Raw genomic sequence first — 136,514 nt, 5'->3', positions numbered from 1 at the left:
AAGGTTTCTTTCTTGGTTATGCGTCAAACTCCAAAGCATATAGAGTATTCAATCAAACCTCCGGGTTAGTTGAAGAAACATGTGATGTGGAGTTTGATGAATCTAATGGCTCCCAAGAGGAGGTTGTTGGCTATGAGAATGTAGGGGATGAAGAGATTGAAGAAGCCTTGAAGAAGATGTCCATTGGGGATATCAAGCCGGAAAAGATGCATGAAGGCAATGATCAAGGGGGAGGACCTTCCTCATCTACACCAAGCACCTCCACGGCACCCCTAGTGGATGAAGATCAAGATAAAATTGATCCACTACCTCAAGAAAATGTGTCAACGCCAACACCCCAAGTCCAAGAACAAGAAGAGCAAAATGTTCCACCACAAGCACAAGTCACTCATGATCCACCCCAACAAGCATCCACGCAAATACCGCTAGTGAAGCATGGTCGCATCTCCAAGGATCATCCAATTGGTCAAATCATTGGTAGTCCTTCCAAAGGAGTAAGAACTCGTTCTAAGCATGCTTCATTTTGCGAACATCACTCGTTTGTTTCTTGTATTGAACCCACTAGCATAGAGGAAGCACTTGAGGACTCGGATTGGGTGATGGCCATGCAAGAAGAGTTGAACAATTTCACCCGCAATGAAGTTTGGGTCCTCGAAGCTCCTCCGAAAGACAAGAACATCATCGGCACAAAGTGGGTCTTTCGAAACAAGCAAGATGAACATGGGGTGGTGGTACGCAACAAAGCAAGACTTGTGGCAAAAGGGTTTTCTCAAGTCGAAGGTTTGGATTTCGGTGAAACTTTCGCTCCGGTCGCAAGACTTGAAGCTATCCGCATCCTTCTTGCTTACTCTTCACATCATAATATTAAGTTATATCAAATGGATGTGAAAAGTGCGTTCTTAAATGGCTTTATTAACGAACTTGTTTATGTTGAGCAACCTCCCGGGTTTGAAGATCCGAGGAATCCTAATCATGTTTATAGGTTGCACAAGGCACTCTATGGGCTCAAACAAGCTCCAAGGGCTTGGTATGAGAGGCTTCGTGACTTCCTAATCATGCAAGGCTTCAAGATCGGGAGGGTGGACACCACCTTGTTCACAAAAGACGTCAACGGGGATCTTTTCATTTGTCAAATATATGTTGACGATATTATCTTTGGCTCAACTAATGATTTACTAAGCCATGAGTTTGCTACCATGATGTCTAGGGAATTCGAGATGTCCATGATTGGCGAATTGACCTTCTTCCTTGGTTTTCAAGTCAAACAAATGAAGGAAGGGACATTCATTTATCAAGAAAAATATACTAAAGATATCTTGAAGAAGTTCAAGATGGATGAATGTAAGCCAATCAAGACACCCATGGCAACCAATGGGCATCTCGACTTGGATGTGGACGGTAAACCGGTTGACCAATCCCTCTATCGCTCTATGATAGGATCTTTGCTTTACCTTACCGCATCTAGGCCCGATATAATGTTTAGTGTGTGCTTGTGTGCCCGTTTTCAAGCTAACCCTAAGGAATCACATCTTTCTGCTGTGAATAGGATCCTTCGGTATCTCAAGCACACTCCTAGTATAGGCTTGTGGTACCCCAAAGGCGCCAGTTTAGATCTCTTGGGATACTCGGATTCGGATTTTGCCGGAAGCCGTGTGGATCGCAAGAGTACCTCCGGGGGTTGCCACTTGCTTGGGCGTTCTCTAGTTTCTTGGTCGAGTAAGAAGCAAAATTCCGTGGCTTTGTCCACCGCGGAAGCGGAATATATAGCTGCCGGTGCATGTTGTGCCCAAATTCTATATATGAAGCAAACCCTTTTGGACTTTGGTGTGAAACTAGGAAGAATTCCACTCCTTTGTGACAATGAAAGTGCCGTAAAAATTGCCAAGAATCCGGTTCATCACTCTCGCACAAAGCACATTGATATTCGCCATCACTTCTTGCGTGATCACGAAGCCAAGGGGGACATTTCCCTTCAAGGTGTGAGATCCGAGGAGCAATTGGCGGATATTTTCACAAAACCTTTAGACGAGAGTACCTTTGTTAGGCTAAGAAATGAGCTAAATGTGTTAGATGCGGCAAACGTCATGTAAGTTGCCATGTCATATAGAAAAATGCATACATATAGGACACTTGTCTAACCATGGCAAGATAGTGATGAGCAAGGGTTTAGCTAGAGGTGGTGGTCCACTTGTTTTCCTCTAGGCTTGTAGAAAGGCTCATCATGATGAAGCTTTCCATGGGATCAAATTTGACAAGTAGATCTTGAATTCTCGTTATGCATTTCTTGTCATATAGTTGTGCATCTCATGTTTACCTTTCTTTCGCATGTGTTTGTAATTTGCATTATCATTGCATGCGTAAAGGTCACAAAGGAGATCACTTGATGAAAATGAGACTTGTTTTACGTGCAAGATCTTAATTCATGAGAAGTGAAAAGAGTAAAGTGTTAGGTGCGTTATTGCCTAGTGAGCAAGGTCATTGTGAGTTTGAAGCTTTCCTCCTTCAATATTCCTATGACATGGCTCATACATTTTAAATTGACACTTTGTCTCTCTTGCGACTTACCCTTGATTTTGAAAAGAAAAACTATTTAAGTTATTAAGCTATCCTATTTTGAGGGGTAAAGTCGCCTATGCAAGTCCATTAACTTGAGTTTGGTTGAATCTTATAAGTTCATTGGACTTAGCATAGAAAAGTGAGCTGAGAGAGGGTTTTTGGGTTCACCGGTTAAACCGACGCTCAATGGATCTATACCCATCGGTTTAACCGGCGTTACTAAGTGTCAGCCACAGCTCAGTCATTTCAGGCGTTCAACCGGCGTATACAAAATTTGCAGCATCGGATCAACCGATGAACAGAACACAATTTTGACCTGAAAATCAACTGTTATTTGCATCGTTCAACCGACGAGTTCATTTGTCAGATCATCGGTTCAACCGGCGTACAGATACAGATTTGGCAGTGTTTCTGGTAAACTACACCGACGCAATCAACCGGTGCTCAAAACCTAAGCGTCGGTTCAACCGGCGATAAGAATTTCTGCCGGGTCCACATGTCATATTTCTCTCTTGCCGGCTCACGACCCATTTGCTCGCGCTTTCGTTTCCACTCGACCCCTCGCCTTCGTGCCGTCCGTGCGCCGCCGCCACTCGCCGTCCGTGCGCCGCCGCCGCTCGCCGTCCGCGCGCCGCCGCCGCTCGCCGTCCGTGCGCCGCCGCCTTCCCGCGCCCGCGCCCGCTCGCGTCCACGCACTGCACCGCCGCCCTCGCGCCGCCGCCGCTTGCACCCGCGCCGCTGCCTGCAGCTCGCGTGCGCCCACGCCGCCGCTGTCCGTCCGTGCCCGTGCCTTCACGCGCGCCCCCGCGCCGCCACTTCCGCACCATCGCCGCTCGCGCCATCCCAGCCGCGCCCGTTGTGCCGCCTGCATTGCAACCATCTCCACCGTGCCGCAGCCCACGTGCCTTGCACACGCACATTGCTTCGCTCTCGCGCATTCACTCTTTCACGCCGCGCACGCCACGTGTTCTGCAGTTTGTCCGAGCGTGCAGCGCCGGTTTCTTGTTTCCTTCTGTTGTGGAGATGGGTCGTGACAAGAGGAAGGGGAAGGAGATAGTGGTTGAGGAGCCCGCGCGCAAGCGGACTCGCGCAGCGAGAGAGGCCGAGAGGGCCGAGATGGTGGCTAAGGCCGCCGAGGAGCAGGCGTCTGGCCGTGCTCGTCCGTTCGAGATCAGGGACACGCCAGCCAGAGGTAGAGCCAGAGGCAGAGGCAGAGGGATGGGCAGAGTCCGAGGTGCCAGGGCCACCAGAGCCGTGACAGCAGCAGCAGCAGAGTCTGAGTCAGAGCAGTCAGTCTCAGCGGCAGAGTCCGAGTCAGAGTCAGCGACAGACCAGTCTGAGCAGTCTCAGGGGCAGGCTACACCTCAGTCACCAGCTCTACGACGTTCTGGCCGCACCCGGCAGACGTCCCCCACAGAGGAGACCTCACCTGCGACCGAGCGTCGCACCGGACCTAGGACGCGAGGAGGCCACCAGCCACAGGAGCCTCGCAGGTCCACAGCAGCAGCAGCAGCAGCTCGACGAGCCGAGGCCCTAGCGGCCGAGCGCGCAGTGTTCCGCATGGACACTGTCGTGCGTCTGGAGCCAGGTGTACTGCTCCAGAACTTGACCAAGGCCAATGCGGCGAAGGTCAAGAGGCTCAGGTGGAGTGTTCAGGAGGAGGAGTGGTTTCCCGTGACACGAGACAGCCGGGTCGATCGCAGATTCTGGACACTTCTTCAGGCCAGTTTCTACGAGACTTACCAGAGACGGGGCCACAGGATTTTCCCTCACAGGGTTCTTGACTGGGTTTCACTGAGGACAGCTGCAGGGGGAGCCGATGTCCGTGAGCACTTCGAGCACTTCAGGGGTCTGCCCAGGTTGCTCTCGATTGAGAGGAACAGATATATTGAGGACTGGGTCAGAGTTTTCTACGCCACAGCTTGGATCGCCCCAGAGCGCAGAGCAGTTCACTTCATGTTTGGGGGGCAGGTGTTTGGTTTGTCCAGAGCGACACTCGCAGGGATACTTGGAGTTGATCTTGTTGATGTCTCTCTGCACGAGATGGTCTACGGTGATGCCGATCCACCACGCAGGGCTATGATTGGCGGGATTGCACCTTCTCACGACGCGATCTCTCAGTGCTTCCGTCAGCCATTCCCTGCTTCCTACGCCAGAGTCCCCAGCTTGCTGACCCCTGAGGCCTACGCAGTTCACATGGCACTCCGGAGGACTTTGCTCCCGAGGAGTGGCTACCCAGAGGGGTTCACAGGTCTGCAGCAGCTGCTTCTACTGCACATCCTCACTCACGAGCCGTTCGATATTGTTGATTTCATACTGGCAGAGATTGAGGATGTCATCACTGATGGGATGGGAGTCGTGCGTCAGTTCCCATATGCTCACTGGATCAGTTTCATTTGCTCCATGATAGTGCCAGCTGAGTCACCAGTCAGTGCCGTATACAGACAGGACGAGGTTCCCTGGTTCCCCGTCTACAGACCGACAGCACCTTCGGACCGGAGGAGAGGCAGGCAGGCTGATAGAGCTGCCATGGCACGTTTGTCACCGGAGGTACAGGCCCGAGTGGCCCAGGAGGACGAGGCACTGCTTGCTGCTGAGGCACAGCTTCCCGGAGGAGATGATGAGATTCACTGGTCAGACCTAGAGTCAGACTCCTCCGAGGATGAGGAGTACTTCCCTGCACCAGCCCCAGCTAGTCATGATCATGAGGCAGGAGGTTCAGGAGAGCCAGCTCCAGTGACAGCTGCTACTGCTACAGTTTCTGAGTCTCAGGTGTCTCAGCCGTCTGAGCTCACCGCACTACTACAGCAGCTGGTCACACAGCAGAGGGAGGATCGCCGTGCTCAGGAGGAGGCCAGGAGAGCCCATGAGGCCCAGCTTGCACAGATCCAGAGGGAGGCCGCCCGAGAGCGAGCTGCGACTGAGGAGCGTTTCGTCGGCCTTATTGATAGAGTCTCTCAGAGGACGGACGCTCAGTTCCAGCAGATGCAGCAGGGCATGATGGCGATGTTCGGGATGATTTCACAGTTATATTCTCACACCGGACTCGCCCCTCAGCAGCCAGGACAGTCAGGCCTTCAGGGCACCGGAGCACCTCCACTTGCAGTCACACCTGCTCCGGCCACTACTGCTCCAGCTTCTTCCGCGACTCCGGAGATCATGTTCTCACTGTCAGCACTTCTCGGGTCTGCGAGTCGTCCTATCTTCTCTCCTCTGCCTGCGACCTCACTTTTCCAGGAGTCACCCACAGCGGTGCAGTCAGTTGGCCTCCCCGCAGTACCACAGTCATTACCTTCAGGGGGAGGCGGAGAGGTGTCCTTAGCCCAGCAGTCTTCACAGCCGGCAGCTTCAGCACTCACCACTTCAGATGTTGATACATCTTCTGCTGAGCCAGCTACTACGTCCACGGACCCTCTCCCAGGCAGTGCTAGCACCAGGGCCTCGACGACAGCCTCGACTACAGCTACACCTCCGGTCAGCTCAGCACCAGCAGGCCCTTCAGACCAGCAGCTACCGGCAGTCACTGAGGATCCTCCGTCTGACGACGACGACGACGACGACGATGACCCGGATCGCTTCCTCGCCGTCCCGCGGCACCCCGATCAGTAGCCTTTTTGTGCTTTGATGCCAAAGGGGGAGAGGGAGTCAGGGGGAGGGTAGCTTTAGAGAGAGCTCGATCTGACTTTTGATGTTTCTTATTGTATTATATTTGATGTTAGTTCATGGATATGTACATTTGTCATTTGAGCATGCTGAGCTTTTGAGACATATCTATGGATTTCGTTTGGTTCCTTTCTTTTCGAGTTTGCTTGTGTTTATTCGTGCCTTATCTTTCTCGCTCTCTCGATATCTATGTTTATGTTGTCATCAATCACCAAAAAGGGGGAGATTGTAAGCATCTAGGCCCTTAAGGTATGTTTCGGTGATTAATGACAACCATTATTGTGACTAATGAGTTTGTGCAGCTTTATAAATCATTATTGCTCATTTGGTTATATGTCAAAAGAGGCCCCTGACTTTCATTATTCAAAAAGGCGATCTCGGCATTCAACTCTATAACATGTCAAGACTAAGGATCTTTCTAGTCCTAAGTGTCATAAGGTTGAGAAGGACACTTAGGTTAGTATAGGTTTTATAGTTTTGTAGTGATCGCACTATTAAGAGGGGTTTAGGCTTAGTAACTTGAGCATGGACATGGTCATTTGAAAATGGATGCACACAATGGTCACTCAGGTTTCTAGAAGCTCAAATAAGTGGTTCTCAACTTATATCTCAAAAATATTTGGATTTCATTCAAGACTCAAGTCAGAAAAGACAAAACCAGAAAAATCCTTATCACCGGATTAACCGACGCCTCAAGTTTTCTATACGTCGGTTAAACGAGGTCAGCTGGTCTGGACAAGTCAATACACCGGTTAAACCGACGTTATTTGAAATTGGACGTCGGTGCAGTTGTCCAGAGACTCGGTTTTCAGTTGATCATTGGACAAATAGACTCACCGGTTAAACCGACGATATTTGAAATTTGACGTCGGTGCAGTTGTCCAGTGACTTGGTATTTCTGTTGATCAATGGATGATTACACTCACCGGTTAAACCGATGCAACGACGGTTAATCTTCCCAAACAGTAACGGCTAGTTTTTCAAAAGGGGAGTTTTACATTCACCGGTTAAACCGACGATGACTATTGGAGGGACGTCGGATTAACCGGCGCTACGCAGTTTTTCTGGCAGCTTTTTCTCCAACGGCTCTATTCGTGTGAGCTGCCTATATATATCCCTCCAATGGGTCATTCTACTACTCTTGACACCAGGCAACATCCAAACACTCATACTATAGTCAAGAGCCACCTTGAGCTTCAACATTTCAAACACTTGTTCATTCAATCATTCAAGAAGCAAGATTAAGGACATGAGTAGAGAGAAGCTTGTGTGCATCCATTCTTTGTGATTGGTTCTTGCTCAAGTGAAGGCCTTAGCTTGTTACTCTTGGTGATTGGCATCACCTAGGCGATCTTGGTGATCGAGGTGATTCTCGCGGAGCTTGCCAAGGATTGTGGAAGCCCGGAGAAGAGATTTGTACGTGGCTTGATCTCCACCACACCGGGATGGTGAACGGAGACTCTTAGTGAGCGCCCTCGTCTTGGTGACTTGGGAGGTGACAATACTCTTTGTGAGTGTCACAACGTGGATTAGGGGTGTGTGCCAACACATCGATACCACGGGAAAAATCCGGTTGTCCCTTGTCCACTTTACTTATTTCAAGCATTATCTTTCATGCAATTTGTTCATGTGCTTGATTTAGGGATCACTAGTTAGCTCTACCTTGCTAGGCTTTATCTCTTTTCATCTTAACTAGCTTGTGTAGGTTGTTTGGCTATCCGGTTGGTGAATTGGTGCCTTTCTAGTTTTGCATAGGTTAAGGTTGTTTTATCTTGTTTTAGAAATTGAAAAAGGCCCAATTCACCCCCCCTCTTGGTCCATCGATCCTTTCAGGTGTTCCAAGCGTGTGTGTTAGGTTTACCTTGCAAGGTTGAAAATTCGATTCAGAATCGTCCGCTTCTCACGAAGATTGAGACTGCTTAATCCCTTTATCACATAGAGTAACAAGAGCAACATTATGGTTATCAAAGATGATGCTTGACCAAAGATTATACCATGCTTGCTTAGTCATAGGTGCTTACCTAGAATGGATAATTAACTAGAATCTGAAAGCTAAAATTTGAAATTAAGGATCTACTCTTTGTTGCTTTTCAGCTGAAACTGAACCCAGAACCATTATAAGCTCTCATAAGTCTAGTTATGGGCTAAGTATACCCAATTCCGGGTAAGCCTTGCTGAGTATTAGTATACTCAGCCTTGCTAGTTATATATTTTGCAGGTAATGTCTTGAAGACCCTACTCTTTCCCTGTCATGGCCCTGTGCTCTTCCAGAAGATTGGTCCGGGGAATGGGATCCGTCCCCGACCAGCACTGGTGATATCGAGTGATGTCGTGTCTAGGCTTAGCATGACATCCGTCTTGACGTCGTATTGTAAATCATCGCGTATGTTTTCCGCTGCCAAAAGCCAAAACTTCAACAGTTGTACTGTTTTCTCTAAGTTGAAATTTCGTATTACTTTTGAAAACTCTTATCATGTAATTCCTTGTGATGTAAAATATGATGGTGATTGTATCTCTGGACTCACCTTCGTGTGAGGTAACCTTATTTGATCCTGTGTATCGGTGGTTTATCGGGACGTTACCCGACAGGCCAAGGGATTATACCGTTTGAAGCACGTTGGAGCCCTCAGGATTGGACTCGCGTACTTGAGCCGGTATAATTCAGGTTGGTTCTGCCACAGGTCTCTCCCATCTTGAATTAAGCTTGTGCAAACCCGACTCATCCTGAACGCGACGAAGGACGAGGTCGCCTATGCTGAACGACCGTTCCTTAATGTTGCGATCATGCTATCGCCAGATCCCCTGTAGGTAACGGGCTGACTGAACGAGCGCAGAGCAGCGAGCCTCCTCGACAGAATCCAGCTCTAGCTGTCGTGCCTCGTCTGCCTCGCCTTCTTTATACATCTCGACCCTTGGGGATTTCCACATGATGTCCGCTGGGAGAATCGTCTCGGAGCCGTAAACCAGAAAGAAAGGAGTCTGTCCTGTGGCTTTGGACGGCTGAGTCCGGAGCCCCCAGATAACGTGTGGCAACTCGTGTATCCACTTCCCGCCCTTTTTGGTATTGGCGTCATAAAGTCTTTTCTTGAGACCGTCAATGATCAAGCCATTTGCCCGTTTGACTTGCCCATTTGCCCTTGGGTGTGCCACCGAAACGTACTTGACCTCGATGGATGAATTTTCACAGAATTCCCAGAATTGGTTGGCCATGAAATTTTAACCCAAATCAGTGATAATAGTATTGGGGAAGCCGAAACGATGCAGGATATCGGAGATGAAGTCGACCACCCTGTCCGGAGTAAGCTTGGCGATCGGTTTGAACTCGATCCACTTTGTAAACTTGTCGACAGCCACCAAAACATGAGTAAAGCCTCCTGGCGCTGTTGTGAAGGGCCCAATCATGTCGAGGCTCCAGCAAGCGAACGGCCAGGAAGGCGGTATAGTAATGAGGGTGTGGGCTGGGACATGAGTTTGCTTGCCAAAGAACTGGCAGTTCCGACATCTTCGCACCAGATCCTCAGCGTCAGACACGGCGGTGGGCCACCAGAAACCGGCTCTGCATGCTTTGCCGACCAGTGATTTTGACACTGCGTGATTGCCGCACACGCCCTCGTGTATCTCCCGCAATATGTCCAGACCTTCTTCTGTTGTGATGCACTTCATGAGTACTCCAGATCGTGCGCCGCGCCGGTAAAGCTTGTCTTCGACTAGGACGAACCCCTTAGCCGCATGACGCGGGCGGCAGCAGCATTTTTGGGATCCATCCCTGCCGGCAATACATGGTCCCGGATGAAGTCGATAAATGGTCCTCTCCAATCCTCACCAACCAACATAACCTCCCGGTCTGGCTGCACCGAGTCAGCACTGGTGGGAACTTGTGGTGAAGACGAGATGATGGTTGCTTCAACTCCTGGACAAAAACTCCAGCTGGGACTTGTGCACGGGCTGAACCCAATTTGGATAGGGTATCAGCAGCCACGTTGTGCTCCCGCAGCACATGATGAACTTTTAGGCCAGAAAATTTATTTTCGAGCTTGCGTACCTCCTGTACATAGGCTTTAATGGTCTCCTTGTTGCAGTCCCACTCTTTGTTGACTTGCTGGACGACCAAAAGTGAATCGCCATATACAAGTAGTCGCTTGATCCCTAGTGATATCGCCAAACGAAGCCCATGAAGTAAGGCTTCATACTCGGCTTCATTGTTGGATACCTCCCAGAGGATTTGGAGGACGTATTTGAGTTGTTCGCCTCTTGGAGAAATGAATAAAACTCCAGCGCCGCCGCCATCGAGCTTGAGAGAACCATCGAAGTACATGGTCCAATGCTCTGGCTTGTCAACTGGATTTGGTACTTGATTTTCCCTCCACTCTGCCATGAAGTCGACTAGAGCTTGGGACTTGATTGCAGTGCGTGGCTTGAAGTCAATCGACAAAGCCCCCAGTTCTACGGCCCACTTTGAAATACGACCGGTGGCGTCCTGGTTGCGTATGATATCCGCCAGCGGGTAGTCTGTGATCACAGCGATCTGGTACTCTTCGAAGTAGTGGCATAATTTCGTTGAAGTGATCAGTATGACGTAGAGAAGCTTCTGGACCGCCGGGTACCGCAACTTAGACTCCGAGAGTACCTCACTGACGAAGTACACGGGCCTCTGTACGGCAAAAGCATGGCCCTCCTCGGAGCGTTCGACAACAATGGCACTGCTGATAACATGGGTAGTTGCCGCAATGTAAAGTAAAAGGGTCTCACCCGGCAATGGTGCTGTGAGGATCGGAGGGGACTGTAGGTGCTGTTTGAGGTCTTGCAGGGCCTGCTCGGCTTCCTCTGTGCAGTGAAATTTATCTTGGCGCATTAAGAGCTTGAAAAAAGAAAGTCCTCTCTCCCCGAGTCGGGAGATGAACCTGTTAAGGGCTGCCATGCACCCTGTAAGTTTTTGCACATCTTTGATTGTGGCAGGTGCCCCCATATCAGTGATGGCAGTGATCTTTTCCGGGTTGGCCTCGATGCCCCGGTTACTCACGATGAACCCGAGCAATTTACCCGAAGGAAGGCCGAAAACGCACTTGGTTGGATTGAGCTTCCATCGCTATTTTCGTAGGCTGGCGAAAGTTTCCTCCAGATCCGCGATCAGACCCTCGGGACTTCTGGTCTTCACGACCACGTCGTCCACGTAGGCTTCCACATTCCGGTGTAACTGATCAGCGAAGCACATCTGGATTGCACGCTGATAGGTAGCGCCTGCGTTTTTCAACCCGAAGGACATGGTTTTATATGCATAAGTTCCAAATAGGGTGATAAACGCGGACTTGATCTGATCTTCTTCCTTGAGTGCGATCCGATGGTACCCTGAATAACAATCAAGGAAACATAACAGTACACAACCTGCAGTTGAGTCAACTACCTGATCGATGCGAGGGAGCCCAAAGTGATCCTTCGGGCAATGCTTGTTGAGATCGGTATAATCAACACACATTCTCCATTCTTTATTCTTTTTCAATACAAGAACGGGGTTAGCTACCCACTCTGGGTGGATTACTTCTTTAATGAATCCGGCCGCGAGGAGTTTAGCTATTTCCCGTTTGATAGCCTCCCATTTATTAGGGGCAAAACGACGAAGTCGTTGCTTCTTTGGTACAGCTTGCGGATACACATTAAGACTATGCTCGATCAGCTCCTCGGGCACTCCTGGCATATCCGATGGTTTTCATACGAATATGTCTCGGTTAGCCCGCAGGAAACTGATGAGCGCGAGTTCCTATTTGTCACCCAAGCCCGCGCCGATGATGGCTGTCTTGGATGAGTCGCCTTCTTGGAGCTGGATCGACTTGAGAGCCACATCGCCTGTCGACTTGACGCCTGATTGGCTCGCCTTCTTCGTCGGGATGTCCAGCTCGGCTTGAGAAAGTTGCTGTGCGGCCGCGAGTACTTCTCCGGAAGCATCTGGTACGCGGGAAGTCGATGCATACTGGATGGCCTCTTGGTTGCAATCATAGGACTTCTTCAAGTCGCCTCGGAACGTGAGCACGCCGCTGCGTCCTGGCATCTTGAGAAGTAAGTAGACATAATGCGGCACCGCCATGAACTTAGCGAGCGCCGGCGTCCCTAGTATAGCGTGGTAGGAAGATTCGAAGTTGGCCACCTCGAACTTGATGAACTCGGTTCGGTAGTTCTCCCTCGTCCCGAAAGTGACTGGGAGAATGACTGTTCCAAGTGGGTGCGCGGCATTGCCAGGGACAATACCGTAAAAAGGAGCTTTGCTCGGAGCAGGCATGTTGGTCAGGGCCAGACCCATCTTTTTCAGCGTACTGGCAAAGATAAGATTAAGTCCGCTCCCGCCATCGATGAGAACCCGAGTGAGCTTAACTTCGGCGACCACGGGATCCAGCACCAGTGGAAACTTCCTAGGCTCGGAAAAGCTGGTCCACGGGTTAGTACGGGAAAATGATATGGGGACCTCCGACCATCGGAGTGGTCGTGGTACCGCCGGCTCGATGGATAGAATTTCCCGTTGCAGCAACTTCTGTTCTCGCTTGGAACAAAAATCTTCATCACCACCAAAGATAACATTGATGGTCTTGGAGGCATCCTGGAACTTGGCTGTCTTAGATTTATCTTCTGGGTCCTCGTCTTCGGGCTCTTTGCCCGTCGACTTGTTCTTCTTGTCGTTCCCAGGGGAGCCAAAGGTGAGCTTGAGCTGAAAGTAGTCGATCGCTGCGTGTTTGGAGTTGACGCACCATGGGCACTTCTTCTGTAGGAGCTTTTCAAACTGCTCCTGCGTGGTCAGCTTCTTGCCCCGCGAAGGACGTTCCACAGCCGCGACGAGATCGTCTGGCTTGCGTTTTCGGGAAGAACCCGAAAAGTCTCGCTGGCCTTTGTCAGCCCAGTTGTCGTTGTCGCGCTTCTGGTTGAGGTCAATGCGTCTTGGAAACCTCTCGCGCATCTTTTCTTCTTATTCGGACCAGTCGTGCATCATGTCACGTAGTCCTGCAACCGTCTTCGGCCTGTTACACCCAAAATCATGATATATACCTGGGTCCGTTAGGCCATTGTAGAAGCAGTCAATGATGTCCTCCTCCGTGATGTTGGCGATGGTGGCCCGCACATCGAAGAAACGGCGGGTGTAAGATCGGAGGAGTTCGTTACGCTCTTGCTTGCACTGAGCGAGGTCGTGTCGGGTTCCTGCACGGGTTATCGCCCCCTGGAAGTTGTCGATGAAGACCTTCTTGAGGTCCTCCCAGGAGTCGATGGAGTCGTTGGGGAGGCTTTCCAGCCAGGTCAGCAGTGCAGGTTCCAAAGCCATCGGAAAGTAGACGACTTTGGTAGTGTTGGAGCCGCCGGTCACCTCAATGGCGGTGGAGTAACAGCGGAGCCATTGTTGAGGGGCCTGCTTACCGTCGTACTTGGTGATGCCGATCGGCTTGAAGCCCTTCGGGTACTTGTAGCCGTTGAATCTCGTAGTGAATGCAGGAAAACGATCGCTGCCGTCATCATCGTCCCGCTCAGCTACCTCGCATTCCCGTCGCCTCGAGTCGATGACTGACCGGACGTCGCGCCCGTCATTGATCTTCTGGCGAAGGTCCGGTTGTTGACGTGGGCGGTTGGGCTGCCTCAGGTTGTTGGCCGGAGGTGGCTGCCGCCTCCCTCCGGTGACCTGACTCCCAGTCACACCGTCGTTGTTATTGCTGCGTTGGGGTCGCGGTCGATCGCCCGTTGTTCGACTTGGGGCCGGGCTCCGGCTATCTCCGACGCGCTCGTCCCCGACAAGTGATGCCGGGGCCTGCTGATCCAGCTGGACCCATGCTCGTTGGGCGTAGCGGAGCGCTTGTCGAACATTGGGATCGTTACTTCACTCGAGTAGCGCTGTTACCCGAGCGATGTTGGCCACAGGAGTCCTGAAGCCTCGTTCATCTGCAGCGGCGAATGCAGCGGCGAGCTCGCGCTGTGCAGAATGTATGCGCTCGTTTAGACAGATTCAGGCCACAATATGCGTAATGCCCTACGTCCTGTATGATGGTTTGTATTGCCTTAGTGTTGATCTGGTGATCTCCTGTTTTGAGAGGGGTCCCTTCTCGCCCTTATATATCCGGGGGGGACAGGGTTACATGAATCCTAGCCTGATACTAGCTTAGGAATCGTACTCAAGTACAACTCTAGTAGTTTCCTTCTGTATCGACTAGTTCTACTCTGCATTCGGGTAGAATACAACATAAATAAGGTACAGGACACGTCCTATTCCCTAGCCCAACACGGACTCCTTGATGTACATAGCCCCGTGGCCCCAGGTCTGACACATGGGGCTCGCCACAGTGCCACCGAGTGCCGCGAGATCCAGAAGCTCGCGGAGCGCCTCAGCAAGAGGCGTGACCAAGCCTCAAGGGAAGGCTCTTCCCCTCCGCGGCGGTCCGGCAAGGAGAAGGCCTCCGATGCCGATGCCGACGCGGCCGGGACGGAAAGGGAGTTGGGGTACCAAACCCCCAACAAAGACCTCCAGGGTCTCTTCCACCAGTCCGACTTTGAGTCTGGTGATGACGAGCGCCGCAAAAAGTTGTACGTCATGTACGGCGGCAGTTCGGAGCTCGTCTCCCGATGGGATGTTAAGACCCTTCGCCGAGAGGTCCTCTCGGTGAAGCCGGCGATGCCGAAGGCAGCGCCCCACCAGCGGTGGAAGAACATCACCATCTCCTTCGGGTCGTCGGACTGCCCGGAGAACATGGCGGGCGCCGGTGTGCTGCCGCTAGTCACAGCACCCACCATCTCCAACGTCCGCCTCCACCACGTGCTGATCGACGGAGGTACAGGCCTCAGCGTCATCAGCTATGCAGCGTTTAAGCACCTGCAGATCCCGAAGTCCAAGCTGACTCCTTCGCGGCATTCTCTGGAGTGGGCCCGGACCCAGTGTACCCGGTGGGGACCATCTCCCTACCGTTTACATTCGGGACGGAGGACAACTTCCGTACCGAGAACATGCAGTTCGAGGTTGCGGAGGTTAACCTCCCCATCAACGCCATCATCGGCAGACCGGCCCTGTACCGGTTCATGGCCGTCGCCCATTACGGGTACCTGGTCTTGAAGATGCCTTCTTCGGCAGGCGTCCTCACCGTTCAGAGCGACCGGGCCGCTGCCGTTGTGGCGGTCGAAACACTCCACACGCTAGCAACAGGACTAGCACCCGTAGCTGGCGCCCAGGGCTCCGACCCCTCGACCTTGCGTGCCAAGGCTCTGGCCAAGGCACCCAAGGTCCGCCCATCTGATACAGACGACATACCCGTGAAGACCGTCCAGGTCGGAGCGGAGGCCTCCCAGACCACCCGCATTGGTGGGAATCTAGGGGAGAAATAGGAAAGCGCGCTCATCGCCTTCCTCCGTGCAAATATTGACGTGTTCGCCTAGGAGCTGTCGCAGATGCCCGGGATCCCTAGGGAGGTGATTGAGCATCATCTGAAGATCCACCCCGACGCCAGGCCGGTCCGGCAGAAGCCACGCAAGCAGTCCATTGAGCGGCAGAACTTCATCCGTGAAGAGGTCCGCAAGCTGCTACAGGCTGGCTTCATCGAGGAGGTCTATCACCCAATGTGGTTGGCCAATCCAGTCGTGGTCCCAAAGGCTAACGGGAAGCTTCGGATGTGCCTCGACTACACCAGTCTTAATAAGGCATGTCCAAAAGACCCTTATCCACTTCCACGTATAGATCAAATTGTAGACTCCACCTTCGGGTGTGATTTGCTGTCCTTCATAGATACCTATTCTGGTTTCCACCAAATCAAAATGGCTAGAGATGATAGGAAGCATACTACTTTTGTAACAGTGGATGGTCTTTATTGTTATATAGTGATGCCTTATGGATTGCTTAATGCTCTACCCAGCTTTGCCCGTGCAATGAACATCACTCTAGGTGATTTGGTTAGAGATATAGTTGAGGTGTATGTTGATGACATCGTTGTCAAGACTAGAGAATCAAATTCTCTCCTAGAAAATTTAGCTCAAGTATTTGACAAGCTACGTGCGACCTCCACCAAGCTTAACCCCGAGAAATGCATCTTTGGCGTGTCGGCGGGAAAGCTTCTTGGTTTCTTGGTCTCCCACCGGGGAATCCAGGCGAACGCGGACAAGGTCCGGACGATTGAGGCAATGAGACCCCCTGCGCGCCTCAAAGATGTGTAGAGGTTAACGGGGTCCTTTGCAGCCCTCAGCCGCGTCATTTCGAGGCTGGCGGAGAAGGCACTCCCCTTCTTCAAGCTGATGAGGGGGTCCGGTCCATTCACATGGACTAAAGAGGCAGAATGTGCCTTCCAGGAGATGAAGCGGTACCTCACCTCCTTGCCGGTACTGATCGCACCGGACCCAGGTGAGACACTGTTTCTTTATCTTGCAGCGACAGCCGAAGTGATCAGCATGGTGCTGGTCACTGAGAGGTCCGAGCATCTCCCGCAGGGGGCCTCCGTGGACCCTCCTGCAGGAGAAGGAGGTCCGACCTCCACCAATCTGACAACCGGCCCTACTTCGGAGGGTCCGGCCAGGTCCCGGCCTAAAGAAACACCAAGCGACCTGGGGTCCGGCGAGTCCCCAGCTCAAGCAGAAGGACCCAGTCCGCCTGGCAGAATCAGGACCGTCCAGAAACCGGTCTAGTATGTCAGTGAGGTCCTTCACGAGGCAAAGGCCAGGTATCCTGAGACGCATAAGCTCCTTTATGCCATTCTCGTTGCGTCCACGAAACTCCGTCACTACTTCCAGGCCCACAAGATTGTGGTGGTGACTTCCTATCCATTGAGGGCCATCCTCCACAATTCCAACGCCACGGGCAACATCGCCAAGTGGGCAGCTGAGCTCGCTGGATTCCAACTTGACTTCCAGCCACGCCATGCCATCAAGAGTCAGGTCCTTGCTGACTTCGTCGCGGAATAGACACCAGCACCAAGCGTCCCTGGGGGTCCGGACCATGGGACAGACCCCCCACGTCCGGAAGTCAGGGCTCCGGCGTTCAACGGACCTCACTGGACGTTCTTCTTTGATGGGTCCGCCCGCAGCAAGAGGGCAGGGGCTGGCGTGGTCCTCATCGACCCACGTGGCGAGCAGTTGAAGTACATGGTACAGCTCAACTTTGAGGCCACCAACAACATGGCGGAGTATGAGGCCTTAATCTTTGGACTCACGGCGACGCTGTCCCTGGGGGTCCGGGAGCTCCTGGTCAAAGGAGACTCCCAACTCGTCATCAGGCAGGTCCGAGGGGAGTGTTGCTGTAACAATTCGCAGCTCGCAGCTTATCTCATCCATGTGAGGAAGCTCGAGAAGGACTTCGATGTGCTGGAACTGCAATATGTTCCACGCGAGGGCAACTCAGCAGCTGATGCGCTCTCCGCGAGCGCATCGACTCAGGCACTCGTGCCCGAGGGCGTCTTCCAGAGGCGTCCGCTGAAGCCTTCCGCCCAGCCTGCCGACCTGGGCGAAGGGGGTCGGGCTAGCACCTTGAAGCTAGCGGTCCCGATGGCGCTCCATCCGTGGTGCCCGCCAAGGGTCGTGTGCTCCCTCGACGGTCCTGAAGACCTTAGGGAGCCACGCCCAGTTTCTCAGGAAGGTCCCGATACATGGATCTCTAAGGTCCGGGACTACCTGAAAGATAATTTCCTTTCTGAAGACCAAGCATCCGCTGAGCGTATAGTCCGGATGGCTAAGCGGTACACGGTGGTAGAAGGGGATCTCTACCGCCGTGGCGCCAACAGCATCCTCATGCGGTGCATCACCCAGGAAGAGGGCCGCGACTTACTCGCGGAGATCCATGGAGGCGAGTGTGGAAGTCATTCTTAATCCCGCACGCTGGTCGGTAAAGCCTTCCGGCATGGTTTTTACTGGCCGACAACGCTCCAGGATGCAGCTGAGTTGGTAAGGTCCTGCAAAACGTGTCAGTTCCATGCTCAGGCACTGCAGATGATTCCTGCCTCTTGGCCCTTTGCTGTATGGGGGTTGGATATCTTGGGACCTTTCCCTAGGGCCGTCGGCGGGTACCGGTACCTCTATGTCGCCATTGACAAATTCACCAAGTGGCCGGAGGCAACCCTAGTGGTCAACATCACCAAGGCGTCAGCAACCGCTTTCCTCAAGTCAACTGTGTGCCGGTTCGGGGTCCCGAACCGGGTCATCACCGACAATGGGACTTAGTTCACGAGCCAATACTTTCAAGAGTACTGCGAGGACATTGGCATCCAGCTCTGTTGCGCCTCAGTGGCGCATCCCAGGAGCAATGGACAAGTCGAGCGGGCTAATGCTGAGATCCTCAGAGGGCTCAAGATCCGAACCTACTGCGATCTTGAGAAGCATGGCGCAAAATGGATTGAGCAGCTTCTGAGCGTGCTATGGGGGAACCGGACCACACCCAGCCGGGCGATAGGGGAAACCCCTTTCTTCTTGGTCTACGGGGCCGAAGCGTGCCTTCCCCCGGAGATCATCATGGGCTCTCTACGAGTCCAGGCTTTTGATGAGGACTTGCAGGAACAGCAGCGTCTCCAGGACGTGGACCTCGTCGACGAGCGGAGATGGCGAGCAGCAGTCCGAAACACACGGTACAACCAAGCGCTCCGGCGCTATCACCAACGGTTCGTGCATAGTAGGGAGCTCCGGGTCGGGGACCTATTCGTAAGGCGAATCCTGAACCGAGAGGGCGTGCACAAGCTCTCCCCCAGCTGGGAGGGGCCCTTCAAGGTGACAAAGGTGTGTCGACCCGGATCTATTCGTTTGGCTATGGAGGAAGGCATGCAACTACTCAATCCATGGAACATTGAGCACCTCCGTAAGTTCTATCCCTAGGACCTAGTTGAGAGGAAATTTTTCCTTTGTAATTGGTAGCATCACCGTGCGGACTAGGGCGGTGGAGGTCCGCCCTCGTAAACCCGGCCCCTGGCGTACATCGCACAATTCTTCTGTACCAATTCATTAAGGAAAGATTTGTTCTCAGTGTGTCCGTAAGGTTTATACGATCCTATTTTTTGTTTGCTTTTCGCTACACTAACCCCCCACATGGTCTTTTACGCCTGTGCCGTGCCCGAGGCCTTACTTGAGTTGCTACGCTACGTCTCTGCCCCAGGACCTCTGTCTCGCAGGAGAAAAGTAACCGGACACCTAGGAACTGGCTTCAGGGAGACGTGCTCATTCTTTGCTGGGGTCCAGGGTTGTGTAGCCGCTTAGCCTGGTTCTGTACCCTAAGCCTACACGCCCTATCCCCCTAGGGCGAGTACCGTTGTACCTCGAACCATGGACCCGGGGGCCGGGACCCTTTTAATCCCCGAACCTAGGCCCTGGCGCCCTGACTCGCTACGCAACTCAGGAGGCCCTCGCTGGCCGGACCGGGACCTTGTGGGGACGTCTACTAAGCGTCGATCCTAAGTCGTGTGCAGGACCTCAGTTCTATGGCAGCTAGTCCCGACCTATCGCGACTACCTCCCAGGGGGCCACGGGACCTCGGTATGCATGAGAACACTTTACAGGATCAACAATCAGGGAAACAGCTAAGTTTTTCACAAAAAGTAGACGCATGAAATACTTAAATACATTACTGGTAATGTACACGGAATTATATTACATCACAAAGTTATAGTACAAAAACAATAACAAAGATACTAGTCCTATTGTCCTGGTGGTCCGAAGGCGTCCCCAATCCTTGCAGGTTCGGGACGGCGTCGGATGCGGGACACCACCATGTCTGCCGCCTCCTGCACTCCCTCCTGTGCGGCGGCTGCCGTCGCCCGGATGGGACCAACCAGGACGGGAGTTAGTTGGATGGCGGGGTCATGGCTCCGGAAGCAGGTAAGGATATACTCTGCCGTCCCCCGGGCAACGGCTCGCCCTTCTGTCTCCAGGAGGTCGTGCATGCCGGACTCTAGGCCTTGTAGTCGCTCGGCGGTGGAGTCCAGCACCTGGAGGGCGAGACCAAGTGAAGAAAGAGCCTCCACCACCCAGATGGGGCTTGCTCCGAGAGCTTCCAGGGAGGAGTTCACCTCACCGGCCCACCTTACGATGCGGCCGATGCTGGCGCTCCGCTCCGCCTGGAACTCCTCCACCTTGGCCTCCCTTTCCTGGAGGGCCGCTTCGCGCTCCCGAAGCCTCCGGGTCCCGGCCGCCAGTTCCTTCTCCACGGCCGCCTCCCGCTCCTGGAGCTCCTCGAGCCGGGTCACCTCTTCTGCTTCGCGGGCGGCAAGCCTGCGTTCTCTCTCCACCGCGGCCGCCTCCAGTTCTGCAAGGGTGGCTTCCTGCGCCTTGGTCATCTCCACCACCTTCTTAGCCTGGTTGGCCAGCTCCAGGGCGGTCTTCTCCCTGTCCGCCGCCGCCTGCACCCTCGTCTCTGCAAGGAGCTCCCGCTTGAGGGCGTGCTTCTCCCGCCGTACGACCGCTCTCTCCCGTTGGGCAGCTGCCGCCTCTCAGTCGAGAGCTTGCTGCAACTGTTCCTGCAAGAGTTCACGCTCCAGCACGAGCTTCGCCCGCTCTTCGGTGTAGCGGGCGGAGATGAACTTGATGCGGTCCCCCAGGCGCTGCTCCCAGTCGAGGAGCCGGTGGCGCTCCGCCTCCACCTTCTCCCACTCCCGACGGATGCCTGCCTCCAGCTCCTCCTGTGCCTGCTGGCTCTTAGCAAAGAGGCGGGGGAGCGGGACCTCCGCTGGACTTGGTAGAAGACGCCTCCCCAGCACCACCTCCAGCTCCCCCTCCTGCGCAGGTGGAGCGGTGGTGCTGGCGACCTCTGCCACCTCCGGCGCCGCCACCTCCGGCGCCGCCGCGGCCTCCGGTGCTGCCGCCTCGGCTGCTGCCGCTGGTTCAGCTGGAGGAGGCTCCGCCGTGGCGTCCGGTGCTGCTGCTGCTGCTGGCTGGGGACCGGACCCCCCAGCTGAGGCGGCTCCGGCGGACGTGCTCGATGCGTCCGAAGAAAGGGGCCTGTCAGATCATCAACAAGGTTAGGGCCCTAGGAAGACAAATGGAGAAATAAAAAATTCCAAGGAAGACCACTTACACAAAATCAAACCACTCCCAACTGCCCAGGAGCTCCAAGGAAGATTCATTGTTTTTAGCAGATCTACGGAGCCTCTGTACCCCAAACTTTTCTAGCATGGCCTACTACTCACAAAGGTCCTCTGGTAAAAATATCATAGCCTTTTAAGTACAGAAACTATTTATCTTAATTTGGTGCACTTATACATGAACAAAATCAAAAGAGCATGATAAACAGTAGCAATACGCCTCAAAATTTTACCATAGCGGCATAGCATTCATGTAACAAATAGACTCTACTATACAAATTTCGCATTCAGATCTGCAATACAACATCATGAACAACACATCTAGCAATCTAGAGCTTGGAACAAGATTAAATCAAAAACTGCATCATTTTATAGCTTGATTTTTTCTCTAATCTTTGTTAGTTGATTCCTGGAATTTTATGTGTAAGAGGCATCTGCTCTTAGCTTGATTTTTTTCTAATCTTTGTTAGTCGATTTCTGGAATTTTATCATTCTACTCTACATATTTTCCTCCTTTGGTATTATGTAATTGTGTCATTCTATTGTTCAATCTTTGATTAATCCATCGCCATGTGTTCAACGATTAACTCAATGATGATGAGGCACATTCCAAGCCAACAAAGGATGTAAATGTTGATGATCAGATTGGAGGCAAGATTGTGAATAGAAATTTTAGTGCGAGATTAGATGATAAATACTAGTAGCTGGCGCGCGCTCATACGCGCGAGAAAAATAAAGTTGAATATTAACATTGGTTTTATTGGAATATGACTGTACGTATATTACAAAGCATGATCATATATATTACAGTTAGGAAAACACTGCAAATATGGCTATGCATACATGAAAGATGATTGTACATATATCATAAAGATAGATGAGTGTTACTATAGCTAGAAGGCATACATGGAGGTCAGTTTGCTTCTTGCTTTTTAATTCTGTAACCTTCATGGTCTCCCTTTTTAGTTCATATCCATAGATTTTGATGTTCTCATCCATAGTTTTTCTAATGGAGTTGATGGTGGAATCTGACCATTGTAAGTAATTTTGAGTTGCTCTTGATCATCCCACTTTCTTTGGCAATGACTTGTTGATATTGGTAACACTGCGGAGGCTTCTTGACAGGCAGCATGGAGTGTTGACTTGAGTTGTAGCCTTCTATTTTGAAGTTTAGTTGGCTTTCCATCAGATCTTCACTCTCTTCAGAAAACATCAGATATGTTTCTGACGAGAAAAGTACTGACTTTGTCTTTTGGAGTTCTTGATAGTTATAGCCATCAATAGCGATTAATTTGTTTACATCAACATACTTCAAGACTTCATTGTAGACACTCTGTATTGCTTCATCTGCTGTAGTTGTAAGGGCACTGTAGAATTCTTTGGAGTCCAATTGTTCTGCTTCGTTAATGTATGGTCCAGCTACTTCAAGTTTCCCAATATAGTAACTAGGTCCAATCTGAATTACAGCTTCTTTCTTTATGTAGAGGCCTAACTTTTCAGCAACAGCATGAAAAATAACCTTTCTGTCGATGTGTATTATTGTAGGATTCTGATTAGAAAAGAAGTACTGTTAGGAATGATTGTGATTTGGAAGAATATTCGAAGTAAAGTAAGAACTGGAAGTTGATGAATAATAGAAGAGAGAGATGAATAGTTCTGTGTGATTGTTGATGTACCTTTTTCATTTCTAGAAATCTTGTTCACATTGCGTATAAGGCCTCGAAATTCCCTCTTAATTCAACCCTGGTGGAGAAAAAGGCAAAGTATTTTTTTTTTGCAAAATGTAAAAGTTCTTGTGAGTTTAAAACTAATTTCTAGAAAGCAGCGATATGAACTTTGTTTACCAGAAATGATTTTTGTCAGATGAAGATCAGATTGATAGAGGCCGTGAGAGTGAATTTCCTGCTATTTAGTATCCTGTGTAAATGAAAAAAGTATAGTTAGAAGCTGAGCAGAAATTAGGAATTACTTTATATCTATCTACTTTGGATTAAGTACACAAGGAACAGACACGATTAAGGACACAGAGAGAAAGAGAGAGAGAACAAAGCAAAGAATGAAACAACCTAAGGAAATCAAGCAAGAAACTATAATATTGCATTGCTCACAAAATCTGAGCTGGTAGCAGCAAACACATCAAAGGGTGATGTCAACAAATACGACCAAAGAAAAAAGACACACAGCAGCGCGCGCGCGCGCGCGCCCACACACACAGAGAGAGAGAGAGAGAGAGAGAGAGAGAGAGAGCGCAACGTGATTAGAAGAAAAAAAAGGCTCTTTGATCAAGCGCTGTGTCCCTTCCTGGGCTGGCAGCAGTGGCCGCAGTTGTAGTTGCCTCGCGTCTTGCGGGCGCGTCGCCGGCAGCTGCTCCCGCCATTCCGCCCAGCCCCGTCGCGTGCATCACCGCGGGCGGTCGGCAGCGCCTTCTGACGTCTGCGCCGGCGGCTGGAGGGTCTCGCCCATGGTGACCGGCTTGAGCCACGGCGGCCACCGGTGGTTCTCCGCGCCGTCGCACTCCCCTCGGCCCTGCCGCATTCGACCCTGCGCTGCCATTAGCACCAATCCGGCAAAGAGCCGAGGAACAGAGCACCCCCAAAAAGGCAGCTCATTCTTGTCGATGCCGTCGGGACTCTGGCACGCCGCCGATCTCAACCCGTAATGCCAGCGGCGGCAGTACTCGCCGCGGCCGCTTGAGATTTGCCAGGACAATACCGTCGGCCGTCCTTCCGCGGAACCATCGGCGAGTCGCCGTTGCGATTCTACGCGTGAGATATGGCGCCTCTCAATACGCAATGCCACCGGCGGAAAAAAAATCATCAGGGCTCCTCGAGACTCATCAGAGCAGTCAGTACTAATTTAGAACTCAGCATTCTAAACAAGAAGTAGAAATAAAAGAGGAAACGAAATCTGGTCAACACAATAGCGAACCAATAACTCAGCAGCAGTAGTATAATCACAAAAGCGAAGCGATCCAAGCCAGGAGCAAGAAAGGCAGTATTTTTACCCTGGAAGGTGCAGAGGCCGGCGGAGAAAATGCTACTTTTACCGAAGAGGCCGGTGAAAGAGGAGGGAAGTCCAAACTTTACATTGCTTTTTAACCCCCAACAGGCCCACACCCACCAGGTAACGAGAGAGTTCTACCCTGTAAGAAAGTGACGCGTGTCTCCTGCCTCAGCAGCCTTCTTACGCACGCCAGAAATGATTTGTTGCACACATCGCTACTCTCTGTAAATCGCTAGGCACTGTTTTCACCACGGCATCAACCAATTAGAAAATGTAAACGAGCAATCCGACGGCGTATTTTTCCTAACCGATGTGTCCACCGCGGTTGGACCTGGCGGCGGCGCGTTTTACTGATATCTAATCTTTTTATGAGTTTGCTTGTAACAAGTAAATTAAATTTATGTGACCATGTAAAATAAATCTAGATTGTAATAGTATTATGCAACAAATTGTCTTGCCTATAGAAAAGCACGGGCATCTAGCTTTCCTTTGAATGTTTCCTTTTAAGAGAAGGTTGCAATGGCATATATGCAATAAATTAAATTTTTTTTCTTACTATAAAGAGAAGAACCTTTGTACCGGTAGGGATACAAAATTAATATTGGTTCCTATTGGATTTGCTAGCTTTGGCCATATGAAATATTTGCTCTTTTATTCCTGGTTACTCGATGATCGATGTCTATGAATACATCAATAACTATGTAACTTAATTAGCATTATAATTTGCCATTGTTCATTGTATTTTCATTGTATTAAGTATTCTGATATATGAATATAAGTTTGTTTACGGGATCTTCTAAAAACATGTTCTGAATTGTTGAATATAAAAAATTATGGTCTGAGTTAATTTTTTATTATCGAATATTTTTAATACATTTGATACTAAATTATCAATTACTATATTCTTATTTACAAAATTTCTTTTGAAACTATGTTCTCTATTTGTGAACACCTTTACTATAAAATATTGAAGTGCTCAAGTGCTCACGTGCCCCCTCTCTCCTGATCCTTCCTATCTCCTTTTCTACTTTCTTCCCTCGTACCTATTTCTTTCCATTGTGCTCAAGTGCTCACGCCTAGGGTCAGTTCTTTTTCCATCCATTTTTAGTCAAAGCGTGTTCAGCCGGTACAGAACATGATCAAACTTTGCCCGTGCTCCTGCAGATGTGCCCAAAACAGCACATCAAGTTTTTGGTCTTGCCCATCAGACAACTGAGCAATATTGCCACTGAGTTTGGTTGGTTGAATTGGATTCTGTAGACCTGCACATCATATCCTGGATGAGGGGAAATAGGCTGAGCGCAGTGATGATCTTTGGAAGAAGACTGTTTGGTGAGTTGTGTGAGTGGGTGCAGTGATTCTGGTGAAGATGTTTTTTTTTGGTATGGGTGGATGCAAATGACTCTGCACGTGAGACTCACAAGTGGGTCTGAAGAAGACGCAATGCATTCCCTGAGCCTGCATGAGCGGAGACGGTCAGTTCGGGTGCATTCTGTGCATCATATCCTCCCATACACATGCATCTGCTCCTACATGCAACCAGATGCTCTTTTCGCTCTTTTTAATGAGGTTATATATTCTGTATGTTTATAAAATCCATTGACACAGAATAGGCTCATGTGAGCAACCAAATACACCATATATCTATTTATGATTTGTTACTATTAGTAGTTAAATGCACGTGCATGCTATGGTTGCAAAACATGATTCATGGGAAGAAATGTAACCCTTCAATACTGTCATGCTGTCGCCGTCGACATTGAGGTCTAGGTGCAGGATCTGTGTGTTTACCATGGATTACATGTAACAATCGGATGAAAGTCCAATTTACAAACCATGGATAGTCTGAAGATAAATTTTACGGCAACACAACTGAATAAATCAGGAAAAAGCACTGTCACAAGAAATTCAATTGCACGCAAGAGGGGTAAAAATGAAATTGAGCTAGCTCGACGACCCAAAGAACACCATGCTACCGGGAGAAGTTAGGGCCATGGGAAGCCTGCTCTAGCTGACTTTGTTCCTGGGAACATGCTCATTCCTGAGAGCCTCCTGATGGTTTAGCTTGTTCAGTTCTGCTAATCCAGTTTCATTAGGTGTGCCATCATGGATCAGAGCAGACAGTCATTCGGCCTTGTTCTAACAAACAACCAGCATGTTACAGCATATCTGTGAATCATGAATGAACTTCTCTATACGGAAACGATATTCTTGGGCTATTTGTGTGTGGGGATTGTTTATCATTGGATTATGCGGTTCATTAGTATGTAATCACTTCCGGATGCAAGCTCAGCTTTGCTTTATTCAAACATCTACACCAATCACCAACAAAATCTGGATAAACCAGACGAGTTAACATATTGGCAAGTTAAACAACAATGTCACCGTGACGCACACCGTATACCATCTTAGAGCTCACCTCTACAGCATCAAAGGAAGCATATCAGGATCAACACCATGTGGAAGGAGATCACGGACATTCTCCACATGGACCCGGCAAACTCCGTTCTCGCTGCTCCTCCCTCTTCAAGACCAACAACCATTAAAAACCTGATGTACTCAATGTGCTCGGAAAATGTTCAAGGCTGCAGATTTGCAAGCTGTACTTACTCTGGTCGCACGCTGTCTGGTTCGCAGTTACAAGAGCGGTGTGTATGCTGAGCGACGACGTGGTGTTGGAGTAGCCGCTGTACGCACAAATCTTGGCCTCGCAGCCGGTGCCGTTCGTCGTCTGCCCAAGCTTCAGGCCTCCATCGCAGGACGGCACGGCCGGGCACCCGCTGCGATGAACTGCAGAGCAGTCTAGCCTGGAAATCACAGGGAAAAGTGATGTAGATCATCGTGGCCACTGATTGATAAAACGCCAGGGGAGGAATGGGAGCAGGGGAGCTTACTGCTCGTAGTTGTTTGCACTGCAGCTGCACCGCATGCAGTCTCCGGCGGTGAGCGCGTAGCTGCCGTTCGGGACGAGCAGATTGTAATCAGCCGAGGTGTTGCTGATCGATGAATGGCAAACTGAGTGAGAGCACGGAAATTACAAGAGAAGTTAGTACCGACTGGTGGGTGCGAAATCATTTGCGATGATGAGAGAAAAGATAATGAACAGTAGTCAAAGGCAATTGTGACTCGTCAGCAGTCGTGAGTTGCCTTTCTGCAGTAGTAGTAGTGTATTCAGAGTTCATTCAGACTACAAAGTCATACAGTTTGGCCGGTGATAGCAACATATAACAACTTAAAAAGTTAATTTCTTGAACGAGTTCACTTTTCGAGTCGTGGTTTCTTGAATATTCAAATCATTGGGCTTGTCCTGGCGCGCAGGATGGACAAATGGCGACTTGTCTAAACTCTAAATGCTCTCGGCCTCTCTGAAGTCTGAACAACCTTGCATGTGCAGCAACCTTGTCCAGCTCACCAAGTCAACGAATCTTTTTTAAAAAAACTTTAGTAAATACTAATAATCTCCACCTACGGGAACCATGGCCGAATCCAGTTATCCCAGCAATATCCTATTAGAACCTTGCATTTGGTTTAGCAGACCTAAGTTACCTAGGAAAAATTTACGAAAGCGAAAGAAGTCATCTCTATGCCTCGAACTCACTCACTCATCTTCGGCAGGTGACTCATCAGTTTGACTCGTCTGCAGAATTTAACAATTTTCTTTGGCACTAACCTACTAAACGGCTCTGTAGTCATGAATCGTATGATTCAAAGCACCATGCCACTATGTGTTAATCCAAGCATATGTTTAAGATCGCAAGCAAGACGGAGAGGAACAGAGTTACCAGGGAGGGGGACATCCAGAATCTGCTCCTGCTTCAGGTCCTTGGGGTCGGCGATCTTGTTCAGAGTCAGCAGCGTGCGCTCGTTCACCCCGAACCTGGCGGCGATGCCGGACGTCTCGTCCCCCTTGGCGACGCTGTATGCGAAGTGCATGACGGTGGCGCCGTCCACCGGGTCGCAGGTGCAGGGCAGCGGGATCCGCAGCTTCTGGCCGGGGTAGATGACGTTGACGTCCTTGATGTCGTTGGCGGTGGCGATCTCCTGGAAGGTGACGAAGGCGCCGAAGACGTCGCGCGCGATGTGGTCCAACCCGTCCTGCGGCTGCACCACGTAGACGGGCCCGCCGTCGGAGCGGGCCACCCCGTCGCTCCCGCAGCGGCAGCGGAAGGGGACGCGGACGGTGGCCTTGGCCGCGACGGGCGCGGAGGGGGACGTGTCGGCGGGGAGGCCGTTGGCGCCGAGGAGCTCGGCGAGCGTCGTGGTGGCGTTGAAGCGGGCGGCGAGCCCCGCGTAGGTGGTGGCGTTGGGCACTGCGTAGCCGATGGCGGACCGGCAGGTGGTGCCCGGCGAGGCGCAGGTGAAGTTGGTGGCCCAGGCGGGCGCCGCCAGGAGGAACAGCAGCGCGGCGGCCGGTACGGCGAGGCGGGCGGCGAGGGACAGCATCGTGGCCGGCTCCGGCGAGGGGAAAGGTTTGGGAGGGCGGGGAGGTTTGACCGGTGTGTTGACGCGGGAGGAGTGATGGAAGTTGCCCGGCAGCTCAAGCCAGGGGGTTAAGCCGGCTTAAATGGTAGTGATGTGGGCCCTCTCCGGCTTAAAGTTTCGGAGAACGGTATCGCAAAAATCTGCTCGGTGCTCCAACAGGGAAAATGCGAGGACTTTCCAACGGGCAAGAAGAGTCCATGGTGGACTGCCAGCTTCCGAGCTTGAAGAAGTGCAGGAGCAAAAAGCCTCGCTCCCGGGTTCCGACGGGCGTTGTCGATGACTTGGGCGTCGTCCACCGGCGACCAAGACAGACTGGCTGGGGCCTGGACGCGAGGAAACTGGCAAGCTGGCGAGGACGCGAGGCCAACGTCTCCGCGCCGGACACTAGTGCCGTCGACATCACGCGCTAAAAGCTCAACGCGTGGGTACTCGGTGCCCCCGAAAGCGTTTTGTCCACTGCCTTGGGACATGGACACCAAGCGTGTTCAGGTCATCATGAGGCTTATCTTGAGAGAGTAAGAAAGGAGGGAATAAAATCACTAGGCATTTCATTATTTCACATGATTAGCCGAGCAAAATTTCCGATCGTGAAAACCTAGAGCGTAGAAGGAAAACATACAAAAGAATGAATGAACCAATGGAGGCAGGAATGGGGTCGATCAACTTCCTACAGAAAATGTTCCCTTACAGGCAAAATTTGGAGCCTACAAAAGATAAAATTCTTTTATGCTGACGATCTAAATTCACTCAAGAGGGGTGGAAGGAGGCATGCCGGGTGGATCATCCTTTGGTGGGGGTGCAGAGCTGAAGTCGATATTCGGGAATACTCCTGGTGGCCTCTCAAGAGGTTGTATGGACAATAACTGGGTCGAGTCCCCAACGACATCGGCCCATCCATAATGAGGCTCAGCCCTGATTCAAACGAATGCAAACCGATGAGATTCAAATTCAACCAATCTGCGGCCAAATTTGTACCAGATGTTTAAAAGCATCAGCAGAACAAGTATCTTACTCGTAGTATGTCTCCTCATCGACTACCAAATCCCAGCTCTCGCCAGTAGTGCTCTTCCCATACTTGTGTACTTTTCTGAAATCCAAGACAAATATGGTTTAGTGATCCACTGGTAGTGAAATAGTCAACTTCAAAATAATTTACTAGTATTAACATCCAAGATAACTATCATTTGCATGGTGATGCTAGGATAAATCTGCAGTCTAATAGCAATAAGATGTTTGAAAGGTCTACAGTCCAAATTCCAGTCAAATAACACATTGTTAGACCAAACATTATTAGGTCACGTACCCATTACCAAAGTGTTCTTCTCCCCAAGTTCTTGACCAGCCTGAAAATTTCAATACAGATGTAAGCAGCAGAGTACAAATTATTCCAAGTAGATTATGTTTACTTTATATCTCCATCATAAAGTAGTGGACCCAGCACAATCACAAGATAAAAGGCTCAGAAAAGTAAGAGGTGGAACAGAAGCATATCTCAAAAGTAACATTTCAAAATGTACTAAATATATTTTTTGAACATGACAATGTACTAAATATATATGTGAATGATGCATTATATAAAGGTATGCCGATGTGCTAATATACTTGCTAAGATTTCAATACATCTTTGGACATTGACACGGTCTTCACACAACCAATTTGGAACAAAATCCAACTAGCATAAAAAATATCAAGTTACAAATCTAGATGCTTTTTCTGTCATGATGGTCATACTTAGAAAAATGATTGACGGATTCAAAAACACATTATATTTGCAATCGGAGAGACTACTATATCTTAGGAGTAATATCTAGCATGCAGATGATAAAATGTTGTGCATATAAGTATTTAGTGGTGATGGATCTTACGTTCACCGCCAGGAGATACATGCCATGTCTCCCCTTGTCGAGAACCAATTCCTGCAAAGAACTTTTCTTCCCACTTGTCCCCCCATTTGGTGCCTAAGTCTGTCTCTGCCCACTTATCCGTCCTGTAAGAACACTCATGCAGTAAAGGTGTTATCAACCAGTGGCAGAGTGGCAGTCAAGGAGACAAACTATGCAACACTAAACTTCCCAATATCATGCTAAACTGCAGACAGAAAATGTAAAGACAGGGCATCAATTTGTCCCTCAGAGGAATAACTCACTGTCAAAGTATCACTTCGAACTATGTACCAGTGTCAAGTGGTGGAATTAACCAATTGATATGTGAACTACATAAATATACAAACAGCAATAACAACAAAGCCTTCCAGTCCCAAGTAAGTTGGGGTAGGCTAGAGTTGAAACCCAAAAGAAGCCACTAATCAAGGTTCAGGCACGTGAATAGCTGTTTCCCATGCACTCATATTCAAAGAAATATGGAAGTCGTGATTTGGGCACTAAATATTCAAGATTAAGCACAACACCAGCTGTATAGAAATACATTCATCTTCTACAACCATATAGCTTATGCTGAAAGCCTGAAAATATGAAAAGGCTCACCATTTCAATACAAATCCACGGCCATCATAATGTTCACCCCACCTCTCCCACCAAGACTGTTCGTTTAACCTTCCATATTTGTGGGCACCTTTTTCTGTCCAACCTTTGGCATCATATTTCTCCCACCTAGTAGAAAGCATCGATGGATCAAAATAAATTGTACAAAATTTCAACCAGAACCATGCAAAAACATGATCTAATTCTCACCATTTCTCATACCACCCAGCATTTTCTGCACCTGACTTCGCTTGTTTTTCAGCACTTCTCTCTATTCTTGCAAGATTGCTGTATGGGACAAGGCAAACTGTGTCAGTATCTCTCAAGTGTGATTGTTGTCACCTAGAATGGACATCAATGAAGAAACTGACACATATAGCAGGTATCCTTTAAGCTAAGGTTGGGATACATTCATGGTTCCAAATAAGGAACATGAATAATGATGCAACTGATCATTTGTTTGGAGATTGTGTTGGAATCCTGTCTGTGCAAGGACAGTGCACTAAATTTCAAACCTAATGATCTAACTAATATAAATGTAAATAGATCGAAACAACCCACTTGTGCTTAAAATGGTCTTATATTCTCAGTAGAGCTACAGAATCAACATCGTTCACAGAAAGTAGAATTAAAAAAACAAGGCCAGATGAAACTCTGTATGTGACTATTTGTTAGGTCACTTAGGTTTGCAATGGGGGCTAAATCTTCTGTCTTACATGGGCAGGACCGGTATGCTTAGAATATATGAATTTACAGATTAGTTAATTTACCTCCACTCATCTTGGTACAGAACTTCTTTCCATTTCTCCCACCAAGAGTCACCTTCAGCATTCTTCCCAGATTTCTCAGCACCTAATGTTTCGTAGTTGTATTTATTGACAAATCAGATGCGAGTATAGATTAAAAGACAAAACAAAGGCATTCAACATAGATAAAAAACAGAATTTGTGTGCTATCTAATGATGCTAACTTAGCACTTCAACAGTCTAGCGAGTTTCACATACCATCCTAAATTATCAAAGCACATATATGCTGCCAAAGAGGCAGGGGCACAATTATGATGCTAACTTAGCACTTCAACAGTCTAACGAGTTTTATATACCATCCAAAATTATCAAAGCACATATGCGGCAGGGGCTCCATTATAAAAGAATACTTTGCATACCTAGTTCCTTATATCCAGTCCAGTCACTTTTCTCCCACCACTGCCACATATAATAAAGTCGTTAAGATTTGCAGTAATCAAATAACAAGATTACCAAACTCGCAAGCATTAGTTGGTCATTTTATCACGAAGAATGGTTCTTTGTACAGTACTTAGTACGTAGGAATTTTTCAACATAGTTAAGTGTCTAGCTTTGGCGGGTTAAGGTTTCAAGCCTCTATGCTGGATTGAGTACAGTGAAGTTGAAGCTAGCAGAGAGTAACCGTGTGCCAGTGCCCATGCTAGAGTTTTGAATGAAATGCAATAATTACCTTAATTCAAAAGGTAATGCCACAAACGTCAAAATTTAGCATATTAAAAACAAACTAACTCACTAACAATATTGATCATGTTTGCAGACACATTATAAAAGCTACTACTTAAGAAGCAATAGTTAAAAAGCTAGTAGAGTTTGTAAATTGTGCTTAAAGTTGAATTGCTACTGAAGCACGTCAGGTAAAATAAAAGTAGGGCCTGAATGTAGAGCCCAGAAGCCCCGCACCAATTATTTAAAGCTGCAAGCATGTTGTAAAGGCAATTGCACGGAGGACAGGAATATGATCTGCCAGGATAAGTAAAGAGCCAAAAACATACAGTCTCTTTCCATTCAGTGGAACCATCATGGCTCTGTCCTCCCATTCTTGCCCATCGGCACCGGAACCCATTCTCGCCAGGATCCTCTCCACTCTCCCTGTACCAAGTGCTTCCATCTTCATTTGTTCCGGACTCCTTGACTGCTTCATCCAGCAAATTGATCCCCCATTCCTTCTCACTAGCAATACCAGTGTCTATAAGGCAGGTGCCAAACAAACACATGCATTTCCTTAGCAAAGAGAGAACTAAAGTTGGGAGTCTACAGGTGGGAGCATTTCATTTTTGGACTAAACCAACATTTCTCTGGGAATTGCTCCTAGAATCAAAAACGTGAGCAAGTAACCTACCTCTCTTGGGCGGGGTGTCCCGTGACTGAGGCGCCGGTCCCCTCTGCGTGCACCTCGGATAGAAATCCTGTTGCTTGAACTGCCTTCTAGAACTATACTAGTAAACAAAAAATGCGTGTCAAAATCCCATTCCCTAAGCAACGTGCATTGGACTACAATACATGAAACTTCTGATAAAAGCATTGGCACATTAACTTGTCATTATGCAATCTAAATTAGCAAAAAGGAACACCACAAGTCGGAATGATCCAATCGACTGGTAACTGTAAAATACGAGGTCGGGCACACTCTACAAGTCCGTACAACTAAAAAGGTCCCTAAATGCGATGCGACGTCTCCGTACCGAGGTGCAGGGAAGGGGAGCGGAGGCATGGCGGTGAGGTTGGCGCGCCGCCGGCCCGGTGCGGCGGCGGAGGGCTTGTTCCCATCGACGCGCCACTCCTCGGCGCGCTCGGGCGCGGCCGCGGCCGCCCTGGAGAGGCGCCTCCGCGGCTCGTGGTCGGGCCCGGCGCAGCAGCACCGGATCGCGGCGCGGCGGCGCGGCGCGGGGCGGTGCGGCCAGGGCGCCGCCCCCCTCGCCGTGGTCAGATCGAACGGCGGCCAGGCGAGGCCCCTGGAGCACGCGGCCATCTTCTCATGCCACGGCGCGGGCGGGGCCGTGGGGGGCGGGCGCGGCGGCCGGTGCCGGCGGGGAGGAGATGGGTCGTCTAGCAGTGGCTGGAGGAGGCAAGCGGATGGGAGGGTTTTATACGAATGATGGGGCGGAGGCAGGCGGTGCGCATCGCTGCTCCGAGCCACCGAGAGCGACTGATAAGGGTTCGCTGCCGCGGGGCCGAGGAGAGAGAAATGGGAGAAGTTTCTATGGGTTCTATTAGATCTTCGGAGATTGTTTGGATGGAGGACGGGAATGGCAGGGAAGCTTGATATGGGGCTGGGAGAGACGGGAGGAGGCGGGGAGACGGAGGAGGGAGAAGGCCGCGGCGGCCGGACCTACTTGTCAGTGTCGGAGTCTGCTGTGCTGTAGGAGTGGGACCACGTCACGGATGCGACTGTGGGCTGTGGCCGTCAAACTAGGGGTGGACATTCATTTCCCTCCGTATTTTTGAAAGCATATGATTTTGTTTTGAATGAACTGAGGGCACGTTTGGATCCAACGGAAAGAGAAAGAGAAAGTGCAAAACTTTTGCTCTTTTACATTTTTTTTTTACTTTTGGATCCAAACACCCCAAAGTGCAAAAGGGCGAATGCTACCGTAATTTTGCTAATTATGGATTAATTAGGCTTAATAGATTCGTCTCGTCATTTAGTCCTCATCTATATAATTAGTTTTTTAATTAAACTATATTTAATACTTCTAATTAGCGTCCAAACATCTGATGTGACAGGAGCAAAAATTTTACCATTTACCCTTTTGCCATTTGGCGATGGATCCAAACAGGCCCAGGCCCTGAAATGGCATGAAAACAACGAGACAATACGAGATTGGGGAACGAGAACGTCACAAACGTCAACTCTTCTATCCATGATGTTACTCAGTGAGATGGAGTGAGAAAACGGGTGGCTTGTGGAGTATCAGTGCATCTTTCACTGAAAGAATGTAGCTTCGATGAGGTGGCATCACCATGGAGTCATGAGAGCTCATCAACTTGACACATCCTGTCAGAAAACCTCGCTCCTTGTCTTACGGTGCTTGTGTCTCGCGCACATTGGTACAAGTAATCCTTCGAGTCCTTGTCTTACGGTGCTTGTGGCTCGCGCACATTGGTACGAGTAATCCTTCGAGGACAACACACTAGCAAGTAGCAGCTTGAAAAACAGTAAACAACGCGCAGTCCTAATGCAACTATGTTGCGTTCTAACCACGACAGAGAGTAACCATGTCAAGCTTTACTAGCAGCATTCGAAATCGTTTATAAAAAATGTTTACACCTCTCGTCGCATCGCATGTGTCTTCTGTCCATGCAAGTGAAAAATAGCAGCAGTAAACTGTACACAGCTTACCACATGGCCAGGTGCGCCAGTAGAGCGCAGTACTTTTGCAGTGTCACATCTGACGTGGCTCCACGCGACGCGAACGTGTGGACCAGACCGTGCTCGCCCGACGTGGCGTGCAGCCGGGATGGCTAAAATCCGGATCAGGATCAGAGCCTCGGCACGGTTACGTGGAAAAGCGCCACCCCTCGCGGCCACGGACCCTCCACGTCGACGGCCGGACGTCGAAAACACCAGGGACGCCCCCCACGTGGCAGACAAGGCCCCGCGCGCGACCAGGTGTGCTCAGGTAACTCGTGGCTCAGCGTCGCCGCCGAGCCCGGACACCCGCCGGGAGGCGGGGCGAGGCGACGAGGGCGCGGCCGCGGAGTGTGCTTTTTCCTTCCTCCTAGGGCAGCGGATAAGAGCATTGACTGCGCGCCGTGGCCGTGGCAATGTCCTCTTCGGACCCGGACGTTTTGGAGCGTGCCGGCAACGCTTGGCTGGGGCGCGTTCACGGCGGATCTGCTGCTGCCTGCTGTCGCGGGAAAGATGTGGAATCGTTCGTGTGGTCGCGGTTGGAGATTTCGCGACCATTTTCGTCTGGGACACCGTCGCAGAGTTCACTTCCGTTTTGGCTTCGGCGTTTGCTTGCTCGTGATCCATCGAGAAAGAGACGGTAAATGGCGCGTGCGAGATTAAAAAACATTTTTTGTCGAAATTTTACACGGATAGGATTGGGCCAATTTAACGGGACACAGTAATGGGCCGACTATGACGACGATGGCATTGTGGGCTTTCTGGAAGCCTACAGAACAGAAACGGAAGGGGAAGTTCAACTTGGCACGGGCCAAGCCCATACTTCTCATTGGAGCTAACTTACAGCATAGAGCCCAGCCCACATTTTATTCGTTAGCGAAAAGGCAAAATTTGCTGAGGGACAATCTTCAAGGCTGGCTTCTACCACAAACCACTAAAAAGATTGTCTTTACCAAAAATAATATAAAACTGCGGTAATCTCGGGTTATTTGGAAAAGTTATTTGCTTTTCCGGGGACGTTATGGTTTTCAAATTTCTAAACCAATTTACTCATTTTAACCATCAAATCAAATTCTTATTTTTTCCACAACCCATGCCATGATTCTTTAGATCCTTTTCCCAAACCTTAGGATTTGGATTTAAGGCTCGGAGACCGCGGAACACGTGTCACCAATGGCTTATTTTTTAAATTTTTGGAAGATAAGAGCAGAAGATTCAAGACTAATTTGACAGTCGGCCTGATTCTTCGATTCACCCTAAGCCTCGAGGGCTACTCCATATGGAGTGCGAGTTTCATCGCACCCTATATAAAAGAAGACTTGACAACTACTCGGGGCATGAGCACCTCATAACCTCGATGAAACAAGGAAGTACTTAGAAGACACCTTCAAGATGGAGTTCGGGAGAACTCGAAGACGCCTTCAGAAGTACATGAAAGCCTGCAGTACTCGACTACGAAGAGCTCGGAGGCTTGTCAGACACGGGGCCACAGGACTGCGCACATGGCGTACATATTCTATGATAAGAAATGTGACATAGCCTACCACCCTACACCAATTATAACTATTCGTACAAGAGTAGGATTAGTCGGAACAGAAGAAAACTATCCGATTAATACTCGAGTAGGACTCCTAAGCTACTATCGGACTAAGATTTTCATGTAACCCTGTCGCCCTAGACAATAAAAGGACGAGCAAGGACCCCCTCCAAAACCCCCTCCAAAACATCACAGCACTTAAAGCAATACAAACCACCACACAGGACGTAGGGTATTACGCTCTCGGCAGCCCGACCTGTCTAAATCTTGTGTTCCTTAATCTTTAAGTTTTTTGATCTCGGCGACACCCCACCTACAATCTACCACCTCGAGAATATACGTAAGTCGATTTGGAGGTTAAACCGACAGAGTCGGTGATGTCTTCATCTTGTGCTCTCGTATTCTTTCCCCTAGCTGCCGTGTGAGATGTCCAGCATGTTAGCAGACTCATAGCGTGCCCCTTCACCATTGTCCCTTGGCATGCGTTCACATTCCTTAATTGGTTGTTTAATTTGGTTGGAATATTTCAGGACTAAGAAAGGTGCCAGTGCCACCGATTTCCCTGCTTCTGAACCTTGATTTTGATTTTTTTTTCTGGTTTCAGATTTCTGTTCATTGATGGTGATTATGTGGCCCATGTTCATGGGCAATTAGTGTTCTGAACTCAGCTTTTTTAGTGCTACTAGGTAATAGCCCGTGCGTTGCTATGGGCAAATAAAATTTGAATGAAACACCAACTATTTTAAGAGAATCATGTAAAACTTGAACTGCCTCAACATTTGTGCACAGAACAACTTACGGATTTTTTCAGAAAAAATCTCAATTTCATCCTATAATATAACTTGATACATAGAAAGCTTATTTACTGGTGAACCAAATCAGGACTATCTAAAAATTTACTGATGGATCAACAACAAGTTTATATATCAAAAGACACACACAATGATAATACTGAAGGAATCAATCATCCTTCACTGGTATGCCATGTATCAATCAGCTGCAGCTTGCATATCCCTGCCTTCAATTAGCAGAAAATGTCAAATCATCTAGTAATATATCCAACAAAACTGCCATGCATGTTTTGAACTAAGAAACAATCTAGTCATGTATGATACTGAAAAGAAGGAAAATCTTTTGTTTTTCAATCTTAGATTCCTTTACACTTCATAATTATTCTTTTTTTGCTGAAAGGAGAAATACCCCAACTGCTGAGAAAAAAAAATGGAATTTGGTTTCACCTACTGCAACATTAGCTACAACTAATGAGAAGGATTTACAATTTTCAAGGTTTCTCATATGGCTGCATCTATTAATAATTTATTTATTATCTTACAATATAACGGGAAGATAAAATGATTTCTTATCTACTAAAGCTTTAGACACTATACCTCGTAAGCAGGGCAATTGGGTTGCATCAGTCTATAAGATGAAGTGGTTAGTGTTCATCAATTGCCAACTTCTTATACCATAGCTTTGAAGAAGAAAAAAGAGAAGTAACATTTATAAGCTTTTTCATATATGGAAAACAGGTTACCGATACTAGTCTTCGTCAATTTCCAATTAGCATAGGAATAGGAGTAAAATCAGGCATGAAAAGCAGTCGGTTGAGTTTTTTCTAGGATTAGCTATAGTCTACCATGCATGTTCACTATTGCCATGTGAATCTGATGCAGTGCTTGAAAAGATTAGCAACAGGAGAACGCAGAAGTCACATGAAAGATGAGTCTATTAATTGATCTACAGTTCTACAATTATAGTATGCTATTTCTGTCAAAATTGTTGGCAAGTAATGCGTACAAGATTATGAAACTACTATATCACTCAAGATTATGAATGGTCAATAATGTGTGCAAGCCAACAAATGTCTGTCAAAATTGCTACAGCATTGCACTATCTGAACACCATTATGCTATGTAAATGAAGGTAAACCATTGAACTGTAACACTGAACAATTTGGAATTATGGATCCAGTAAAGCGAGCCAAAAAAATCATACATTGTCATTCAATAATATGGCATAAAACACACCTCACAACCATAGCCAATTGAATCTGGAATAAAAAGCAAGAGCAAGGATAACTGTACTGGTTGAAGTACTCTGCAACTCAATAACATAAATAATGAATTCTAGGATTATAATAAACTAACCTATGATTGAACCCATATTTGTTGTGACCAACAAGTGCTGCTACGTCATACTTCCAGTAAAGATATGAAACAAGAGAATGCAGGTCATCAGCCTCCTTCCTGTACATACCATACTGGAATTTACCATCGCTCTCTCTGAAAAGCATACAATCAAAGGCAACATATAAAATAAGGTATCATTCAAAAGTAAAGAAAGATTCTGCAATATAATGTAGTAGACAATATGAATTCAAACAATTGGATGCAATAAAGAATATAATAATTGTTTTTACTAATGTACTATGTTTATTTCTCTGAGAAATAAAGATTCTGCAATATAATAGTAGACAATATGACTTCAAACAAATTGATGCAATAAAGAATGTTGAGATAGAAATTAATAATTGTTTTTACTAATTTACTATGCTTATTTCTCTGAAAAATCATGCACGTCTAAGAGAAATGTAATCACAAACTCAAGCCGTACTGTGGTAATACATACAATTAGGAAGCTTAGCTAATTTAGTTCAACATTTCCACTTCAAGGCTTCCTTAGAAAAAAAAATAAAAGCAATTGCTGAAATGAAGGGTTCATTATTGTCTTAACAATTTCCACTGAAACCAAAGCGAAACACACTAATCCCACGCTTTGTTATTGCAGCCGCAAGATCAACAATGATTCCATTATTCTGAAAACAAGCACTAAATTTCATAATTCTCAGCTTGCGTTAAAAAAGAAAAACATGTTAATCAATTTAGCTAGCTATGTTCAAAATTTGTTCAGAAGATGAACAACGTATTCGTGTACCTTGGAAGCCCAAGCCATGGCAGAGCACTACAATCTTGTTTGACCCCGTGTGGTGCAGCAGCCCCATGAGATTCTCCCCATACTCTCTGTTCTGGAGCAGCTGTTCCGAGACGAAACCACATGGGTTAAACAACCCGGGGGCAGGGCGAAATATTTCTGGCAATAACAAATTCAGAACAAGCGGTGGTAATATAAGATCAGGGAAGAGAGGTGCTCACATGGATTGGGCGCATCTTCGGATGAGCTGTGCGCCTCTACCATGGATAGCCGCCGGGGGGACCCTCGGTTGGGATCGAATCGGACGCGACAGATGTTCCTGACGTCGTTGGCAGCAGCAAAGCGAAGGAGAGGCAGGGATGAAAAGATCTCTGGGCTGGTGAGTGGAGTGAGTGGCCCAAGACTCCTCCCGCGGATCCGATTCGATGGCAGCAGTGTGGTGTGGGTCGAGTAGGAAAGAGATTTCTCATGCTAAATGGGCATGAACTCCTCCCGCAGGGGAGCCATCGAGCGTGTGGAGGCAGGGCCGAGGAGGTCGATGGATCCACGAGTGCGTCGGGGATGCGCTAGGTAACACGCGGGATGTGAAGAGGCAGATCCCAGAGGCTTCTGCGCTCGCGAGAGAGGGGAGAGAGGCGCGAGGGGTCGGCGAAGGACGTGGCCCGGGCGATGAGCCGGCGGGGGAGGAGCTGAACCGCTCGTGATCGGGGGGAGATACGTGAGCTGAACTGACGGCCCCCTCCTCCCTTCTTCCTGCGCGCCGCTCGTCACCCCTCTCCTCCCTCCTCACGTGCCCACGCCTGCCGATCCCTCAGCTCCTCCCTGCGCACCGCCACCCGTCTGCTCCCCGCCTCCCTACGCGCCGCCGCCCGTCCGCTCCCCGCCTCCCTACTTGCCGCCGTCCGTTCGCCCCCCCCCCCTTTCCTCCTCCCCGTGCGCCGCCGCTCGTCGCCCCTCTCCTCACTGTGCGCCGCCGCCCGCCGGTCCCTCCTCGGCAACTCCCTCTCTCGACCAAGCGCCACTGCCCGTCCGTCTGCCTCCCCCCCCCCCTCCCTATCGGCCCAGCGCCTGGGGCACCCAGTGCGCCGCACCGGACTACGCGACCCCCGGATCCGCCGCCGGGTTGCGGGCACATGGGTGGCGGCGCAGCAGCCGGAGACGCCCTGGGCAGAGGAGACGAAGGGAGCGGCAGCGGTCGGTGGCAAGGAGCCCAAGATCCCGGCACGGAGGTGGCGAGATCTCCTCCGGCTGCGGAAGCAGCAGGCGTCGTCGGGGTCCGGCTCGACGGCGGCGAGTGCATCGTCGGAGCCGAGGCCGCTGCGCCGGCTCCTCCACCGCGGGCCAAAGCCGCCGGAGCTAGAGACGCCGCTGAGCCTGCCGCTCCTCCGCGAGGCCGGCCCCGTCGCGGTGGGGCGGCGCGTCGGCGAGCGGGCGGGCGGCGTGATGCCTGGTCGGTTGGGGGAGTGAGAGGCGGGGTCGGGTGGTTCTGCCGGCGGAGCCATGGGGTGCCACGTGGACACTAGGTGCTTTTTAGTAGTAGAGATATATGGGAAGAATTAAGCATGATGCTAGGATTGGATGCATGCTTATATGTTCCCTTATGCACCAGATGTTGAAGGGAATTGTAGGATTTCTTTGTTGTGGTCAGTATTTTTATCAAGAGATCAGCTGTATATACTACTTATTGCATTTTATTATGTAATATTGTAGAGATCTACACACAACGCAGCATCTCTTCCGGTGGAGCCCAATCGCCGGTGTGCCCGCGCAGCCGGATGCGGTTCTGCACTTGTGCTCGCGTATTTCCCAGGGCACTGCGGCGGCATCAATCCATCAACTTTAATTTGGTGGCGTCGTTTCCATGGAATTTCACCGCCCGCACTGTCCTGTACTCCTCCTGTCCTTGGGCCACACCGGTCAAGGCACATGCATGATGCATCTCTCCTCCAGGACGCAGCACAGCAGCATGATTTGGATTCCCTTTGCTTGCTGTTTGCTGACTTGCTTTAGCCAAGTAGGACTACGTACTATCAGCAGCAGTTGCCTCACTAGCTTGTAGTAGAAGCCTTTTCTGTGTTCAACACAAAATTGTCATGTCCAGAGCCGATTCTTCCCAAAGCTGAGAATCCCGTTGCTCGGTCGCGTCGTACCAGTATTACTACCGTCCTTGCAGCTTTCAGAATGTTCAAACGGCGATCGGGATTGAATGAACCTGCACACATTGTTTAGCACAAACTGTCAGTTCTTGAGTACGGACGAAACTCCGGTGAACTTGCACTCCGCGAGACGTTGCTTGAACCAGTAACCAGTTGCAGCGCCCACATGTCACTTCAAGGATCGAGCATACGTGTGTGATGTGCTTCTCAGGGCGGACACCTGCCGAACTTGCTGTCGAGTTGTTGGACGGGATAAACTTTTGGGATTTGGCTGCAAGTTGCCACGGATGCTGTGGTAGAGTCAAGTCATGGGGAGGTCTTCGGGGAGAACGACCCGGGGTTGGATCGGAATTGAGCGAGTCCTCTGTTGACTTGACCGCAAGTCTATGGCCATTGTCTGTTCCCCAAATCGGAGGGCGTCAATGCAGAGGAAAATCATACGTGCCCAGAAGACCAGCGACAAGCTGTGCCTGGCAGGCACTGCGTGATGGCATCCTGCTCCACGCGGTGTGGTGCTGTAGTCCACGCCGAGGTCTCCGGTCGCGTCGTGGCGGCAGAGCCACTGAGCCGCCCTCCAATCGCTATCCAAGAAGGCAAGAACCAACCAAGAAACACACAGTGGTGCAGTGGGGACACTGCCGCGATCGTTGATGCGCCATGGATGCATGTCAGAAGCGTGATCGGATTCAGATCAGTTTGCCTGAAGAACCGGTCTACATGCCCCCCGGCTGGCACAGTTCCGGCTGCGTGCATGGAAAATTCAGGCTCCGTTTTGTTCGTATGCACAGGCGTACGGCGCGGTTGAACGAGTCCGCAGGGCGAAACAGTGTTGCCCGTCACTGTTTATCGGCTGGATGATGGAACTGCTCAAAAGTTTTTTCGACCGGAAGAGGAAAATACGCAGAGTGGCGCCAAACCAGGTACCTTATTTTCCATGCCAAACTGCAGAAAAAGCCAGCTCGCGTAGTAGCGTTCAGAGTCAGAGCCCTGTTAGAGAACGAATCAACATGCAGTGCCCTGCTAGTTCGCGTCGTCCGGCCTCGCAAATGAGTGATGACGAATCAGTCCGCGCGCTCAGCCAAGGAAGGAACTGCATTTGAATTCAAACGACAGGCACACGCAATTCCATCCAGCCATGCATGCAGACATGAGAGCTTGTGGTGGCGCCTTTCGTTTTTGCTTCGGACGCGTGACTTCTCCGGTCATCTCGGCATTCGCCGAACACTCATAGGTTGCTGTTGGCTGTTGCAGAGCAGTGTGTATGAACCTACACAAGATGACAAGAATCTGACTCTGCTTTTGACCTTACTGGCTGGTGTTCACACGCTACACAGCGCAGGATTTGGTCCGTCCATTCATGATGATTAGATGCGGGGAAATAAAGAGGCCCCGTTTAGATCGCAAATCTTTATAACTTTTGGAACTTTTTGCTACTGTAGCGTTTTCGTTTGTATTTGACAAATTTTATCTAATTATGGACTAACTAGGCTTAAAAGATTCATCTCGTGATGTACAATTAAACTGTGCAATTAGTTATTTTTTTACATACATTTACTGCTCCATGCATGTGTTCTAAAATTGATGTGATGGAGAGAGAGTGTAAAAAGTTGGAAGTTGGAAGGAATATAAACAAGCCCAGAGTTCCTTTAGTTCGTCCGAGCAGGAAGGCCAGTCCGCGTTCAAAGTCGGTCAAGATGACCTAGAGGCGAGGCGCAGCCACACACTGACACGCCTAGATCATGTCTACTGGATGGTAGGAGCTGTGGATTTTCATGCAAGCTTATGACCCTTGATAGCTTTAATTAAGATTCACAATTCTACGATATTACTACTGCTCACTAAGATGGTACTCATAATTCTCTTATCTTTGCTTCAGACTGAAGTCATTTTTCTGCTTATGAATTCACTACACAGAAAGCAGATTATTAAAGATTCTAATAAATAAAAGAAGGTTTTTGAAGAAGCAGTGAAGCAGGAGTGTGAAGAGATACTTGTATTTTTACATTACTTCAGACTGACATCATTTTCTATTCCGATTTCACTGCATTGCAGTACTGTAAAAACCAGAGTGTGAAGAGAGATTTTTACCCAGTTTGCAGTTTAGGAACCAGCGGTTCACATGACTATGAAGGAATGGTACTTTTTCCCAGAATCCTCGCATTCAAAATGGTTCATCTTAGGATGTCAGAAGACTACCACCAAGTCATTGGTAAACCACCCAAACCAACCAGAAGTATTGCACACCGTTCGTTAGTTCAAACTCAAATTGGGATTGCCTGATCGCCAGATAATCTCGGTGATCGTTTTAGGTCATCACAACGAAAAGTATTCTAGACGTCAAAATCCTGTGTTAATGTGGACTGCGACTCGTACCTTTGAAAAATAAATTAGACCAGTAGGGCAACGCATGGGGATAGTAATTTAGTGGTAAGGACAGCGGCCCAACCCATACTCGTGGTAAATTAAGCTCCATGAGCCAGATTCCAGCAGGGTCTGACGAAGCGATAAAGCAAACCTCACAGAATCAATTTTTTTTCGGGTAAAGGAGAGCTTTATTGATTTGGAAGAAGGTTTACGATCGTTCTTGATCAGGTCAATAACGCATGCAGGCGCTTAGCCCAACCAGACTGCCGTGTGTGTATTTCTTCTAGCTAAAGAGGCAAGCTCATGAACAATAAAGTTACACTCTCTCTTTATCTTGGCAACTCGCCATTCGACCAGCAGATTCGCCTGATCCTTTGCTTCCACCACCACGAAGCTGATCGTAGATCGATCTCTTTCCTCCTTCATCAACTGGACGATCCGTGCACAATCAGATTCTATAATTACTGACCCCTGCGACCACTATGCCGCTAGCCGAAAGCTCTTCAAGCACGCCTAGGCTTCCGCTTCTGCGGCATCCTGGCATAACCCCAACACTGTCTCAACTTGACCTCTACTGTCTCGAGCCACCACCCCAACACGTGCCTCACCCGACTGAGGGACATGTGATTCATCAACATTGAATTTGATCCAGCCCGCTGGGGGCGGCTCCCACCCTGCTGCCTCATGCGTTCTCCTATTGCCGGATGATGAACAAATCTTCTTCCCTTTGCCCGAGACTTGAGTATCGCTAACACGAATTTCAGTAAAAGAAGCATGTAGAGCATACAAGGCATGTGTTGCTTCTGGTATACCCGTTGGGTCAGATTGGTGGGTGATGTTGTTGTGGATTGACCACGTCTTCCATAGCAGCAGCTTAGTCAGATCCCTCTCCTCCTCGGTACACTGATCAAGGAGCACCAGCAGCGAAACCGGCCCTGCGTATCTGAATTTCACTTCCTCTGGCAGGTGCCAACAGTCCCGCATTGCCATTCGCAAACCCACAGCCCGTGGGCACGTCACCGTAGCATGGTAGCTGGTTTCAGACTCGCGATCACAAAGAGGACAGATATCGCTTGGCTCCAATCTCCTGATGAACTTGGCTCGTCTAGTGGGCAGGTTATTCCTGGCCAACTTCCAGATAAACACATTTACTTTGGGAGGAACACGGCCACTCCACACATAAGACCATAGCTTCCTTGCCCCGTCCGGCGCAGAACTAGTAGCCTGACTCTCCTGCCCAATTTTCAACCTGAGAGCTAAGTTGCATGCACTTCTGACAGCCGGATTTCTCCATGTGCCACGCAATGAAATCCTCACGAAGTCTACTTGAATCTTTATTCTAGCAATTTCCTCCGAGTCTGCCGGATTAAAAATCCGAATGAGCTTGCCAAAGTCCCAATTCTTTCCATCAATCTTACTATTACTAATTGGGGCTTCCTTTAAAATCTCCACGTGAAGCCACCTAGAATCTTAGGTGGACCCTCTTAAAAAAATATAGAGAAATTCTAAAAATTCTGACAAAAATCAGAAGCTCATGATGGGTGCCATCGAGTTCGCCAGGTGATCACGCTAGCTGTCGGTGTTTAACCTCCAATCCCACCAAGGGATACTTCCGAGGTGGTTATTTGTAGGTAGGGTGTCACCGAGATCTGCAACTCGATGGTGCAAGGAACACGGAAATTTAGACAGGTTTGGACTGCCGGGAGCGTAATACCCTATGTCCTGTGTGTTGGTTTATATTGCTTTAGATGTGGATTGTTTGGAGGGGATCCCTACCCGCCCTTATATAGTCTGGGGGATAGGGTTACATATAAATTCTAGCTAGATACGAGATTAGGAGTCATACGTGAGTACTACTCGGGCAGTTCTCTTCTGTTCCGACTAATTCTACTTGCATGCGAGTAGTTACAATAGGGAAATAGGGATAAAGTATGGGACAACATGCGTACGACTAGTTCTATGCCATTTAGGCAGTTCCATGGCTCCGGCTGTGACAAATGCTGCTTCACGCTTATCTGGTTCACCTCTGTATCCAGACCACGCTTCTCTAGCTCCTTGATAGACGCTGCAATATTGGCGTGCGTTGCTTTCTTGCTGCGCTTCTGCTTATCGGTCTCCTTGTCTGCAACTTTCACCTCTACTTCGTTCTTCTTCACACCAACCACGCCTTCCCTGGAGTTTTTAGCCAACAGCAGCCTGTCACGCATGCTCAGGTGGCTGGCAGAAGCCGTCTCCGTCGCAGACCTCCCTAAAGCACCACTAGAATCCACAAAAGAATTCATACCTGAGACTCTTTCTGGCGAGGCAGGAAGCGGCTGCTGATTGAGATCGGGTAGGACATGATCCATTCCCATCTTCTTGACGCCGGCCACCAGTTCCTCCGAAATTTCAATGGGGATGCCCATATGAGCCCCAAACGTTGCATCACCAGCTTCACGCTCTTCTTCCCTGTATCTTCTCCTCTTATGAACCTGATCATCCCTGTTCCTCTGACCAGCAGATGAACTAGCTGCTGACATAGCCCGACGGCGCTGATCTCCACTGAAGTTAAGTCCCCTTCTCGCCCCCAAGTCATCCGATGGAATAGTCATGCGTTTGCCCGACTCCTTCTGTGGGGAGCATCTGAGAGCTTTACCAAGAACTCCACCCACCAACCAGTCCCTCATCCGGGCATTCACGTTGATCATGGCCAATGCGACCACAACCAAAGCAGAAATTCGGAATGTTTTCGTACCGCACCAGGAACTCCATCTCATCATGGCCCTGAACCTTCTGCTGGACCATGCGCATGATAATTTTCTCAAGTGCAAAATCCACCCTCACCCTCTTGTAGTTATTCACTGCGTGCCCCACTTCCAAAACCCGGCCTATCTTGCCTCCTAGTGCCCTCGCAAATCCTTCCGTAATCATTGTGATTGGGATGTCGTAGATACGAACCCACAAAGCAATAGAGTTAATGGCCACTTTCAGAAATCCGACGTATACCATCATAAGCTACAAAGATCACAGCATCCCCCTTATGCCTCCAAGGACCTCCACCAACCACCTGTTTCCAAAGCCGCTCCGAGTCAAACTCGACCAGGAACCTATTGTCACCAAGTTCTCTCACCGGGATTGGTTCCTTCTTGCCCACACCGAACTCAATTCAACCATGTAGAATAGGGCTGACCTGAATAGTACCTTGCTACGGCCATCCAGCGCGGTGGCATCTCAACCGCTTCTTCATCGTCTTCAAAGGCGTACTCCTCTTCCTCCTCAGCCTCCTTCCTCGCATCTTGTTTGCACAACAGAGCAAGTTGTCGTTCCTGATCATCAGCATGTTGCACAGGTGTAACATGCTTCCCCTTCTCACGCTTACCATCCACACCCAAACCGAGGGAAGATTTCTCGGCGTAGTCCGAGAAGAACACAGCACCAACGATCCACTCCCACAACCCTAGAGAAGGGATTGTGCAGCGGTGACAACCCAGGAGCACCTCCTGGCAATCTGCCCGACGATCGCGTCGGCAGTCGATCCCGTAACACCGGGGAGCGATCAGATCTCAGCAGCGGCGGCGCCGCCGCCCCAAAATTGCCAAGTCGCCTGGTCCGTCGTTTGCGGAGTCTTATGAGAAATGCTCAGGGCAAGTGTCGAGTAGAAAGAAGTCTTCAATCATGTTCAGCAAGAATACGTCACTTTAGAATAAAAAGTTCAGAAAGACTCAAGCTGTTTTTCTAGATGAATGAATCACCATGAGTCCAAGATCTCATCCAGTGTCCGCCTTTTAGTAAAGAAATTGATACCTAGCACACAAAGGGGAAACCCCCCTTGCAACGCCGCCTTTCAGAAAAAAAAAGTATTGTGATTGCAGTAAGAGAATGTTTCAAGTAGCTTTGCAGCTGCGGGAGTACGGGTATTGCGGCACCTCAAAAGAGAAAAATAACAAGCATGCATACACATGAGACTTTCTTATTCAAAGTGGCATGCACTTGACGTTGACATCTTCAAAATTGAAAATAGTCACCATCTCAATCCAACGAGCTTATGTTAAGTCTAATATTCCGTTGATGTGGACTCCAGATAATTTACAAAGTAAGTCCAGTCATACATTTCGAGAGGCTGAACAATGTGGAATTCAATTACAGGAAGCAACCACCCTTTGGAGATATAATTTCACATTTTAAGAGTTTCCATACTAGATTCACACACCATGTCAGGAGGTTAAAAGTGAGAATGTTGGACGGGATATGCCATGATCCAAGATGTAGATTGGCTTATCAAACTTGGGCGATCAACGCCTTTTATCCTGGTCCACCAACCGAGCTACGCCTGATCGATATCAAACATGTAAAAAAGAGTTTGACAAATATTAATAATAAACTAAACCAAAGAGGAAAAGCAAAAGCAAAATGATGAACGTCCTGTCTAGCACTAACACCAAACTTATCTTAGTTTATTCACTATTGTAGCGCAATTTATTATTTTCAGCCTATGAAAAATAAATGATTTGGTGAACCCTACAAACTAAACGGTAAGCATATTTTTTTACTAAAATAGCTAGACTTTCCAAGTAGTCATCTTCTAGCCATCTTCAAGATGAATCCAAGAGTCTTTCTAAATTTCACTCTCTAAATTATCATTTGGAGAGTCTTCTGTATAAAAATTGCTTTCTATATATTTTCACTCTCCAACAGCTTTTCTATATTTTGTGTACACTTTAGAAAGTCATTTTCATTATCTATCTTTGGCTAGCGAGACATGCAGAATGGAGGATTGCTACATTTGGATAACCACCTAAAGAAGCTGTTGGAGGTATTTTTTCTATCAAAATCTCTATTACTAATAATGAGAAAAGATACATATTTCTAATAATAAGAAAAGATACAGAGAACCTCTTATTAGAGTTGCTTGCCTAAGGTAGGCGTTCCAAATTGGAGACTCGCCACCGCTAATATTCAATCACAACCAGAAGAGATTACATTTTTTTAGACGAAGAAAAGGGTCAAGTTTTGTGACTTAACAGGTCTGCAGAGTCCAAGTACACACCTCAAATAAAATAAAAGGTTTCTACATAATACAGTAAAATTATTGCTGTTGTTGAGCCGCCAAACTCATTCTGCGAGCAAAGACCTACCGGTCCTTTTCAGTGCTGTTAAGAAACTGTGACCACCAGTCTCCAAGAAACCGCGTGACTCATCACCACCCTCGCTATATAAGGCCAGCGATCGCTCCGGCACCCTCATCCATCCATCGACCGGTGCAAGGCGAAGCAAGCAGATCGGTCGGAGAACGAACACTTGAGGCGGCCGGCGTAGCACGAGAGGCAGAACACCGGTGGCAATGGCTGGGGCGTCCATGGAAGTGGAGCAGGACCTCCCGGGCTTCCGGTTCCACCCCACCGAGGAGGAGCTCCTCGACTTCTACCTCGACCGCATGGTCCACGGCAAGAAGCTCCACTTCGACATCATCGGCACGCTCAACATCTACCGCCACGACCCCTGGGACCTTCCTGGTACGTACGTCCACGATCATCAAGACGGCATGCATATGATGGTCGATGCGATTGATCTGATTTGTCGTCTGATCGGCCGTGGCGTTCTGTGCAGCGATGGCGAAGATCGGGGAGAGGGAGTGGTACTTCTTCGTGCCGCGGGACCGGAAGGCCGGCAGCGGCGGGCGGCCGAATCGGACGACGGAGCGCGGGTTCTGGAAGGCCACGGGGTCGGACAGGGCCATCCGGAGCAGCGCCGACGCCAAGCGGGTGATCGGGCTCAAGAAGACGCTCGTCTTCTACCAGGGGCGCGCCCCGCGGGGCACCAAGACGGACTGGGTCATGAACGAGTACCGCCTCCCCGACTCCGGCGCCGGCCGCGGAGCACGAACACCGCCGCCTCCCAAGGTAATAATGAATGCTCCGGCCAAGTTCTGCTGCACAAGTAGTGCGCATGATTTCGTACGAATTTCGCCGCCCTGCAACTCCTAGCAGGCAAAATGGTAGGGATGAAAGAAAGATCAGGTCGAGTATGAAAGGTTTACTGAATTTTTTTTACTGCCTTTCACTGGTTTTGGAAATTGCCAATCCGGCGTGCGGTTTAATTCAAACTTTAACCACGGTTTAATATCTTATTTATATTGCTTTATCAGTCCATTCATCAGTTTGGGCATCATTTAACTCTGATGTAGACATTCCATGAACGCGCGGCTAGACATGTGAATTGACAGGGTTGACTTACCAGTTGACTCGCTTTCCTTTAAACTGCATCGAAATTTTGTACCCTACTAGCTACTTCATGCAAATGCAATGATGGTAGAGAATTGACGAATGTCTGACGCTTTTGCAGGAGGACATGGTGCTATGCAAGATCTACAGGAAAGCCACCCCACTGAAGGAGCTGGAACAGAGAGCCTCTGCCATGGAGGAGATGCAGAGGCGCAGCAACGCACCGTACTACACGAACCCGGCCAGGGCACCCCAGGTCCAGGCCGCGGCCTCCGCCGGCGACGACTACCTGTCCTCGGACGACGCCCACGACAGCTTCCTGTTCCCCGTCTCGTCCTCGTCGGCGCCATCGGGCGACAGCTACAGCCCGCCCATGGAAGCCAAGCAGGAAGCGGACGCCACGGTCACGGTGGCGTCGATGTCCCTGATGCAGGCGGCGAACATGGGCATCGTGCAGCCCCCGGCGGTGAGGCACGGCGACCTGCCCTGCCTGCAGGTGCCAACGAACCATGGAGTCCTGGACTGGATGCAGGACCTGTCCCAGCTACGCAGCCCATGGCAGGACCAGTTTTTCTTGTCGCCCTTGGCGCATCTGCTCTCTTGAAGGGACGATGCTGGAAGAAGGTGAAGGAAGAGTGTCCCAACCTAGTCGCGTCATCAAAATGGGTTTCCGGTTCAGCTTGCAAGGGCGAGCTGCAAGCGTGATGCTAGTTTAGATGTGAATTCGGTTGTACATACTGAAACTGAATAGTAGTTTTAGATGCGATCGCTCATTTTCGGTGCCTTTTGGTATGTAATGTTTGACATGGCTGAAGTCACAATAAATTAACTTTGAGAGCTGTTGGCTGCATTCTGCAATCATGATCCTTCGGAAGACAAAATACTTGATGACAATTGTTGTCTAGAGGTAGGAGTAGGACTTGCTTGAGCTTCCTGGCGCACTTCGAGTTTGAAAGTGACGACACATCAATCGGCTAATTTTTAGTTATGGGCCAGTCGAATCTCATGTCCAAAAGATTTGTGCCAAGTCATGTATCCAAAATAGAAAAAGTGGTTGAGGAAGAAAAAAAATATTATCCAGATTTCTAAGAGGGTGCAACAATACAGAATTGACTGAAAAAAAAAATCACACTCCTCAATCAAAATTTTAGCTAGACGATCTGATACCGGAATGCGCTACTTCACAATTATCCAACGTGACGAGCTCATCCTACAGCATTTAGGTACTGGTAGGTTGATAGTTTAGCGGAACAACATGGATAGACCACCTCTTGTGTACCATTTGTATAGCTCAAGGGAAACAAAGACGGCTACGCCTAAGCACATGAGTTTACAAAGAATTTCAGCTACCTAGCTAGTTTGTATATACTTTCTTCTTCAAAACACGTTATAAACACAGACGTAGACGTTTGCATAGGCGCATATATACTCATCAATATTGAGACACAAGCACATCCTATCGCCATAAGTCACCTCCAAGAGACTAAATTGTTAGATCTTAATACTTAGGCACCTAGTTGTCAACAGACATGTAAAAATTCCATCGTAGACCCAGACCTGAATTGATAGGTTTTCACCACGCATAAAATAAACTCCTAAGTAAACATCATATATTCATATCTATAATATTTATGCAACTATTAAGGTCTAAAAAAATCATGAACATTAAAGTATACCTAAAATATACATGAATATGATATAAAAACACAACATGACATATGTAAAAATAGAACATCCCGTTACCTAAAAGATCAAATTACAAGGCATACCTAGCAAATTAGACACAAGAACCTAATATGAACAATATGTTGCTTCTTAAACAAGTTAAAGACAATGGTCCAAACAAAAGGACAAAAAAACTGAAATGCTAGGACAAAATTATGTGCAAAGTAAGAAAATAAAGAAAAACAAAAAAAATGAAGGAGGGAAAATATGACAAAGACTCGTCAGGATGGAACGGTATCCAATTCACAGCACAATACACCCGGCAAGCCTCCTGCCTGGGGAAAAGATAATAAACGACAAGTTGGGCCAAAATGTACATGAAGCCCACGAGACGAGAAGCAAGAGGATCAGCAGAAGACATAAAGGAGAACAGGGTCCGATAAAAGTAGCGCACAACGCCAGGATGCTCGAGCAAAATTCGAGTGAGATCGAAAACTAAAATTACCCGAGTATTGTTTAGGAATTCCGCTTTAGGAAAAGAATATTTTTTTTAACCTTTCAACGTTGTTGTTGAATGAGCTTTCAAGGAATCAGCCCATTGGGTTCCAGAAAACGAAACATTCTATGGGCCTTGAACATGGCCCCGAGATGTGGCCCAGGCTGATACAATGGGCCTGCGCCACTTCTGGTCGTAGACGTCCTTGAGCTGGTGCACCCTCTGGGCCTCGAAAGGGGTCAACGAGCACGACGCCGGAGGGCGAGGTTGGCGGCGGCGGCGGCTCGGGCGGCGCTTCGGTGGCTGCGGAGGCGACGACGCGGAGAGCTCGGCGGGGAAGCGGGGAGGGGAGAAGCATGCAGCGCCGTGCGGTGGTGTTGGAGGCGGAGAAGGGGACGCCCAAGGACGGCAGGGTCACAGCAATGGCGGCAGAAGATGGATGCTGGATAAGGCATCGACTGTGGTGCTTCCACTGTGGCAACCGTGGGCTTTCTTTCACCGTTGCTCTGTTTTTGGGCCAATTGAGCAAGCATCTACCTGAGAAGGCTAAGGCCCATTCTATTAGTGGGCCAAACAAAGCCGAGACGATGGGCCCATTGGCCCCACACCGCCACACGCCCACACCAATCGAAGCTTGCATTGTACGCAGACGCCTCCCTCGTACACGGACGCAGATTCAGTGCATTTGCTTCAGCAAGGCACGGCGTACCTTTTGCCTCTGCATCCGACGTTAAAAGCGAATCCAACGGTTCGTAGGACTTCGGGCTCTTTTTCCTCGCGTGCGCCGACGACTCGTTATCCCGTGTGGACTCTGGACCCGCGCTAAACCGGAAAAGGAGACGGCCTCACGGCCGGGCCGCCGCCGGGGCACGATGGAGAAGAAGGTAGAGTTCGTCGTCATCGTCGCCTTTCTCACAGGGTCCGTATCGCCGCGGCATGGGGAAGCTTCACATAGCGAAGGGCCCGCCCTGCGAAGTGTGCTTCACGCTCCCGCTGGAGGATATTAGAGGAGCCCAGGAGGTCCGCGGCGCTGCAAAAGACCTCGATTTGGGCAAGCAACGAACTTTTCCAAAGTAGAAGAGGCTAATTTGGCCTAGTGGAAACTGAATTTGCGTTGAGATTTGAGTTGTCTCTGCTCTTGTACGGAACTTCTTGATGTACGGCAATGGTGAAACAGCCAGAACGGAAGGCGGAAGCAGCGACAGGGAACTCGATTTTGGGGTATGTGAAATCGCTTTGGGCCACGAGAGGGTTCAATACAAAGCATGAGTGCTCGATTTTGATGGTCAGCATCTCGATTTTGGAGACATTTCGAATTCAATTTTGCAATCCGGAAGAACCAAGAGGAGGAACAAAGCATGAGCTCTTGAGATACAAAACAATGTAAGGACGGAGAGAGGAACTGGACAAGCAGGCCACCGCCTTCAGCGAGGAGCGCCGCCAGTGTTAGTGTTTTACGCCGAGCCAGCTACGTCGAGTCCAATCCATCATTTGCCGGAGCCGGGATGGACTCGCGTCCGGAGTACGCGGGCTGGCAGGGCGCATTCAAGCGATGCGACGCGGCCGGGCGACCGGCGACAAGATGCCTCCGTATCCCCCATTCAACGTGCCGCCCCCTGGGGACGGCGCCGCAAGATGGGCGTGGCGAGGAGCGCCCGACGGTGCGCCACGACAGCAGATGTCTCAACCGAAAGTTTAAAACCATGTTTAAAATATAACTAGGAGCATCATGAGCATCATTTAATCATAATGGAGCATCATTATGCATGAATTTGAATGATTCTATTTATTTTCTTACTTTATTTGTATGAATGTTGTGAAGTAAGTTTAATTTTTATTAAGTAACTGTACCCTCAAAAATTTTATTCAAATATTAGATTAAAAATAATAAATTTAAAATATTTTTTCTCAATTTTTTGATAACTGACCCGAGCTATAAAATTCTTGGAAATTTTAAAAACTGCTATTTTGTTTGAATTTCTGTGAACAATGTATATAGCTTTTTAAGTTATTGTTATTGCAGTGTGATCTTGATGTTTTGAGGGCTCCAGAAAATTTTGGTGATTCTTGAAGACCAACAAGTTCTAGTTTTTAAATTTTGAAGTTGAACATCATTTTCTTGTTCCCATCCACCCCGGGCTCACCCGTCACCCACAGCCCCCGCCTTTTCCGCGCCTCCTGGCTCGCCAGTTGGCCAGCCCGGGCAGCGCCATCGGCCGCTGGCTGGGCCAGCGTGGCCGCGGGTAGGCAAGTCTTCCGCCCGGCCGCTCGCCTTCCTTCCATTAATCCCTACGCCAGCCCCCCCCCCCCCCCCGAAACCCTAGCCCTTCTCCTCCATTGCCGCCGCCATCTCCTTCTTCCCCTCCGCCGGTCACTGCGATTCGCCACCTCCGGTGAGCCTTCCTTCGATTCCTCACACGCACAGCACCACCTCGCCCTCCCGTCAGATTTAGGCCCTCACTAGCTGTCTTTCTCCCTTGCATATCTCCCTCAACGTCGGCCTCCGCCCGTCGCCGCCGCTCCTCACCGTGCCGCCGCTCGCCGCGTCATTCGCCCGCTGGAGCCGCGGGTGAGCCTTTCCATCGTGCCCACATCCCCGTGCGTGCGCCGTCCCTATCCCACTCGCCTCCCCAGCCGTGTTTCCCCGCCGTCCGCCACGTTGTGCCGCCGCGACGTCGTGCTGGGCGCGCGGGCCGAGCCGTGGCCGCGCTCTGGCTGCCCCCTGCCGCATGTCAAGGCCAGCAGCCCGCCTTAACTTGGCCCGGGTCCGCCTGGCCTTGTGGACCCACCTGTCGGCGCCTGGGAGTGCTGGATCCGGGTGTCCTTAGCGTTTCCCTCGTGTTTTTATATTTTTCATAAAGCTTTCAACTTGTAAAATCCATAGAAAATTGTGTAGATTCTAAAAATTGTGAAACTTATTTTGTTGGATTCCTGTGTTGTAGATCTACTCAGCAAAAATGTTATTTTGCATGTTAATGTTCCATAGAATTAGTTATGCTATATCTTTATGAAAGTAGGTTAATTACTTAATAAATGATCTGATGCTTTAAAAATGCCAAACTAAATTTGTTAGACTCCTTGTGAAATGTTCTATCAAATGGTGTAGCATGTTCTAATTAATCTCTATTGTTTGATAGGGTTTTAGTGTGATTTATTGTTTTCTACCTGCAAGCTTGTTTAATTCATAACTTTTGTTTGAAAAGTGATAAAATGACAAAACTACTTCTATTATCCTTGTTTTCATGTCTAGACCCTCTGTAATTTTCTGAGAATTTATGAAAGTGATTTGTATATCTTTCAAGATTTAACTTGTTTAGAGTTACTGAAACTTGTGATGTGCATAAGTAATCCAACTTCCATGTGTTCCTTACGATGTTCTCTGTATGCTAGAATTAAATCTTGATTTATGCTTGCTGTTTGAATTTATTTTGACCAATCCTCGTTTAGATCCTTTTGTTTAAGAGCATAGTAAGTGAAATCTTGTCACTAGCATTTGTGTTGTTATATATACCATTCATTCCTTATTTCATATCAAATCATATTCATATCAAGGCATCATGCTAATATCTCCACCTCATTCATGCATTATAGTGACCGAAACGCCGGAGAACGAGTCCATTGAGCCCGCCATGACCGTCGAACCCGAGCCTAGAGTTGAGTTTGTTGTTGCGCCAGAAGAAAACCAAGGCAGGAAGCTAAGCATGTTGCATGACCTATTTAATTTGTTTTAATTTAGTTATCTCACTTGGGTATATATGGTTATGCTATATGTTTATCTATTGCATCGCTGATCCTACTTTCTTACATTTACGTTCCTTATTTTTATATATCCATATCCTTGCCACTTGTAGTTAGTAACTAATTAATCGATTAGATGCTTAGCCATGCTCAGTGTTGGTCTATAACTTATAAAGAAATTTTGGAAATAGGATCGTATTATACTCACTACACGACTTTTACCTTAATCGCACTTGTCCGGTTTTGAAAATGTTGGAAGGATCGGAATGGTCTAGTTGGAAAAGTGGTTTCGTGGTTTGTGCCATGGATAGATCCCCTGGGTACCGCAAGGAAGCTACGCGTGAGGAAAAAGAAGTCTGATTCCTACTAGGATTCCACTGTAATCCTACTAGGACTCCTACCTTGTAATTCTACTAGGAATCCCGTCCCCTGGGATATATAAAGGAGGGCAGCGATACCTAGATAGGTAGAGAACCAACAGAGAGCAGCCAACAGGCAACTTAACACCCAAGCGCAGGGCGCAATATACAACACTCCAAAATAGGATGTAGGGTATTACGCTACTCTAGCGGCACGAACCTATCTAAATTTGTGTCTCGTGTCCTTGCGTTCACCTTCAAGTTCTAGATCCGGCGATCCCTCACCAAATAATCACCTACCTTAGGGTATCTCTAGGTAGGCCGATGGTAAAAACACCGACAGTTCAGGCGGCATGTAGGATATAGAGAAAGAAGTCTCGGAGGCATAGTCCGATTGAATCGTCTCAATCGTTTAAGGACCGTCCTTGGATGACTTTGGTTTTGAGCAACTTAAAGTACTGGCGCATATCCAATCATGGTATGGATGAGCCGAATATCTTCTATGTTTTAATCATCAAGGCACGGTCCTAGATGCGTGGCCATAGATCTTTGTAGAGAGGCTTAGGGGTGTCCTCGGTTAACTTAGGTGACTCTCCACGCAAGTTAGGCGTGATTTTCAACGGTCGAGACTTGTTGGAAAAGGTTGACGCGAGTATCCCCTTACCCAACGTGATCTGTTAGGTGAGCCGCATGGTCCGTGTATCGTGTGGGTAAAGAAAGTACACCCTTACAAGGTTAAATAATCAATTTGAATTGCCGCGCTCTCGGTTATTAGCAAGCTCAATATCCAATGAATTCTTCATAGAAGTACCGTTCATGTTTGGATATGGCTCGTGTCACCTTATGTTATTTTAGTTGTTTAGTAGCAACTAAAATTGTGAGGTGGGTTGGGCAAGATAATTAAATTGTTAAAAAGGTAGGTGCTGGGTTAGAGAGCTCATGCTTATGCAAACTTAATTAAACCTAAAGGCATTTATCTTGTTGAGCCCTCATTTGCATACTCCTTGGTTATTTAATTGCGTAAGTCTTGCGAGTACCTTTGTACTCATATTTCTTTTTAACTAAATTGCAGGTGAGCCGGAAGTTGGGTTTGGCCACTTCTACCCGTCGATCCCGGTGCGGGGGAGGAGTAGGTCGATGTGGCCTCGATGGTGTCCTTGAGCAAGACTCCATTAGTTATCACGTTTATCAAGTTTATCCACTGCAAAATTGTTTCTTTTGGGATATTATGTTAAACACTAAACTTTAAGTTTCATACCCCTTTTAGTGCTAATTGTGAGTCCAAGGCTTGTAAATTGTTGTTGAACCTTTAATTTTAATTTCAGATTTGAACCCTCCTATGTTGAACTTGTAATGTTTAATTGTTGAACCTTTGAAATGTTTAAAATTGCTCTTTGTGGTTTATCAGCAATATATGTGATTATAAACGGTATGTGTGTATGCATGATCTTGGTCATATGGTGAAGCACATACCGGGACTATCGGATTTGATATTATTTTTGGCGAATGACGTTTCGGTTGTTCATATCTTAGATGTGGGTTAACACGTGGCACGCTCTCGGGCGAGCGCGTGTTAGCTCTCATCTTAATGATAATGATCGGCGGTTCATTTAAAATGGTGTTAAATTGGACGGTTTTCACAGCAGAGCCGGAGAAGATGCTCGCCAACGGGACCACGCCGGGCACCACGGTGGCCAGCGGGAGTTGTGACGTGAACTCCACCAAATTCTCCTTTGCGGCATCACAGTAGCCCGTCTCCCTCCCGTCCGTTGCGCCAGAGGCTGCCTGCTTCCCTAGGCCCCATGACGTTCCGCCGGCAACCCGGTCATCTTCTTTTATGGGGCGGTGCAGCACAGCCACGCAGGTCCACGCGGAAGAGCAAGTCGCCGAGTCCCCTAGCGGTGGCGCACGCGACTTGCCTGCGTCCTCTGGTGGAAAAAGAGCCCGAAGTCCTACGAGCCGTTGGATTCGCTTTTAACGTCGGATGCAAAGTAAAAGGTACGTCCTGCCTTGCTGAAGCAAAGGCACTGAATCTGCATCCCTCGTACACAGCCACCGCCTCCGTCCCCGTTCCCCCGAGTCCAATTGGAATGAGCCGTCGCCAAGGGTTCCGCCGCACTTCCACGCCACCGGCGATGCCTCCTTCACTCCTTCCTCGCAGATGGGCCCCATAGCACAGGATGTCGCCAGCAGCCACCTTCGCCTCCCCGGTCCCCGTGCCACCGCTATGGAGGTCCTCTCTTGGTCGTCTTCCCTCCTCGAGTATCCAAACCCTAACGAAGAGGCACAATCGATGGGGAAGCAAGGTGGCGACGGCGGCAGCCTCTCCGCGGAGGGACGCCGCGTGGTGGGGTGGAGGCACAACAATAGGACCGCGGCGACTGCGCGTTACGCCTCTCCGCGTGGCCGCGGCGTGACTGGAGGACCCACGACGACGATGCATGACTCCTCCCCTGCCTTACCGTGACGTCTCCGCCGGTATGTTTTGGAATCCGCTGTTCATTCAGTGCTCGAATTGCTGTCCTCATTAAGGTAGTGATTTTGTTGCATGCTTATATCGATTGTGCGGTGCGGGATGTTTGGCTCCCAATTGAGTTAATTTATTAGTTGTGACGTGATTTGTGTATCATGCTGCTGCGGCTGGTTTCTGAATCAGCTGTGTGCTCTTAGGTTCAAATTAGTCAGGATGGCATCAAGGTTTCCATTAGGTGGTATGTTAGGCACACCCTCCTGCTTTATTATACTCATATATTAGCCTTGAAATGTAGAATAGATGGATAACGAGGGCTAAATGGAGAAGGGAACAATATGTTTGTAATTCTGATTATAAATCTATTCCTTTCTCTGTGATCATATCGGTTCCTCAGGATAACCAACAAATTTTGATGTTGTATTTTTTTGCGCTAAGGGCAACACATGTCGTGTCGGCCCTGGCCCGATCATGCACGCACCATCGGCTTAATCATGTATCGGCTATAGTCTCGAACCAATCCCTTTTGTAAACAAGCTGTTCAATCATCCACCCATACGCTCGGATAGTACTTCTTCAGATATTTTCTATTCAAAGACCGAGCAAATCTTTCTCCTTCAAGTGTTTCCAAGAATATATGCATTGCTAGGAACACACTTATTTATTTATCCGATAGGGACCCTCCCAGGTAGGAGACCATTTTGCCATACTTCTGGTCTCTAGATCCTATCGACAGAATCAGTTTCCACACCAAATCTCCTTGAGAAAACTCTTCAATCTTGACCTTTTTATCATACCATCTGGCCAACCGTGCTTTATTTGCTTCAACATTTACCAAAGCCCTAAGCTGGTCACAGGCTAGATCTTCTAACCCATCTTTCATCATGTCTACGTACTCATTGGCTGTCAGTTCATTTTGCAAAGATATAGTCTCGAGCCAGTTTTGGAAGGTGTGTGTGGACTGGGAGACCAGGATGCCGGAATAGCCCGAGTTTGGAGTTGAAAGAAGCCATATTTGATGATGCGCATGCATAGAAAACCCCAGCTTATATTCTTAAACCTTTGTTGTACCCTTAGTATAGTCAAAAAAGTTTGTATACGGATGGTGACATGGATCTATTCTATTCCTTGGAGATAGCTTGATACAATGCAGGATTCGACTCGGAGTTCGACTCCAATGACGATGGCTGGTATGATTGAAGCCCGTGCTACGCTCGAGTTTGCCTGTGGAGGAGATTCCAGAAGATGAAGGATGGGTCAGAAGTCTAGCTACCGCTTTCCGTTTTCTGTCTGTTCGATGTAGCCCAAGAGGCTTGTAATGAACCTCGTATTGCACATACTATGAATTTATGTAATAATTAAATCCATGATTGATCTTTTGCGAAGTATGACTATGTTATTATATCTTAAATGAGTTCTGTTTATGATAACACTTGATCCAGAGACTATCACAATAATACAGGGAGTCGGATTCTCGATTTGATAATTCAGTTTGTTTTAGTTTGCTTTCCAAATTTCAAACCCAATTGTTTTTCTAATGGTCCGTTCAATTTCAATTCCACTTGAAACATGGTATTCGCAAGAATTATTTTAATAAAGTAAGATCCAATATGACAATGCTCTATTTTAATTCATGACTTTTCAAATTTCAATAATTTAAATACATTGGTCAACATTTTAATTGTGTTACTTCAACATTTTAGATATAGTATTTTAACATTACTGACAAATAGTGAACTAATTTATTTGAAATGTTGACCCAAATTTGAAGAAACGTTTAATTTAGTATCTCAAGATGTTGAATATAACAGCTTCACACGACTCATATTTTCTTTTACAAAAAACAAAAGTAAACGCTACCGGATTTAAGAATGTAACAAGAGAGAAAAAATTACTACCATGCCACGGGTTGATGGGCTCATGATACTGCGGGGCCATTTGTTGTTTGCTACTGTAGCCTTTAGCACTTGGCTGGCAGGCGGCCGAGAAACCAGAGTACCGGACTCTGTTTTATGGAGGTTCGTGGGCCGCTTTAGGCCGCTCATATGAATACGGTGGGCTGCTGTTCGGCGTCTGGATGTTTTCGGGTATTACATTCAACGCGACCCAGCCCATTTTCTGTTCGGCCCGCGGTCGGGATTGCCCACAAGATTTAAGGGATCACGTGGCTGAACTGCTGAACCCTTTACACCTCGCTAACCAAGCCGTCGCCCGCCATCACCACCTCTGAGGTTAGCCGTCACCCGCGGTCACCACCTCTGTGCCCTGCTCCCCGATGGCAACCCTGGCGGACGGAGCCGCCTGTCCCGCCTCCACCCCGCCAGTCGGATCCCTGCAACCCCCGCAACGTCGCTTCAATTTGGGTCGCCGTCGTCTCCAATCCACTACCCGGGGTTGCCCCCTCAGATCTAATCTGTTACTCCACATCTGCAGCTGCAAGCCCAGCGTCGGAATCCAAGGTAAACTCGGGGGTGTTATATCTGGCGTCGAGATCCAAGATAAACTCGAGGGTGTTCTATGTTCATGTATGTACTGTGTAGCTCGTTGGTGGAAAAATTAGTTTTTATTTAGAATCAACCTGGATAAGACACTTTTATATTCAGATTCAGTGAATCTATGGATCAATTCCACAGGTGGAATAGCAGCTCCACTGATCGAAGATGAAGAAGTGGCGACGGTACCTGTATCTTCTGGTGGACCAATTGGGAGGAACATACCCTCTGCGCCGCATCGACTCACCAACTTTGTTCTTCTCAAGAAATCAAGTGAAAGCGGCTTTTACCATTGAGGAAACTCCGCTTCCTCGCCCCCAACTTTCTTTCACCCCTTCACGCAACAGGGGAAGGCTGGAATTCATTGGCTTCTTTGCTAACGGGCGGAAGAAGAGCCATTTGGCTGCCATGGAGTATGGTGGAGTTTCCCACATATATGACGTCGAGCGCCGTACCATGCAGGAGATAGCCTCCCCAAAGGAGTGTAAGGGTCCGTTTGGCCGACTTGAATGGAACGGTTCCATTCCAATTTCTAAGAACGGAGCCGCTCCGTTCTACGTTTGGTAGGCGGAACGGAGCCACTCCATATTTTGTTTGGTTGGAGAGCGTGGTAGAGCAGAGCCATTCCGTTTCGTGTTTGGTTGGAGAACCAAACCATTCGACTTTGCCGGTGGCTGATCCTCCGGCGCGCCTGTCCTGGGGCGGCGGCGCCTGCTCCTTCCGCCGGCGGCGCCTGGAGCCCGCCAACAAGGGTGGGGGGGAGTGCGCGGCGGCGCCCTGGAGCCCGCCAGCGGACGCAGGAGGGGGCATGGAGAGCGGGCGTCCGGCCTGGGTCTGGGTCCTCCGGCGGGGGCAGCCGCGGGCGCCAGGAATCACGCCGGGGGGTGGGGGCGGCGGCGCCTGCTCCTTTCGCCGGCGGCGTGGGGGGGCGCGCGCTTGGCCGGCCGCCGCGCGGGGGGGGGGGGGGCGGCGCCTGCTCCTTTCGCCGGCGGCGTGGGGGGCGCGCGCCTGGCCCGCTCCTCCGCCGGGGGCAGCTGCGCCGGCGCGGGGGAGGGGGGGCGGGGGCAGCGGCGCCCTGGAGGGGGGCGGCGGCACCTGGCCCTCCTGCGGCGGGGGTGGGGGGGAGGGGGCGGCGCCCTGGAGCCCGCCAGCGGACCGGGGGTGGCGTCGAGGCGGGAGGGGAGCCAGGGAGAACGAGAGCGCTCGCATCCGGCCGTTTTGGGCGAGCGCTATCGTTCCGGATCTCGCGGGAATATTCTGTGGTGGAACCATTCCGCTCTTCCTCGCTCCCAACCAAACACGCATAAAAGTAGAGCGGAGCGGCTCCGCTCCCACGCGCTCCCCAACCAAACACACGGTAAGTTCTGCGATCCCGTCACTCTTGCCGTCGGTGATTCCCTCTATGTTATGGATAGAGAACCGATCCCAGGCGGGAAATGCAGCTTCGAGGTACTCAACAATGTTTTGTGCAGGGCAAACAGCAGCTGGCACTGCCTCCAGCCACTTCCTTTCGTGCTTGAGCCTGGCTATGAAAGAAGATTTATTGGGGCTTACACGTTGGACGGTGGCTCAAACATCTTGATATCCACACCTGGCATTGGCACCTACTCCCTAGACGTATCAAGCTGCTCGTGGAGGAAGGCTGGCGACTGGGAGCTGCCTTTCCATGGCCGTGCTGACTTCTTCCCCGAGTACAGTGTATGGCTTGGCTTCTCGTCTCAAGACAACCTCCTCTGCTGCTCGTCGGATATCACAGCAGCTGTGCATGGTGCATTGGATTCCTCTCAAGTCTCATCTTGTCTATTTTGGATCTAACACTAGTCTCAGTGCACGATTCCTTAGCACAGTTACCAAGACTGGAAATTAGATAACTGTGCTATATAAGTTTGACGGTGATGAAATTTCTCTCACATCCTATGAAACTCCCTCCTTCTCTCTCCTCGCCATGTCAACAAAATTGACGATGTGATACAGAATTTAATTGCATGAAACTCTCCATAAAATCCCCATTAAAACTGGCCTAACAAGTTAAATTATTTGAAAGGGTATTCAACATCGTGACCGAAGAAGTCTGTATACCTCAGATTGAGACGTTCGCTGTGTTTACTGGATTGGTGCTGAAGCCATCCACGGACCACAGCGGACTTGTGATGTTGAAGCACCGGTCGCATATTTACAGGTTTTCAGGAATCAACAACTGCTGGGTGTTTTGAGTTGTCAACTGGGCTGTGGAATAAAACTGGAACTCTGGAAGTCAGCTAGGCATTCATCCTTCCCAAGAGATTGTCTGACTGCCAAACAATTTGACTGGATAACTAGTATCTTTCATCTGTATGGTTATCAGAAGTTGTACCTCGTTTTATTTTATTTACTGTTTTGTTATGGAGATTGTTTTAGTGTACTATTATTGTTATGGAGTTTATGTTAGTGTAGAATGATCTTTTTTCCAAATCTGATTTGCACTTCTTTCCTGGGAGAATGGAATTGCGTCATAGGAGTGGTATCGCACAATTCCGCTCGGAGCCGGCGCTCCGCATTCAACAAATGTATACGTCTTAACAAGCTCGGCTATACTCATTATAACATGTTTTAATTGCATCGTGATTTTCATGATCAAACATTAATGTTGCTTGAATTTGTATGTTTGCGTGGTAGTTGGGTATATGTTTGTGTGGTAGTTGGCTATTCCAAACGCAATCATAAAGCCAGTCTCAACGGGAGTTTTATGGCATTAAATTCTACTAGTATAATGCATGTGCTAACGCTATAGAAATATTTTGCAATACAAATCAAACAACCAAAGAAATATATAAATCAATAATATTATCTGAGTGCGATACATATACACAATGGCCGAGTATTACCACCCCTCAAAATGTTACAAGCTGACAGTATGTTAACGATCTATCGCGTGATACACAACGGCCGAATCGAACTTTTGACCAAGCAACACATATGCACAGTTGCCGAGTATTGCCACCAGCCACACTGTTACAAGCTGACTATGAGTCTGACTATACAGGGCACCATGAACAAAATCGTTGAACATCTCTTTCGGGATTGACAATGTAAGCTAATAGATTCATATATAACTTTACAAGAACTGAAAGAATGATAATAAAATTTTAGATCTCTGGTTTGCATTTTGAAAACAGAGGCTCAATTCCTAATCTTGGGTCCAGCCAATAGAATGCACATATCTTAGCTCAATTGCACTGTAAAAAAGATCATTGGATCCGAAATCCGAACATCTCAAGACAACAAGATCAGAAATTACATTTGTGGAATATCATGCCTATGGCCAAAAATGTAGCTGTTCAAGAAAAATGAACGACGTGCCTTTCAGCTTTCTTTAAAAGAAAATACAAATGACAAGCCACAATCCTTTCATATACCTTCGCCCCCCCCCCTTTTTTTTCTTTTCTTCTTTTCCCTGTCTTCATGGTCTTGATGCCTTTATGTACTTTTCATCTCTAAAGATTACATCTCCGATTTCTCCATCAAAAGGAAAGTGCAGCCTGTGAATTGAAATAAATTTATTCAGATGGAAATATCATCTAATAGTCATGCAAGCATGAATAACTTTCAGTAGTTGGCTGTTGGTTTTCAACTCATGCAAAGGATCTAATAAGTGGAAACATATTGTGATCCATATTCCATACGCCAAGATATGCCGTCAATAGAAGAAATGTTCTGATATAAACAAGATGGGGCTCAGGGCACGTTTGAAAGGCTCAACCAACATTTTACCACACCATTTCCGAGTGCAGAACCTTCTCTTTTAACAGTTCAGATTGTTCCTCGAACTGCATGACCTGCTGAGACATGCACCTAAATGTGGCACCAAAAGAAAGCATCAGAATCAAGAAAGGGAGAAAACAAAACAAAGGTCTCATCATACAAAAGAAGAAATAAAAAAGGCGAAAAAACAAGAGATGTGCCAGCCTACTACAGATGATCTAGCCGTTCTATCAAGGGGAAATAATTTATCTTTGCCCTGTGCAAAATAGTGCAAAATCATGCTGGAACTTAACTGGCTCAATATGCGTGCCACAACAGGCTTCCAAAAAAATTCATATTAAATAATATTGTGGTTTGCCCAAACAAATTCACGTAGCTTGGTTGAAGACATGATTTCTGCAAAGAGCTGTTACCTGCATGCAACGACATTCAAGTATGCCCTGTTATTTCCAATGCAAAGACAGTAACTCCTCTCTTAACTCAGAAACAATAGCCTGCGATCCATAGAGCAAAAGGGTCAGATCATATGTTCCTAAAGATCACAAACTAATGAACATTTAGGCAACATATATACCATAGCTAGGCCAGCTACTCGGAAAACCCGAGTGCCACAATTGCTACAAATGTTTTGAGAAAAAGTTGTTTCAGAAAACAAATTCTTCCAACATGAGCATTTTATCTAGTCCCCACTGAACCAATCTAATCACGGACGTACATTCTCAGACTGCTCGTCATCATCCTATTTTTTCCATTAAATTCAACTGAGCTTCATGTGTAGACTGAACATGAAACACACAAGCTATTTCCTTGAACCTGTACAAAACCGAGCTCCAAAAAACCAAGCTAAAAGATGCTTAAATAATTAGCTAATGATTGCTTGAAAAGAAATGAGGTAAAAAACCCGAATATAATAGGAACATGCACCATTGAAGGGAATCTCTTACTTCTGTATGCTATGCCAAGTGCATTGAACAAGAGAGTACGGAAACCATTTTCTTTTGTCGAGCACGCCAAACTTGTTTCTGAATGGAATGTTTTTGTCTCTTCTGAATTCAACTTGCAGTAGCCTGTTTGCGTGACTACGATTTCAAAAATCGGAATCTGTACGTGAATCTATAGTTCTTGCAAGTGCAACCTGTCAGTAAAATTTGTCTCTGTGACGCTGTTCAACAATGATATGCTGTCCAAGAAATTCAGAATAAGTATGCTTCAGTTTCAGTCCAAGTAGGAGCAAGTGATTCGCCATCAGCTAAACATCATGCAAGTTCAACAATGTCGCGATCTCCAGATAAAATATAGTACAATCATACAACAGGGGAAAAAAAAGAATGTTTGAATCAGGCAAACAATGACCTCACAATTTGCTATTGGCGGTCTTTGTCAGGCTGCCCATAGCCCGGGCCTTATCCCGGAGGACAAATTTCTGCGTCTTCCCCGTCGAAGTCTTGGGCAGATCCTCAAACACCACCGTCTTTGGTGCCATGTAGTGTGGCAGCCTCTCCCGGCAGAAGCTAATGATCTCGGCTTCCGTGGCACTGGCGCCGTCCTTGAGCTCCACGAACGCGCACGGCGTCTCGCCCCAGTGGTCGTCTGGCCTCGCCACGACCGCCGCCTCGAGCACCGCCGGGTGGCTGAAGATCACCGACTCCACCTCGATCGAGCTGATGTTCTCGCCACCCGATATGATGATGTCCTTGGCCCGGTCCTTGAGCTGGATGTACCCGTCCGGATGCCGCACGGCGAGGTCCCCGGTGTGCAGCCACCCGCCGGCCATCGATTCCTTCGTCCCGTTGAGGTCCTTGTAGTACCCGCTCATCACGGTGTTGCCTCGGAACATCACCTCGCCCACGGTCTGCCCGTCGTACGCCACGCTCTCCATCGTGTCCGGGTTCTTGACGTCGACGCCCTGCACCGCGATGTGGTGGAACCCCTGCCGCGCCTTCAGCCGCGCGCGCTCCTCCGCCGGCAGCGCGTCCCACTCCGGCATCCACGTGCAGACGGTCGCCGGGCCGTACGTCTCCGTGAGGCCGTAGATTTGGTACACCACGAAGCCGAGCTCCTCCACCGCGAGCAAGACGCGCGGCGGCGGCGGCGCCCCGCCCGTCATGATGCGCACGGGCCCCGGCAGCGGCTTGCGGTCCGCGGCCGGCGCGTTGGCGATCATGTTGAGCACCGTCGGAGCGCCGCCCATGTGCGTGACCCCGTGGCGCGCGATGCTGTCGAAGATGACCTTGGCCGTGAAGTGGCGGAGGCAGATGTTGGTGCCGCCCTGCATCGCGACGCCCCACGGGAGGTTCCAGCCGTTGCAGTGGAACATGGGCACGGTCCACAGGTAGGTGGGCATGGCGGTGATGTCGTACGCGAGGACGGTGGCGATGGTGTTGAGGTACGCGCCGCGGTGGTTGTAGACCACGCCCTTGGGCCGCGACGTCGTGCCGGACGTGTAGTTGAGCGAGATCGGGTCCAGCTCGTCCGCCGGCCACCGGATGTCGAACCGCGCGGGGGCGTTCCTGACGAGATCCTCGTAGTCGTCGGACTCGGCGTCGTCCGAGATGGTGAGGAGAACCGGGAGGGCGGCGGCGCTGGAGTCGGCGAGGCGCTTCAGCGCGGCTCTCCCGACGTCGAGGAGGTGCGACTCGACGAGGAACACCTTGGCGCCGGAGTGCTTGAGCAGGGCGGACACCATGGCCGCGTCGTGCCGCGTGTTGAACGTGCAGAGGACCGCGCCGGCCATGGGCACGGCGAAGTGCAGCTCGTACATCGCCGGCACGTTTGGGCTGAGGACAGCGACCTGAGATATGACCCCGACGGTGTGAGCGAGAGAGTGGAAGCGACGATTTTTGCTGAACAAAATTATACGCAATATTGCATGGGTTGAGAGGAGAGTCGCTCTAACTAATTAGACCCACCAACTGGTAGGTATATGGTCTTGAGAGCCCACGGGCCGCGCGGCCGTGTGGTCGAAGCACAAAATAGAAACAAATTCGATGGTGGGCTTTCTAGCCCACAGGTTCGATCTTATGGATAATGATAGTGACTATGGCTATGTTTATTTCAGTTTGTAAAGTAATTTTGTATGTTTACCCTTTTATGTAATAATATGGATTGTGTAAGACCTTGCCTACCTTTCCTATCTTAAATGATAATAAAGTGGTGCTCAGGCCATTCTGATTTCCAGAAAGCCACATGGGCCTGGGAGAAGCCAATGTCTCAATGATTGGCATTTTTTTAGAGCCTTGCCAATCAACATGGTGCACGGGCTACAGTAACGACAACGGAGTGAAATTCTCTCAAATTTTAGTCGCAGGCCCTAATAAGCATGGTTATACACGCAGGCACGCGGTCCAGACAAAGGAGATTAGCAAGCAAGCCAAGGTCATGAGGGTCAGCTTCACTCACCACATCACGGCGCGCGACGCCGAAGCGGGTGGCTAGCGCGGCCGCCACGCGGGCGCACCGGTCCCTCGCCTCCGCCCACGTGTGCCGCCGCTCCCCGTACACCACGGCGGCGCGGGCCCCGTACACGGCCGCGGCGCGCTCGATGAAGCTGATCGGCGACAGCGGCGCGTAGTTCGCCGCGCACCGCACCGTGCCGGCCTCCAAATCCAGCACCTCCTCCGCCTCCGACTCCTCCATCCCCGAGAGGCTGGAGAACAGGAGGGATGCCGCGGACGGGGGCGACGACCATCGCGGACGGCATGGCGTGGGCGAGGAATTCAGTAGCGCGCGAGCTCGGGCGGCATGGTTAGAGTAATCCAAGTGGGGATTAAAGTAATGGCGGGGCCGATCCTGCAGCTGCGATCTGACGCAGCAGCTTCCGCTCTGCTGGTGGATTAGTCTACGGAGGGCGAGGGCGGCGGCGGCGGCTCTCATGGCTTACGCCACCGGCTGGCTGCTGCTGGTGCCCGGTGCTCTGCGTGTGGCTGCCTGGTTGGTCGGGGCCTGGGCGAGCTCAGGCCGCGCAGGTCAGACGATAAGCTGGGGAACTCGTTCCAATAGATAGGAGGATAGCGACGGATGGGAACTCATTCAGATGCAGGGGAGGCGTGAGTGAATGACGTACCGTAGCTCGTGTTCAGCCGTTTGATAGCGGCTTTGTTAAAGAAGCTGAAATACCAACCATCAGGAGGAAATCAAGAGCTTCTTTGAGGTTTGGTAGATTGATGATTAGGTAGATCAAGTTCGCGTTCAGTTTGGAGGCTGCTGAGAGGATGCATGGTGATGGTCACATGAGGAGCAAAATTGAGGGGAGCAGCTTTACCTTACCTCCGCGGGCTGATTTCCTGTCGAGTAGGAAACACATTAGACAACAGCGCAGTTCGACGCCTGTTTGGATCAAAGATTCCTTTTGCATAGGGTGGCGGGGTGGGGGGTGGGCAGGCAAAAGCATTTTTTCCGATCTGAGGCCCAAAGGAAGGTCCGGATCCAACATCGCACGTGTAAGGGCCCAAGGCCCATCCCACTCGTTGTAGCAGGCAGGCTGCAGCCGGTCGCGATCGTTCGCCTGCTCGCTGCTCCGGATTGGCGGCGAGCTGCAGTGCAGGGGAGGGCAGAGCCAGCCTGAGCGGGGCAATCGGTGACATTAGCCTTTGCTGTCACCGCCGGGACGGAAGAAGGCGGCGGCGGCCGGAGCAGGAGTCGTGAGGGACAGGGAGGGCCGACCGGGGGGCACCATGCAAAATTCCCATCCGAAATAGGGGGCTATTTGCATATATTCGGATCGCGATTATGAATCACGATCTAAAATAGAGGGTTATTTGTAAATTATAGGGAGCTAAGTATAAATATTTGGATTTGATCTGGGAGGTTTTATGCAAATGTTTTAGATATGGCGCCGACGAGGTCGCGCCGCCTCAACAGAACGGCGGAACGCGCGGTCACTGACGTGTGGGCCAGCTCCATGTCGCGCCGCCTCGCCGCCGACCTTCCGCTCCTTCCTCCGCCGGCGGCCGCCCGGGGCCTCGGCGTCCCCCGACACCGGACCCTACTCTCTGCTCTGGGGCCTCCGTCGACCGTCGCCTTCGCCTTCCCGGCAAGCCACCACGGGGCGCTGGCATGCCTCGTACTCCTCCTGTGCTGGCACCACACCTCCGCCGCGGCGGCGACGGCGGAGGCGCGGCACGGGCGGAAGCAGCTGGGTGTGATTTTGTTTCTCCCAAATTGCTGCAGTGCGATTTTGTGCGGGAAATGTCGCACTGCAGCAGTTTGGTAATTCAGGCACTTCTACTCTTGTTCGGAAGTTCGCGTTCAGTTTGGAGGGCGCTGAAGACGATGCATGGTGCTGGTGCAGTGGCGCCGGTCACAATAGGAGCAGATTTGAGGGGAGCACCTTCTCTCGGCAGACTGATGAACTCGTGCGTACAGCTCGAGTAGGGAACACATTGGACAGCAGCGCAGTTCCACGGCTATTTGGATCAACGATGTTTCTGCAAACATAGCTGAAATTCCCAGCTCAATACTAACTGGGCCATAAGTTGTTTTTTTTTAAGAAAGAAGAAGGCTTGTTCACACCTAACTCCTTGTGTTATAAAATTTCTGAAACTTTCTATAAAGGATGAGCATCTACCACACCACTGGGTATTGCTTTAGCTTCATGAAAGCAGTCAACATAGTCCATTGGGTCTAGGCTGCTGTATATGTTTGATCTTTGATATCTCTACATAGGAATAAACCATTCCTAGTTTCCTACCACGTTTGTCAACAAAATGCTTCACGTTATTACAGCAGATTAAGGTACAAGAAAACTATAACTGGCAGATTTTGGAGCCCTAGTGAGTGATGACTCGTTTCCAACTTCATTAGGTTGCCTGGGCAGAAAGAGAAGCACTCAAAGATCACCAACTTATCCAGCTATAGTGCGCACCATGAAATGTCCAAAATGGCATTAGTTTGCTTCTTCATTTCGTCGAACTTTTTACTTCAAGAGTCAAAGACTTCGTGCAAATAATACGACGAAACCTTTTTTTTTCACTCAACAATACTTCCTGCAATAAAACAACAAAACTTTCTCAGTCCGCAAATCTTCCTGCAAATAAGACATGGATTCACTCAGGGCAGAAGCAATTTATAAGGGTGTTCAGCTAGATCTATAAATTAATGGCTCAAATAACTAATAATGGGTTGTCCTAGGAACATTGGTACTAGGACATGTACCATCTAACGTAAAACAGCATGTTAAAATTAAAATGGAGAGCTCACCACAGATAAATAGAAGAGTCACCATTAGCTGTATCAATCATCTGAATATCTGATGGCAACATGCTCAAAATAATCTCTCCTTGCATCTGCATCAAATCAGAAGAAATGGTAACATCGCAGCTTAACAATGTGGATAATGTAAACTAGATATTTAGGTTGTTAAAATCTCTGGTCACGCTTACCATGTTTCATAGTTAAAGAAGGATCTTCTTTCTCCATATAACCAACTACCTTTGCAGGATTACCTACAGCCATACTTTAACATAAAAGGAAAACAATACTATAAAAATCAATGATTACCTTATAATACAGTGAAAACCATTCAGTTATAGCAGAATGATGACCAAATGTTAACAAAATAAGTATTGCACTAACAAAATGTATACTGTCTTAATCATAGGTTGTACAAAGATGGGCCCTTACAAGCTTGATTCCCACCAGGATTTTAACTTTCCTTGTAGATTCTTCACTAATTGTCAATAGGACATTGCAGTGCTGAAAGATCAGGTGTTTATATTTGTGACTAATTATTATAAGGCTCAGCTACCAAGAGATATACCACCTATCTGCAGTTAGTAAGACTCGATCTGCAGCCGTTAAGACACGACACAAGTGTCATAATGCTGGACTAGCTATTTAAGTTACTAAATGGAAACTGTGCTCTAGGTTTTAAACCAGCACGTTGCAAAGTTAATTTTAGACATTTCAAGAAGTGTGTAAAGATGCAGCCTCTAGCAGCTCGATAGTGAATATAGATGCAACAATATGCACTGGATAGTATATTATTCCATCTATATTCACTATGAGGTCCCAATTTCAGATTTCCCCCTGCTAAAATTTCATCATGTACAAAGATGGGCCCTTGCAGGGACGTATGAGGTCCCGAGTTCAGATTTCCCCCTTGCTAAAATTTTCACTGCAGTGATATTATGTAAGACTGTAATATAGTAGTCTAATTTCTAACCTGTGGGGAGGTACATTCTTTAAAACAAGGGAGCCAGCAGCAATCATGGCACCTTCACCTACATTTATATTGCCAAGGATAGTAGCACCAGCTCCAATAAGAGCACCCTGACCGATCTTGGGGTGCCTGTCTCCATGTTCCTTGCCTGTACCTCCAAGTGTAACACCCTGTATCAAAGGTGTGACTCATAAGCTGGTGAACTTCCATTCTTGCTACGGCTTTTCCTAAAGAACAGTTAGAGATCTTACAGAATTAAACTTTGAATGAAAAGGAACATGAAAAAAAATGTAGAGATAGGGAAATCATACAATGCTTATAGAATACATACGGGAATCTAGTCAAGTGAGGACTAAACTTATTTATGATTACCAAAAACTGAAGGGAAAAAAAGTAATTCGATACTGCAAAGCAAGCATATGCGTGTTCCCTTTTTCCTCTTCTGTCATACTTGTATATGTGCACATCAAAAGGTTTCTCATGCCTCTAGAGTCTAGACTAAAATGCAAAATCTTCTGAACATAATACAAAAAAGATAACATTCATCGAATAAGTACAAATAGTGTGCATAGAGATTAGTCTAGCCGAATTAGATATCCATTGAATTAACGGAAAACCTAAAAAAAATGGAACACTACATATTTATTTATCAGTAGTGATATATAACTAACTTGGCATTTATATCTTCTTTGTATATTATCATCATAGAATAATACTGCATCGCCTTGGCAGATTTTCCTTTCTAAAAGGACCTAATGTCAAAATAATTATGAAAGGAAGATTCACAGCTTCAATTGATAAAAACCTGGACACGTTGATACAGCCTGCTGCCTAGCTTTACTCCTACAATTGATTAGCCATGAAGGTTGCAACTTGCTATATTGAAAGGAACAATGAATGAATGGAGCATAATCAAATTATTTTCGTTGTTTATACATGATTTTGCCTGCGGACTAAAGGATTTGTGGTTTCTTAAACTGCCTATCTTTTCCACCATTTGAAATAGCAACAGATTCGGTATGACAATGGCCAACACTACAACCATAACAAATTAACACCATCAATTTTACGTACTGCATATGCTCTATTTCCGTGAATAGGTATAATTGAACACTACCTTTTCAAGAAATATAGTAACAAACAGTGAGTTGATGGTAATAGAAATATGCAGCTACTGTAACAGCATGTTGCAGTATACCAGATTGACTATACATAGAAAGAACAACCAAAGATAAATATGCATGCTTATCATACTTCATATGCTAGTTGATATTAGGATTTTTGATACACTGTTGCAACTTCTTTATCTCCCATTTCTTTATAATCAACAAGAAAGTAACAACCAAAAGGGATCTTGGAACAGAGCTAACACCGCAATCCAACAAATCCATTTTCAGCATTTAAGAATGACTTCAACAACTAAACAATTTCTCTCAAACAAGAAAGGAACACACAAATTCTGGAAACAAAAGAACTAAACAATTCTCTCAATCATGAAAGGAATACACCAAACTGTGGAATAAAAAATTATATTGCAAAGCATCGCACTACTTTTTAAGGGAAAAAAAGAGAGCTGATTTCTGCAGTCACCTGCATTAACGAAACCCAATTTCCAACTACAGCAGTTTCACCAATGACTAGGCCTGTTCCATGATCCAACAATATTCCCTCACCAATTTTGGCAGCTACAACATAAGAAATAAAGAACGGTAAGGGGAAAAAACTAAAGTTTCAAAGCATACTACAAAACAAAAATAAATCACCATGATCTGAGTTCCACAGATGAAAACTTAAAAGGTGTAAGCACTACGCACTCTTGCAGGGTCCTGCCACTTATTTTCTAGCCTAAAGAACAAACCGACAAAGCACTTACATGATGGCAATAGATATAACTACAAAAGCATTAAGTACAGAACTTTATTATGACCTGGTACTTTATTAAGATCAAACAGCGCAGTCCTACAAATAAAACTGATAGTAATCCAGTTACTACTAAGTCGACTGGTGACTGATATATCATGGCTCACTGTGTCTTAACACCTTATTTACTTCTAGTGATTTTCTAGTGTTCTGTGCCACAGCTGTATCTAACTTCTCCAATATTTTTAAGGAAACAACAATCCCACATGTACTGAAAATCATGTGTAAATTTGAAATTGTATAACTAAAATATAGTCTTCTAAATCCATAGATGAGATACCTGGATGTATATCCACAGCAAAGACCTGCAAGCAACATAATAGCAAAAGTTACTCAAAAAGGGAAGTTATGCCGACTATAACAATCTGTCTGCTGTTTAAGAAATCAGGTTTCACCTCACTAATACGGCTTTGCAGTGCCAAAGCCAGAACTTTACGTCCCTGGTTCCATAATACATTAGATATCCTATACGATTGCAAGGATTGGTAACCCTGAAAAACAGCATGTAAGCAATGTAATAAGACACTGGACATCAGGGTCTTATATGTCTGTAAGAATTCGTTGGCATACGAATGTCAAAGAAAACAAATAGCATGGTACTGAAGGATGCCACAGGCAATTTAATCCTACTCAGTAAAATGAGCAATCAAACCCTGCCCAGACAGCATCCTGGAATGGATCTCATAATACACACCTTTAGGTATAACAATGCCCAGCTATATTGCGCGCAGGCTGGATCTCTGTCTTTGAAGGCCTGAATTGGAAAAGCAGTTCCCACAGTTCCCAATAGATCATTAACAGGATGATGTAGAAGAATCAATATGTAAACACAAAACAAATGGCTTCGCAGAATAATAGTGACTCACCTGAGCATCAAGGCGAATGGAACGACATATATCTTTGTTATTCATCATAACATCATTAAAAATATCGATTAGCTGAGTAGCAAGCAATGTTGGATCTTCAAGCCTGTTTGCAAGGACGAAGCTCAACGCTCGCTCCAGACAATCATGAGACAACACACTGGCGTACAGGAAGCTACTTAAAATAGGCTCCTTTTCTGCCTGTGAAATGTGAACATCACACTGTCAGCCATCAGGTAACCAATAATATCAGTAAATCATGCCAGATACGACGATACATAAAGAGGGGCGCACATAAGATTAGACTACTAATAAGAGTGCAAACTATCAGCATGATTTTTTTTTGCGACATTCTTTCACAGGATTTGCTGTCTTTGCATAACTAAGTAGACATAAAGATCTTCTGTAGGTTGTAGTTATGCTTAATGTTAGTTGCGCGGAACTGGATTTTATTGTTGCTTCTTCAGTTTACTTGAGCAAAACTTAGCCTCCCTACATAATAAATGCGATAGATATTCCAGATCCTGCATATTCAGTTCTTCACACAACTTTTTGCCAGAAACAGATTACAGCATCATTAAATTTCTCTTCAGTTCTACACACAACTTTTTGCCAGAAACAGATTATGGCATCATTAAATTTGAGTTGCCTTCTTGGCTAAGCTGAACCCACACCTATTGCAAACTAAAAAGAAATCAGGAGAACTAGTAATGCTTTTAAAAGTAGCTCCTTTTGCCACATCAACTAATAGCCAATAAATTATCTTGACCAATCCACTCTCTTGGCGAAGTAAAATAAAATAAAAGAATGCCGCACTTGACCACCCCGCGCAAAAGAAAATAACAGTGCTATTAAACCCAAGAACTAGAAAAGCTAACTACAGAGAGACAAATACTCCATGCTGTAGCATTTTGCCACAGGAATCTGGGTATATGTAAACGGAGTCTAGAGTAAGGTGGCAAAATTCCAGGAAAGCTGATGACAATTGAGAGCCAGAAAAAAGAAAAGCTTTGGCAACCATTATTCATCATCTGCGTACCACAAAATCACACGGGCTGCGCGGCGATCAAATCCAGCCAGTGGTCGAATAGAGCTGCGATAGCGGGTTCCTGATTCCCGAGACATACTCACCTCAGACTTGGCCTCCGACTTGATGGCCTCCCATATGGGATCCTCAGCAGAGTCGACGATGCCCCGCGCCGCCGCCACGGTGCTCGCCCGCGAGCTACCCATGACGTAGATGGGGAAAATGGCCTCGGACCGCCTCCGCCACACCCCCGCGCACGATCCGCCGCACCCGGAGGCGGCGCCCGGCGCCACCTTCACCCTCCCGCGCGCCGCCTCGCCGCTGTGGTCCTCCACCTTCTCGAGCACCAGGCACCCGCAGGACGTCATGGTCTCAGGCAACGGTGCCCGAGAGCCGTAAGCCCAGCCGGTCCCCGATCCTAGGGTTCCGCTCGCTGCCGCGGCGGCGCGACGCGGCGAGCCGACGCGTGCGGCGGCGGGGCGGGGGAGAGGCGCGAAGCGAAGGCGCACGGGGAGAGGAGAAGAGAAAAAAGAGCGGTTGGGAGCAATCGAAATCGACGAGACGACGGTGGGGTCCCCGCGCCACCACTGACGGCGGCCGTGACGCCGTCTGGGGATGCGTGCCCGGGGCCGGTGCGGCGAGGTTTTGGAGGCTTGCGCTTTTCGCTGCTCGGTGACGGCTTTTCCCGGGGATTTTGCGGCGTGCGGTGGAGCCCCAGGGCCCAGGGCGGGCGCGGCGGCCTGTGCTGTGCTGCAACGGCAGCCACGGCTTTGCCTCCTCCAACGCCTTTTGGCGGATGCGGATGGTGTCCTCCCGTCCCGCGGTGGCGCGGCGTCCGCGGGTCGGGCCGGTGGACGGGGCTCGGGACGTGTGATGCGTGTGGTGCGCGGAAACGTTGCGCGCACGGGCACGGCACACCAGTGGGGTCACGGCTTCACTGGAGCTGCGGAAGTGCGGACGCGCGCGCGATTCGTGCCGCCGAGGCGCCGACGGCGACTGGCGGTGGTGGGGGAGGCCTGACCTCTGAGCAGGAAACTCCGGCTGCCTGACACGGCCACACGCGCGCTCGGGGTTGCCGGTGGCTTGCTGTGCCGTGTATCCCTCCTGCAGCCTGACACCAAACAAACTGGTAGCTTCTGGTGCCGTGTCGCTCGTACTGATCCTTCGGAGGTGGACGGTGGCGCCGGCGTGATCGTGGGGCGCTCTTGTTGGCTGAGGCGGCGAGGCCGGCCGACTAGGGCATTAGGCCGTGCCAAAGGTTTACCGCCTCTTTTATCAGAATGGAAGACGTGTTTTGATTGGTATACTTATCAAATACCATATTTTTATCATCACTTTTTTAGGCTTTTTTGGGAAGAAGTATAAAGACATTATCCTCCTAGAAACTCGCTAGGTCTCTCTGCGCGCCATGTTTCAAAGCTACTTATCGCTCCCTTGTTATGGAAGGTGAAGTTCGTTAAACAAGACTTCCCGTTCATTTATGTAGGAGTATATATAAACCAATCACTAGGTTATGAATAGAAATACACCAAATAGATAAAAAGCCGACTCGTATCACTACTTGTTAGTATTAGAGTGAGGGGCTGCGCCGCTGGTCTTTAACAATTTTTAAATGAAACCAATTTGCTAGCAACAAACAAAAGGAATTTTGAGTGAATACTACGAATCAATTATCGGCAAAACATCTAATACAACTAACAACGTAAATCAGTTTTGTATCAACAAGACATGTCGAGTTTAATTTGGTGATCAACAATATATATGGACAAAATACTAATAATTATGGAACTGGCTGATGTATGGCTGGCTGTACGTTAGGCCCGCATACGGACGCTCCTTTTAGGGGAAATTTCTAATCACGAATTTCTATTTTGACAGTTTTTCCACTTCGCTCAACTTCCGCATCGTGTATAGAATAAACGATTTTAAATAAAAAAGAACGTAGTTTCAATATCCGGTGATACAGTTGCCCTCATTTCAATAAGAGTTTCAAAACAAGATGCAGCACCATTATATTTCAAAGATATATAGTTTTCGTGTGAAAAAAATATTTTTTAGTGTATTCTAATTTGCTTATGAATTTTGTGAATTTTGCAAAAGTTGTTCATCATTTTACAAAATGTTGCTTGACTCACCTGAGTTTAGTTAAGTGGGTATTGATATGATATTTAGAACAAATTGGATGATGTGATTAGAGAAAGGTTGGCAAATAATTGTGTTGAGGTAGGTTGATGTTTATTTGCATGATTAGTGATATATAACTTTAACAAGTCAATTGAGCTATTTTACTAATTTATGTTGCTATTTTTCTAATCTACATAAGCAATTTATATGTATTTAAAAAATATTATTAAAACATATGCTGGTGGCATCAGAATTTGAATTTAATGGCCAGTTTGAGAACTACAGCTTCTTCTTTTAAGAGATAGATAAAGCAGTAGAAATGAAAATACTTCACCGTAAAGCTCCCACCTTTCTTGTGATTGTGGAGCCAAAGGAAGCAAGGCACATGAGCTGGGCGTGAAACGTCACTATCTACAGTAAAATTTTAGATTGAATATGAATAACAGATGGAGGCGGCTGTATAGAGATCTAACTTATGGTCGGTCTATAACTAGTCTTAAGTTAGTAACTACTTGGAATCCAAGCGCTAATATCTAAAAATACTAAATTTTAGCACTAACTTCTTCAAATAGGAGTACTAATGGAATAGATTAAATTTTAACTAAGACTCAAAACTTTAACATAAAGTATGAGTGCTAATATATGATAAAATTTAGCATCTAACATACTTATCTGATTGATTTACCCATAGGCACAAAGATCAATACATGTTACCATACTTTTTTTTTGAAAAGACATCGTCACGATACTTATCTGCACAATGCTCCATCAAAAAAAACGTTACAATGCTCCAAACTTGCTTACGTTGCCCATCTACTGAACTACACGCACTCTCTCGCCCTGAATAATAAAGCTGCGAATATCCGTGGTTCCATTCAAAATTCCAAAGTCCCGTGCGCGCGGCGCATGTGTCTGGTGGTTCCTCCCTCGCTACCAGTACCAGGACCCACCACTGCCGACGGCACCACCACACCACCCAGACCCAGTCAACAACCCCACTCGCTCTCATCGCCGCCTATTGGGGCATTGCCAACGAGTCACCGGCGCTTCGCCGCGGCAGGAGCCTAGAGCGCGAGACCGAGCAAAAATGTCGGCGATGCTGGCGGCGCGGCTGTACTCTACCGCCATCCCCTTACCCCAGTCACCCTCGCCGCCATCCAGGTTCCACCTCCGCCCCTCGCCGGCCGCAGGCTCCCGCTCCCTCGCCCCGCGGGCGGCGGCCTCGACGACCGCCGTCGCCACTAAACCGGCGGCGGCGGCTCCCTTGTCCGCGGATCGCACCGTCGTGCGCATCGGGCTCCCCAGCAAGGGCCGCATGGCGGAGCAAACCCTAAGCCTCCTCAAGGTTCCGTGCTTCTCCGCAATGCTCCGCTTCCGTTGCTGGGTTTGGATTTATTTCTGTTCTGGCTGATTTGGTTATTACTATGTCTGTGCTGCTTGTGCTTGATGGCGCAGAGTTGTCAATTGTCGGTGAGGCAGCTGAACCCGCGGCAGTACACTGCGGACATCCCGCTGGTGAGGTCTCCATCCCTGTTTCTCTACAGTAACGTCTATTGGATCTGGCAGGGAGGAGGGCAATTGCGGCTAGTTAGTGTTGGATCGGTAGGCCTTTAGGTTCTGATTCTGATAGGATTGCATGGTTTAACAACAGTGTAGCTCCCTACTCCCTGGATTTGTCTTAATATAGGTTAATGTAAGACATGTTTAACAGTTACGTTTAGGAAGAGGGACTGTTTACCAACTTATATGCATGGACTCGTTGATGGCTGGGCACCGAAATGGGAGCAATGCCAAATAAACTTTGCTTGGCGCATGCTGTTCGTGAGCTAACACTAATGTGAGTGAAGGCTTGTTGACTTGACCAGCATCTCACCTTAAGTTCGAGTTAAATTTCATGATTGAAGCTGTGACATTGTGGTCGGTTTATTGAACATGGTTGCTGTGAATGGACCACATTTATTGTCTTTGTTGAAGTCCTATGTGTCATATCAATAACAAAAATATGCTGAGGCCAAAAGTCTAACGGTTCAAGTCACGTGATCTGTAACGTCATCGAGAATGCCATCTTGAATATTTCAGGGCATCCTTTTTTTTGCAGATTCCAAATCTGGAGGTTTGGTTTCAAAGGCCCAAAGATATTGTTCGTAAACTGCAGTCAGGGGATCTTGACCTTGGTATTGTGGGTTTTGACACAGTCAGTGAATACGGGCAGGTAAATTTATGAAGAATCAAGTTAGATCTTTTCTCTAATATAAATTTGTGTTAATTGAATTCACATTATACTTTACATGAACTTTTTGTGAACAAAATCATTATGATTTTGTTGCACTTGTTGGGCATTTATGTGGTTTAAGATTTATGTGACAGGTCAATGATGACTTAGTAGTTGTTCATGATGCTCTGGATTTCGGACAGTGTCATTTATCCCTTGCGGTATGATGTTATCCAAGAGCATTGATGTGTATAAGTCTTGATGTTCCTAATTGAAGTTTTTATCTGAAGCAGTTAAAGCATGTGACCAGGTACCTAAGGGAGGCATTTTCGAAAACATACACTCCGTGGAGGATATGGCAAAGATGCCTGAATGGACTGAAGAAAAACCACTACGTGTTGTTACAGGATTTGGTTATGTATGGCCATGTACAAATTTTGACTTGTCAAATTCTTATTCCCGTCATCACTGTTTTTCTGATCAATGACCTTTTTTTCTTTGAAAAACGATCAATGACCTAAGTTACGTTATTGTGCTGCAGCTAGGTGCTAAGTTTTTGAAAGAGAATGGTTTTAAGCATGTTCGTCTTTTATCTGCTGATGGAGCACTCGAGTCATTTCCTCCTGTGAGATTGCTCTCCTTTCTTTTTAAATTTCCTTCTGCTTCTTTGTGATATCTCCTTTTTGTTCTTCGTACTTACCTCTTCCATTTATTCATTTGGAATTTGAATGAGCAATCATTGTATGCTAGAATATTACAATGCCTGTCTCAAGTTTTCATTTACTAGTTTATGAGTTGTGACACAATCTATCAAGAGGCTACCAAGGGTAATGGTGGTAACTATTTCTTTCTCCTATGAAGATGGGTATGGCTGATGCTATCGTGGATCTAGTGAGTAGCGGAACGACCTTGCGTGAGAATAACCTGAAGGAAATTGAAGGTGGAGTAGTTTTGGAAAGCCAGGTAACTCTCTCTCACACACGTGCGCCCACATTTTAGAGAGAAATATTTCATTCCTTTTAGTAAATATCCAATGCTCCGCAGGCTACTCTTGTTGCAAGTAGGAGATCTCTGCACAAACGTAAAGGTGTGTTGGAGATTACTCATGAGCTGCTTGAAAGATTAGAAGCTCATCTCAGAGCGAGCACAGAGCTGATGGTAAATATTTATGCTTTTTATAGGTTATGCGTAGATGAGTATGCCCGCTTAATTGGTTAACTTATTGCCCTTTAAATGCCATACAAGGTCACAGCAAACATGAGAGGCAATAGTGCAGAAGATGTGGCAGAGAGAGTTCTTAGCTTGACATCAATATGTGGATTGCAGGTAAGAATTACAAATATTCAACAAGTTCAACTTCTAAAAAGTGGCCATGAATCATGTGTGGTTGTGCAACCTTATGGTAGAGTGATAATTTCCTATTTTTAAAATAGAGACGTATATCATCATATGTGGACAGTGGACACTAATACAAATTATTAAAATATGGATGTATTCATTATTCAAATCACAAAATGTAGCAACTCTAGTATCTACATAAACATATCTTACTCTGCTTCATTCTTTATCTTTCTATTTCTTTATTTTTTTTGGCCCACCATTAAGCCACTAAAGTATTTCTTTATCTTTCTATTTCTTGATTAATGAGGGAAGTTCTAGCCCTTTGGTGTGAAAGTAATGGCTCCTATTAACTTTATGATAATTAGTAATTAGTTGATTAGATATAAATAAATATTTTTCACATCTCCTATAGGTTATATCAGCATTATCCAATTATACAATCAACGTTCAATTGAGTGAAATTATTCGTGATCTTACAAGTTAAAACACTGAGACCATGCCATTTTGAACTATCTGGTTGAATTCTTACTCTTCTAACCCATGATTATGATGTCATTTCCTGAATCTTGATGTGTACAGGGCCCAACTATAAGTCCTGTCTATTGCCGATGCGATGGCAAGGTTGCTGTGGAATACTATGCTATGAATGCGGTTGTTCCACAAAAGTTGCTTTACAAGGCTATTCAACAACTGAGATCTGTAAGGCACTTTATCCTTTTACCTTTATATTGTATTGTATGTAAGGATTTTAGATACGGGTTGAAGCTCCATTGCTAGCAGTTACAACTGGCAAGCATGGAACTTCTCCACCTCCATTCCAATATGAAAAAAAAGGAATTATGTTGTTGTGATTTTTTGCATAAACTTGGTGAAGCTCATATTACTTACTTTTAGATCCTACAGAATACTTGGTCCATATAACTTCTCGGCCTATATGACTCTTGTTGGACATGTCAAATATTTATATGTGAATCGATATGGTCTTTGAACTGCAGATTGGTGGCAGCGGAGTCTTGGTGATGAAGCTGACTTATATATTTGATGAAGAAACACCCAGGTGGCGCAATCTTCTTACAGAGCTGGGTTTGTAACTTGCTGCAAGAGTAAGCTTTCGCTCTCCTTTGCAATGATCTGTTTTTTATTGTTTCAGCACCACATTTTTTTTTGAAATTAGCACCACATTTGTTTGTTCTTGCTGAAGTGGATGTATCTGTATGCAGAATTGAGCCTCGTTTGCAATGCCTGTCATGGTCTCATCATGGACCCACTCCATGAAATTTTTGTACCATCGTGTATACATAGTTACATACTCTAGCTAGGCATCAGTTGCGTGAGAGTATCTGTCGTACCAGTTGATTAGAGGCCGGGATCCGTTGCTGGGCGTGTGTTTTGTATGCCGATCTGGCTTGCCGCAGTTCTGAATAATTGGGCATGTTGAAGTGAAATAAAGCCCAAAACGTTTGCCCCATAGTGAAAAGAAAGAATAAGCGGCAACTCATGTCCCGCTGTCATGTTTGCTCTTAATTTTCTTATGCATCTGATCTCCTGTGAAGCTTTCCCGCCACATTCGTAGTTGGTTTTTTACTTGAGCTAGTTTCGGGGGTGAAAGCGAAAGCCTGCATCAGATGTACACTTCAAAGCAGTTCTCATTTTCTTTCTTCTTTTACTCCCTTTTGCTCTTCAATGTCCTGTTTTGCACTGGTAATGCAAAAACAAACATACATGTCGGTGCAGCTATAAGGTCAAACAGACAACATAGCAGACCGACAAATGTATTCCTTTGCCATTGCCTTTCTGAAAGCTAAGCCTGTTAAGGCCAGATCGAGCGGTTACACGTGACAAGTTAATGCGTTACAGCCTGACAGGAATACAGGCTACATGTATGCCACACTTCACATAAACTTGGATAACTTCTGTGATTTGTACATCTTGTGAAATTCATACTCACAAGTCACATCCGATGGTACATAGGAAATTTAAAATTCTGAACCAAATACTGAGGTGAGCTGGTGCACAGTCCTTACCAGCTGCTTATTCACAGTTTACTGACGGAAAAGCTTAGGGTCACGGCTACACACTCACCACACAACGGAGTCACGGTCCAACAAAGCTATCGGCAACCTTCCTTTCACACGCCGCGCCTCGGGCGTACGCGGACCTCGAGCGGCACTGCCATCTCGCAAGACAGGCGGAGCACCTCCGACAGGTCGACGGCGTCGTATGCCGGCAGCCACTCGAACTCGTGCAGCAGCGTGGCCATCCAGGCGGTCACGGTGGTCATGGCCAGGGACTTGCCCGGGCAGCTCCTCCGCCCGGACCCGAACGGCACCAGCCGGCCGTCGGCGCCGAGCACGGACACGTCCTGGGCCTTGCCGCCGGGGAGGAACCGCTCGGGCTGGAACTCGAGCGGCGCGTCCCAGAACTCCGGGTCGCGGCTGATCGCCCACTGGTTGACCATGGCGGTGGTGCCCGCCGGGACGAGGTGGCCGTCGACGTACGTGTCAGTTATGGCCCTGTGGCGCCACGAGAGGAGGGGCCCCGGCGGGTGAACCCGGAGAGCCTCCTTGAGCAGCGCCTTCAGGTACGGCAGCGACGGCGCGGCGGACTCGGCGACGGGGTTGCTCCGGCCGACGACCTCGTCGAGCTCACGGTGCGCTTTGGCTTGGACGTCGCGGTGGAGGATGAGGCGGGCCAGGGTCCACTCCATGAGCACGGCCATGGCATCAGTTCCTCTGAAGATCATCTCCTGATGAATTTAAAGGACAAGTAGCCACTTCAGTTACTAGTTCAGTGCCGCAATCTGTAACGTGTAGCCATCCATTTACGGGATTCTTTCTACATAAAGAATATAGACAGAAAAGAGCAAAAGTTGGAGGAATTTTTGCACGCACGATCTCTCCCTTTTTAAAAGGTTTTATTTGCTACTCTTTCTTCAGATACGATCAGAGCAAAAGTGTTTTGCACGATTTGCCATCTCCTTAACAAAACTGATTTCATGCATATGTTTTACTTTCTATGTAAAATTTTAGTGCAGGATCATATGTCTTAAGTGCATGAATGAGTTCTTACCCAAAGCACAGCGGCGATGTCGGCGTCAGCGAGCCCCTCGCTCTCCTGCAGGGAGAGCAAGATGTCAACAAAGTCACGCGCCTCTCCTCCGGCGATCGCCTTGCCACGGTGCTCCTGGATGATGCCGTGCACGAAGCGGGTCACCCGCGGCATGAGCTCGGCGCACCGCGCACCCACCCCCTGCGGGTCGAGCGCGGCGAGCCCCGGGAAGTAGTCGCACCAGTTCTCCTTGCCCAGGAGCTCGTACCCTTCGTGCACCATCTCGAGCAGCTCCTCCACCTCCTCCTTCCCGGACGCCGGCGCTGCGCGCGACACGTCGTACTCCTTGCCGAACACGAACCGCATGATGTAGTAGAGCGACGCGCGCCGGAGGAGGCCGCGCACCTGGACGGCGCCCGAGCCGGCGGCGCCGCGCAGCGCCGTGACGATCCCCTCACCGACGCTCGCGCGGTACGGCGCGAAGGCCTCGACCTGCCTGGGGCCGAACAGGTGCCCCGCCGCGATGCGCCGGAGCGTGCGCCAGTACGGGCCGTGCTCGGCGAAGCCAATGGAGCGGTGGAACATGAGGCCGTAGGCGGCGTGGTTGAGCGGACGGTCGGCGAACGCCGGGCTGTCGAGGATCTCCTTGGCCACGTCCGGGTGGGACGTGACGACGGCGCGGACGGGGCCGAGCGACACCGCCATGAGCCTCTTGGCCCCCGGCCGGCGCGACGCCTCGTCGGCCAGCGAGCAGTGCGCCAGGCCGGACATGAGGCCGAGGCTGCCGACGACCGGGAGCCCTCTCGGCCCTGGGATCGTCGACGGCTTCGGGCCCGTCCACCTTGCCCTCCAGTACTTGCCCCATGCAGGGCCACCTGGGTGAGCCCAGTAGAGCAGGGACGCGCCTGCCCATGCAAGACATGCGAAGACGGCGAGGTAAGCGAAGCTAGTGGCTATGGTGGCAATGTTGTTCCCGTGTTGCTCGCCGGAGATGGCCGGGATCAAGGTCATGGGAAGCACCCACCAGCTCTCAACTGAGCTCTCCATTGTGACTCTCAGCTGCTGCGTTGCGTTGTGTGATGATCCGAGCTGCAGCACGGGGGGCGGTATTTATAGGAGTTCCTCGGAGAGAAGATTCGCGTGGTCCTTGTAAAGATGACTCAATCATTGGCAACAAAAGATTTGAAAATGCACTGCTGGGACCCTGTTTTATTCTTCTTATTTTTTCCTCATGCAATTTTCTTTTCTTTTCTTTTTCTGAAGTACAAGAAAATTTTAAAACCTAGGATAAATTACATGAAAAAATAGCGTGTCTTAAATTCTTATGAACTGAACAGTGTACTATACCATATTTATTGTGCTTAAACAGTGCACAAACCACAACAATTGAGTAGAAGTCGACATGCAGTCTACGGAAACTTCACTAGTTTATGAGAACGGTGTATACATCTATCTGTTGTTACGGAAAAAGGAAAAAGCTAAATACATCGTCGTTGCTCTCTAAACTTATTCTATGTGTCATATAGGTCCCGAATTATTTAATTTGCAGATCTTTATTCATTGATATTTCTGCTTGGCATCTGGGCAACTAATTAAATTTACCATTCATATCACTGATGAGTCTCACATGAAGACCAATGTAAAAAAAAGTAGTAGTAAAAATCCCATTAGGACCCACATGTCATCTCCTAACATCTTCCTCCCTATGCTCTCATGATTGGGATGAGATCTAGCATACCTCATATTGCTAATACTAATGTTCGGTTCTTGAGTGTTGCAAATTAATAGTCTAGGTAATACCATCGAATAAGTCTTAGGACTGCCGGTATATTTTTTACTCTTTTTTTAATAAAAAAGTATGCATGAGTTGGTACATGGCAACAAAATGAGTTAGGCTCATCTCGTGTTACATGTCATTGGTTGGATATGTGCCGATAAAAATATACAGTCCTTTTTCCACAAATTGTATAACTCGATGGCATCACAAGATGTAGACGGTCAGTCGGCGTACCGGAGTAGGTATGCTGAAACTAGTATACAATCTCTGCATCGACCAAATGATTGCACTGGAAACTCATTCAGGATCCTGAAACATGAGAAGGTGCGTACTTGCGCTAAAAGATGGAGATCAGCTGTACCCAATCCATTAGGTGTAGGACCAGCTGATGATGATCATATCATATTCAAAAGACGGTTTGCTTTCAGCGACCCGCGCCGTTCGTCCCCACGCCGATTTCCTAACGCAAAAATCCTTTTCCCAGGACAAGAGCCACGCCGAAACACACCTGTGCAGCGCGTGGACGCATGCGCAGGAAACTCGCAAGCAAACACAAGACAATCGCGAAGAAATCAGGGGATCGCATCCGCCGCCGCTGCTGTTGGGGGAGATCATCGATCGGTCGAGCCTGAAGGCGGCCATCTATCGCCTTTTGGGTGCAGACATCATTTTCCCTTGCAGGGCAGACATCATCTGAATGAATGCTGAAAGGAACGACCTGATCATGAGCGCAAGTCCACCACTGTTGCCTAACTCCTTCGGACGCACGCCGGGACAGCCAGGCCCGCGCCATCACCGCCACTCGGACAGCAGCAGTTTTGTTGCCGCGACAAGGGAAAAAAATTGGCTGGAACACGTTCAAAACTTACAGTGATGGAGCCTCTCACGTCCTTATCAGCGGGCCCATAAAAACAGATCCTCATCGCTGGAACTCCGATCGGCTTCGGCTTGCGGTTGGGGCTCCGTCGTTCTTTCGGCTCGCTCACAGGTTAACGTGATTTACTCGATGCCGGCTCTAGCACGTGTCTGCAAGCTGAACTTTCCATCGCCTCGCAGTTTTCTTCCGCCACCGTCCGTGCCTGCGCTGCCGTCCGACGATCCTCCTTGATGATTTGGAGAGGTGTTTGGGCCGGCAATAATGGATGGAGGAGGGACTGAAAACTCCATAGCAACCGACGAGCAACATATTACACAGGTAGATAAAACTTTCTTTTACACGTACCATCGATCTGTATTCTAATTATTATCGATTTGATTCATCATATATATACTAGATGACGCAGAACAACGAGTCCATGATTATGGAACCAGTGGCTGATCCGCACACATCATCGTTGTCCGTCGGTGCAAACACCCAAGTTGATGACGACATGGTAATAAATTAAATTTTATTATCATAATATTTGTTTTTTATTCTAAAAAAAATTTCACAATAGGTTGTTGATAAAGATGGACCACTGTGATTGTTCCCAAAGTTGGAATGTCTTTTGCGTCAGAGAATGATGCGTATGAGATGTACAACACATATGCCGGTATGATTGGATTCAGCATTAGAAAGAGCATCGTAAAGCGTCGAGCAGATAAAACTATATATAGCAGAGTTATAGTCTGTAGCAGCCAAGGACATGCAGAAACAGGGTCATCACATGCCACTACAAGGACAGGTTGCAAAGCTCTTATTAAGTTCGGTGTCAGCAGAGAGGGAGTTTGGACACTATAAAAGATTGAACTTGATCACAATCATATTTTAGCCGCGGCAAAAAAGAAACACATGTTGAGGTCCCAACGACATGTTATCGATGCAGATAGACAACTCATTGCTCAAATACGGGAAGCCGGAATGAGGCCAACGCAAGTCTATGAGTTTATAAAGCAGTTTTATGGTGGGGCTAACAAAGTTCTCTTCTTACGGATGGATTGCAACAATGAGATTGGTCGCGAGCAGAACAAGTACCTAGAATCCAATGATGCACAAACATTGTTGGAATACCTGAAGAACAAGCAGATAGAGGATCCTGCATTTTTTTATGCCATGGAAATTGATAAGTAAGATGGAAGGATAGCTAATTTCTTTTGGGCCGACGGTCAGTTTATCATGGATTACGCATGCTCTGGTGATGCAGTGTCGTTTGACACCACATTTCAGACAAATAAGTTTGAGATGCCTTTTGCTCCACTCCTTGGAACCAACCATCACAAGCAAATAATAATTTTTTGGAGCTGCATTGTTGTTTAATGAAACTATTGAATTATTTGTTTGGTTGTTTCAAACCTTTTTGACAGCAATATCAGGTAAGCATCCGAGTACAATTTTCACTGATCAAGATGCAGCCATGGCAGGAGCAATTGCTTATGTATTTTCCTAATACAAGTCATCGACTTTGCTTGTGGCACATTTATCTTAATGCTGCTAAACATCTTAGTCATGTAATTCATAAGCATCCTGATTTTATATACGCTTTTAAAAAATGTGTCTATGAAGATAGATCGGAGGAGTTTTTCACAAAGAAGTGAAATGAATTGTTGACTAAATATGACCTGGAAGAGAACTCATGGTTGCTAAATCTATATGACTTGAGAAGAAAGTGGGCTGCTGTTTATCGTACCTCTTTTACAACTGATATGACCACAACTCAAAGGAGTGAAGGTATGAATAATGTCTTTAAGAAAAGATTTCGTAAGAAATTTGGTATTTCTGAACTCCTTGTCGAATGTGACAAGGTTTCCACTTCTCTACGTGAAAATGAGTTGGATGAAGATTTTCAATCACTTATAAAGATCCCAGTAAATTATATCTCCAATTTACCTTTGTTGAAGATTGCTACTGAATCATACACTAGGAGGATGTATGCAAAGTTCGAGGTAGAATTTAGAAAACAACATGAGTATTCATGTAAGTTGTCACAGACCGAGGGGTCAATATCGACATTCATTGTTACACATATGCATTCAGATTATGGAGCAATAATTGTATTTAACATTGCAGATATGGCCACTACATGCTCTGGCAGAATGTTTGAATCCATAGGTATGTACACTAATTTTAAAATAGAGTTTTGGTTGTCATATATATCGCTAACCACTATCTTCTGTATATTATAGGTATATTGTGCAAGCATACCTTCAAAGTATTCAATAAGAATGATATTTTCATTCAGTATATACTAAATAGATGGACAAAATATGGAAAAAGAGGGCATTATGTTGAGAAGAAAGGCAGAGAGAATTTAAACTTGAAAGCACGTGCTGCACGTATCTCGAATGGCAACATCTATTGTATTGAAATGTTCAGCATCAGAGCCACTTAAGTGGAGGCTGATCATTCACTCAACAAAATGCGAGAAAATGAAGCTCCTGTGATGATCTCAAATGATCATATTACGGATACAGAAAATAGTACAATTTCATTTAGAGTTCCTCATATTGTAAAAGGCCCCAAAAGTAAACGAGCAAAGAATGTTGTGGAAAAGAAGACAAGAAAGAAAAAGAAAAGTTGTGAAGAGAAAGGTACTAATTTAGTGCTGCATGTACTGAATTGTTTATTACCAACTCATATTTTTTAATTATTACAAATATATTTCAGATATCTTAGAAGAAGAAGTGAGGAACATTGGAGACAATATTGGTGACAATGTTGCGGTACCAAACACTTCTAGCGATATCTTGATCAACTTTCCGACCACCGCGCCTAATTTGATGCAAGGAGGATATACAAGTCTATTGCTTTGTCTTGATCAAAATGCTTCAGCTGCACGGAAATTATACTTTGATAGAGGAGCAAGTGATACAACATTTGAGGAATAGGCCATCTTAGTTTTTGTCCTCTAGTGGCTGCATGCCTCATTTTTCTGTTAGTTACACCAGCGTACTTGCTTAAGTTGCTTTCATTCTGTTTCATCTTGCTTACAGAAGAGCTATATCAAAAAGTGAACTCCTTTACATGTGCTTGTTTCTGGTTCTGATGGTAGACAATAGACATGTCACTTAAATTTCCTTATTACTCGGAAAATATTAAAACATTTGTTCTTCCATATTGACATATTTGTGTTACAATTTATTTACAAACACGCGGACGCAACACGATTTATTTGCTCAGCTACTCTTCCCTAAAATATGCATACACCTCTGATTCCACCGTACATATTGCAACACTTTGCATACATAGAGAGAATCGGAGACGACAACAGCTTGAATCTGTCCACGAATCACACAAACTGAATGCAGTCACCTCCCATGGCTAAAAACCATCCTGCTGAAGCAACTAGAGCAAACAGATCAAGTGTCATCTCTCATCTGGTTCAACAGCTCATCGAATTCATAGAAAACACCCATACTGCAAGAATCCTGCAATGAGAACAGTCCAAGACACACTTGTTCGGCTCCCCTTGCCCTGCATCAACACAATCGTCATCAATTGTCATCGGCCATCAGTCCATCAAGCAAAATACGCACCTAATTTGCTCTACCAGCAACGACAAGGACTGAAGACAATCCATCGGTACGATGGCCGATGGCCTTTCCAACACTACAAACCAGTCTGATGGCCGAAGACAATCCATCAGCAATTGTTGCTCCCTATCGACGATGGACTGCAGTCTGATGGCCGACAAGGATGAGTGAAGCAGCAGCGGCGGGACCAATGTCCCATGCCTAACAATTACAGAAATTAAAGTTAACCAAAGGGGTACACTATGTTAAGAAAAACGAATACTGACCAATCCTCCATAGCCGCGCCTCCCTGCGCCGCCGGCCGATGCCACTTCCTGCGCATCGAGTAAATCACGTGCTAGGGCCGGCATCACGTGCTAGGGCCAGCATCGAGTAAATCACGTTAACCTGTGAGCGAGCCGAAAGAACGACGGAGCCCCAACCGCAAGCCGAAGCCGATCGGAGTCCCAGCGTTGAGGATCTATTTTTGTGGGCCCGCTGATGATCTATTTTTGTGGGCCCGCTGATAGGGACGTGAGGGGCTCCATCGCTGTAAATTTAGAACCGTGTTCCAGCCAATTTTTTTCCGCGACAAGGCAGCAGGCAGTCGCCGGAATTCCGGCTTCGATCCAGATGCAAGCTCCTCAGCTTCTCCATGGGGCTGGGGCTAGCTAAGTAGCGAGAGCAATGGCTGCCAAATAAATGCGGACTAGCTGCCAAAGTCCGCTGAGGTTTTGCGCAGACAAATCGGCCCAACTGGCCGCGGCATGGACGAGCTGCGATTAGCCGCCGGTTTGCGGTTGAGTTGGCCGCCGTCGCCACCAAATGAAATCCCACCGCGGCTCGCACGGCCGGGGGGAAGAAAACAAGTGTTTTTTCCTGATCCGCCTTTCAGTTTGGGAAACACCGGAGTCCACGGGGAAGATCGCGGCTTTTTGCACGCGCGCCGACGAGCGGCGATCTCCTCCCGGCCTAACCGGAATTCTTAATCGGATGCACCTAGTTTGGCGCCGGCAAATGATTGCTAGTGGTATGCTACATTGTATATATTCATTACCCTTTTTTGTGCACGAGTAATTGTGCCCTCGAAAAGGTGAAATAAAGACAATACGAGTAATCTAGTAGTAGTTGCGACTCGCGACAGTATCGATTAACATGCTGAACGCAGGGATTGACGACCACTAGCATCTCTGATAGATCTTTGGTAAAATTTCCTGAAAGGCCCTCAAGCAAACGACGCTTCCTTCTATGGTCCTAGAAAACTGAGACGCCCTTCTCTGGCCTCCTTTTTATTTTCGTTCCCTTCCATGGCCCTCCCGTTAGATCCGTTAGCCCATTCTGTTAGGGTTTAAGGTTTGAGGTGAGAAGAAAAATATCTTGGTCTGAACCGCCCCTGTCACTCCCACACACGCCCCCGACCCCATCTTCCCCATCCATCCCGTGAGCGGCGTGCGGGCGGCTGTGGGCGCCGGGCGGGCGGCGAGCTGCGGAGGGCTGCGGGCGCCGGGCGCCGGGCGCGCGGCGGGCGGTGGGCGGCGGGCTGCGGGCGCCGGTGCTGGCTTGTTTGGAATCTTAGAGCTACTAAATAAAGAAATATTTATCACAAGTTTCTTTGCTACCATTTCATGATATCTGGAAGTAGGCTGCTCATTTTATGTGCCATTTTTCTTCTTGTTCTTCAAATCAGGGTCAAATAAGGAAGTTGCAGTTTTGCAGGGCCATAGAAGGAAGCGTGATTTGTTTGAGGGTCTTGCAGGGGATTTCGCCCGGGGGTACTATGGTCTTTTCACAGCCACTTAACTGGGACTTAACTGCAGATGTAACGGGAGGGCCGTGGAAGGGAACGAAAATAAAAAGAAGGTCACAGAAGGGCATCTCAGTTTTTCAGAGCCATAGATGGAAGCGTCATTTGATCGAGGGTTTTGCAGGGAATTTTCCCTAGTTCTTTCTCTGTAGACAAGTTGCTGCATGGTGAGCCTTCTACCCAAATTGCTGAGCTCAGCCTCAACGCTAGCTAGCGATAATTCCTGCTCCCTCTCTCCATGCGGTCAAAATTCGGATGTTTGGAATCGGTTCGATCAAAGATCTTAGCACAGGGGAGACCAAAAAAAAGCAAATCGGATCGAGCAAGTGCACGGCCTTGGCGAGGTGGTTAAAGTTTCCTCCCGCTCTTCGGGCCGGGCCACCCTGATCCATCCCTTGTCCGGACCGGATGCGCAACTGACTGACGATTTTGTTTTTGTCCTCAGCATGCAACGAGATATCCATTTGCCAGTGGAGAACCCTAACCGCCAAAAAGCTGAAAGGGAGGAAAAAAGGAGACGGGCATATGATTCCGGTACGCGCGGCTTTTCAAATTTATAATGACCCAAGATCGAAAGTAAATTCTTTCGGGGGACCAAATTGTGCGTAAGATTATGGCGTGGTTAGAACCGATTCGATCTCGCAATCTTTCGCGGCCGAATCGAACTTTCCTGTTTCTGCACACTTGCAGGGGCTAGCAAATTCATACCCACTTCGTGTACAAACTTTATTTACATCATGCAAACCTAACTGTTCAATCGGCCACTTTATTTATTTATACGCATAAAGTTTGGAATCCTTTCTCTGAAATTTGAAAACTGAACCGAGCCAATGCGGAGGCGACTACTGCTCCACTCCTGCGAAAATAAGGGCGATAGATATTGCGTGCAAACAGGATGGCGGTGCTCCTACACATAGCACCACTTGCTAATCTTTATCCATTTTTCATAGGAAAAAATGTTACATATCTTTCGAGCTAATGATCGCGGAGAATATGGCTTTTGTTTGAGGCAAAAATAACTAGCCATTAGTCCCTATTCAGCTATGCTTAGTATGATATATTGATATAGGGCTCATCGTGCAAGCCCATCCACTTGAAAGTTCAAGTTTCATCATGGTCTTGTCATTGGGTGATAGGCTCACAGCAGTATAGGAGAGGCAATAATGCTTGGTTCTTCAGACGACTGACTTCAAGATATCTCAGGATCCATTATTCCAGGCTGAAAGATTCCTCTTTTGTTGTTTATGATCGATCTCCCTCGCCTAATAAGACTATGTATACATAGTAGACTAACGACCCAACAGATCGATCTGTTCAGCTCGTGCATATCTCTTCAGGGAAGTTCTATAGATAGATATGCCCAAACTGCCTGTTGCTGTCACTGCAGTGCTACTTTGAATGTAATTATATCGACAGGAGTTGGTTGTTACAAGGAGAACGTATGTGATCGATCAGGGTTACGACTGTACGCTCTCCCCAAAAGAAAAAAAAATCTAATTGTCTAGTGGTATTTTGATGCTCGTCTAGTGCTTCGAGCTAACCACTGTATTTTTTTTCCTTTTGATGTACTGAAGCACTGAAAAAAAAGGGGAAATTCAGAGGCACTACAGTCTGCATTGCTGAAAGTTCCCAAATAACCAATCACCAATGCAATTGCAACTGCCAGTCAGCTCAAGCATTTGGCGCAAAAGGCATCTCTAGCACAAGCAGAAATTGCACCCAAGGGTCACCTCGCACTCACACCTCCTGCAGCCACGCAAATCCGACGGTGGACTCGTGGCACGGGCAGCAAGCATCGAGCACACGATCCAGGCGAGCGGTGGTGTCTGATGCGAGGAATGTTCAGGTCGCGCGCGGGACTGGTTGCTTTCAGCTGAAGGCGCGTTTGGTTAGGAGCGAAGCAGAACAGAGCCATTCCATCCTACTTTTGCAGATGTTTGGTTGCCAGACTTGTGGAGTGGAGCGGCTCGCGATAGGAATATTCCCGTCAGATGCCGAACGAGCCCGCTCCAAAAAATCGAGCGGACGGAGCCGCTCCGCTCCGGACTCGCTCTTACCTCGCTCTCCCGTCTCTGTGCATAGATTGACTCCTCAACCAAACATAGGATGGAGACACTCTGTTCCAGTTCACTCTGCAACCAAACAAAAAAATAGAGCCACTCCGTTCCAGTTTACCAGACACAGAACAGAGCGGCTCCGTTCCTAGAATCTGAAACGGAGTCGCTCCGTTCCACTTCGCTCCTCAACCAAACACTGCGTCTTGAATCTCCATCTGTCCGGCCGAGGTCAAACGAATTCTCACGTTTGTGCGGTCCAGCCGAACTACTCTTTGTTCCGTAGCTTGTCGCTTGACTTGACTTCGCCTCTTCTTTTTGTTCTTCCAAGTTCCACCCTAGGTGAAGACTGAAGACTCTGCCTGACATCAATTTTTGTTTTACTTTTGAGGCGAAGACTCGATCCAGTTGACTTGCGTTTAGCACGGCGCCATCGGACGGATGAACTTCTTGCATTGTCGGAGGAGAGGAAGGTGGGTCCGTGGCTGGCAATGGCGACAGCATGGCGTGATGACAATCGTTCAGACGCCCAGAGTCACAGTGGAGAATTAACAGTGGTCTGTGGAGCTGCTTGGCAGGTCACTTGGTTCTGACGGGCTAAGCTGATATGTTCATCCCGGCAACTACCAGCAGTATTTTTCATTCGTATTGGTTCATTTTATTATACACGGATCTCCGAATTTATTTTAGTTTCTATATATGCGGTTCATACAATTTAAAGCAAAAATGAGTAGGGGTTTTCCGTCCTGTTCCCATCCATCTTCAATTCTTCCTCCTTTCCAGAGCCCATAGTCCATGAAGGGTGAGAGCCCAGTAAAATTGGCGCCTACCCCACATCTGAGCCCATGAAGGGCTGAGAGGCCGAGGCGTGGGACGTGGGCCGAACGTACTGAAGACGCAGATAAGATTTTGTAATAAAATGTTAGACAGCTAAAATGCTCATTTTATTAGCCTTGCACGCCATCCATGGATCATCCCTCCCAGCTTCCATCCGGCCACGTTCTCGTCGTTGTTTCAGCAAATCAAAAGTAAACTACACTAAAATTCACAAGTTGTCATCCAATCACACGCGCTAACCCTCGCAAAATTCAGACAAACCAGCCTACCGACATCACATCACACACTTACAGGCGCGCACATCGCTTGGTTTTCCCTCCACTTCCGCTCCCATTTATACCAGCCACCTCGCCGGCCGGGCGGCCACCATCGCCACCAGCCATAGCCGTCGACGCGCGGTACAGGTACAGCTGCACCGCAACGACACGTCGGGACCTGCCATGGCGAGAGCAAGGGACCTGTGCTGCCTCGCGTCGCCGCTCCGCGGCAAGGCCTCCGACGCCGACGCCCGCCGACGCCACAGCAGCGCCGCGTGCATATGCTGCATCGGCCCTCACCACAAGCCGTCCGCCGCGGCCCCCGACGCCGACCTGAGCGCGAGGCTGCCGCTCACCAGCTGCTGCGGCAGCGCCGGGGACGCCGTCCGCGGCCGCAGCACGCCGCGCACCCCGAGGACGCCGTGCACGCCCACCGCCAGGCGCCTCTGCGGCGTCCGCTCCCGCACCCCGCGCCGCGGGCAGGTCGGCTGCTTCCCCCCGCCGCACGCCGCCGCGGCACCAGCCGCTGCTTCGGCGGGAGCGCCCGCCGCCGCCGCGAGGACGCCGCGAACCCCGACCACGCCTCTCGGGCCGCGGCAGCAGGGCGGCGCGTGCTGCGTCCGCGTCCCCGCGCAGGGCAGCGCGAAGCTGGGCAGGCGGCGCAGCTGGTTCCGCTCCGCTCGCCAGGCGGTGGCGCAGACGACGCCGCGCTTCCGGGGCGCCGGCCGCGACAGCGCCCGAGCCGCTGGCAGCAACAGCAACGCCGTCAAGGTCTACGACGCGCGCCACGCGGAGGTAGAGGCCGCCGCGGAGGCGGTGGCGACGGCGACGGAGGAGGAGGAGACGTGCTCCAACGACGAGTACGCGCTGCTCTGCCGGGAGGGCTTCTCCCGGGAGGACGTGGCCGCGGTCACCATCCAGGCCTACTTCAGAGGCCACCTGGTGAGTACCCCACCACCGCTTGCATTGGCTCTCGGTCGCTTCGACGTGCAGAATCCTGATGGAATATAATGGAGGTGGCCTTGTGTTTGGCAGGCGCGGCGGGCTTTCAAGGCGCTGAAGAGCCTGGTGAGGCTCCAGGCGGTGGCGCGGGGCGCGTACGTGCGGCGGCAGGCGGAGGCGGCGGTCCACTGCATGCAGGCGATGGTGCGGCTGCAGATGCGCGTGCGCGCCAGGCAGATGCTGGCCAAGCCCAAGGACAAGGAGGGGCAGCTCTTGCAGAGCTGACCGAACTCGATCATGGTCGACAAGAGATCAGGAAATGGTGAATCGGAGATGATCTATCGGATGATCCGCTGGCACGAATAAGGTATAAAATGCTTGGCATGTGCTGTTTGCCTGAGACATTTATCATGGATCTGTTCTTGTGATGAACTTTGCTTGGGCCTGAATCATTTTTACTTTCTTGTTTGTTTGACTGGCAATATGTGACTGTTGCATCTTGTATCAGTGTTTTTATTCCTGTGATTGTCCATTCTTAATTTGAAGATGTTCTTTTGACAAAAATTCTTAAGTTTTAGATCACGCTGAGATTTGGATAGCAAAATTTGGGAACCTGGAAATTTCACACGACACTGAAAGTTCAATTTGATTCAAAAGGGGTGGGGGCTACATTTTATTACATGAAGAACAGAACACAATGCTGAGGCAAGCAATTCAGCAGAAAAGCAGAATGGAACTCATAGACCCCTCCACCCACGGAACTTCAAAACAGCAGACTGCGACGAACTCGAATACGCCATGACGATAGATACGAAAAATGACACGATTGACGGCAGAAAACATGTTAATTCACGGCCCAGGTAGTTCTTGTTGCTGGTGGACGGGGCGGCTAGTAGCGCTGCTGGACCTGCTGCTGCTGCTGGTAGTTCTTGCTGTGCTCCTCGGCGGGCTGCCCGTGCTGCTGCTGCTGCTGCTGGCCGTTCTTGGCGTTGGCGTCAGTGCACGGCCCGCGCTGCAGGCTCTTGACGTACTGCCAGGTCTCGCGGCTGGAGACGTCGGACCACCATCTGCTGACGTTCTTGCGGGAATCGAACAGGCGGCGGGAGCGCGGGTCGGAGGCGAGGCGGTCGGCGTTGGGCAGGTGCGACAGGTCGGCGATGGTGAAGTTGTCGCCGGCGAGGTACCGGGCCTCCTCCAGGCGCTGCTCGTAGATGTCCAGCAGCTTCTCCAGATCCTTCTTCCGCTGCTCGTACAGCTTCAGCATCTCCTCCTCCTGCGCGCTCGCCGGCTGCGACCCGGCCGGCGCGCGCTTGCCGGACGCGTTGGCGTTGCCCACGGCCACGTCCCTGCCGTTGAACCCGTTGCCGTTGTCGTTCTGCTGCTTGGGCAGGTTGGGCGGCAGGAGTGCCAGGCTGTAGACCATCTCGGCGCTGGGAGCGTCGAAGCTCTGCGCCTCCGTCTGCAGCCACTGCTCGATGGACGCGCGCTCCAGCGCGCCCATGCCAATCAGGTCTGGGTTGCCCTGCTTCGCGTACTTGTGCGAGATGTGCCTCAGGATGCCCCGGGACTCTGCAACAAGATTTCGAGATCATCTCACGCATCCATCATGCTCGATGCCGATGCAAGCCAATGGGCATTCGTGCCGTGAGCTTACCGGAGAGGGTGAGGTTCTCGTCCTCGAAGGTGAGCGCCTCGCCGTGGGGCTGGAGCTTGAGGTACTGGGGCATGCGCTTGGGCCCGCGGTAGGCGTCGACGCGGATGAGCTGGAACTCGACGTCCTTCTCGAAGAGGCACATGAGCACGCGGGCGACCTCCGCCGAGGTAGGTGACCCGAAGACCTTCACGCTCGCCATCTCACTCGGTGGAAGGGAGAACACTTCAGAGCTCGGAGGTGAGCTGGAAATGGAAGAAGGCAAGTGTGTGTGTGCGTGTGCGTGTGCGTGTGCGTCGACTGGATTGCTTGGGCGTACTTATATAGTTACCAAAGCAGGAAGCACAAAATGCCTTGCTTCGCAAGAGGTAAATCTGAAGATAGAAAACGAATCAAAGGGAAAGAGAAAAGAGGTAAAGAGCAAAGCGTCTGATGCTAATTAAAGGGAAAGAGAAGGCTTATCTCTTCTGCAAGATTGTCTTGTGTGGCATAAACATGGATGCATATGATGGCAGCCAATGGATACCAGGTTGGGGTGTTCATCAAAGAGCAGCACAGATTATGCTACTCATCAAAAGGAAAATAGAGCTGGAATTGATCAAGATTTGAAGATCCAGCTATTTTAAGGCAGTAAAAAAAGTGCAGAGAAGAGGAGCTAGCTGTTTTTTTGGGGGGAGGGGGGGGGGGGGGGGGCTCGGTCTGTTCACAAGTTGTTTGCTACGGCAAAACGCAAAAGCTTCGCTTTCAGTAATGTTACCATATGTGGTAGTTTTAACATGCTTCGCTTTTCTGGACTAGAGAGAGCGGGTGAAAATGTCACCATGTCGCATCGGAACAAAAATCATGACATGAGATGAGACGAGATGCAAACAGATCTCGGTTATGTAGGATGAATGAAATTAAAGCAAAAGGAAATTAGCCACCCTCGTGCACGGACCATCATATCTTTCCTAGTGCCTCTGATATCCAGTGGTATCATTAAATTTCGTTAATTCTCTTTGCATTTTCTTTATTTTTGATAGATAATACAAGAGAGAGCCAAGTACCATCTTGCTGTCAGTTATTTCCTCTTATGTTCAAAGAGATGCTAGTGTTGCAGATGATTTCATTCAGAACTTTGGAAAATAGTCTCCTTCTTTATTGTTTACAGATTCAGAAGCACTATATGACCTGATAGTAATTTTTTTTTAAAAAATCCCTTGGTAGTGGATAAATAGAATCACCAAAAGACGCATAAGCTTATTTTTTATAACTGAAATTTTACATGACTCAGCAAATTTTTCTCTTATTTTTGGAACCAAGACCATGATTTTTTTCCCTATATACAGTAGCAAGACAATGTAGCCGCGGTATATATTCCACTTCAATTCAGCTTGCGACCCAAAATGCAGACAGCAGAACGACTGAATAAAAAACTTGATTGATCTGACGTCCATAAAAGCGGCATAGCCCATGTTCAAATGTTCATGGGACTGGCGGGAAGGTATTAGACACGTCAAGTTTCAATTGATCTTCATTCTCTCCAGTATTTCCATCATTATCACCAAAACTTTCTTTATGGAAATGTCGGTCGTCACGGTGCCACAATCTTACAAGTACATGAGCACGTGGATTCAGATCACTGAAGAGAGCACTACGAACTATGCGAAACGGCGTGCGAATACAAGAGTAGAACATGTGGTTGATGAACTAAATGTACCGCAAATACATGTGGTTTTTGCAAATGTCTGCTCTTTCCAATTTGATCTCGACTAGCGGCTAAATGTACTGCAAACGAGCAAAAGGGCTCGGGCGCATTTTTATTGAATCAACCAAAATTAAAGGAAGTGAGCAATACAATACCCAGAAATTGAAGGAAATCGCGCGCGTATGCAGCGAAAGGAAGGAAGACACTGAGACACCGTAAGGCAGGCTAGGCTTCATGTTATTTTAGCCCACAGGACGTACGATACGACGAACTTGCATTGGTGACAACCACAGCACGGTATGAAGCCTGAGGCCTGACGATCGAAGCCGCCGCCGACCTGCAGATCACTCGAACGCGCCGGGGTGCTCCTTCTGCATCTTCACCACCTGCATCCACGAGTCGCGGCTGGAGATCTCTTCGTACCACTTGGCCACGTGCTTCTTGGCGGTGAAGAGCTTCCGGCCCCTGTCGGAGGAGTTGACGATGTAGTGCGAGTTGGGCAAGTGGGACAGGTCGGCCAGGGTGAACTCGTCGCCGGCCAGGTACTTGTGCTTGGACAGTATCTCGTCGTAGACGCCCAGCATGTTCCGGAGCTTCTTCTCGTTCTCCGCGATGCGGGCCTCGTCCGGGTGCACGTCCTTGAGGTGGGGCGCGAACGCCAGCTGGAACACGAGCTCCGAGCTCGGGGCGTCGAAGCTCTGGGCCTCGGCCTGCAGCCACTGCTCTATCGACGCCCGCTCCAGCGAGCCCGTGCCGTACAGCGTCTTGTTCCCGTCCTCCGGGAAACTGGTGCACAGGTAGCGGCAGATGGCCCTCGAATCTGCCATCATATCAGAAAGTTTGGTCGTTACAGATTACAATGCCATGCATTCGATTCCAGTCTTGTTCTTGCTTAGATTCATGGTCTTACCGACAATGGTTTTGTCACCATGTTTGAATGTCACCTGCCCAGTAGGATCCTGGAGGGACGAGAAGCGCTTAATTAAAATCTGAACTTGACTCCTGAAAACCAAAAGAGAAACTGAAGAATGGGATCGAAATGGCGGCATACCCGTAGCTTGATGAACTCGGGGAGCTTGTGCGACTTCTTGAAGGTGTCGATGCGGACGAGCTCGAACTCGAGGTTCTTCTCGAAGAGGCAGGTCAGGACCCTCGCCACGTCGGTGGACGCCGGCTGTCCGAACACCTGCAGCCCTGCCGCCGCCATTGCTCAAAAGATTGTTCCTGGTTTTCCTTGCTTCCTCGGCGAGCGAGCAAGCAATGCTTTGATGGTCTGCAGGTGATCGAGTGCGGCGCTGATGGGTGAACCCGACAATTTCTTTTGTCAGGTATTTATGCAGACGGATAATGTGCTTGCCTTGCCGCGGAGGATTACAGGACGCCGGGGAAAAGAGAAAGCTCTCCGCCTCAAAGCTAAAGAGCGTCAGGATTCTTGCTTGGAGCAACCATGCATGCTGCCTCCACATGAAGCAAAAGATTGTGCAGAGACGATCGAGCCCATGCGTTCATGGTGTGATCCTTTAACAATGCATGGGGTGAGCAATCTGTGAGAGGGTTCCGAATTGAATACTACAAAGAAGGCCCGGGGTTCGTGGTGGATTTTGTACGGAATTGGCGCCAAAGATGAGGCTGGTGGCTTATGTCGGGGGTACAAGAATAACCGGGTATCTAGGGCTTTATTTGATCAAAGCTAGGTTCTGAATAAATCTTTTTATTAAGATAAGGGACTGCGAATTCGATCTGATTGAGCCTAGAAACGTTTTTTTTCCCAGCTAGATGCGTTTCTTTGCGTGTTAACAGGTAAAGTAATCGGCAGCACAAAGATAAAGATACTCCTAGATCTGATCAAGTTGCAGTTAGGATATGTGCCAAGAACTAGAGCTCCCTGTGGTGCTGTGTGAATCTGTGATGGCAGTACCTCGCCGATCGGTCACTGCGTGCGACGTGCTAGACGTGCGAGAACGGCCAATAATTCCAAGATTTTTGAGGATGCCAACCTGTTTCGTTCTGATCCGCTGTTGAAATACGTTCACTGTACGAACGCGCAATGAATTTTCAGATTTGCTAAGATTTTCTCAGACGCAACATAAACAACTATGGTTCGTCTTCAAGAATTCGGCTTGGTTGTCAGCAAGTTCCTCAAGTATATGAGATGAAGGCACACCCAACAACGCTGTGAGTTTCGTTGATTTGGACGGTTTCGATATTCCACAAACATCTGCAAAAGTGGCCTTTAGTCAAGCAGACAATGCGCTTCTTTTACTTTGGTATCTTGCAAGTACGTTCGAGTTCAAAATCCTCCTTGTACTTCGAATCATCAAAAGCACTCAAACTTGATGCTGCATGGCAGCATCCGATCAAATCAAAGGGGCATCAGACTAGGCATTTGATTTATCAAAACAAAAGGAATCCCAACTGACGGGAGTTACAACGGACTTTCTACTACATTTCTCGACATCATCAGTGAAAGATTGAGCACACATCACAAGGTAAAAGACTGAGGTCCTATGTGATGACAATTGGAGCATGGGAGTAACAGGCAATAATTCACAAAAACAAAATGTAGGAAAAAGGGACAATTTTATTAATCTGGGATCAGTCGACACATGGAGGTAAACGTGTTTCAAAACAAAAAAGATCATACAGCACAATAGGGCCTCACAATATTTTGGTTGACACGAGAACGCTGATGGGCGAAACAATGGGTCACTAAAGAACACTGCACTGTAGAAGCCAGACTGACACAAACAATGAAGCCATTCAAGATAAATTCGTTGCTTGCCAAATTAAGCCATTACTCGAATGCACCGGGATGCTCCTTCTGCATCTTGACGACCTGCGCCCATGTCTCGCGCTTCGAGATTTTGTCATACCACTTTGCCACATTCTTCTTGTTAGTGAAGAGCTTCCTTCCTCTTTCAGTATTAACGATATAATGCGAGTTTGGAAGGTGGGAAAGGTCAGCCAAGGTGAATTCATCACCAGCCAGGTATTCGTTCTTCGAGAGTATTTCATCATAAACATCAAGGATCTGCTTCAGTTTATCCTCATTTTCAGCGATAACAGCATGGTCCTGACGAACACCTAGATGGCTGAGATGAGGAACGAATGCCAGCTGAAAGACAAGTGCAGAGCTGGGAGGGCCAAAGTTTTGAGCTTCTGCCTGAAGCCACTGTTCTATTGATGCCCGTTCTAGAGCCCCAGATCCATAAAGGGTCTTGTTTCCATCATTTGGAAACTGGTTACAGACGTACCGGCATATATCTCTTGAATCTGCACAAAAAAGGTTCACCTTTCAATGCTCTATAGGAAATGAAACCAAGAATCCTGTGTAGTCGTATAAACTGACGTGTATTCATGTATATACTTACCAACGAGAGTTTTGTCACCATGCTTGAAGGTCACCTGCCCATTCGGATCCTGCGAATGACAAATGGAATAAATGTGACTTTGAACTTGGTTGAGAATTGAAACAAAACAAGGAAAAACTGATGTAACTGTCACACCCGCAGCCTAATGAATTCAGGAAGCTTGTGATGTGTCTTAAATGTATCAATGCGGACAAGCTCAAATTCCAATTTCTTCTCAAAAAGGCAAGTCAGAACTCTGGCAACATCGGTAGATGCTGGCTGGCCAAACACTTGCAAGCCCGCTGCCATGTTTCCTTTTGATTTGCTTGATCTCTTGCTCAAGCTGTGAAAAGACAATGAGGGATGATGACAACAGGCCTCACTACCAGGTATTTAAAGAAACAAAAAAGACGAAATGCTTGCCTTGCTACCTTACACCACATAAATGGAAAAGGAAAAGTGTAAAGGCAAAGGGGAAGGTATGGATTCTTGCTTGCAACAATCATTTTGTCTCTATCAACAAACGATGCATAACAACAGTCATATTTATTTCAAGTTCAGATTTTCTGCAATGCCGTGAAACATCCAGTATATGGAACAGAAGTTTGGGAGACTGCACAATGCATAGAAAGTCTATGATCATGTGTTATGAGAATCGGCTTCAGATAAATAAAAATAATGGCATCAAGTAACATTGGCAAAGATGATCTTGTAACTTCTGTCAGGGTACAAGAATAAGGTTTTGGGCAAAAGCAATGCCCCTGGTATGGAGTCAGAATCTAAATGTTAAATGGATGCAAGTTAAGAACAAAGGACATGTCTACATGTGCTTAGGCTTTAAAATAGAATAAAGATATGCCAGCATGTGCTTACACTTTAAACCAGGAATTTCAGTGGTTACAAAAATTGAGTTGATTTGTCAGAACTAATGCGGGTAAAAGTATGGCATGACCTCCTGAGCTGTTTGTTTCTTCAACATGAGATTCCTGATAATGGTAATACGTAGGATTGTAAATGAATGGGAAAATCCACTGAACCAAAGCAAAAGGCTGATAGAAATTGTAGTTGATTCCAATCAACAAGAGTAGTCACTATCTTTATGTCTTCAGCTTCACCTGTAGCGACAGCAGCTTACAGTATCAGTAAATTCTTTGAAAAATTCTAATGCATTTCTTCAGAATCATTGTCCAATAACCATGCCTTCAATTTGTCTTGGGTTCATAACTATATAGTACTTCAATTGCTCAGATAGTTGCTGTTATCATCAGAATTTTGTGGTTTTATCTCACCAGTGCTGTTTCCTTGAGTACATCAAGACATGCTGCAAGCCAGAAAACATAGATGTTGCTGACATGCTGCAAGCCAGAAAACATAGATGTTGCTATCTTATTTGAAACACTGTCAGTTAGAGAATTCATGGATTAGAAAACAAGCCAAAACATTTCCAGTCTTGCATCACCTTGCATATTTGGCACTCAACTGCAACATCAGCTGAAGCTCTGGACTACATGTAAACAGGTAACTAGAATAACCCACTAGAAATTACAGAATAGTGCACCATATTTTGGTAATTCATAGATATAGAATATGTTGATTCAGTAGCTGCATGTTAGTGAGACGAGGGAGGATACATTCATAATCAAGCTCTTGAGTTAGTGCATTTGCAATAGAATCAGGCTATTCATTATCTCAATTGCTAAACCAAATGGATAATTGTAGAAGCATGGATAAAGTCCAGGACCAGAAAAGAAAATTCAGTCATACACAACCATATCACAAAGATGGATGGCAGAACAACATGAAATGGTACAAACCGGACCAAGTTGATGACAAAACAAGAAGAATGCAACTAATTGCCATCACAAGGTGCTCAAAGGAAAACAAAGAAGACTCTAAGAGGGCCTCGGTGAGCTCTGCATCTCAATAACCTTCTTCCATGCAGGACGTGCTGAAACATCATCCCACCACCTAGCCAGGTTCTTTCTCTCAGTGATCAACCCAGCCTTGTTGGTCCTGTTCACAAGGAAATCGGCATTGGGCAAGTGCACAAGGTCGGCCAGGGAGAAATCATCACCAGCAAAGTACTGGCTCTCCCCCAGCCGTTGGTCATACACATCAAGCACCTTAGTGAGCTTCACTTCATTCTGCTCAACCACGGACATGTCAGTGGTCCTGCCCATCATTGGTGCAAATGCAAGCTGGAAGATGATAGCCAAGCTTGGTGGGTTAAAACTCTGGCTTTCAGCCTCTATCCATTGTTCAATGGCAGCCCGGCCAACCGCACCATCTTCTTTCTTGCCAAGGAGGGCCTGGTTGCCACGGTCTGCATACTGGTCGCATATGTAACGGCAAATGGCCCTTGACTCTGCCAAAGATACAATGCATAAAGACTACGACCATCTAAGATTTTTTTTATCAGGTAGGCATATATATACGCAATTCACCGATATAATATCATAATTTTGCAAACTATATTGTTCTGCTTCATCAAGTAACTGGAAAGCATGCAGAATTGCGGATCTGTAAGTTTCACATACTTATTGCGAAAAGACTATGCAATAGTGAAAATGTGAGGTTTGGGTAAACGGTCCTGCGATGCCTATGCCTTGAACCATTACAAGAACACAAGGATGCTAGTGGAGATGCAGCAGATGAGCAGAAGTAGTAGCTGAATAAATGGGAGATTGAGGTACCAAAGACAGTCGTGAGGTGGTCCTTGAAGGCAGGGACCTGCCCGAAGGGCTGGAGCTTGAGGAAGGAAGGCGACTTGTGCTCTCCCTTGGACATGTCCACCGGCTCGATCTGGAACGGCACGTCCTTCTCCAGGAGGCAGGCCGCCACTCGCGCCACCGCCGGTGATATCACTGGCCCGTACACCGTCACAGGCGCCGCCATCGCCTCGCCGCCGTCGGAGATCTAAGCGAAGGAGCGGGTCGATGGGATAAGGTAGATTCTTTGGGACTCGGAGAATAGTAGCTTCTCCTAAACCGTTGAAGCAGTTTATCTGGCAGAGAGAAGCTGCGCGAAACTAACATTTCCAGCTTCTCTTGTCGAGCTGAAAACAGTTTTACCAGATATTTTATGGATAAAGCTGCTGGAAAAATACTCCTTTAGCATAACTTTACGTGAAATTTTTTTTAAAGTTTTTCAAAAAAATATACCAAAAAGCTCTAAGATGCTGTTGACAGTGAATGCAGAAGGTCTGCTTACGTGGCGGAGCTCTCGTTGTACTGAGAATCACTTCAGGTCAATCATGTGATTTGATTCTCTCAAATCAACTTATGGCCCATTTGAGTCCACAGGTAATTTATTAGCTATTAGCTAATTAGTTGGAATTAGCTGGATTGAACTAGCTAATTGGATAGTTGTTATTTAGCTATCTAGAAGAGCTTTTTTAGCTGCGCATTAGCTGGGTCGTTTAGATTCACCCTATCTGCTACCTACCCATTAGCCCGTGGATCAAACATACCCTTAAAATACATTTAAGCCTTTTTCATATTCACTTTCTCATCATCGGATAGGAAAGATAAATATTCACTTGAAAGAGAAATCTCCAAGTAAGATATAAGACTTGTTTGGAATTAATTTTGAGTAAGTACGAACTTCCTACATTTCCAACAATATTAAATATACAGCGGGGGCAAAAAGAGTGTAACATTCAGTATTAGCAAATAGCAACAGATGCCTTCAAGCTAGTGAAGGGGATTGAGCAGCAAAGATAGGGGAAAAAGTGAGACGGATCTCGCTATTTTCTTAGATGGACTATTGGCAGTCTTCAAGACACAATAAGTAACAAACGTATATTAACAAAAATATTGAGACACCGAGTAATCATAGAAACCATTGGAACATCACCATGTAATATAGCTCATGCTCGAGTGGATATGTCAATTGATAAGGCACCACGCTAGCTTTACAACTTACAACGACTGCCGTATGTGGTAGAAATAACTGGACCAGGACAAAATCTATTGGGCAAAGACCTGGCAACTGAATTAGGAAACAGTATATTCCATATACAATGTGAGAATCCAAATAACATACATAACAATGTCAGGTTTGCCATACACGCAAGGAACAGCTACCCAAGGAATGGTATAATGAGAATATCTCAAACTGCTAGTACAATAACAGATCAACACATAGCTGATTCGAGCTAGGTGATCATTTTTGGATAGGCAACTATGACACACGATAACAGTTTGTCAAACGGTTTCCTCATTCTTCCATGATGGTGTCATCATCTGATACAGGTTCGCCATCCAAAAGCCACTGCTCAAGTTCATCCAGATCGTCGTCATTGTGTCGATACCAGTCAGAATAGGTGTCCCAGAGCATAGTCCCTAATTCTTCACCACGACACGCCATGTGTAAGAAAGGCCGGCTTCTAGCCAGGGCATCCACCATAACCCTATTCAGGCTACCTGTTATTCCCAGCCACCGCAATCTTGGGAAGTATGGCTTCTTAAACCATCTGGTTGCAAGTGGCGTAATCCCACCGCAGTCATAAAGATCCAGCAGCTGCAAGCTGCTGCCATAAGTTCCACCATCAACTTGCATGGATGCGAGAGCCATCACAGCAGCATCCCCAATTTTTGGATTTTCTCGCATTCGGAGCTCAATCAGAGGAGTTCGACTCCTTGCTAACAACATGATACCATCATCTGTGACACTTGGTATTCTTGAGATATCCAACACCTGTAAGCTCTGTTTAACAGAGCCAGCAAATAACAAGGGAATGCAATCATTTGTTAGCTTCCGGCAACCCCTCAAAGATAAGGAAGTTAGAGGACATGTTCCAAGTCCCAGATATTTCAATGCTTCATCACTAATATCAGTACCATCCAACGACAATGTCTGCAACTTGGGGAGGCAGCTGAGAGCTCTTACAGCTTCATCACCCAAACTGCGGCAGTCTCTAAGATCCAGTACATTGAGATCCTTGTTGAATGATAACCTCTCAATTCCAACATCAGTAAGGAGTTTGCACCATCTCAAACTCACATGTGTCAGGCAAAGAGAAGTGGCTATAATGTCATGGAAAACAAGATCAGTTAGATGGCTTCCATGAGACACCCTAAGCTTATGAAGACCAGAACAAGAGTGAATGATTGCCCTGAAACCAGTGTCTGTAACACGGGAGAAACCACCGAGACATACACTCTCAAGATTTGAGCACTTATCAGCCATTAGCAGGATTCCGAGATCGTTCACTCGCCGGAAGGATGTTACTAAAAACTCCTGACTCCGCATGAGAGAAATATGCTTCAGTTTACCATGTGGATTGATTTGCTGAAGGCCAGCATTTGTGAGATCTGATGACGATGTAGGCTCTATAATTGGTGCATCTTGGAGATCCAGATGTGTCAATGATGGAAGGGCAACTGATATGGAGCCAATCAAATGGTCAGTTATGAAATCCACTGTGAGGCACAACTTGTGAAGGCTAGGAAAGAAAACCGGTGTCTTAACATAGTCCATGCATTGTTGTGCTTCCACAACTGCTGCCAGAAGTTCAAGTAACATCGTCATTGGAATATACCCGATCTCAAGAGACGATAACCTTTCGGAGGCAGATGCCCACACACGACCGAAGTTGGTGTCATCAAAAGTTGAGAAATCAAGTGCCAATCTCAGTGACTGGAAATGTACAGAAAAAAAACAATGTCAGACTAATGCAAGATTAGTAAGGGTAAGCATTCCAAGGAAAGTCTGATCACAGTTGCTCATCAATGATTCACATAAACATTATGAGGATGGGTCTGGCTAAAACTAACATATAAAACAAGATGCAGATCTCTGTATGTAAACCATAGAGTTTTTTTATAACATTGACTTTCGTTAATTAATTGGACAATTAAATATTAAGGGTTGACCTCCATAGTTTCCTGAATTCATGTAAAGAAATCACAGAATGATTGCCACTAATCTGTTGACACACTAGTGAATGAAATCAACCAGGCATAAGTTTGAACCTACCTCTAACTGAGAGCATCCATTGAGCAATTCCTGTAGATCAGAGAAATTTACCACCAGCCCCCTACGCTCACCAAGAGAGTTGAGAGAAAGCACTCTGCATCCGTAAGAAAAATATGCAATCAGTACCATTGTATCACACGGTCCAATTGAAGTACTGAAACGAACAGAGTGGATGCCATAAAAGCAAATACTGCAGCTAGTGCTTGCGTCTCACATAAGCAAGCCTCAGCTGGCACACGGATTCATACATGACGCTGGTTGTTGCACGAGTGGCTTGGATCATGCGTACAGGTGCCAGTGCCAGCGCAGGCGACGCAGGAACATCGCCATGGCAATATAAACTCTGGAGAATACAGTACCTGAGATCTCTGCAGGTGGCGCCGAGCTCGCAGAGCAGGCGGCCGCTTATGTTCTCGCAGTTGAGCAGGAGCAGCTCGTGCAGGCTGGAGCGCGCGAGGCAGCCGATGGCGTCGTCCTCGAGACGAGCGCAGTCCAGGCGCAGGCTCCGCAGGCTCGGGTTCGGCGGCAGCAGCGGGCGCAGCAGGTCATTCGTCAGGGCCACCTCCTTGAATCAATCACCAGGAGACAACAAGCGGTACGAGAAGCGTGTTAGTCTCTCAGCCGCGGCGAAGCGGAAATGAGGAGGCGCGAGCGAGGGACGTGAGGGTACGGACGAGGAGGTGGAAGGAGGGGAGGAAGGCGAGCGCGTGGGAGGCGCAGGTGCGGAGGCCGCGGCAGGCGGCGGCGGCGAGGAGGAGGGAGCGGACGTCGAGGCGGGAGAGGATGGTGGCGACGACGGCGGCAGGGAGCGCGGCGTCCATCGCCGGCGGCGTCGGGCACGGCTCGATCGGATCTGGCGGGGGAGGCGGAGACATGGTGGTGGTGGTGGTGGTGGTAGGATTGCAGGCCGATTGCTGCGTGGCGTTGGTGGGGAGGAGATGCGAGGTGTCGTGGGACGGGTGGGGGAGAGAGAAAGAGATGGCGGTCTTTGAGGAGGCAGCGAGCCGTTGCTGCTTCGCGGAAGCTTCCTCTCGGATCGGATCACGGGGCCCACGCCCGCCGCATCCGGGTGGTTGCGGCGCGGGCCGTGCGGGCTGAGGCCCATGCTGATGGTAACCTTGCTGCTGCTGATCTCGCTCTCTTTTTTTAAAAAAAAAAACTGACTGATGAAACTCTCTCTCTCTCTCTCGGTCTAAGCTTATTCGCTCGCCCAAGCAGAGTCGTATTGATTTTTGAAATGAAAAAACAGGGTGTTAAATTTACAGTAAACCGTGGAATACACATTGTATAATAGAGAAGAACTTGGAGGGTTTTGTACGGTACGGATGCTCTGTGGCAGCTTCTATGCAGACAAGATTGTGTATGGTTGTACAGGCCAGGAGTCAACACGGCTGGTATCAATTTTTTTGCAGTAGCTTTTACAGCAAGTTTGCAACAAAACATATACATGGGACATGTTCAAACTGTACACTATGGGTTAAAGACAAAGAAAAGCAAGACTCGCAACCTGTATATATCTTGGTATTTAACAAAAGGGACGTGGTGGAATGCAAAGAAGACTTGTTGAAGGCTTCAAGCTGACGGGTCTCAGAAAACAAAAAGGCTTCAATCTGACCGCTGTTCCTCCGGGCCCTGGGCCTGAGTTTTGTTGTATTGGGCTTCCGTAACGGCTGCCTCTCATCATGGCCCACATGACATTTTCTTGCCGTCCAGACGTAAAGCCCAATAACCATCTGCACTTGCAAGTTTAGGCCCAAAACAACGTCGATCTTTTTTTTAGAAAGACAAAAAAAAAGGAACAACCGTCGATCTGCGTGGGGGAACGAAGTTTGGGCTGCGCGCTCTGCCGTCTCTTGGGCCGATCGATCTTCTCTTGCGCTGATGTGATCTTGTTGCGGTTTGAAATTCTGCCGAAGCCGAGAGCGGTTCTGAATTCTGTGATTCTGAAGGCGCTAGGGTAATCGATCCTGAGAAAGATCACAATCACATGATGCTATATTGTCACGCGCAGGCTGTGGCTGACCGCGGTATGGGTCTCGGCTTGGTCTTCTTCACTCCCCCTTTCCTTCCCCATGCAAGCTGTCGCCCGCAAGAAACGCAACGCCGGCCGGCCGGCCAATCAATCAGGCTCCCCTCCCCTCCCCGCCGCGGCCGGCAGGGACGACCGGCGTACGACGGCACGGGATGAAGGCGCGGCCGCCCAACGCCGCATTTACGCCGGGGACGCGGCCCCAGAGTGGCCGGCTGTGTGGCAGGCAGGACGAGATTCCCCCGGCCGGCCCTCTCCTCAGCTCGCATTAACCTCGCTCCTCCCCGTCCGTCCGGTTCTGGAACCGCAGCTGCAACCGCTAGAGGCTAGACCCTGTCCGCGTGCGCGTCGATGTGTCTGCTGGCTGCCAGTGGCCAGTGCAGCGGCCACCGCCGCGACGGAGCACCCGGCGGCCCGGCCTGACGTCGCCTTGTCTCTTTTGTCTCGCCGTGCCGTGCTCGATCGCCCTCACTCATGTGGTGCCGCCACCACCACTTCCTCCGGCCGGCGCCGATTCAATGCAACTTCCGGTTCAAAACGCGCCGGTGCGTGACCAGGCAGGCTAGGAGAGGAGGAGGCCTCTTTTGCATCTACTATACGGAGCCACGCAGACATCGACATCACCATCCGGAACGGAAGGCAGTACTGGTCCGTATACAAGGCCAAGGAGAGGCGATGGTGCATGTTTAATTGCGCACAGTGCTGGATGACTTTCTTGTTAGTGTGCTACAGTATACTCTCATTGTGGCAATCCGGGGACGTGTAAACAGGGACGGCTTAGCTAGCAACGCACTTCTTAATAATCAGCACAGTGACACAGCTTATTAGTTGGTTATGAAGCCGATTGAACGTGTAAACAGGGACGAAACTTTTCTTTGTCTCGTCTTGGGTGAAGACGACGGGAACGTCCCATATTGTACATGTACATGTGTGCACTGTGGGCATAATATATATATCCTGCTCCCTCGATATGATCCGTGAATAAAAAATAATGGACTCGGTGCTGCAGCTAACAACAAATGACTATAAAAATATGCTCGTATGTAAAAGAAATACCGTCAGGTTGAAGTGACTAGATGATGAAAACTCTCGTCGCCACTGGAGTCAATGGCCTCACGATACTCCCTCCATCATCCAAGAATGCAATTTTCACTTTTTGAGAAGTCAAATAATTTTAAATTTGATTAAATTTATACAAAAAATTACTAACATCTGTGTATCCAAACAGATTTAGTATGAAAATGTATTACATGGTTAATCTAATGATACTTATTTTATAATATAAATATTAGTACTATTTTAGATAAATGTGGCTAAACTTGAAATTATTTGACTCCTCAGAAAGCAAGAGTACACACGACAGCGAAACTATTTCGTGCATTCTATTCATCAACCTTATTGCTCAATGGGGGTGTTTGGATACTCAGGACTAAACTTTAGTCCCTATCACATCGCATATTTGGACATTAATTTGGAGTATTAAATATAGACTAATTAGAAAACTAATTGCATAAATAGAGACTAATTTACGAGATGAATTCATTAAGCTTAATTAGTTCATGATTTGATAATGTTGTGCTATAGTAAACATGTGTTACTGATGGATTAATTAAGATTAATAGATTCATCTCGTGAATTAGTCTTAATTTATATAATTATTTTTATAATTAACATATATTTAATATTTTTATTTGGTGTTTAAATATCTGGGACCAAAATTTACTCACCCGGATCTAAACGGATCCAATGTCCCTGCGTGCCCCACTATTTTTGCTGGAAGAAACGTCACGGTCCCGTACGGTGCTGGAACACATTATTTTCCCGAGGGTTTGAGATTCAAACAATTTCCTGAGTGCTGGAATATAGCACCAAGGGCGACCCTTTTTCACTTCGAAAGACGGCAGCATGACAGGCAACGACCACCGAACCTCTTTTGACAACATTCAAGTAGTGTAGACGACCAGAGGACTCTAGCTAGTACCCGTTTTGTTTTTTTCTGAGTTCCATGGACAAAAGCGCCCGAGCTGTTTTTCATGGAAGCAGGACCAACCAAGCTCCATTCAGTCCACGTCGGGTTTGAGCGTTTAGAGCATAAACTCGATCCTTTTCCAGGCGTTTAGAGCATAAACTCGATCCTTCTCCAGACTAAAGGGAAACGAGCGCGTCGCACGCTAATAGCGACGCGAAGTGGTTTCGGTGGTACGCTGTTCCAATCTAACCTTCTGGGGTTATCTGTGTGGTGTGGTGCGGTGCCGTGTTCCAATCTGATCCGCCGGTTAGTTGCTTTTATTTAATTTGTCTTTGTTTTTCTGATTATGGTCTTTCAAATATATAATTTTATATTTTTCTGCTATATCAATAGAAACACACACATCGTGTGTAGTTCGTTAAAAAAAGGGTGTCACATCTTGACCTTAGCATGACCACATCCAGAGACTTTTTTAACCAATTTTGACCTTAGCTCATCTGTAGCATGGCTAAATTTTGGTCATATACAGACTTTCGGTTCTAGTCGGGAAATGCGAATATGGGCTGGATTTATTCATTTCACTTGCAAAAACAATTATTATTGAATGTCTGTAAAAGAGCAATTGTCATCCCAAGTTTAAAGTTAATATAGCACCAAGATCACACATGAGGATACCATCCATTTCTTAAACAATTTGTTCTCTGCTGATATATTAGAGTTTCTCCGACAAACTGTCGAAATCATTAGTTGACGTGGAAGTGTGAGAGAATGGGAAAACGGAAGAGCGTGGGCTAGTATGGTGTTTTTCTGATTTCTCTCGCTCCTATATTGACAAGAATCCTATATTCCTATTCATCAGCTGGCTCAGAGCTTGGTTGTTCGAGATGCATGCTCTTAGCCGTTTTTATTCACGGAAGTCTCAACAACTGTTTGTTTCACGTCACATGCTACGTATTCCTCCACCTTAATACTAGTCGTGAGGCAAGCTATAGATGGCCAAATGGGCCGCCGGCCCAGCACGGCATGGGCCCGTCTTGGCACGGCCCGAAATGGTACAACCACGTTAACAGGCCGGGCTGGGCCGCCCGACGTGCCGCTCCATAGGCCTAGACACGGCCCGTGGGCAAGTTAATCCATGCTGGGCCGGGCTGGCCGCGTGACGAGCCGTGCCAGCCTACGAGCCTGCCAGTGGGAGGGCAGACCGGTAGGGCAAACGGTCGGAGGGGCACGAGAGGCCGGAGGAGCGGCGGGCCGGCGGTCGAAGTGAAGGGTGGAGCAGCGAGATTTGAGCGACAGCGTGGGGAGGCCGGAGGGGCGGCGTAGGGAGGCCGGAGGAGTGGTGACAGGAGCGACGGTGGATGAAGCGGAGGGCTGCGCATGGAGGTGGCCGAAGGAGCGGCGGCTAGGGGAGGCTGGAGCGGCGGCGGATGGAGCAGGCGGGCGGCGTAGGGAGGCTGATGGAGCGGCAGCGAGGGGAGGCCGACGCGGCGGCGAAGGGTGGCCACCGGTCATCAGGGGAGGAGGTGAAAGAGAGAAGAAAGGGAGAGGAGGCGAGTGGCGGCTGAGGAGGGAGAGAGAGAGGAGGGGTGAAAATTAGGGTTGAGGGAGAGAAAAGAGTGTGGGTTATTAACCATTAACGGGCCACTATCGAGCCTATCCTTTAGTCGGGCCGTGCCCAGGCCGGCACTACGGGCCGGGGTGGCAGCCCATGCATAGCCCTCTCGGTCATGCCGGGCCGGCCGGGCACTATGGCAAGCGTGCCAGGCCATGCTTGGGCTGTGCTTTTCCAGGCTGTGATTTAGCCCGCCCATCTAGCCATCTATAAGGCAAGTAGTGGTTGAGGAAGACCGACTTTGCATTATTTAATTTCTTGTGGATCCACATCTACAGTAATAATTATTGTGAAAGCAATTCCAACATTTTTTGTAGGCCGCAGCTAACCATAAATAGTATAATGCAACGTGAAGGGACTAAAAAACCTTACACACGATGACCCATAGCACATAGCTTATTAAGATTGACACATATGGCAGTCCAAATTACAGGTTCCATAGCATTTGATTCGATCCACGAAGAAACTTTGAAAACTTGGATACACAAAATAATATAATGAGCACGCACGCTGTCAAAACTCAGAAGCAAAGTTATCTATTCCACCTTTCTTGGTGAACGTACCTAAATACGTATTTCATTAAAAAAAATATCTATTCCACCTCGTAGAAGAAACTGAAACCCTAGCTAGTTTTCCTCCTCCGTCACCAACGACCCCTCTCTCCTTGGCTCCCCTTTTCTTCCGGCGCCCCTCGTCTTCTGCGAAAGTCGTTCGAACGAACTTGAAACGGCATGCATGAGTAATTACCCATGCATGGTGTCATGCCCCTTCGTAAATGCTAGCTGTAACCATCCATCCATCCATCCATATCTCAGCCAGCAGCTCCATCAAAGCTCGGGATCGTCCTCATCCGTGCCTCCAACGACTCAGAAACCGATGAAAAATGGTGGAAATTAAACACGCACGTCCCGATTGCATCACGTCCGTAACACATTTACTACTCCACCTCCCGCCCTCAACCTCAAGCATGGCGGAGCTATAGCATGCACGTTCTTCACCGTCCTCCCTCACCCGTCGCCAAGATCGATCAGTAATGGCTGCCCCCCCGTCGGTAGAAGACAGAAACCTTGCTTGCACTCCAAAGCCGGCCGCCACCGCCATAGCTGCTAGCTAGGGTTTCGTTTCTCTCTCGCTCACACATGAACAGACGCAGGCAGACTGGCAGACAAAGTTGTTGTTGCTTGCCTGGGCTCGGGCTGGGCACCCTCTTGCTTGCACTGCATAGAGACACACACACATGCAGGGGGGAGAGAGGAAGAGGAGGGAGAGGGAGCTAGGGGTCAGATCGGGCAAGAAAGCTGGGCGTGGCCCGGGGGAATCTCATTCATTTATGTGGTTGCACCTACATATGCATCCATGTACTCCTCCTCCTCCTCCACGATGCTGGAGATGGAGAGAGACAGACAGGGCCCTGGTTTCCATTAATGCCGCAGCCTGTCTTACTCATTTGGTAGCCGGAGGGACTTGAATGCCCACCCACACACAAGAGGTGAGGTGCGTGCATAAGTCGGAGCACCTCCCTCCTCCATTCTCCATTCTCCAGCCCCTATCCATCCATCCATCCATCTCTCCAGTCTCCTCTTCTTCCAGCTCCATCTCTCTTCTCCGCCTGTTCTCTTCTCCAGCTACTACTCTTGGCTGTTCATCTTCTGCATGGCCATGGCATGTGTGTGCTCCTACTTTCCATCACCACTCGATCTGCAGGCCTGCAAAAGGAAAGGAGGAGGGATGAAATAGTAGCTATGATGTTGGCTCGGCTCACTCAGATGACCACGGGATGCGATGCGATGCATGCCCGCGATCGAGGTCCCTGGTGTTTCTGATTGAGCCGTGCCAATATCTTAGTACTCTTTCATACGAATGTAGATTCGGTGGCACTCTCAACAATCTGGGTTCCCTCTCTTGTTCACTTGTTGAGATCTTGTACGTTGAGGTATTCGCAGACTGTATAAATATACACTCTACTCCTAATATATATTGTGAGCATTCGTATGCATCGTCTGGCGGCGCTTATGCCTGCGTTTCATTCAGCATTCCAGAGCAGTTTTTACCTAGTGTTTGCATAAATAAAGTCGATCTCTGTTGCAACGTAGTAGTAGTAGTAGTTGATTACTTGTCCATATATGCATCATCCTATATATGTTCAGACTTCTAATCATGCGTGCATTATTCATTTCTTGGTACTTGAATCGCGCACATACAAATCACGTCGACGAGCATCGATTTTGCACAACCTGCGTGCTGTGTGCAAAAACCTTGAACTACAATGTTAATTCTACTGGTACGGTACGGTGATGGCGGGGGTGAAAATCACGCAACAGCACGCATGCTCTTGCTTGTTTTATATCTCCGTCAGTTCTTTATTTGTTGGCTTAGCTTTAAGAAATGCTGATCATATGCTGTCCGCTCCCAGTATGCTGATCTTTTGTCTCGGAGACATGGCTTCCGAAGAAAGATTGGACCCGTGAGATAGATCCAGATGTTGATGGCTTCATTCGATCCTTTTTCTGTCGACCACTGCAGGAGTGCAGCCTGTAAGAGACACTGAGACGTACAGTAGCTGCGGCGAAGCCAAGCCTCCAGCAGGGTTCCAGCCTCCAGGCACTTGGCCTAATAATTCTTCTTGGATCAATCTTGAATTTCTGTTGGAGGCTTGCAACATGAATGCATGCATACGCAGCAGTCGCAGTCTCATACATCAGCACTTGAATGTATGCTCCTCCAGTTTATGTCTTCCGTATCTCCATAGCCAAAGATATACCAAGGGAAACGTTCACTTGTTTAAGCCCTCCAGTTTATGTATGGGCTGCCGGTGCCAGGACAATTAAGTGATTTCATTTGATCATTCTGATACTCTCGGTTGCATTCTCTGACTTGTAAAATGTGTTACATACACTACATAATTAAGCCAAGAAATAAAATCTGAAATGGCTCTTACAAGTATATGTATCCCACTCCCACTTTTCAAAAATAATTCAAAATATAACCTTTTGTTCTAATACAAGTACACAAAAAAATAAAACAAATAATTCAAGTGGTCACGAGACATACGCGCACACAACAGCCCATCTTCCATGCTGCTGGCCGGTCTGCCGGAGTAGCACTGTACCGGCCGGTATCTCTGTGTATTAAAGATCCCGGCCAGTACTGCATGCCCTGCAGCTTCCAAGCTCTACAAATTGTAAATGCTCCAGCAGCTTCTCTCCTCCCCCTCGATCTGCCTCTTTCTCAATCATGTCTTCATGCTGTAGGCCGGCTAGCTCCGATCCATTTTGAAATTAAGGTATGCATGCATCGGAGCACGCAGGAAGCTGGAGAGTGACCTGCCACTACAGTGGATCAGCACGAGGTCCAGCTTGCTCTAACGTTCTTGTGCTCAGAATGAACATGGATACGGATGACACAGTGTTGCCTTTGCTGTTTGCTACCCCGGAAATTGCAGGTCTCCTATGTGTGACTTATTTTACTTTCATTTGAACCAACCATACAAGAACAAATCTCATGCTACACAATAGTGCACCGAATCTGATAAGACCAATAATAATATAGATTGTCTTACATTGTGCAAGTAAAAAGAGAGCTCTGATCATACTCCATGGTGAACTACATGTGATGAACCAGCAATATATACCACTTGATTGCCCTAGTGTGAGATTGGAGTGCATCTGCAAAGAGTAGAGTCTAATAGTGGAGGACTGAGGCAAGAGACGTACTCAATGAAATGCCAGCAGCAACAATTCAGAAACCGTGATGAAAGCTGAGTGCTCCTTCTATCACTCTGGTAATCGATCGATCTACCATATAGGCATCACACAGCAAGCACGGCTAGCTACACACCATGCGGTTGCACTACTTCGGTGACACTCAGGATTTCATAGTTTGAATCCAACTACATTATATTCATCTGATCCGGCTGTGAGAGGTGATTTCAAAGTTTCTTGCTTACGCAGTATGGTTCAATTCTCAATTATATTAGGACCTGTTTCGTTTCATGGGCTAAACTTTAGCCCTCCACTTTGAGCCTCATTTTAGCTCTCGGAGAACCAAACAGGAGGGCTAAAAGTGGGGTGCTAAACTTTAGCATTGTATCCAAACAACAAAAGGGGCTAAACTTTAGCCCTTCGTTTGCGGGCCTAATCTTTTGTCCTTGGCTAAAGTTTAATCCTTTGTATCCAAACAGGCCCTTAGTAACTGAGCTAACATAAGCAAAATTGGATAGATAGTAGGAAAAGAAATGCAATAATTCCAAAGTTTCTTGCTTACGCAGTATGGCTAAGCTCAATTAGTAACTGGACTAGCATAAGCAAAATTGGACAGAGAGTAGGAAAAGGGATACAATTCCCATGGTTACATATATATAGTCAAAAGAGTTGACTGAAAGCAATTCATCATGTATACTCCCAACCACCACCGATAGATTATGTCACTGTATTTTTGGTGGTACTAGTGTTTCCCAGGGTACGAGGGGAGCGATCCAGCTTAGCCGCGGTGTCCATATACTAATAAATCAAAAGCGCGATGGAAATCCCCATGGGTAGGTAGTTGGGACTTGCAAAGGAGTAACTAGGGGAAGTAATGAGACGAGCATAAATGAGATGGCAGGGACAAGCATCAAAGGGGACAGCAGGTAGAGAATATGGGGCATGGTCACTTTGGTCAGGCAGGCAGCGCCAGCATTTACACTACCACTACTAGATCAGACGGAGGCCGGAGCCGGAGGAGGAGGGAGATGCACGGCCGGCCGGCCCGGACGGACCTGGCCGGCTGGCCTCTGCCGACTGCCGTGGCCTGGCCTCCATAGCGTCAGACAAAGATTCCCTCATTCACTTCTCCAACCCCCGCTCAGGCTCAGCCCAGCCCCATGCTCCGCTGCGCTAGCCCTAGCGCTGCCTTCCTGCCCCCGCTAACTGTCACCTCACCACCGCGCCTACTCTTGCTAGCGTCGTCTTCTCGCCCGGGCCGCCAGGGCAAGGGGCTCCCGTCCGGTACCCACGCCGATTCAATGCCTGGGCAGAGACAAGCGCCACTCCGCCACATGGATGGGGCGTTGCTGCTTGCCAGTCTGGTCCGCCCTGGTCTGGTCTACTCTCCTCACCTTGCTGTGACTTGATTTGCCGCCCATTTCACCCTTCTCTATAGAAAATGTAACAGTCATTCGACGCCTTTATTTTATTTTTTTAAAAAAAGAAAAACCTCTGGACAGACTACCATTTTCCTGGGACTTAAATGGGCTGGTTTGAGCTGATTACCATTTTCCTGGACCATGATGCTTTGATTATTTACTGGAGCTGCAACTACAGGTCTGCACTCTGGAATGTTTGGCGTGCAATGCAGGCCATTCAAGGCGGCCCAGGAAAGGACCATGGAGTGTGGAGAAAGAAAGCAAGCGTTGGACAGGATCCTTGAAGGTACGGCAGTAAGATCCTGGGCACTGGTTGCTCATCAAAAGATCTGTACAAGTGGAATTTAGTTGATGCATGTAATTGCCCATAAAGCCTGCTGAGATGGGCAACCCCAGGGACCAAAGAAACAACGGTCCAGGCACTCTTAAAAGATAACAGAACTGGCGTGGGTTTGCTGGGAGAAGTTCAGATCTGAAAGTCTGGTAGCAAAATTAGTTGCATCGGGCATATGGACATGAGTGCAAAAAATCCTCATCCTTGTACTTTTGGATCAAGGTTTGCAAAGACATCAGCAACTGATTAAGTTAGTGGAATAAAAAAACGAATATGTATATTAAGGTCAGTGTCAGTTTAACAGGCTCTGTTTCCAGGTGACAACTGCAAATACCAAACTCAGCAACGAAAACATAGACAATACCAACCGATAAAAAAACAAACAAATAGTGCCAAGCACCAAAAAAAATGGATCCAATATCTGGTAACGGAATTTCCCAATCCATCACAGCAAACTATATGGGAAAAAGGATAGGTACAACTCATGTTTCTTTGCATATACTATCTGGTATAATTATTGAATAAATGTGCAAAAGGTCTCCACCTAAGGGCCTGCTTGGGACAGTGCAATCTTGGCCCATTGCACGTTGGTAGGCCGGAAATCTAGTTAAATTCCTGGCCCGCCCCCACGTGTACTGGGCCGGGATCAGGCTGTCCCAAACACGAGTCCAATGGACCAAAAGGAGAAGACAGTACCATTCTAGAAACAGATGCGAATCTGATAAAAGTTCTTTGGCTGACCTAGGGAAAGGTTTGGTCATCAACAATCTCATGGGCTCAATCTCAGCTGTAACCTGATCTACTCATTGCTTTCAGTTCTGAAGGTAAACTACTTCCTGCAACCAATTGGTCCAGTCAGGCCAACCAAAAAGAAAACAAAAAAGGAAAATAAATGAGTCAAAAACATCAAGTTGGCCTGTACCTACCTCAAACTCAAAGCAATACCGTACACTAAAAAGTGTCTCCCAGCAAGCCAATCTCCGCCATAAACCTCATTGACTCCAACTGGTCATACACCCTCCAGGTAAACTGAAGCATGCTGTTTTTGTCCTCGGAAGCTTTTAAGTAGTTTGATAAGCTCATATGTCTGCACATGGTGACCTAGATGGAGGCACAAGTCCAAAGGTGTCAATCCATCCTGAAAGGAATTCATCAACAAAATTATTCCCCATTAGCAGAGCACTTGTTTCAGAAGAATATAGGACTGCGATAATGCATCCTATCTACTATGGAAAAATAAAAGACAAAATTGGGGTGGCAACGTGATGTCATTTGAGAATTCAGCGAATGTGATTCACAGACAATTCGGTTCAGCCTCCATAAACGTGTTCTTACTAAATCATTTGAGAACTGTTGAATATTCGCTTTACTTACTTTGGTTTTCAGAGTTCTATCAGCGCCCTTTATTAGAAGTAGCTTCACAATGTCAGTCCTCTGTGTTTGTACAGCAAGATGCAAAGGTGTCCATCCATACTGCAAGTGGCGAAGCTACGCAGTTAGTCCAACTAACAGAAGAGAAAACAAAGCAAGAAAGTTCCAGAACTTAGCTTACATCGTCTGGATGGTTGATGTCAACATTGTACAGCAAAAGAGTCTTTATGGTCTGACTGCATGCAGTTTGGACAGCATAATGCATTAGGGTTGCACCATCCTGTATCACCAAAATTGTGAAGTTGGTGGGATTAAATCAACACAAGTCACAAGAAACATAAAACACATGGAAAATAAATCTCATCTATAATATTGCATCAAACCAGAGGGAACCAAGGAGCATGCCAGTAGATCATCAAAGCAATGATGATTAAATAAGGCAAATGCAATACACTTTGGCATACAGAAATAGAAGGCAAATACTCAAAGAGCCAACTTTCAGATCGAGGCACCAAGGGACCTAAAGTAATGAAGACAGGTCCAAATAACACTACTTGCAAATAGGTTCTGCATAAACAGTTTACAAGCATGTTAGACAAGGTCTGCACTCACTTTATCTTGGATGAATGGATTTGCTGAGTTCCTTAAAAGATAGTTGATAATAGCAGCCTTCTTTGAAAGAATTGCTTTCTGAATTGCTGGCAAACCATCCTAAGGGAACCAGAAAAAGGTGCAATCAGTGGTAATGATCTAAAAAACAAAGAAGTCACATAAAGTAAAAACAGTAGCAATTACCTTGTCGAGCACATTTATGTCCACATTATGTTTTAGAAGGCTATCCAATAGATAGAAATCCCCAGATGCAGCAAGGGTGTGAAGTGGAAGCCATTTACTCTACAAGGAATAGATAAAAGATCACATTACACCAGAAACTAAACTTGAAATAACAAAGATCATCATAAACCAGGCTAAGAGGCAGAAGATCCACACATCTTAAGAAATCTGAGTATAAAAATAAAAATCTCCAACTGATGACTCAGAAAGTAGCCGCTACTGCACATTACTATTGACTCGACAAAAACAGAACTGTTCTGAACAGGGATTGCTTACAGAAGCAGCGGCTTCCAGATCAGGCACTCGCTTGTTCAGAAGAACCTTCTCCTCATTTGAGAATAGCTTCTGACGGTCTGAAGTACAAAAGAAGTAATTGTTATGCATAATAATTAATAAACAAAAGAATGACATAAAAGAAAGAACTAAGTCACTCTTGTCTAGAAATTAGTGAAAGTTGTATCGAACTAAACTGCTACTTCATCCAATTGGCCAAACAGCAGCGGCATTGTCTAACAATCAGTCATCCTTGTATAGCAAGAGAAACTAAAATGGCTACTGAGGTAATATAATTTGCAACGCACTATTGATAATATCTGTTTGGGCATAGATTGCTGTAAGGTATGAAGAACTGGCCAAAGCCAGTTGCAGTAATATAAGAACCTGGCAACAGGAGTAAAAGCACACATATTCTATATTGCATCACCACTGAAGGAGCTATAGCATTGCTATTGTATAGCATTTGATGTAAGCTCATGAACTGCCATGATTCTAGCTGTTGCAGTGTTATTTGTGGATGCAGTGAGTTTTGATATTTGAATGATCGGTTTAAACTACTCTTTATTGTAAAATCCAAACACAAAAATGCTGATCGGTGCAGCATTTCAGTATCGTGAAACATGTCATCAGAACTCACTTTTGGGGCTCTTGCTGTCTTCCATCTCGCCCTGAACATACTCCCGATTGCTAAAAAACTCCGAAATGTCCTCAAGGCTGCCAACATCGATCCCCATCCTCGGGTTCTTCGGGGCCACACGCGTCCCCGGCTCCGGCGGCGGAGGCTCCTCCACCTTCTCTGCCGGCGGAAGAGTCCTCTCCAGCGGCCCCCGGTATACGTTAGCAACGTGCTCACTCTCCGCCTGCAGCGTTCCCTTGCGGTACGCGCGGAATTCGTCAGGGGCGACAACGGCCGGGGGCGCCCGCCGCTCGAGGCGACTCCCGAATCGCAGCCCGTGAGATATGCGGCGCTTCTCCTTCTTCGTCAGGTTGATCTCCTCCTCGGCATCCCTCCACTTCTCCGGCACCAGGCTCGAACCGTTGCTGGCCTCCGCCCTCCGGCCGTATCGGGAGGCGCTCGGAGGCGCCGGGGACGAGGGGAGGTCGAGGTCCGGTTCCTCGAAGGCGTCGTCGTCAAACACGAGGCAGTCCCCGATGACGACATCCTCGTCGTCATCGACGGCAGCGACCGCGAAGGCAGAGGAGAAGGCTGGTCGGGGCGATAGGGATAAGGTGATGGGTTGTGGGAGTTGATGGCGGGGGCGAGGCGAGGAGGTGGCGAAAGGGTTTAGGGTTTGGATCGGGGAAGGGAAGGGGAGAAGGAGGCGGCGGTGGTGGTGGTGGGATATGGCGGCCGGCGTCATGGCGTCGACCCCTCTTCGTGCGGTGAGGCCGTCCCGCGTCGGAAGCAGAGAGGATTGGCCGGTGAACCCGACCGTTTATGCCTGGGCCGGGTCGGACCAGGCCAGCCGGTCTATTGCTTGGTTCTATCTGGGCTAGGAATTAGCCAATTGGGCCCCAAAAGGGGTGACTTTCACGGCCCGAAAGAAGGACTAGTGCGACGAGTGCTCCTCTTGAAAGAAAAAAAACGACGAGTGCTTATTTTTTTTCTGGGAAGCATCAACATGCAGTTAAAATATCATAAAAATAAAAAAAGATAGAGCTGTGGAATTATTAGAGCGACAAGAATTCATTGGCTTTTGCTTTTTATACGTCAGCATGACGCCATAAATTGTATTTAAATCTTATCTCTAGTATAGCTAGCTATTTTTTTATAGCATGCACGGTTAAACTTGTTAGTGATGTGCACAACATGCAATGTGTAGCAATGCCTGTACGTGTGGTAGAACTTTAAAGTTGAAAGGTGCTTATGTACAAATGCTTAAAAAGGAAAAAGTTGACACACTATATGGTACAAAGGCACACATCCTATATCCACCTTATAATAAGCAGTAAGTGCATATGACGTGGCTCAAGAGTTCGATTTTCTTACCTAAGCACCGTGTCTATAAGCATCTCCATTGTAACCACACTAACCCCCCCCCCAACAACCCACCCAAAAAAAAAAAACCCCTTGCCCTGGGTCCGCCTCTGAATACATACTCCTTTGCCTATGTACGATTGCGCATATTTATTTATAAATATATATTCCTTCCGTTGCAAATCGTAGGCTATTTTGACTCCTGTAATCAGAAAGCAGAAATGATAGCCACGAGAGATAATTAAGAGGCATATTCAGAGTTTTAAATGAATTTTCATCATAGAGCCATATCTGATTGATCCGTACGATTTGTACGTATTCAGACATCGACTTGTTCTTTGCCACGCGTCTACACGTACGATTTGCGGAGCTGTAGCGTTTAGATGGACCATAAAATAACGAATCATTCCATGTACTAGTGTACGTACTAAAATGCATATAGCTAGATTACTGCTCTTGCACACTTGCATGTCATTGAACTATCAGGGAACAGGATATCGCCCTATAGACTGACCAAGCTCTCCCTTGTTCTCTACCCAATATGCTATGTACTTAGCAGCGCTCGCGTCTCCTGCATACACGGTCGCTAGCTGACGCGCGATTAAGAACCAAGCAAAGGGAATAGAACCACATACCACCACCACTGTTTCCTCATATGAGCATATGGTAGCTCAATGACAAATCTAAGAACTGTGTGCAACCGTTTCCTGGAAGGAAAAGAACAAAAGTCCACAGCTAAACTTACATAAGAAACAATCCAGATTCTTGGCATTTAACCCAAGCCATGTCGCGCGATACATGATATCAATAATCCACATACAAGCCAAAATGATACAAACCACAAGAAATGATCAACTTACAATACCTGAGCAAATCTTTAATTTGCTGGGATTCAGATTACTCATACTAGCTACACTCAAAGATGAACACTAGCTAGCTCTATATTAATTCATGGAGCAAAGCCACGCGCGGGAAGGCATCATCAAGAACAAGAACGACCAATCGGTCCGATTTACATTCAATTCGCTGGATGAAATTTCGACCTGCATGCTAGAGACACCTCCCTCCATACCCAGCGCTCCTAAACAATGCCTGCTTTATCTCGTCGGTGCTTATTACTTGCCTCTTCCCGTCCTCCTCCTACCATAAGTTCACAACAAATCCTTGTAAAACATACTAATGAGATCGATGAACGATTGCATCTTCTCGGTGTGTTCCGGATGCTTTAGCAGCTGTTTTATTTCATGTTTTTTCTTATTGTAAAGACAAAATTTATGGTTCTTGCCTCAAAACGCAAGTCTCTGGTTCTATCCCAACTTAAAATGTCTAGAAGAATTCAAGAGCATATATGTTGAACAATATTTCAGATCAAATAACCCCTTGATTACTTACTTGTAAGCAAGAGGCCTGCATGCCAAAGTCGCTGAAGCAGCTCACCACGCACTGCTCGATCTCCAGCCCCAGCACCTCCAGCGCGCTTACCGTGGACAGCAGCACCCCGGGGTTTGTCGGGCAACAGATCTCGATCCTCGTGCTCCCGTTGCCCCGCTTCTCGACGTCGAACTGTGACGACCCACATGGATCAAAAAAAGCAGTAGCTCGTCATCAGCTGGTGTGTTTGTGAGAGAGAGAGAGAGAGAGAGAGAGCACAATCAGTATTGCTGTGCCCTACAGTTGAGCTAGATAGTGATCGGGACTCGAGAGCGTATGCATGTGAATGTGAGAGGCGCGCGTGGCGTGCATACCTTGGTGGAGTTCCTCACCATCATCTCATTGTTACTGTTGGACGAATCTTTCAAGGTATTCAGAAGGTTCAGGTCCTCCGGCGAGGCGCCGATCTCCTCTTCGAGGGCTTTGATCCGCTCTGTCAGCTCCTTCACATAGTCAATGGCGTCCCCAAGAATGGATGTCCTGTCCATCTGATGACGAGCAATATATATGATCGACCGGTTTCAGCCGCTAGTCACATACGTGCATAACCAAAAGAAGCTAAGCTAGACGATCGATTGGATGCTTTACATACCTTGCTGATCTTTGGAACAATTGAGCGGAGCATGGAGAGGCGGTCGTTGAGTCGCTTCCTCCGGCGCCTCTCGGCCATGAGATTCTTCGACGGCGCGCCGTGGAGCTTGCTCCTGTGGTGGGGGCCGCCGACACCCCTGATGGCCATCTCCGAGCTCTCGCCGGCGCCTCCTCCGAACACGAACGTCGGGGAGCCCCCGCCTCCGTAGTACTGCCCCTTATCGCCGCTCGTCTCCTCCTCCACCATGGCGTCGTGGAGAGGGGCGACGAGCGTCTGGCCGGGCGCTGCCTCCCCCGGGGCGGCGACGGAGCCCCTGTAAGGGTTGCACACCTCGCTCAGGCAGTCGAAGTTGAACTCCTCGTGCGGGGGCGCCGCGGGCGGCATGGGCGCCAGCTCCTGGAACGGCGGCAGGTCCATGCCGCCGCCGCCGCTTCTCGCGTCGGCGCCGTAGAAGAGGAGGTCGCTCATCATCGCGCCGCTTCCGGCCGGGTAGCCTTGCCACGGCGCCGCCGCCGCCGCCTCCCGCCGCAGCGACATGAGCTCGTCCAAGAACGTCTCCTCGTCGAGCTCCATGCCGTCCGGCCCAACGACTCTCCTCCTCGCTCCTCTCTCTCACGGACGATGCTAGATGCTACCCCTCGCGCGCCCAGTAATTTCCTCGCTCTGTCTAATGCCCAGCGACCCCGCACAAACCCTCACGCTTATAGCAAACTGAACGCGGCCGTCGGCTGGTAGCGCCAAACACATGCCCAACTTGCAGCGGCCAGTGGCAGCGTGTGGGGGTGAGCAGGGAGGGGGGCGGGCACGGAAGCAACCTGGGAATTAATCCCCGGTGGGCCGGCCGGTTCGTGTCCTCCGCAACCTGAGCGACAATTATTCCTTGGCCGTCTGGTGCTCTCGCGCGCTCAGGCGTATCGGCGCTCGGCATGGGCATGGCCCGGCGGGTCGGTCACTCTGAAAGTAGGAAGCATGGGCGCCTAAGAATGGAGTGGGAATCTGCGCATTAGTTTAATCCCCTCGGCGACATTCGGTTTCAATTAACGGGGCACGTCGTTTTCGCCTGAAGTCTGCAATCTCGCGGCGGAGGCCTTTTTTAAATCGCCCTCGCCGCTGGCGGCGTTCGACCGAGGTCTGGATGCAGATGGAATTTCGAGTCCTAGTTAATCGGGGCGCCATCAGGCTGATAGGCCCGGCGGAGACTTGTCACGGCCACCTACAGCGGCGACGGCGAGGCGACGAACGTCAAAAAGGGACGGGCTAGGCGCCGTTGTTTAGTGCCAGATGCCTTGGCCGTTTGACGAGTTGGTACGGCCGGTGGTGGCGACGGCCGCCGGATGGGTGGCGCACGCCCCGGGCCGGCCGGCCCACGGTGAGCTCACACGCCTGGCCCTTGGGTGAGGTGGGACGTCGCGTGCGCGCGCCCGGCATGTCCCGCTTCGTCCTCGTCCCCGAGCTCGACCGGGGGATGGTGGATGGTGGCCGGAGCGGAGCGCCGAGCAGACGCCGCCGCCCGCGTCGCTGTCGACGGCTGTGCTGGCTGCTGGAGACGCGCGCGGACAGAGCCAGCGGTTGGGTACGACGTACACGGATGCGCGTAATCATGGCACGGCGCCTGATGATCACCATCATCAGTCGCGTGCTTTGCCGATTCTTCCGCCGCGTACTAGGATGCATTGCGCGTCCAGGCCGGGAGGGAAGAATATGCTGCTGCTGGCCTGGACGACCTCAACCTGGATGGCCGTGCTGGGGGCGATCTAGCTCGCCCTCGCGCCGCCGCCGCCGGCCGGGTCTCGTTCGTTATCCGGGGATATTTGAGGGGTGGTTACTCCTGATACGGATGAGCTTTCGGATCTGACGGATGCGTGGATAAGGCTAAAACAATGGCGCATGGAACAACAACCGGGATGCCACCCCTGGCACGTCTTCGATCCGTGTTCGTACTGCCACCACGTCGTAGCCAGTTGGAGTATTGTACGAGCGATCTAGCATTGCTCAACAGCCCACTCGATGGGGACACAGGAAAAAAAATTCCATTGTCACGCACCACACGCAATGCGTGGTGTCGTCGTAATTCGCGCGGTTTTTCAATGAGCATCGAGAGCTCTATAGACCGATTGACGATAGATGTGGCCGGCCGGCCGACGTCCGGCGGTCCGTGCGCGCGCACGCACACGTACAGTGCAGGAGAGAGCGAGCAGCTCTCGCCATCAGCATGCTGCGGTCACCACATGCCACGGCACAGGTGCCGGCCGGGCCGGCGCTGTGCGGCGTCAGACAAAAGCGTCGCTTACGTAGGTGCGCAAGGGGACCTGTGCGTGGCGCCGATGCGATGCCCCTGCCTGCCACCCGCCGGCCGACGGTACCGCCGTCCGTGCCACGCCATACCAGCAGGCAGCCCGGCAGCGACCGGCTCACAAGGCGCGCGCGGGAACAAAGCGAGGGGGTCGCGCGGCGCAAGCGGGCGGTTCACGGGGGCGCAGCCGGCATCCGCGCGCGACAGTTTTGAGGTGACAGGGGCTGGGCCGCGCCGCGCCGCGCGCGGGGGGAGGGACGCCGACGACGGAGCCGGCCGGCGCGCGGATCCCAATTCTCCCCCCTACCTAGCGGCGGGCGACCGCCAAGCGCTAACGCGCCCCCGCGGCCAGCGCGCTGGATCGACGGCTCGCCCGTGCCGTCGTGCTGGCACGGTGCCGCCCCGCAAACAGCGGCGGTGTCCGCGGGTGGACGCACCCACCCGCGGCCGCTACGGCCACGACGGAGCCTGTTGGCGCGGGGCGCGGGGCGTGGGTCGGCGTGCGCTGGCCGCTGGCGTACGCCCCTCTCTTGCTTGTGGCAGCTGGTGCTGGTCTCTCCTTCCCCATCGTTTCACTGTGGGCATGGGCGGTTGACTGATCGATGCACGGTATGACCCGTTCCGGATCTTTAAAAAAAAAACCCCGACCCGTTCCGCTCCCCCGTTTTCACGAGAGCTAGCGACCTGTCTGTTGCCATGGGCATTGGGGATCGAACCAACGGCTAGCCGGCGTGGGGGGCGCGGCTCTGCGCTGCGCGCGTCATCTCATCAGCGGCACAGTGCTCGCGAATGTGCTGGGTCTCCGGCGTCCGGGTACATGCCAGGGTAGGGCCCGCCCGTCTGCCTGTTCCCATGAGCTCTGGACGCCATGCGCATGCCCAGCGCAGGGGGCGCAGCTGATGAACCCGGCCTCTGATAATTGACCGCCGCTCTACCAATCACCAGCCGGCGCGGGGCATGGCCGACCAGCGCGCGGTTACGCTAAGGCCAAATGCACACGACAAGTTCTGATCTTTTTGATAAATTAGTAGTGGCCGATCAGGCCGTCTCTAGCGGTGCCCTCTGAACCGTTCTCTACTATATACTATATAGAGAAGATTCCGTCTCTCTATTGCTCCAGCAGCGTTCTCTAAATGGTTCTTTAAAATAGAGAACGCTACAGGTTTCCTCTATATAGAGATTCTCTCTCCTCTTCTCTATTTTTTCTTTACATTTTAAACACTAAATTAAATAAAAATAAAATATGTCCATAACATTTGAGATATGATAAATACGTATGTATAAAAATTTGGAACAAAATACGTTTCTAATATAGGGTTTAATGTACAGAGAACGAGATTTAGAGAACGTTGTTGGAGAGAAATGAGATATAGAGGAGAGAATCTTGTAGAGAATTCTGTAAATGAAGGATATAAAGAAAGATATAGACAACGACGGTTGAAGATAGCCTCACGTGCACTCGGGTAGCGAAAGCTCAACAATCATCCAGTGAGCACAAGAGCATAGATTCAGATCAACAGCGAACACAAGAGCTCGATCTCCATACATGCACCAAGCAAGCTTCGAATTCGGATACCATTCGTTCGAAAGCAGCAAAGGAGAGGCAAGCGTCGTCGTCTATCATCGCTGTTGCATGATGACCCACCATCGCCCCTGTGTGCTGGGCTGAAATGCTGAACGGATTCCGAGACTCGATGGTCACAGCCAGCCATACGAAGGCGCTCAAGGCCGCCCGCTACGCCTCCGAGGTAGCTAGGAACCCTACCAGGATACCGACATCGGAACAACTCAAAAGCGCTCGCTCCTAGCTAGTCTCAGAGATAGGCGCAGATTCTGCGAGGCCTCCTGCGGCCAACTCATTGCCTGCACACGAATTCAACCTCGAACTGTCCTTCCTAGTATATAAGAATCTACTCCAGCTAGCTTGATATTCCTTCTCCTTTTGTATTGAAGGGAATTTGGTCCTGCAAAAGAATCCAACTGCTCAGTAGTATACATAATGGACTTGAAAAGGGCGGAAACCAGCACACAATGCACGCTACTTACGCCACCTAGGCTGAGCCAAGAGAATGACGGGTCATATGAGAAACATGGTAGATACAGTTCGAAAACAAAAATAGAAAAAGGAAAGGACACACTAGAGACCATGAAGCATAACATGCTAAAGCCACCATCTGGGGGTTTCACATGTTAAGAGGAGATAATAAGCAGAGTTTAGCAACATTACGGGGGCGCTTCATCAGCAAAATGAAAAGACGAATGCAATTGGCCATGAAAGGCAAACATGCCATGATATGCTACTGTGACATCACAAACAGTCAAAGTAATCATCATGCACCAGTTCCTCTCTTAATGAATGATACACACGTTGCGTGTTCTTAAAAAAAATGGAATCATCATGCACCAGAAATTACTGCCAAACATATGAAAGCACGAACACAAGTAGTGCATGCATATTACAGTTTGAGAGGGTACACAAATTTACAGTGACACACCTTTCTCCGTACAGAGTCCAGAAATTACCGTAGGATAAACGAAAGCATGATATATATCACAATTTAAGAGGATAGACTCCATAGTTTCAACTTCCAATGACATGCCACAAAATCAATCAAACAATACTATCTTGTTCATTGGAACCAAGAACAATAACACAGATTCCTTTTCAAAAAAAAAGAACAATAACACAGAGGCACAGAGCTAACCAGTATATATATTATATACTGTGAAGTTCAGGTCAAGCTGATCTGGTGGTGATGTCGGGGGGTTTAGGAAGCCTGCAGGCCCGTGGTTTAGACAGAGAACATAGAGCAATAATCATAACAAGAAAAAAAATTACCTTATCATTCTTTAAGAAACAGCCCTTCAGTTTCCTTTATGTAACTCTATTTGACAAACCAATCCTGCAGAAATTACAGGCTAAGAATGCTAAGCACAAAAGAAGGTGAAGGCCAAATATTCATACCCTCCAGGACTTATTGTAATTAAGAACCTTTTTGTGACCATGATAAGGGAGATCAGGAATCAGGATGACCACAACCTCTATCTAATTCAGTAAGGAGAGTGAACTGGATCCAGGTCTTGGTCATTTATCATCCAAATTAATAGAAAACTCAATTGACCAGGTAACAATAAGTCAAGACCTCATGATTTAATACTCGAAGCCTAAAGCAGCCCAAAAAGGTTTCCCCAGACTTGCTAGAAAAATCCCAGGTGTTCGGCATGCACTCAAAACTTCTGTGGCTAGATGAATTTTGGCCAGGTTAGTTTCAGTGCAAACCAAACAGACATGTGACATCTAAAAGTCCGAAGAGATCTAGTGAGTAAAAGTCCTTGCGAGAAAATTAGATCCAGATTCCTAAAAAAGGAAGAGCCAGATTGACTTCACATCAGCTCCCAGATCTATTTCTTCTGTGAAGTGATGTAATTAGTTGCAACTATTTGCTAACACTGAAAAGCTCTAGTGAAGGAAACCTGGAACCAAAACCAAAAATTTGAAGCTAGTTGTAGGAAGGAAACCTGGAACCCAAAACCGAAAATCTAAGCTAGTTGTAGTGAAGGAACCCAGAAACCAAATACCATAAATATATAAACTTTGGATCAAAATTTGCACATCCAAGTGGACAACCTTACAGGAAGGCATAAATATATGCCAGTGTTAACAGTGACCGCAATGAGCTACAGACAGCAAAAGAATAGGAAGTATGATATCTGCTTAGTGAATCCCATCACACACATCCACGGCAATAAAATGATTTTTAGATTCATCACTTTTCTATATTGTGATTATGATACAGAAAATGCCAAGAAGATATTGTACTTATCCTGCATTTCAAGAACCTCTCACAGATTCACCACTTGAGAAAAATATATAAAATCAAACTTCAATAGTTTTCCAGTTGTGAATTGACATAGATTGATATTTTTTCAATATAAAACTTATTTAACTTCTATAAGCATGCACAAGCATTGAGCAGAATATCTGGGAAACGACACCGATAAAATAGGAAGTTTGTGAAGTGAAAGGGCAGAACCTATGAAACTTCAACTGATAAATGATACGATGCTTCAGAGGCAGACCACAATTTCATCTGATATGACAAACTACAACTCATGATGGGAGGAAGAATAAAGAAGAGTTGAAGGAGAAAGGAAGCAACATGTGGTCCCACACACCTACTCCATAGTCCATACAGCCATACAAAACCTTACCTCAAAAGAAAAGATAGATTGTCTCAATCAAGAAAGAAACGCATCATACAGTTAAAGCTAGATTTACAACCCCAGAAAATCAGACGGATGTTATACTTGTCAACTGATGAAGAATTTGAACATACTCGGCCAAGTGTTGTGTATTAGCCTTCTGCTTGTGTGTTAGACTCCCATCTTTGCTGATTCGCAGGTATAGAACTTGATTGGTGCAATCTCATATTAACTAGTAAATTTATATGATTAAACTCTATCATACAACTAGTGTGATAGAACTAATAATGTGTTTGCCGAGCACAGAGAATCAGCCTTTTTTTTTGAGCCTGTAGATAGTAGTGTGATGCAACTAAGCGACCTAAACTCTCAAGGTCAGTAGTGATCATTATTTTCCAACTTGATTAGGATCAGTATTAAACTATTAATCACCTATTTTCAAACAATTTATGCTTTGCACACAAGAAAATGCCATACCCCTCGGCCATCATGTAATGATTTGACCAGAATATCAGACGATTTGGACCAGCCATCAAATTGTAGAGAAAACGTTGTACATCCATGTACACTGAAGAGTACGAAATACAATAGTAAGGGCCAGTTTGGCAGAGCTCCCAGAGCTGATTCTCTGCTGAATACAGCAAGAGCTCTGCCAAACAGTTTTTCAGAGAGAAGTGATTCTCTACTGATTCTGTAGAGTGATTCTCTGAAATGAACTAAGAGGCTGGGAGCTGAAAAAAGTAGCTTCTCCTGATTCTGTGAAGTGATTCTCCATCCTGATTTTAAGAGTTTATGTTAGAGAATCAAAGAGAATCACCTTCAGCCATAGAATCACTTCTCTTAGAGAATCAACTCCCACAGAGAATCAGGATCAGTTGGAGCTCTACCAAACTGGCCCTAATCTATAGGCATGCACTTTCTTTTACTCTCTTAAACCACCCAGATAAAATTACTTATACAATTCACATAGTAATAACTAAGACATAAAATCTAAATCGTCCCCAGGTCTCTAATGTGAGAGCGTATGGCAGGACAGCTAATGAGTCGACAGGCAGGTAAAGAAACTCATACGATCACACTATTGTTTTGCAACATTACCATCAAGCAAGGAGCGACGGACTAGGGTTTTACCCGGAAATAGCCGGGTCAGCCTGCGCGTGGGCAGAGAGATTACCTGAATGGAATTGCGGAGGCCTCGAGCCACGGCGGACGATTGAGGAACGACCGGAGAAGAAAGTGGCAGTGGCCGTTGGCAACGGGGGCGGCGGCGCGGTGGTGGGTTGCGCGTGCCTACAGAGATGGGCCACTGGCCAGGAGCTGCTTTTTTTTTTAGAGGAGGCTCAGGAGCTGCTTTGTGGTGCGCGACGACGCGCGAGGAAGAAGAGAGAGCCAGAGCCCAGAGCGCAGGACGTGGGCGCGTGATGGCCCGTGGGCCGGGAGCGAACTACGGAATGGCATCTGAGGCCCATCTCAAAGCAGAGTGGGAGCGAGCACGACGAGGTGGGCCGTCGGCAAAGGCATCACGAGTTCACGGCACCTCGTCCCCAACCCTGCCGAGCGGTCACGGCTTTTCTGGGATCACGCGCGCGACCGGCACCATCCATGGCTCCTTTTTCCTCCGGAGTGGAGGGGATGAGCTGATGGCTCTTGTCGGATTGTCTTCTCGGCGTGCCGCGTGCCATGGCGGCCATGCCGGGAGAGCACGCGTGCGGCCTTGTAGGCCAGGCAGGATTCGTGCCGTTCGGCTTTACCTCGTCCTGTCGTCCATCGTCGACGCTGCTGCGGTTGAAGCGGTGAGAAGATGGCTGATAAAATCCTGAAAGCCTGATATGGCACGCTTCAGGAAATACGGCAGCTGTCGGCAGTATTATGTTTCAAGGTGGCTACCGTATAAACGACTGCAAAGAAGATACGACAGCACGAAAGTGTAGTTTCCGGGATTGAGAAGGATTCTCGAAGGTTGAAAAAAAAGAAAGCTATCTGGGCACTCAGTGAGCAGTTCTTAGTCCACCCATTACGCACCACCAAATCTCCACTATTGAAGCACTTTCACTTAGCTTTGCCCGTTTCGACAAAGGTCTGATGACACTTTAGCAGAGCAGTAAAGCACAAAGGTCTCGATCTCAAGCCGAAAGAAGCCCGTGGGCCTCCGTTTGTCTGCTATAAAGTTGAAGTCCTCTGTGGCGAGGAATTCCCTGTGGAAGGTGATCCCTCGCATCGAGTGGAAAGATTTGGAAGTGTGAAGAAGAACCAAACGAACCATTCCCTATATACGGATACGTTGACAGTAGATGTATACAATTCAAGCATGGAGGTTGTTAGCTAAACGAATCACTGGTCCTCGGTGCAAGATTTCCCATGGCGCACCTTCAAACTTGATCCCGTGCCTCTTCATCGATGGCAAATGTGGAGAGGAGATAAATCATCCATGGTTCTCGGTATGATTTTCAATCAACTCTTTTGGCTAATTTGATATGGAAGATCATGAGCTGATGGCATCGCAAAGTTGGCAATCTTTCTTATTAG

General features: G+C 48.2%; 16 protein-coding genes and 1 long non-coding RNA gene across 23 annotated transcripts; 4 read left to right on the top strand and 13 right to left on the bottom strand.

Annotated features, from left to right (window-relative positions):
• Positions 1 to 26,478: 26,478 nt before the first annotated feature.
• Positions 26,479 to 34,245, bottom strand: LOC112873436. Its single transcript, XM_025936383.1, has 16 exons — positions 33,669 to 34,245; positions 33,326 to 33,417; positions 32,979 to 33,172; positions 32,346 to 32,385; positions 31,951 to 32,032; positions 31,391 to 31,468; positions 31,184 to 31,309; positions 30,566 to 30,687; positions 30,004 to 30,043; positions 29,713 to 29,787; positions 29,448 to 29,612; positions 29,336 to 29,367; positions 28,001 to 28,777; positions 27,113 to 27,233; positions 26,829 to 27,025; positions 26,479 to 26,742 (listed from the first exon to the last, which is right to left on the bottom strand). The coding sequence occupies exons 1-16, from the start codon at positions 33,953 to 33,955 to the stop codon at positions 26,648 to 26,650; spliced, it is 2,523 nt and encodes an 840-aa protein (XP_025792168.1). The 5' UTR covers positions 33,956 to 34,245; the 3' UTR covers positions 26,479 to 26,647.
• A 3,460-nt stretch (positions 34,246 to 37,705) lies between these two features.
• LOC112873783 lies at positions 37,706 to 40,672 on the bottom strand. Of its 3 annotated transcripts, none has more exons than XM_025936836.1 (4): positions 40,025 to 40,672; positions 39,807 to 39,906; positions 39,020 to 39,154; positions 37,706 to 38,922 (listed from the first exon to the last, which is right to left on the bottom strand). In XM_025936836.1, the coding sequence occupies exons 1-4, from the start codon at positions 40,065 to 40,067 to the stop codon at positions 38,901 to 38,903; spliced, it is 300 nt and encodes a 99-aa protein (XP_025792621.1). In that variant the 5' UTR covers positions 40,068 to 40,672; the 3' UTR covers positions 37,706 to 38,900. The 3 variants fall into 3 exon arrangements, with proteins under 3 accessions (XP_025792621.1, XP_025792618.1, XP_025792620.1); XM_025936833.1 differs by having other exon boundaries at positions 37,706 to 38,343; XM_025936835.1 differs by having other exon boundaries at positions 37,706 to 37,890.
• On the top strand, positions 40,542 to 41,465 carry LOC112873784 (the record flags this gene model as incomplete). Its single annotated transcript, XM_025936837.1, has 1 exon — positions 40,542 to 41,465. A coding segment is annotated over one exon (729 nt), but the record flags the coding sequence as incomplete, so codon positions are not given.
• An 8,090-nt stretch (positions 41,466 to 49,555) lies between these two features.
• LOC112875957 (NAC domain-containing protein 22) lies at positions 49,556 to 51,269 on the top strand. The gene is made up of 3 exons (XM_025939968.1): positions 49,556 to 49,815; positions 49,910 to 50,202; positions 50,645 to 51,269. Exons 1-3 carry the CDS (start codon positions 49,644 to 49,646, stop codon positions 51,125 to 51,127), a joined length of 948 nt encoding a protein of 315 aa, XP_025795753.1. The 5' UTR covers positions 49,556 to 49,643; the 3' UTR covers positions 51,128 to 51,269.
• Positions 51,270 to 66,722: 15,453 nt separating this feature from the next.
• LOC112873702 (probable acyl-activating enzyme 1, peroxisomal) lies at positions 66,723 to 69,766 on the bottom strand. Its single transcript, XM_025936726.1, has 2 exons — positions 68,884 to 69,766; positions 66,723 to 68,275 (listed from the first exon to the last, which is right to left on the bottom strand). The coding sequence occupies exons 1-2, from the start codon at positions 69,355 to 69,357 to the stop codon at positions 66,839 to 66,841; spliced, it is 1,911 nt and encodes a 636-aa protein (XP_025792511.1). The 5' UTR covers positions 69,358 to 69,766; the 3' UTR covers positions 66,723 to 66,838.
• Positions 69,767 to 70,988: 1,222 nt separating this feature from the next.
• On the bottom strand, positions 70,989 to 77,330 carry LOC112876957 (probable serine acetyltransferase 2). Of its 3 annotated transcripts, none has more exons than XM_025941146.1 (10): positions 76,558 to 77,330; positions 75,430 to 75,627; positions 75,258 to 75,317; positions 74,959 to 75,054; positions 74,844 to 74,868; positions 74,234 to 74,328; positions 72,647 to 72,813; positions 71,865 to 71,938; positions 71,683 to 71,768; positions 70,989 to 71,509 (listed from the first exon to the last, which is right to left on the bottom strand). In XM_025941146.1, exons 1-9 carry the CDS (start codon positions 76,819 to 76,821, stop codon positions 71,716 to 71,718), a joined length of 1,032 nt encoding a protein of 343 aa, XP_025796931.1. In that variant the 5' UTR covers positions 76,822 to 77,330; the 3' UTR covers positions 70,989 to 71,509; positions 71,683 to 71,715. The 3 variants fall into 3 exon arrangements, 2 of the variants coding, with proteins under 2 accessions (XP_025796931.1, XP_025796930.1); XM_025941145.1 differs by having other exon boundaries at positions 70,989 to 71,468; positions 76,558 to 77,327; XR_003225410.1 differs by lacking the exon at positions 70,989 to 71,509 and having other exon boundaries at positions 71,706 to 71,768; positions 71,865 to 71,927; positions 76,558 to 77,328.
• A 2,228-nt stretch (positions 77,331 to 79,558) lies between these two features.
• Positions 79,559 to 83,662, top strand: LOC112878155 (ATP phosphoribosyltransferase, chloroplastic-like). Its single transcript, XM_025942576.1, has 12 exons — positions 79,559 to 79,922; positions 80,033 to 80,092; positions 80,676 to 80,789; positions 80,945 to 81,010; positions 81,100 to 81,207; positions 81,331 to 81,414; positions 81,651 to 81,752; positions 81,834 to 81,947; positions 82,035 to 82,115; positions 82,710 to 82,829; positions 83,126 to 83,233; positions 83,351 to 83,662. The coding sequence occupies exons 1-11, from the start codon at positions 79,665 to 79,667 to the stop codon at positions 83,219 to 83,221; spliced, it is 1,203 nt and encodes a 400-aa protein (XP_025798361.1). The 5' UTR covers positions 79,559 to 79,664; the 3' UTR covers positions 83,222 to 83,233; positions 83,351 to 83,662.
• A 304-nt stretch (positions 83,663 to 83,966) lies between these two features.
• On the bottom strand, positions 83,967 to 86,239 carry LOC112878154 (cytochrome P450 78A9-like). Its single transcript, XM_025942574.1, has 2 exons — positions 85,200 to 86,239; positions 83,967 to 84,876 (listed from the first exon to the last, which is right to left on the bottom strand). The coding sequence occupies exons 1-2, from the start codon at positions 86,223 to 86,225 to the stop codon at positions 84,259 to 84,261; spliced, it is 1,644 nt and encodes a 547-aa protein (XP_025798359.1). The 5' UTR covers positions 86,226 to 86,239; the 3' UTR covers positions 83,967 to 84,258.
• Positions 86,240 to 96,518: 10,279 nt separating this feature from the next.
• LOC112873435 lies at positions 96,519 to 97,803 on the top strand. Its single transcript, XM_025936382.1, has 2 exons — positions 96,519 to 97,277; positions 97,371 to 97,803. Exons 1-2 carry the CDS (start codon positions 96,519 to 96,521, stop codon positions 97,560 to 97,562), a joined length of 951 nt encoding a protein of 316 aa, XP_025792167.1. The 3' UTR covers positions 97,563 to 97,803.
• A 94-nt stretch (positions 97,804 to 97,897) lies between these two features.
• LOC112876584 (glutathione S-transferase F11-like) lies at positions 97,898 to 99,206 on the bottom strand. The gene is made up of 2 exons (XM_025940728.1): positions 98,932 to 99,206; positions 97,898 to 98,846 (listed from the first exon to the last, which is right to left on the bottom strand). Exons 1-2 carry the CDS (start codon positions 99,128 to 99,130, stop codon positions 98,167 to 98,169), a joined length of 879 nt encoding a protein of 292 aa, XP_025796513.1. The 5' UTR covers positions 99,131 to 99,206; the 3' UTR covers positions 97,898 to 98,166.
• A 1,485-nt stretch (positions 99,207 to 100,691) lies between these two features.
• LOC112876282 (glutathione S-transferase-like) lies at positions 100,692 to 101,941 on the bottom strand. Its single transcript, XM_025940357.1, has 3 exons — positions 101,667 to 101,941; positions 101,526 to 101,574; positions 100,692 to 101,435 (listed from the first exon to the last, which is right to left on the bottom strand). The coding sequence occupies exons 1-3, from the start codon at positions 101,820 to 101,822 to the stop codon at positions 100,960 to 100,962; spliced, it is 681 nt and encodes a 226-aa protein (XP_025796142.1). The 5' UTR covers positions 101,823 to 101,941; the 3' UTR covers positions 100,692 to 100,959.
• A 1,237-nt stretch (positions 101,942 to 103,178) lies between these two features.
• On the bottom strand, positions 103,179 to 105,489 carry LOC112875835 (glutathione S-transferase F8, chloroplastic-like). Of its 2 annotated transcripts, XM_025939831.1 has the most exons (4): positions 104,839 to 105,489; positions 104,122 to 104,308; positions 103,987 to 104,035; positions 103,179 to 103,888 (listed from the first exon to the last, which is right to left on the bottom strand). In XM_025939831.1, the coding sequence occupies exons 2-4, from the start codon at positions 104,272 to 104,274 to the stop codon at positions 103,410 to 103,412; spliced, it is 681 nt and encodes a 226-aa protein (XP_025795616.1). In that variant the 5' UTR covers positions 104,275 to 104,308; positions 104,839 to 105,489; the 3' UTR covers positions 103,179 to 103,409. The 2 variants fall into 2 exon arrangements, with proteins under 2 accessions (XP_025795616.1, XP_025795615.1); XM_025939830.1 differs by having other exon boundaries at positions 104,122 to 105,489.
• A 136-nt stretch (positions 105,490 to 105,625) lies between these two features.
• Positions 105,626 to 106,982, bottom strand: LOC112875836 (glutathione S-transferase F11-like). 2 transcript variants are annotated; one of them, XR_003225219.1, is made up of 3 exons: positions 106,659 to 106,982; positions 105,807 to 106,330; positions 105,626 to 105,768 (listed from the first exon to the last, which is right to left on the bottom strand). XR_003225219.1 is itself a non-coding variant. In XM_025939832.1 (2 exons), exons 1-2 carry the CDS (start codon positions 106,858 to 106,860, stop codon positions 105,858 to 105,860), a joined length of 675 nt encoding a protein of 224 aa, XP_025795617.1. In that variant the 5' UTR covers positions 106,861 to 106,982; the 3' UTR covers positions 105,626 to 105,857. The 2 variants fall into 2 exon arrangements, 1 of the variants encoding a protein (XP_025795617.1); XM_025939832.1 differs by having other exon boundaries at positions 105,626 to 106,330.
• Positions 106,983 to 107,793: 811 nt separating this feature from the next.
• LOC112877422 (F-box/LRR-repeat protein 10) lies at positions 107,794 to 110,891 on the bottom strand. Its single transcript, XM_025941730.1, has 4 exons — positions 110,619 to 110,891; positions 110,304 to 110,509; positions 109,945 to 110,038; positions 107,794 to 109,605 (listed from the first exon to the last, which is right to left on the bottom strand). Exons 1-4 carry the CDS (start codon positions 110,817 to 110,819, stop codon positions 108,184 to 108,186), a joined length of 1,923 nt encoding a protein of 640 aa, XP_025797515.1. The 5' UTR covers positions 110,820 to 110,891; the 3' UTR covers positions 107,794 to 108,183.
• A 10,508-nt stretch (positions 110,892 to 121,399) lies between these two features.
• LOC112872615 (ankyrin repeat domain-containing protein, chloroplastic) lies at positions 121,400 to 124,921 on the bottom strand. Its single transcript, XM_025935676.1, has 8 exons — positions 124,129 to 124,921; positions 123,492 to 123,568; positions 123,177 to 123,275; positions 122,994 to 123,092; positions 122,563 to 122,661; positions 122,385 to 122,483; positions 121,937 to 122,148; positions 121,400 to 121,846 (listed from the first exon to the last, which is right to left on the bottom strand). Exons 1-7 carry the CDS (start codon positions 124,850 to 124,852, stop codon positions 122,020 to 122,022), a joined length of 1,326 nt encoding a protein of 441 aa, XP_025791461.1. The 5' UTR covers positions 124,853 to 124,921; the 3' UTR covers positions 121,400 to 121,846; positions 121,937 to 122,019.
• A 1,294-nt stretch (positions 124,922 to 126,215) lies between these two features.
• Positions 126,216 to 128,286, bottom strand: LOC112876893 (transcription factor bHLH61-like). The gene is made up of 4 exons (XM_025941074.1): positions 127,493 to 128,286; positions 127,215 to 127,388; positions 126,862 to 127,032; positions 126,216 to 126,609 (listed from the first exon to the last, which is right to left on the bottom strand). The coding sequence occupies exons 1-4, from the start codon at positions 128,063 to 128,065 to the stop codon at positions 126,520 to 126,522; spliced, it is 1,008 nt and encodes a 335-aa protein (XP_025796859.1). The 5' UTR covers positions 128,066 to 128,286; the 3' UTR covers positions 126,216 to 126,519.
• A 4,185-nt stretch (positions 128,287 to 132,471) lies between these two features.
• Positions 132,472 to 135,320, bottom strand: LOC112877067. The gene is made up of 3 exons (XR_003225430.1): positions 135,163 to 135,320; positions 132,625 to 132,688; positions 132,472 to 132,562 (listed from the first exon to the last, which is right to left on the bottom strand). It is a non-coding gene; the product is annotated as an uncharacterized LOC112877067 (long non-coding RNA).
• Between the last annotated feature and the right edge of the window lie 1,194 nt (positions 135,321 to 136,514).

Source organism: Panicum hallii, chromosome 9 (assembly GCF_002211085.1).
Source record: "Panicum hallii strain FIL2 chromosome 9, PHallii_v3.1, whole genome shotgun sequence".
Taxonomy (NCBI): Eukaryota; Viridiplantae; Streptophyta; class Magnoliopsida; order Poales; family Poaceae; genus Panicum; species Panicum hallii.
This window is presented reverse-complemented; position numbering and strand designations above follow the sequence as displayed.

Excerpts from the sequence above, each read along its gene's own strand:
- LOC112873436 (XM_025936383.1), bottom strand. The coding sequence starts at position 33,955 with ATGGCCGCGTGCTCCAGGGGCCTCGCCTGGCCGCCGTTCGATCTGACC. Across the intron at positions 31,469-31,950 it reads CTGTACCAAGATGAGTGGAG|CAATCTTGCAAGAATAGAGA; the intron begins GTAAATTAACTA and ends TGTCCCATACAG. Across the intron at positions 30,688-31,183 it reads CGTGGATTTGTATTGAAATG|GACGGATAAGTGGGCAGAGA; the intron begins GTGAGCCTTTTC and ends GTGTTCTTACAG.
- LOC112873783 (XM_025936833.1), bottom strand. The coding sequence starts at position 40,067 with ATGGTAGAGGCGCACAGCTCATCCGAAGATGCGCCCAATCCAT. Across the intron at positions 39,907-40,024 it reads CGAAGATGCGCCCAATCCAT|CTGCTCCAGAACAGAGAGTA; the intron begins GTGAGCACCTCT and ends GTCTCGGAACAG. Across the intron at positions 38,344-39,019 it reads AAATATGGGTTCAATCATAG|CTATGGTATAAGAAGTTGGC; the intron begins GTTAGTTTATTA and ends TCTTCTTCAAAG.
- LOC112875957 (XM_025939968.1), top strand. The coding sequence starts at position 49,644 with ATGGCTGGGGCGTCCATGGAAGTGGAGCAGGACCTCCCGGGCTTCCGG. Across the intron at positions 49,816-49,909 it reads CGACCCCTGGGACCTTCCTG|CGATGGCGAAGATCGGGGAG; the intron begins GTACGTACGTCC and ends CGTTCTGTGCAG. Across the intron at positions 50,203-50,644 it reads GAACACCGCCGCCTCCCAAG|GAGGACATGGTGCTATGCAA; the intron begins GTAATAATGAAT and ends ACGCTTTTGCAG.
- LOC112873702 (XM_025936726.1), bottom strand. The coding sequence starts at position 69,357 with ATGAGAGCCGCCGCCGCCGCCCTCGCCCTCCGTAGACTAATCCACCAG. Across the intron at positions 68,276-68,883 it reads GCGTCGCGCGCCGTGATGTG|GTCGCTGTCCTCAGCCCAAA; the intron begins GTGAGTGAAGCT and ends GTCATATCTCAG.
- LOC112876957 (XM_025941146.1), bottom strand. The coding sequence starts at position 76,821 with ATGACGTCCTGCGGGTGCCTGGTGCTCGAGAAGGTGGAGGACCACAGC. Across the intron at positions 75,055-75,257 it reads GGGCATTGTTATACCTAAAG|GGTTACCAATCCTTGCAATC; the intron begins GTGTGTATTATG and ends GCTGTTTTTCAG. Across the intron at positions 71,939-72,646 it reads AAGAATGTACCTCCCCACAG|TATGGCTGTAGGTAATCCTG; the intron begins GTTAGAAATTAG and ends TTTATGTTAAAG.
- LOC112878155 (XM_025942576.1), top strand. The coding sequence starts at position 79,665 with ATGTCGGCGATGCTGGCGGCGCGGCTGTACTCTACCGCCATCCCCTTA. Across the intron at positions 80,093-80,675 it reads ACACTGCGGACATCCCGCTG|ATTCCAAATCTGGAGGTTTG; the intron begins GTGAGGTCTCCA and ends TTTTTTTTGCAG. Across the intron at positions 81,753-81,833 it reads GAGTAGTTTTGGAAAGCCAG|GCTACTCTTGTTGCAAGTAG; the intron begins GTAACTCTCTCT and ends AATGCTCCGCAG.
- LOC112878154 (XM_025942574.1), bottom strand. The coding sequence starts at position 86,225 with ATGGAGAGCTCAGTTGAGAGCTGGTGGGTGCTTCCCATGACCTTGATC. Across the intron at positions 84,877-85,199 it reads ACATCGCCGCTGTGCTTTGG|GAGATGATCTTCAGAGGAAC; the intron begins GTAAGAACTCAT and ends TAAATTCATCAG.
- LOC112873435 (XM_025936382.1), top strand. The coding sequence starts at position 96,519 with ATGGCGAGAGCAAGGGACCTGTGCTGCCTCGCGTCGCCGCTCCGCGGC. Across the intron at positions 97,278-97,370 it reads CCTACTTCAGAGGCCACCTG|GCGCGGCGGGCTTTCAAGGC; the intron begins GTGAGTACCCCA and ends TGTGTTTGGCAG.
- LOC112876584 (XM_025940728.1), bottom strand. The coding sequence starts at position 99,130 with ATGGCGAGCGTGAAGGTCTTCGGGTCACCTACCTCGGCGGAGGTCGCC. Across the intron at positions 98,847-98,931 it reads CGAGAACCTCACCCTCTCCG|AGTCCCGGGGCATCCTGAGG; the intron begins GTAAGCTCACGG and ends ATCTTGTTGCAG.
- LOC112876282 (XM_025940357.1), bottom strand. The coding sequence starts at position 101,822 with ATGGCGGCGGCAGGGCTGCAGGTGTTCGGACAGCCGGCGTCCACCGAC. Across the intron at positions 101,575-101,666 it reads CCGAGTTCATCAAGCTACGG|GATCCTACTGGGCAGGTGAC; the intron begins GTATGCCGCCAT and ends TCGTCCCTCCAG. Across the intron at positions 101,436-101,525 it reads TGGTGACAAAACCATTGTCG|ATTCGAGGGCCATCTGCCGC; the intron begins GTAAGACCATGA and ends ATATGATGGCAG.
- LOC112875835 (XM_025939830.1), bottom strand. The coding sequence starts at position 104,274 with ATGGCAGCGGGCTTGCAAGTGTTTGGCCAGCCAGCATCTACCGATGTT. Across the intron at positions 104,036-104,121 it reads CTGAATTCATTAGGCTGCGG|GATCCGAATGGGCAGGTGAC; the intron begins GTGTGACAGTTA and ends TGTCATTCGCAG. Across the intron at positions 103,889-103,986 it reads TGGTGACAAAACTCTCGTTG|ATTCAAGAGATATATGCCGG; the intron begins GTAAGTATATAC and ends TTTTTTGTGCAG.
- LOC112875836 (XM_025939832.1), bottom strand. The coding sequence starts at position 106,860 with ATGGCGGCGCCTGTGACGGTGTACGGGCCAGTGATATCACCGGCGGTG. Across the intron at positions 106,331-106,658 it reads CCACCTCACGACTGTCTTTG|AGTCAAGGGCCATTTGCCGT; the intron begins GTACCTCAATCT and ends TATCTTTGGCAG.
- LOC112877422 (XM_025941730.1), bottom strand. The coding sequence starts at position 110,819 with ATGTCTCCGCCTCCCCCGCCAGATCCGATCGAGCCGTGCCCGACGCCG. Across the intron at positions 110,510-110,618 it reads TCCCCTCCTTCCACCTCCTC|GAGGTGGCCCTGACGAATGA; the intron begins GTCCGTACCCTC and ends GATTGATTCAAG. Across the intron at positions 109,606-109,944 it reads ATGGATGCTCTCAGTTAGAG|TCACTGAGATTGGCACTTGA; the intron begins GTAGGTTCAAAC and ends GTACATTTCCAG.
- LOC112872615 (XM_025935676.1), bottom strand. The coding sequence starts at position 124,852 with ATGACGCCGGCCGCCATATCCCACCACCACCACCGCCGCCTCCTTCTC. Across the intron at positions 123,569-124,128 it reads AGACAGCAAGAGCCCCAAAA|ACCGTCAGAAGCTATTCTCA; the intron begins GTGAGTTCTGAT and ends TTTGTACTTCAG. Across the intron at positions 122,484-122,562 it reads ACATCAACCATCCAGACGAT|TATGGATGGACACCTTTGCA; the intron begins GTAAGCTAAGTT and ends CGCCACTTGCAG.
- LOC112876893 (XM_025941074.1), bottom strand. The coding sequence starts at position 128,065 with ATGGAGCTCGACGAGGAGACGTTCTTGGACGAGCTCATGTCGCTGCGG. Across the intron at positions 127,389-127,492 it reads TTGTTCCAAAGATCAGCAAG|ATGGACAGGACATCCATTCT; the intron begins GTATGTAAAGCA and ends GCTCGTCATCAG. Across the intron at positions 126,610-126,861 it reads TGCAGGCCTCTTGCTTACAA|GAGGAGGACGGGAAGAGGCA; the intron begins GTAAGTAATCAA and ends AACTTATGGTAG.